Consider the following 142,852-nt stretch of genomic DNA (forward strand, 5'->3'; position numbering starts at 1 on the left):
AAACAGACAAACCAAACTCATAGAAAAAAAGATCAGCTTTATGTTTAGCAGAGGTGTGGGGTGGAAGGAGGGGCCTTGGATGAAGGTGATCAAAAGGTACAAGCTTTCAGTTATAAGATAAAATACTGGGATGTCACGTGCAACATTACTATTGAGAACACGGCTGTATGATATATGTGAAAGTGGCTAAGAGAGGAGACCCTAAGACTTCACATCATACAAAAAAACACACATTTTTTTCTTTTCCTTTTTTGTTGTATCTATATGAGATGACGGATGTTAACTAAACTTGCATTAATCATCTTATGATATATATGTCAAATCATTATGCTGTATATACACTTCAAACTTAAACAATGCTGTGTGTAATTATCCTATCTAATAAAAGAGTAATATGCAAATTGACCCTAACTCTGCTACATCCACAAGCCATGCCCACAAGCCATGCCCACCAGCCAATCAGGAGCGAATATGCAAATAAACCCAACCAAGATGGCTGCGGCCACAGAGAGCAGGAGGGAGGCTTAGGTTTCCCTAGCAATGGAGGAAGCCAAGCTTTCAGCCTGCCCTTGCCAGCCTAGGCCTCCACTCAAGGCTACAAAGTTTCAATGATAGAAGATAAATAAATCCAAACAGAAAAGGCAGCAGCCATGGAGCTGGAAAGAGCAGGAGGCTAGGGTTGCCCCCGGTGATGGAGGAAGCCAAGCTTCTGAAGCCCTGGCCGGCCTTGGCCTCCACTCCAGGCTACAAAGTTTCAATTATAGAAGATACATAAATCCCAACAGAAATGGCTGCCGCCACAGAGCAAGCAAGAGGCTTGGCTCCACTCCAGGCTACAAAGTTTCAATTGTAGAAGATAAATAAATCCCAGATACCAGGGCCTCCGCTTGGGTCGCCAGGGGGCGTGGCCGGACTGCAAACCACCACAGGCCCCTCGCTCAGGCCACCCCACACCCTAAGGGAACCCCCACCCTGATCCGGGACACCCTTCAGGGCAAACCAGCTGTCCCCCACCCATGTACCAGGCCTCTATCCTATCTAATAAAAGAGTAATATGCAGATTGACCATCACTCCAACACACAAGATGGCTGCCCCCATGTGGTCAAAGATCCTGCCCCCACGTGGACACAAGATGGCCACCACAAGATGGCCAGCAGGGGAGGGCAGTTGGGGGCAATCAAGCCTGCAGGGGAGGGCAGTTAGGGGTGACAAGGTCGGCAGAGGAGGGAAGTTGGGGGCGGCCGGGCCTGCAGGGGAGGGCAATAGGGAGGGACCCAGTCCTGCAGGGGAGAGCAGTTGGGAGGGACCAGGCCTGCAGGGGAGGGCAGTTGGGAGGGACCAGGCCTGCAGGGGAGGGCAGTTAGGGGCAAACAGGCTGGCAGGGGAGCAGTTAGGCATCAATCAGGCTGGCAGGGGAGTGGTTAGGGGGTGATCAGGCTGGCAGGCAGAAGCGGTTAGGGGCCCTCAGGAAGGCAGGCAGGTGAGCAGTTGGGAGCCAGCAGTCCTGGATTGTGAGAGGGATGTCCAGGTAGGATCGGGCCTAAACGGGCAGACATCCCTCGAGGGGTCCCAAATTGGAGAGGGTGCAGGCTGGGCTGAGGGACACCCCCTCCCTCAGTGCACGAATTTCGTGCACTGGGCCTCTAGTATTTCAATAAAAGTGGAAGAAAAAAGAGAAATACCTTTTTATTTTTTTAAAGAATGTACCCAAAGAAGTCTGACCTTTGTTTCCCTCTTGGAAGATAACCCCTAAACTCCTGCAATAAAGAATTTGGCTGTGTTTTGTCATTAGTTCCTGAGAGGTAGCCCCTAAATCCTAGGAATTTCTCAAGTGATATGAGTCTTGGCCATTTGCGGTGAGCTCTGATCGTTTATGCTAATAAGGCAACTCAAGGTGGGGGGCAGCCACACTATTAAGCTACTGTGATGTCAGCAAGCCTCCAGGGGAGGGGTGGAGGATGAGGTCAACTGAGTGACAAGCGATTCAATCAATCTTGCCTACGGAATACACCCCAGAACTCTGGGCACGGAAGCTGGTGAGCTGCCCTGCTCACATCGGGTGCTGGGGAGGCGACTCCGCGGGAGCTTTGTGCTTGGAATCCTTTAGATCTCACCGCCTGATTGTCTGATTGGTATCCTTCTGCTCTAATAAAAATGTGCAGCACTTTCCTGAGTTCTGTGGGTCATTCTAGCAAATTACTGAACCTGAGGGCTTAAGGGGAACTCTGGAATTCGTAGCCAGTTGGCCTGCAGTGAGCATGGACTGAAACCCGATTCGCAGCTGCTGTAGAGGGCAGGCTTGTAGAGGCTGCGCCCTTCACTGGTGACACTTGCTGCCCAACTCCACGTAGTTGGTATCAGAAGCAATTGCCTTGGGTTTGGCAAACGTGTTGCACAGTCCCGAGGGAAGCACCCTAAATGTGGTCGAGGGGCCGTCCTGATACAGGGACCCACGCCCTCTCCTTCACAGAGCGCGGGGCACTGCAAGGAGATCCAGGCGCAGGAACAGCCTGTGCAGTAATGGCTCCATGTGACCCTCCAGAGGAAAGCCAGGAAGCCAGGAAGGCGGGAAACCATGGGAGTGGAGGGGAGGGGAGAGAACCGGAAAGTTCAGGGAGGAAAAAGCATGGCTTGCCGGGGCACAGCAACCCTGCTGCATCGTGAACGTGGGGGTGCTCAGCCCCTCACCGGTCCAGGGAGTTGCACTAAAGCAGCAGGTGGGTGGCGGGGCATGGACAAGACGTTTGATTTGTAAATCAGGAAGGTTTTGTCCAATTAGCTGAAGATGTATTTAAGTTCCATTAAAGAGCAGTCATTCCTGACAGACCTAACATGCCTAGCGCCTCCTTATTAAAGACTATGCAGCCCTAGCCAGTCTGGCTCAACCGGAAGGGTCCCAGGTTTAATTCTGGTCAAGAGCACATGCCCAGGTTGCGGGCTTAATCCCCAGTAGGGGGTGTGCAGGAGGCAGCCAATTCATGATTCTCTCTCATCATTGATGTTTCTATCTCCCTCCCCCTCTCCCTTCCTCTCTGAAATCAATAAAAACATATTTTAAAAAAATAAAGATATGCATCTGCTGTGACCCAAACTAAGCCCCCCCTGGAGTCACATGTCCTTTACCTGGAGAATGGCACGCCCCAGTGCCAGGACAGGAGATAATCTGTGCTCGTCACTTTCCTTCTACCCAGATAAAGAACCCCACATCAGCTTTTCCACAAAAGAAAAGTTTCCAAGATACCACCCATACTTGGAAAAAGCCAGGTTGAAATGCCATTCAAGTCAAACTTTCTTGATATTACTCTATCTTTCCCCAGGAGCATTGCACTACAACAAATTCGGACACCTGTGGCCTCTTCCTTCAAAGCAAAAAGCCAGCAACAACCCCAAGCTGATAAGATTAATCTAAAGAACAAATTATGGTGTAATTTCCTATGCTGATACTTTGTAGTTAATTTTAAAAAAAGGTTTCATTTTCCTATTGGTCTGATTTCACAGGAACATGTTACCTGTTTCTGTGAGGCATATTTTTCTCCTGGAAGAGAGGTGCTGATTGGCCCCAACCTGGTGTAATGAAAATTTCCAATGTAAATTCATTTTCCCTCGGTTTCAGCAATTTTAAATCTATATATAGAGATATCATTGTCAGAATTGCATTGCTAGCTTCTCCTGGTAAACTAATTGTCTCACTCTGTCATTGCAAATAGAGATCGATTAATGGGTCTCACGTCCCAGCTGATTCCAGCTCTGGTCTGCTTACTAGCATGTACCAGCAACTTCACCCATGGACACAAGTACAACCTCACCTTACGAGAGACCATCAAAACGCTGAACATCCTCACAGCGAAAAAGGTGAGTGAGCTATCTGGCACCATCTCTCCAGATGTGTGGTGATGCCGTGCGTATTTCTTAGACTCTGAGAAGAACGGAACAGCTTCCGGAGAAGCCAGTAGTTGGTTGATGGGATGGGAGACTTCTCCCTGGCACTTTTTTGAGGGGCTGTCGGAAGTTTTCTCAGTTTGAGGGAGTGGGAGCTGCGTGGCAAGGATCACTCTGCTTAGTTGGAAGTAACTGTCTCTCTTGCTCTCTTGTTCCTGCCCGGGCCAAGGACCCACTGTGCATGGAGCTGACCGTAGCAGACGTCTTGGCTGCCCCAAAGGTAAGAACCTTCTGGGGTGGTCTGCTTGGCAAACGGGGGACTTGGGACAGGAGGGCCATCTACAAGTGTTTGAACAAGAAACTATTTTTTTTTTTTTAACAGAAAGCGAACAGGCCCAAATTAACTATAAGGTGTTAAATGTTTTCAAAGAATGAGAATTCTGATCTTTACTCTCAAGTGTTTCTGGTTATATTTGATTTAGAGCAGGCGTCCTTAAACTACGGCCCGCGGGCCACATGCAGGTGTTTTTGCCGTTTTGTTTTTTTACTTCAAAATAAGATATGTGCAGTGTGCATAGGAATTTGTTCATAGTTTTTTTTAAACTATAGTCCAGCCCTCCAACGGTCTGAGGGACAGTGAACTGGCCCCCTGTTTAAAAAGTTTGAGGACCCCTGATTTAGAGGATGTCTAATGGAGAGCTTGGATTCTGTCATCCTAATGGAGATCCTGGTCAGGATTTACCCAGCCCCGGCCTAATACCTGGAACACAGGAGGCCCTCAATAAATGCTTATTGAAGGAGAGCATTTTCTGGCCCATACATTTCTGAAAAACCAAATACTCTCACAAAAACAGATATTGAGATTACAGGTTGAGGGAGCTTTCATTTTGTCTAAGAGACTTCCTATGGCAACGCAGAAGGTATTGCCGGAGCCTCGTCTTCCGCAGCCTGGTCACCTCGCAGCCCACCGGCTCCGGGGTGCTGTCCAGGGACCCTCGGCTTGCTCTGTCCTGCCAGCTCCCCTCCGGCCGGGTCTGGAGCCCTCCTGCCAGATGAGGTCCAACTCATCCCTGCTTCTGGCTGCTTGGGCATCTCGCCTTTCCACCTCCTGTGCGCCTCACCCCCGCCCCTCACCCCCTGCAGTGGGAGGAGATAGATTTGACAGCTGATAGTGCATTTTCTCTGACAAACACATGACTACAGACATATCAATAGCTTTGTGCACATCAGTTCCTGTTTTCATGGAAACACACGACTGAGAATGAAAAACCCAAAGCTTCAATTTGCCAGTGGTCTCCTAACCACCTGCTTTCCACGTGTGCTGGGGGTGCCTGGCCAGGAGTGCAGCCTGGCGGGCTGGGCAGGGCCATGTCCCAGCACCTAGGCCGTACAACAGGCCCGTCCTACTTCATGAGAAAAACCACTCTTGGGGCCTTTATCTGGATACCTCATTTCATTAAAGATTATTCCAGGAATCTGATATACAATAATATATAATATCAGAATAGAATTATATATAATATTATATAAAATAAGCGTATAGTATGTATGCATATATATTATATAATTTGGTCCTTCAGAATCTCATTATGTATCAGACTCTGTCTATCAGTAGGATGGAAGGACTTGGAGATTTTATATACCTATAAAATTATATGCAGGGTGGGCAAAAGTAGTCTTACAGTTGTGAGTACGTGGAACACAGAGTTTATTCTTGTATTATTATTTATTATTGTACTATTTTCCATACAAACAACTGTAAACCTACTTTTGCCTCACCCTGTATGCTAATGTGATATGTGTGTGTGTGTGTGTGTGTGTGTGTAAGTAAGTAAGTAAATAAATAAATAAAATAGCCAGGAGCCCACAGCGGTGTGTTCTGGGTGCCCCAGAGGGCAGCTACATTGCCGAGAGCTCTACCAAAGCCAAGGGCAGGGCCCCGAAGGGAGTGCAGAGGGTCTGAAAGTGAGGTGGTCTGTGGTTTTAGCTCTGGTTCTGCTATTAACTAGTTGTATGGCCTTTGGCAAGTCTCCACACCTCTCTGTGCCTCAGTTTCCACATCTGAAGAAATGAAAGTGATTTTAAATGTTGGTTGGAATCCAACTCTTAAGTTAGTGGAAAGTGATATTGTAAGATGCTTCAACTCTTGATGAAAGACAAAAAAACTGGTTGTAGAGAAGCAATAATTCTAGAAGGGAGGGGCGGTGGTTGGAAATGATCAAACCTGCCCAGTCCGGGGGACCCCTCTCGGGGCTGTCTCTAGAAGACCCAGCCACCCCTCAGCCCACTGAGGTGCAGGCCTGGCCACGCTGCTCTCCTCCCATTCGGGGCCCTCTCTGCATTTGGTTCTAACAAACCTCCCTCAGCGCACAGGCAGACACTCCTCCACTCCACCCTACCGCCAACGCCTCCCCTGGCCTGCTCTGTCCCTCCGGAGGCACTACCTCACTTTCCTTTCTTTTCTTTTACTCAAGACTCAGTGCTTACTTATCTAGGAAGGTATTTCAGAACAAGGAAAGGCGGTTCTTTTAAAACCCACAGAGGTGATATGTGGGAGGGAGCGTTACTTTCTTGTGTTCCTGAAGAGAAATGGCTTTCCGAGATCCAGTGTCTTAATTTTATTTCTTTTGAGAATCAAAAATTCCTGTATCTCCCTGTTGGATAACATCCTGCTCTGGGCAGCTGCTGACAAGAATGTGCTGATCTAAGTCCCGGGCCACAGGCAATGCCTGCCCGGGTGTCCACGAAGTTAAGGAGGTCTGAGGAAGAGCAAAGTGCAAAGCAAGCAAGCTGCTGGTCTAGGAAGGATTTCCTGGGTGGACCAAAGAGAGCTCAAGTTCATAATTTGCAGAAAGCTCTATGTCGACCCTCAAATTTTTTTTTAAGGAGAAAGTGAAGGCTTTTCTTATACACAGCGCTGGCGCGCCACATCTGGGCAGAAGTGTAGATAATGGATACGACACAAATGGGACTGAATGTTTACAGGCCTGAACGAAGCTAGCGAAGAACCACGTTAGAGCTCTACAGGAGTCCCTGCCACAGAAACCTCCCAGGAGGCGCGCCGCCACGGGCCACTGGCTGTCGTGAGGGAGCCCCCCCGGCCTGCGCCTGGGCCTCCCCTTTGAGTCCCTTTTGCTGAGTTCGGAGCCGCGAGGTCCGCCAGGCTGTGACGTGTGCCCTGAGCTGGGCTGCGCACACGCGGGCAGCGAAAGCTGGACACGCAGCTGAAAGCGGTCCGCCTGGACTGGCTTCCCGTGGCTGTGATACCACTGGAACCAAAACCCAGCCCTTTGCTAAAAAGGCCTTAGGAATCAGGCTGTTTTGACCTTTTTCCATTTGATTCAAACTCTTTTCAATTCCTATTTTATCCTAATGACCTTCAGGAAGTCCTTTGACAAATATGGTTAGAGGGTGTTCCCTGTATTATGTGGCCATCTATGCAACACCAAGAGGCAGCCTCATTGCTAGGCTCCAAGCCAGAGTTCTCAAACGTCTCATTAGGTTTTGATGGAAAAATAAGCCAAGGGGCTCTTGTCCTTTTGGCCACTTGAGCCTCGCTGTTCTCTCCACAGCCACACAGGGTCTGCCTCACCTGCCTCCACAGGCGGTGTCTCCCCCGCCTCACCGCCTCTGCTCCCCACACAGCCCCAGAGGCAGGGTGCTGCATGGGAGGCTCCTGGCGCCCTGAGCCCAGAGATACCAGTGCTGCTCTTAAATTCCCAACTGGAATCAGGGCCCAGGAGGGCTCCCACCAGCTTATTAAGTGGGTGCCCTTCCACGGGTGTGCCCGTGGGCCATCACTCCCCCCTCTCCCCCCTCTGCCCCAGGGGGAGGTTCCAGGAAGCTTCTGTAGTTTGGAATTCTGGTGCTTCTAGAATTTTGCCTAAATAGTAAGAGATGAACACACATATGTACACAGATGACTCACTGCTGTGTTTATTTACAAAAGCAAAAAAAACTGCAATAATAGGGGATTGATCAATTATGATACAAATATGCTATGAGTTCCTACAAAGCTCTCAATCCTATGTTCCAAATAGTTTTGAATGACTTCAGAATACACTTGTACTATATGTTAAGTGTAAAAAGGTTACAAAGCAGTACCAATAGTTGGTCCCTATTTTGAAAAAAAAGTATTTTTAAAAACCTGGGAAGATATTTACCAAAATAATCACAGTAGTTATCTCTGGCTGGTAGGATAATGAGTGAATTTGTTTTTGTTGAATATATACTATTTTTATAGTAAACTTACATTACCGTGATAATCAGGAAAAGGATGTAACTGTAAGAACGTACAAAGCTGTCCGGACAGTGCTTCTCATATAAATACCCCCTGGAGCTACTGTAATGCGCATCTGTGCTTCAGGGGGGCCGGGTGGGGCCTGGGGTTTTGTATTTCCAACAAGCTCACGGGTGATGCCTGTGCTGCTGCCCCACGGACCACGTGCTGAGTGGGAAGGGCCTGGAGCGTGTCCTGACAGAGGCCAGGAGAGCTTCATCTGAGCTGGCTCAGACTCGAGCTAAGACCACTCTCCAGACTCTGTGACTTGGTTTTTCAGGGGAAATGAGAGGACACACCAGGCCTGCTCCAGACTGATACACACCCCTCTCCCAGGCTCCCAACAAGAGCCGTTTCCCTGCTTGTACATTCCCTCCTCTAAGGCCCAGACGTCCCCAGGAGAGGCCTGTGGCCAGAGCTGCGGCATTCCCAGGAGGTTCCGACCATGTACATGCAAGGTCAAAAGCCCCGGACTGGAGCCCCGTCCAAGGCCCAGCTCAATGGCCCCCTCTCTCAGATGCTTCCTGATCCCCCAAGGCCAGATTCCTCACCAGGATCCTGGCACTCACCTAGCTGCGGGGAAATGTCTTATCTCCGCACTTGGACCCGAGTTTATACACACACGGCTGTCTCCCATGGGAACAGCTAAATGTTCAGGCAAAGGATGGGCACCCAGTTATTCAGCACGTATGCAGGCCTTCCAGGGAGACCTGGGCTTTCGAACCCCATAGGAATGACTGTGAGCTCACGCAGGCACCTTCCACAGAGAGAAACGGACCTGGGCTCCAGACAGATGGACCTGCATTCAAATCCCCACTGTGTCCTCCCCTTAGTTGAGTGACTTTATTAGGCGTCCTTTCAGCAAAACCCTCTAAGAGAAAGGAAACGGGGAGAGTCTGAGGAAAAAGCTGCTGAATTTGCAGATAATTGGGAGGGGGAGACGTTGTTTGTAGAGGTTTATGGCTGTGGTAAGCAGCCTTCATTCCCATGGCAAGAATCCTTGAATACCTGGCCCATGTCTGAGCTAACCTGCCTCCATCACTTTCTTCCTGGAAACCAGAAAGCAGAAGGAAAAACCTCTCTCCCATGTTCAGAACAGAGCTAGTGTACAACTCTCTGGTATTTCTCTTCCTAGAACACAACGGAGGAGGAAACCTTCTGCAGGGCCGCGACGGCGCTTCGGCAGGTCTACAGGCACCACACGTGCTTGACCAAAAGATTCCTGAGCGGACTTGACAGGAACCTCAGCAGCATGGCCAACAAGGTAACCTGCATCATGCCGCAGCGTGGCTCCCGGCGGACAGCACCTTCACGTCTCAATGTTCCTCATGAGTGGTAGTCCCGTTAATCAGCCCATCCATTCGTTCAACAAGTATTTGTTGAGGCTCTAGGAGTGCCAGGTGCTGTTAGGCACTGGGGAAACAGTACTAGGGAGAAGGCGGCAGAGGCCCTGTCCTCAGAATGTTCTAGTGGCGGAGGTAGAAAAGCAAACTAACATGCCCATGATGCCCAGCAGAGATAAGTGCTGTGAAGAACACAGGAATAAAGAACATAGGGGTTAGGAGGAAGAGGAGTTGGTGACATCATCTGAGAAGGATTTAAATGACGTGAGGGAGCAGGCCTCATAACTAACTGGAGAAAGAACATTCCTGGCGCGTGGGGAGGGGGTGAGAGGGGACAGCTGTGCAAAGGCCCTCAGGCGGAAATGAGCTTCATGTGTTCAAAGAGCGGTAGGAAGGCCAGGGTGGCTGGGCCAGAGTGAGCAGGGGGATTTTAGCAGGAGATCAGATCACACTGGGCCTTTGGACTCTGCCCCAAGTATGGTGGGAAATACCCACCCGGTTTTGAGCAGGACAGAGACTACGATCTGATTTTTGTGACTTAAAAAGATCACTCTGGCTCCTGTGTGGTAGACTGAATAGGGGTAAGTGGAGAACAAGAAGGCCTGTTGGAGGTTGAAGACGATGGTAGTTCAGAAAGCGTGGGAGCAGCAGAGGTTGTTAGATTTGGGATGTAACTAAAATTGACCCAGAAGGACTTGCTGACATGTCAGATCCATTGTGAGGGGTGTGAAGGAGCGAGTGAACAGTGGCCTCTTGGTTCCTGGCCTGAGCCCCTTGGGGGATGGTTGGTGTTTACAGATATGGAAGAGTGATGGCAAAGCAGGGTGAGAGGTTGAGCAGAAGTTCAGGAGTTTAATTTTCTTCATAGTAAATTTGAGGTACCTATTGCATAGCCAAATAGAGATGTTGAGAAGATGGTTGGAAAAATCTGAAGCTTAGGGGACAGGTTAGAACTTGTTATATAAAGTAAAGTCCCCAGGAAGATGGACTTGAAGGACAGAGAGAAAGGAAGTTCTGAGCCCGGAGGCACTAACATCCAGAGTTCAGGTAGAACAGGGTCCAGCGAGAGACTGAGGAGGAGCAGTGAAGCAGCAGGAAAGGGGAGTGTGTGGTGCCCCAGAAGGCAAGCGAAGGAGGGAGTGAGCAAGTGTGTCAGGTCACTGGAAGGTCAAGTAAGATGAAGACAGAGATGGCCATCGGATTTGGCACGACAGGGGCATCGGTGAAGCTGATATAAATGGAAACGTGGGAATGAAAGGCTGACTGAAGTGGGATCCGTAGAAAATGGCCGGGGAGTGGTGAGAAGGAAGGGGTGATGAGCACAGAAAAGTCTTCTGAGGTGTTTTGCTATAAGGTTGCAGAGAAATGGACCAACAGCTGAAGGGCAGGCGTGGAGTGAGGGAAGTTCTTTGAAGGTGGGCTATATACTCAGCATGGGAATGTGCCAATGGGAATAGTCCAGTGAGAGGGGAGAGCCGACAGTGCAGGAAAGAGGGAGAGCCAAGAGTGGACGTTATCTAGTGCCAAGTAGAGGAACTGGGGACATGCACCCCTCTCTGGGCCGGTTACCTTATCTGTAAGATAAGGTGACGGAATAGGGAGCTGACATTACACTCAATTCTCTTTTAATCCTCTTAATCATCTTACAAAATTCGCACTGTTTTCCCCATTTTACAAAAGAGGAAACTGAAGTGTTCTATATATGAAATGTTTGTCCTAAGTGATATAATCAATAAACTGGTAGAGCTGAGACCCAAACTGAAGCAGTGGCCTGGTGGCAAGTACCTGGAATCCTTCCCACCTGGCATGCTGCATGCTGTGTTGTTGCTATTTAATGGGCAGGAGGGCAAATGGACTGGACCTCTCTCAGCAGCCCAGGTGCCCCGCAGAAGGCCCAGGACGGCAGTGGACAGGTCTCAGCCTCTACCTTCATGGTAGGCCCTGAGCAGCACCTAGCAGTGTGTGACACACGTCTCCGGACACTGCGGCACCCTGAAGGCAGAGACTGGAAACAGGCAAGCCCTGCTGTCCTAGTGGTGGAGTCGGACTCCCCTTGGCTGGATCTAGGCTGGAGGCCTGGTTCCATCACTGCTCAGGTGCTAAGTGCCAGAGTAGGCTTGACTGGAGCAGAGAGGCAGGACAGCAAGACTCGAATATTTAGCAATGCAAGCTAATGAAATGTTTCTTTTGTAGACCTCCTGTCCTGTGAACGAAGCCAAGATGACGACACTGAAAGACTTCTTGGAAAGGTTAAAGAGCATCATGCAAGAGAAATACTCAAAGGGTTGAAGCTGGATATTTTAATTTATGAGTTTTTAATAGCCTTATTTTAAAAATATTTATATATTTATAACTCATCATAAAATAAAATATATGTAGAATCTGACAGCAAGGTTTCTCTTTACTCGCCATGGCACCTTACTTGACAACTTTTGGGGAAAGCAGTTTAATTTGCTGAGAAGCTAGTATGGAAGTAAAAAAGGAAAGATTGCTTTGCCCTCTGCAGCTGCGGACATAATGCACAAAATGATTAAAGAACACAAGTCCACATAAGACACAGATGATGAGAGAGAGCTGCAGAGTGGGCCCATGAGGCCTGAATGGAAAAGGTGTCCCCTGGGTGCTTAGAACATGCTTCTCCCATTGGCACAGGGTTGTTACATTGAGACTACAGGGGAAAGTAATTCTATCACACTACCTGGCTCTGCAGTGAATCATGTTTAAAGCTCTAATAATGTAAATTATCTTGATTCTCAAGTCATAGAATCAACAAAGCACAGAAGAATTATGGTTACAGAACAGACTATAAGTGCTACTAACCTGACACTATAAAAAGTATAGCTGAATATGATTGAGAGGTAAAAGAGGAGGGAAAGAATGACAGGTGGGGACCTAATATCGCCACCCACTCAGCGACAGGGTCCATTAAGCAATACTGTCTAAGGTTGATGGAATGAGAACAAGAGATTTAAGTATTTATTCAAAATTGCAAAGGTAATCGAAGATCTAAAAATAATCTTCTATATATATAAAAGCCTAAACAACAGTTACGCCCAAATGACCGGAATGACCGAACAATTGGTCACTGACCATTAGGGGTCAGACTTTCAACACAGGAGCTGCCCCCTGATGGTCAGTGTGCTCCCACAAGGGGAGTGTGGCTCATCCAGAAGCCAGGCTAATGGCTGGCTAGCACAGCTGCAGTGGTGGGAGCCTCTCCCCACTCAGCGGCAGCGCTACCGAGAGGTGGCAGGTGCAGCGGGCCAGGATGAGCTCGAGTGGCAAGGCACCTGGCCCCAGCTTGGGCTCCTCCCTGGCCGCCTACCACTTGGCACAATGCTACTTCCCCCAAGGAATCCTGGATTGCGAGAGGGCACAGGCCAGGCTGAGGGACACCACCACCCCCCGCACGAATCTGTGCACCGGATCTCTAGTTTACTATAAAACATTTGGAACGGTAAATTAATGAGGTAAACCCTCACTTTCCAATAAGGAAACCAACACATATCTGAAGTTGATAAATCAAAAAACAGTTGGCAAGAGTGGTCATGAGTTGATTATGGTAGCTAGGGATGGGTACATGGGGGTTAATTGTACTACCCTGCTTTTATACATATTTGAAAGTTCTTATAATAAAAAGTGGGGAGAAAATCAATAGTGAGTGAATAAAGAGATCATTGGTATTATCATGGTAGCCATCAGAAAAACTAAATACTACAAAAAAGGGAAGGAGTTTGTTGGGAATGGGACTTGGGTAAGGATGGGTGAAAGCAAGGGAGAAGGCGGTTGGCTTTCTATTTTAAATCTGTGTGTAACCATGTACACAAATAATATGTTTTTAAACATTAAAAAAACTAAAATTAAAAAGACAGATGATCACAAACATTGGCAAAGATGTGGAAAATTGGAATTCTCAGGCATTGCTGGTGTGATTGGAAAATGGTGCAGGCACTTTGGGAAACTGCAGCAGCTCCTCAAAAGGCTAAACTTAGTTACTACAGGACCAGCAATTCCAATCCTAGGTCTCTATCCAAGAGAATGGAAAACACATGCCCACACAAACACCTCTACCCAATGTTCACAGCAGCATTACTCATAATAACAAAAAAATTAGAAACAACCGTCAATCAACAGGTGACTGGATAGACAAAATGTGGTATATCCATACCACAAAATATTACCTGGTGATAAAAAATTAAGTACACATGCTACAATGTGGATGAACCTTGGGAACATTATGCTAAGTGGAAGAAGCCAGACACAAAAGGCCACATATAGTATGATCCCACTTATATGAAATGTCCAGAAGAGGCAAAAAGTAGAATATTGCTTGCTAGTATGTAAGTTACCTACACTAATAAAAAAGAAACATGCAAATTGACCATACCTCCACGATGACCACCAGCCAATCAGGAGTGGGTATGCAAATTAACCCAACAAAGATGGAGGGTTAATTTGCATATGCAGGCGTGGAGCGAAGACTGAAGACTGAAGAGGCTTGGCTTCTCCGCTGCGGCAGGAGTGGAGAAGCCTCAAGGCTTGGCTTCTCCACTGCAGCTGAGGGGAGAAGCCAAGCCTCGCTGCAACCAGAGCAAAGGCCTGGGTCCTGGATGCCAGAGGAAAACCGGTGCCGGCAGCCAGGGGAAGGAAGGCCTATTGCACGAATCTTTGTGCAATGGGCCTCTAGTATCTCAATAAAACTGTTATTTTTAAAAATTAAAGGGGAAGAAAATAAGTGTCAAGTCATTGAAACTTGCCTTTTGAACACATGTTCCCTGCAAGAATGTGGATCTAAAACAGTGAATGAGCACTCTTTTCATCTTCGCTTACACATGTGATAAAAATTAATACTAGTACTAAAATTATACCAACACATGTAACATCTTTTTAACTCTTTCAAAATAAGGGAACAAATCAAAAGCTTAAAGTCTCACCCTGACCACAGCCAGTTTCACCCTGCCCACATAAAATACCAGCATGCCAAGGGCAACCAGTAACTAAGAGTCATGGAGCCTTGAAGGCCCCATTGAAATGTTAGTTTCCCTTCTTCTTTGATTGAGGCACATTTGCATTCAATGGCTAATGTGAGCTGTAGTCTGCCACAGGATATGAGTTGTGGGCTGCAGTTTGTGTACGAGGCCAGGGTGGTAAAAGAAGGGCTGTGGGGAAGAGGTATTTTAGAATGGGCCATAGAAAGGACATAGGCAGGCTCCAGGCAGGTCTGTCATAAGATAAGCTTCAATGGTTAAGATGCAACTAACTCTACTTACTTCCTGACAGGTGATGCTGGGCTCTGGGTGGAAACACCCAAAATAAGCCCTTGTTTACCAAGGGAGCGAGACAACGTGAGTTGAGACCACACATCAAAAGTATGAGTGGCCCTAACTGGTTTGGCTCAGTGGATGGAGCGTCAGCCTGCGGACTCAAGGGTCCCAGGTTCGATTCCGGTCAGGGGCATGTATCTTGGTTGTGGGCACATCCCCAGGAGGGGGTGCGCAGTAGGCAGCTGATGGATGTTTCTCTCTCATCGATGTTTCTGGCTCTCCCTCCCTCTCCCTTCCTCTCTGTGAAAAATCATATATATATATATATATATATATATATATATATATATATATATATGAAGAAACTTTAGGATTAAGTGAAAGTTGAGATGCTTGTCAGTTAAGCACATTCACTTAGGAAACTTAGCCACAACCCATGCCACGCGCCTCTTGCCTGTGCATGGAATGGGTGATGCTGATGGCAAAGGTTGAACCCCTTCCTCCCGCTAGCAGCTACCTCCTGCCTTTTACCTGTGAATGTATTATATCTCTAACTGGCATTAGTAGGTGATAAATACCTACTGAACAAGTAAATGAAAGGAAAAATGTTTCCGTTTCACTTATATGTGGAATCTAAAGAATAAAATAAAGGAACAAAATTGAAACAGACTCATAGATACAGAGAACAAACTGATGGTTGCCAGAGGGGAGGTAGGTGGGATTCTGAGTGAAAAAGGTGAAGGGATTAAGAAGTACAAATTGGTAGTTACAAAATAGTCACGGGGATGTACAGTCAATAATATTGTAGTAACTATGTATGGTGCCAGGTGGGTCCTGGAAATATCAGGGGGATCACTTTGTAAATGATTGTCTAACCACTATGCTGTACCCCTGAAACTAACAGAAAATAATACTGAATATAAACTGTAATTAAAAAAAACCAGGCAACCTAATAAAATAAAAAACACGTTTCACTCCTTCTATGGCCAAGGGACTTTCACTGAAACATTCTTGGCCCAATTAGAAATGTTGGCGTCTGATAAAACGCATCAGGGGCTCTCTTGCTGCTGCTATTGATTGATGTGTCCATCCGGTAACCGGGTCCTGTTTTCCCCCCACCTTTCTCCACATCATATCTGCCGGCCCCTCAGGGTGCCCAGACCGTCTGAGACTGAGGAACCCTGGGGCGGAGTGCGTGCACAGCTTTCTCAGGGAGCAGGGCGCAGGGGGCCTCTTAGCATGCAAGGTGAGCTTCTCAGTGCCTACCAGCTTCCCCAGAGGTGAGGCGATCCCTTACTCTAGTCTCAGGGCTGATTCTTGGTCCAACGTGTCAGCTCATTAGAGCTCCCATTCCCAGGTGGAAATCTCCTGTTCCTGTCATCCTAGTATTTCCTGAATGGGGCTCTGCCCCAAGCACTCAGACATTCTCTCTTCAGCTCTCTGAAGTGTTTCTCTTCTAACGCATCCTTCCTGGCCACTTCTTCCTAGTTCGACTTTCAGTCTCCAAGCAGTCTATCCCTTTCTTGTTTCCAATAGCCAGTGTAAAACCAAACACAAGCCTGTGCTGATGTCTTGTGTGCTGACCGCACACCGGGTAACTGCTAGGCAGTGTGAGTAAAGAGAAGTGAAGGTACAGGTGTCCGTCATGGAGGTACCAGCTGAGTGCAAGAGCACCAGCGGAGGAGAGGGAGGTTGGCTCCTCTGGCTCACAGCCAGTGCGGTCTCCAGCACACAGTGTGACATCATCTGGTCTCCCAGCGCCCCATCTAATCCTTCACCATCTTTCCAGCAGTATTTTCTTTAAAACACAACGCGAGTGACCTCTTAAAATCCTGCTTACAGAAAACTCACAGCAGGAGCCTGGCCCCTCTTTCCTGTTCAGGCTCCACTGTCCCCACCCCTTTTGCCCAACTTCAAACTTACCGCCAAGGTACAAGCATCAGGATTCAGGCCTGGACTGCCTCTCCCCGCATGTTGGACTGCCTCCCACCTCCCACAGCAGTTCCCTGGAGGAGCAGCCTCTTCTGGCCTCGTGGTCAGGTGTGTGCTAGGCACCGTGTTAGCTGCTAGGGAAGAATGCCACTCCGGGCAGCTCGCCCTTCACCCTCCTCTCTGACAGCCCTCAACACGCGCTGTCACTCTCCATTTACATGGCCACAGCGCAGGGTGGGTACACGGTAAATCCAGAAGACACCTGGGGACTGAGTGGCAAAACTCAGGACGGAGGAGAAATCAAGGTCAGCACAGTATTTCTGTAATGACTCTGTACTTTTAGGTTGAGTTAGGCAATATCCTCTTGCTAAGATTGGTATCAACTCTGAGACATATTGTATTTAGTTGTAAAGTCCCAGTTAAATTCCTTTGTACAATTGGAGAAATAAAGCCTTTGATTAAAAACTAAAATTTCCCCCGCCCTCAAAACAGGGATGGGGGAGGGGAGCAGGTGTGGAAGGATGTCTGATCTGTCATATTCTGTAGTCAGAGCCATAAACGTGTTTGGGTAAGACAAAGTGATGTTCTGATAACGTTGATAAAAGTAGCTTGAAGATCGGGTCACAGGAAGCCCAAGATAAATGCTGAGAGGAAACTGGTTCTTTTTGAAGTAGCCTCTTCATAATCATTTTCCCACACATTTGTTCAGCTTCCGAAGGAGGACTGAGTATCTGATTTGCTTTGCAAATGTCACGGCTGAAGAATGACATTCAGATAATGTTGTAACAAATGTGTTCGGAGGGCTCGGCTGGCTGTCAGTTGTGGCTTCAGAGCCCTGTCACTGCTCCCCCGGGGCACAGGCTCCTGAGGTCCCTTAGGCTGATACTGGGGGTTTTGCTTTGATTTCTGGGAGTTTTCATGAGAAGATGGGATGGACAACATGTTGCTGATGCCAGGGCAGGTCTTTAATTTTATCTTCATGTTCTACACACATGTTAGAGTTTACATAAGCTAGCAGTCGGGACAAGGAAGAGAGCAAGCCCTGAAATGTCTCCGCTCCTCTGCAAAAAGTACATGTAAATTCTTTGAAACTTGCCAACAAATCAGAACTTCTGGACCCCTTTGTGACTATAAGGCTCTAGCATGGTGCTTGGTAATCATTAAGCAGTTATCAAAAGAGCCCATGATTAACACTAACCCAAGCAATGTTATTGTTTTGGAGATATTTTAATCCCATTAAAATTGTGAAGAGATCATGATATTGCCACCACTCAAAAATGTCTCCTTTTACCTTTTAGTGAGATACATTCTGCACACATACTTTACGTTTCTGTTCTCAAACACTAATGAAAAGAATAACAAAACTTGGCTAAAAATATTTTTGGTGAAAACAAATTTTATCAATGAGAAGCACATTTAAAAATCTCTCTTCCCAGTTTCTGTTAAAGACTCACACCAGCATGAGTTTCTGGGTGTGAAATTAAACAGGTCTCTCTCTCTTGTTAATCCTCACCCGAGGATATTTTTTTCATTGATTTTCAGAGAGTGGAAGGTAGGGGAGAGACACACACTGATTGGTTGCTTCCCAAGCACGCTCTCCGACCGAGGCTGCAACCAAGGCATGTGCCCTTAACCAGAATCAAACCCGGGACCCTTTAGTCTACAGGCCGATGCTCTAACCACAGAGCTAACCTGGCTAGGGCTAAACAGGCCTCTCTTAACGACATGAAACTGAGATGCCAAGTACAAAAAAACTGCCTATTAATATCAGGATGGACATAAACACAAAATAGTTCAATAAAGAAGCAGATCGCTACTACAGGCATTATGTAAACATTTTTATTTCTTATTTAACCATGCTGCACATGTATATACAATATCAATATGTACAACTTGAACAAATACAATTATACATAAAATACAATGGAAGTGTGGCTTTTGAAATTAATGCAACAAATTTATTGTACAATTTGTAATTTAGGCCAGTATACAGTATTGTAGTAATGCTACTGAAGTTATTAATGATTTAAACTAGTCAGACTACAGTATAAGTTCAAAGGCACTAGGAAGATCTATGTTTTGTTCTAGTATTTTAAATTAAAAATAGCTAAAAAGGAAAACAAATGCATATATTAAGCAATTGGGCAGACACAGGAGTGCTTAAATGTACACCCTACCGATTCCTTAATTCACAGCCCTGTAGGAAAGAGAAGGACATTCCTTAAGAGTTAAGGGGAAAGACATTTTTAAAAGACTATGAAGAAACAAAACCCAAAAATCATAATCATAATTTAAAAAAAAATCTTACAGATGAAGCAGTACCCCCCTCCCCAATCCCAAGTGACCTTAAACCTCTTGCTGCAAAAAGGTCCCCTTTTCCTAGAAAGTAGATGACACAGCGTATCAAATGGATTCTATTTGTGGGATAAACACATGGATTCAGACCTCCCTCCTTGAGTAATCTTATACTTTACAAGCACCTAAACAAAAATGAGGACTACTATGATACTTTAATATCCTAACTATCAGTATATATAATTACAGGGTTTATTAAAGAATATACCACAACAAATAACATTCTACCAAGGCCCCTTTTAATAAATAAATAATACTTTTTAAAATTAAAGAGAAAAGACCCATTCAAAAACCTATTTCTATGTGCCACTCATTTTAAGTCTGTCTATTTCATATAATGAGCAAGTGTATCTATATCCTTATATGAAATTAACACTGAAGTTACAAAATATTTTATTTGTGCACAAAGACACAGTAAGTGTGAAGAAACCACAGAACTGCTATGATTGGACCTAAGTGAATCACTGTCAAGTCAGTGTCCCATGCTTTCATACAGATTAGTCAGGCCTGCCTAAATATATAATTTTGGTTTTTCATAAGATGAGCAATTATTGTCCATCTGATATAATCAGTTCTAATGTAAATGCTTTTTTAAAAAAACTGCTAAAGTAGCTTATTTAAAAAAAAAATTTTTTTAACGCTTTGACTCTTGAGTCTGGCACCTTAGACCACTCGGCCATCCTGACACATTTGACTCTTTATATGTTTCTTTTTGTTACCGCAGTGGAGTGGAATAGAAAACAATGTAACATACTGGCTTAAGTTTTCTGTGCTATTTTAGAGCTTAATGTAAATGCTATTCCTTTCTTATTAACTAGATGATTAAAGGTGATAAACATGAACTTCTAAAAGGAAGAAGTAGTCACCTTTTCTTTCTATTGGTAAAATTAAGATTTCCCTAGAGTAATTACTAACAGTTAAATGTGCATCTACAATTGCCAAGATACTCTGCTCACACAAAGCTCTTACAAGACATGTATTCACCTCAAGTCTTCACAGTATGTAAACAGTTGCCTCACAGAATAAAGTTATAAACTTCTATCTTACATACTACAAAGAAAACGCTACCAGTTAAATGCAATTCTTATTACCTAGAAAATATGCACCATACACAGGACATTCAGTACACACCTTTGGAATTACTTTAAATTTATGAACACATTTTTACTACCACCTCACAAGTACACCACCTTTACTCAACCCCACTCTATACATGGCTTTGTAATTATAAACCATTTAACCAAACTTCTTAAACTAATGTTAACTTAATACTAATTTATTTTAAAATTCACAAAAGATATATTAAGTGGTGTAGGTGAAACATAACATTAAAAAAATAAAAACAAAAATTTTGTAAGCAGCCAACAAGGAAAACACAATTCTATCTATTACAAGTTATTTTACTATAAAATAAATATTATTTTTATTTTTAGAGGAAGATGGTCTAACTGGATTTGTCAATGGAAGAAATTCAGGGAAGAATATTTTCTTTTAATAAACTATAAAGAAAAAAACAAAACAAAGTGTTTTAATGGCAAAGGATTAAGAGCTATTTTTCTTGCTTTAGTTGTACTTTCTGGGAAATGGAGACTCAATTTTCATCACAATTTAGAACTCAAAGGAAAGCATCCATTAATCACACTTCAAAATGAATTTTTAAAAATATACACATACAGCAAAGACTAGTGACCAGTATTTAGCTTAATTTTCTGCAACTGTGACTCCTTTATAATTAGGTACATATTCAATGTTTTATGAGAACATGAAATCAGAACAAAAGTATATTTGATTTGAACTCTAAATGGCAAAAATAGTCAAGAGAGGTACAGTTGAAACATATTTTCAACTTTTGTTTTTTAAATGTGTACTTCTAAATATTGACTGTCATTCTACAGGTCATCTAATACTTAAAATACAATACAGATAACACAAAAATGAGAACATACTTAAACAGGCCGGCGGGCGTTAGGATTGAAAAATTTCTTAGATATGCAGTCCATACATTCATATATAACAGCAAAACATAGGACAATTAGAACTGCTGTCTATGTGCAAGACAGGACCTACATTTTATTCTATTTCGAATATCCAGTTACGTACATATACAGTAGTTGAGCAAATTACTAGAAGATTTATTAATACATCTGAACAGCAACTCTCTACAGGAGGAGCTGCTCCCCCAACTTCCCTGCATAGTATGAAATGAAGAGTAATATGACTATTTGAACAATTACCAGTTGTGCAATTTCAATGTGATATTGACATATACAGACTAAAAATTATTAGACAGATTACTAGTTTCAGTCTTACTCCATGACTTACAGCTTTCATTACTTGAAATTACACAAAAGTCTTCAGTGTTTAATTAAATATTTTGTCCAGGCATGGATATCACTACTTTTTATTGAGACTTTAAGTCTGTAACATTTACTGAAGTAAAGAGTCAATTACAGTTTCAGGCTTTGCAGAACGCTTTCTGTTTGGAGAAGAGAAAAAGAAAACATGAAGACTTTCCTAAAAGTCTGAAATGCAAACACTTTACATTATGTAGAAGATAAAACAAGGGGGCCATAGAGTCTAGAACCAGGCCAAGGTCTGACATGTTTGACCATGTTAAGAGATCAGTTCATGCCCACTTTTCCAGGCTAGGGAAAGGTCACCAAGAATAGGTGCAAGATCATGGCACTCCACCCTCCACCCGGGCGGTGAGAAACTGAGTGGATGATAATTTCCAAAACTGGACTAGACCACCCAGCCAGGCCCAGTGGGCTGCATGCTTGCCAGATTTAACTGCTGAATATCTCTTCCGGGGTAGGCTAAAGGTGCGGGTTTATTCAAAGACCACATCACCTGAGGCAATACAGTACAGATGCACATGTAGGGACTGATGTAAATGCTACATTAATGTACCATGTTTATTGCAATTTTGCTTAGCATATTGAACTATGCATTTCTAATGAGAAACATACATTGAACATTATCATGTAATGTAATATCAATAAATCATTTAATGTGTACATTTGTCTGTGTTTAAGGCTATCTATTGTTTTCATAATACAGCAGGCTAATTCTGGTGCACAGAGATGGTGGATTTGGCTAATCTAATGTTGGCTCACATGTTTGTTTTGTTTTATTTGTTTAACCAAAAGGTACATATTTTTAAATGAGTATTCTGAAAACTATATCCAAATAACATTAAATTATTTGTTTGCTTTAGGTCCACATCAATTTTTAAAAAGTGACTGAAAAGGGAGAGATCTCATTTAAATAATTTGATTTCTGGCTTCTTCTTTGAAACAAGAGGAGATGGAAACAATGGGCCCTTTAGTCCCAAAACTAACTAGGAGCAAGGTAGCAGCCACTCACCTCAGACAGACACTCTCCATTTGTCCCCGCCCCCACTGCTGCCTATTTCTCACCTACACTGAAGCCAACTGTCTTACCATTTATCATCTCACTTGCATTGTTAGTTTTCTTACTAACTTCAAAGTTAAGAGGAACATATCTCTATTAAAAGTGGAAAAGTGAAAGGTCTAAAGAGATTCATGTTTCTTTGAACTGCTATGCTTCATTTATTAATGCATGGCTTCTGCCGGCAGATAGAGTTTTTAACCCTACCACATAAGTGCTAACGAATGAAAAATCTGTGCGCTTTTAATATGGTACTGATTCCTCCTCCTTGAGTTCAACTACCCCAAATTTATAAATATTAGGTCATGTCTACGAGATCATGCAACAAAAAAATATTAAACCCATACAACCTCACCTTACATGTAACTCAAAAATCCAAGTGCTCAAAGCAGGGGGGGAATAAGCTTATTATTCCCTCTCATTTCAGGAGCCCCAAAGTCTTACAATCAGTTTAAATAAGCTCAACAGCACTTGATGGAGGGCAGAGGGAGAAGAATAAGCTCCGGGCTCTCACGTCCTGGTTCCCTGGGCTTATGTGGTGGTACATACAGACTACTCAACAGTCAAACCAGCCCCCAAAGGAGAAGAAAAGATGGTCAGAGACCTCTTCTTTAACTGGTGGCTGAGGACATCAAGGTTCTTGGGACAATGTTTATTATAGAAAAACAAATCAGCTGAATGTAATACTTAAGAGTCTAACCAGGCAAATTAATTAGCATCTCACTAGAAGAATTAGAGTAAGAATTAAGGAATTAAGATAGTAGATGACTCGGAGAGAACAAAATACATTAAAAATAAAATCTATTACTCAATACGTACAGCTAAAGACGTTGGAAGACCTTAATTCTTCAGCAAGATTTTATTTACTCAAATCAAAACTACATAAGAACATTTTTGTGTGTGTGTCAACAATCCTCACCAGAGGATATTCTTCCCATTGATTTTCAGAGAGTGCAAGGGAGGAGGGGAGGAGGGGAGGAGGGGAGAGACAAAGAGAGAGGAGAGAGAGACACATTGACTGGCTGTCTCCTGCACACAGCCCAACCGGGGCTGGGGATTGAACGTGCAACCAAGGTATGAGCCCTTGACCAGGAATAGAACTTGAGACCCTTCAGTGCATGGGTGGACACTCTAACCACTTAGCAATGCAGGCCAGGGCAAGAATTGTGATATTTAAATGTATCAGCCAAAATATTTATCATCTTAACTAAATTTCCTTTAAATAAATCTAATTAGCATCTCACTGCCTTGATTTCGTGGGATTCTAAGACAGTCTTACCTTCTCCCTGTCTTTGGCCTTGCTTTCCCCTTTGAAGTCCGGGGCCTCTCCAATTTCATCAAGGACTGCCGCAGGCTCTCCTCAGTATAGGCAAGATATACGTGGGAAAGGTCCACTTCAAAGGGCTAAGTAAAGGAAACCAACACCAGACAAATCAGATTTGGGGACAGATTTAAAACACTGAATAAACTCTAAAAAAAGCCACAGAACACAAGTTGAAACAAATATCTAAAGATACCTTCCTTAACTCCATTTACCTCAACTGCATTCAGCACGGGTTGGTGAGTGAGCCCTGACACACCACAAACGCCTTAGCAGGAAAGCAGAACTGTTGCTGCTTTCCCTAAAGCCGGTATCTCCTCTTGTGGACCTAAGACTAAGACTAGCTTTGAAAAGGACATTCTAGTCGCTAAACACGTCCCCATGACCCAGACAGGTGGTGAAAAGAAGATTCCATGCCACTCTTTGGAGGTGGAACTCAGCCTGCCATCATAACTGCAGGTGAGCCAAACTGTCCTAATAATCGCCCCATCCAAGAGCCTCTATTCCCAAAAGATCAACCTACTTTTTTTAACACAGCTGTTGATTTCATGTTGATCACATAATTTAGTGACCCATAGCCCTATAAATATTTTACACTGTAATTTTTAAAAAAAGCACTCTTACATCTTTCTCTTTTTTATCAGGAATTGGAGTTTGCTTCCTCATGTTATTTCCTGTGTAGGCAACACATTTCTTGGGGGGGAAAAAAGAGACAGGAGAATTGTTTTCATTAGCAATTAATATTGTGAATTAGCAAATTATTGTTAGACATACGGATGTTACACTCATGAAACATGATTTGAATGCTGGAACAGAAAGGGACCTGGAAGTCATTTAGTACTATATAGCCCTGCCCATCCATTTCCACTGAATATTCTGCGTATTATAATATAGTTAATTAGAAAAACATCTCCATCCTACTGGATTCTCATCTGATTCATCCTATGGACCACCTCTCCCCCCATTGGAGCCAGCAAAATTCCTAGTCTGCAGGTAGTACTCCACAAGTATTCCATGAAAAGATGAAGGTAATACTCACTAGCTGCCATTCTCCTATGTCTTCATTCCAATGGACATAGTTTTCAATCATTTCCTTTTAAAAGCCAAAGATAGTCTACTTTTAATATTTAATAACATTTAAAATACTGAAAAATATTCATGAAACTAAAATCTGAATAAATTATGGGGGAAATTTTGTCTCAATTATGTACTGCATGATATACTTGTTATAAATTTTAAAATATATGCTTTTAAGAAATATATGTAGATGCAATTAAACTATATAAAAATAAAAAGCAAGGAAATGAAGAAAATTATTCAGAATGAAAGTTACCTTGAGTTGGAAGAGGCAAAGGGATGGAAGAGGGAAAGGGAACCATTTGATTGGAAGTAGGTTACTATAATGGTCCTAGCTTTTGTTTGGGGTGATGAGTTCACTACAAAATAACAAATTAAATCAAGGGAGGCCTTCCAGGGCCAATAAGGAGAGTGTACCAAGAACCAAAGGTTAATTCTATACACCTGATGTTCAAAGGAAAAAATACTACGGCTTATTTTTAGACAAACTGCTTACAGCTGTAGAGAGATTCAAAGTAAATTTTAAAAAAATCAATATGTTAAAATTTACTAAAATGTACTAGAAAGATGAATATTTTGAGTAAAGAAAAATAGAGGCTGAGATTCTTAAATTATATTAGTATTAAGGATTAGCATCTGTCTGGAAATGGAAAATAATGATGGTTGTACACCTGTCTGGAAATGGAAAATAATGATGGTTGTACTTAATGTCAGTGAATTGTACTCTTAAAAATACTTAAAAATGGTACATTTCATGTTATGTATATTTTACCCCCACCCACCCGACACACACACACACACACACACACACACACACACACACACAGAATTAGCATCCATAAGCAGGGAGAAAAAGTTCCAACAGGAGTTCTGCTTATTCTATTCATAGGACAAAGGACATTGAATGAATAAACAGCAGCTATATCTTGATTCTGATTGCAATTACATTAAGTCCTCATTGAGGTTTTGTTCGGTTCTTGGAAGCTTGATGTTAAGGGAAATGATGTATAATAAAACCAATTTTATCTTAGGCTAATTGATATAAACAAGAGTTAAGTGTCTATATTTCTGGTCACAAAAACATCACCAAACTTCTATATAAAGACCCAAAACTACTAATATTAAACACTGAAATAAATGTGATATATATATATATATATATATATATATATATATATATATATATATATGAAAGATTAAGATAATTATTTTCCAACTGGCTTATCCAGTTCAGGGAAAAATATTCACGGGATGTTGGAGCTTGTCCAAGCAGCTGAGAGCACAAGGTGGAAACCAGCCCTGCATAGGACACCCTTCCATCACAGGGCACATCACACACACATACACTCACTCGGACTGGGGCCACGTAGACACGCCATTCACTTCATGTGCAGATCTTTGGGATGTGGGAGAAAACCTGAAGACCCAGAGAAAACCCACACAAACATGAGGTAAACATGCCAACTCCATACAGACAGTGGCCCTGGTTGGGAATCAATTTTTTTTTCCTCATCAATGATATAACGACGATAACCGAAAAAATGTTATTTAAGGACCTTCTATAAATGAATCTGGATTTCTCTAAAGGGCTGAGAAATTCTTATTTAGATACTTACTCAAACAGGGAATTATGTACTAAGAAAAGTTAACAGCTAAAGTGAAATGTTATGGCATTAGTTCAAGAAAATTTTATTGTTAACAACTGAAATGTACTATTTACCACCAATTAAGTGACAAATTATATTTCCTTATTTCTTAACCCCAGCCAAGTGACCTAATGTCTAGGTCAGAGAACTCCCCTCTGACCTGATAATCCTGAGGTATAAAGTTATCAATAACAAGCATCTGAAGCCGAAGCTCCCGGCTAAGTTGTCGAATGTTCTCCAATAGGCCTTCAATTTCCCTCTGATGTTCTTGTTGGAGATCAGCCATCTATGAGAAAATCAATGAAAATATTAAGGACAAACAAGATTTTAAATACAAAATAGTTCAATCTGACATAGAAACCCTGTAAGAGCTTACCCAGTTCTTTCCTAAAACAATGGACAGAATGACACTAACAATGTCTTGTTTTATTTATTTTATTTTATTTTATTTTATTTTATTTTATTTTAGAGAGAGAGAAAGAGAGAAAGAGAGAAAGAGAGAAAGAGAGAAAAACATCGACGCGAGAGAGGAACATCAACCAGTTGTCTCTTGTACGCACCCTGATGGGGAATCGAACCCACCACCTTTTGATATACAGGATGATGCTCCAACCGAGCCCTATCGGCCAGGGCCTCACAATGTCTTTTTCACATTATTAGTTAAGGTTAGAAATTTAATTTAAGAGCTAAAATTAAAAACTGCACATCAAGGAGACATTTTTATTTCTTTAAAATTGTAAGCACCCATGCTTCCTTTCAGATTCTTAATCATACTTAATCAAAAAATTTATTTTTTTTAAATTCAGAACTACATTAGTAGGTAATTTCTAAGAGACCAACCTCTGACTTCGCAGCCATCAGCATAGTCCAAACTTTCTTTAATTTTTTGGTCTTTCCCTGTGCTTCCTCTTGCAAACTGGTATATTTTTCTTCAATATCCAAGCGTTCTTGCTATGAGAAAAATTGATAAACTTAATAATTTATTCTTTAAATCACAATTTTATTTAACAAATAATATGTTTAGCAGCCATCTTCAAAGCAACCCACAGATCTGCTTTACAATGTTATTAAAATTATATTTAGCTTTTCACTAGAAAAAAAGTGTCAACCAGAACCAAAAAGATACCTCTTTCTCCTCCAATTCTCTGCGAAGTTGCTCTGCTCTTTTCCTCCTTTCTTCCAGTTCCATATTAGATTCTTCAAGAAGTTTCTCTTGTTCCTCTGCTTTCGCCAATAAGTCAACACCACCAACAATTACCTTCTTCTCCAGTGCAGATAATTTCTCTAGCAAAGACTGATGCTCTTGTCTGTTGATTAAAATGAGAATACTCCGATTATCTACTATTGTACCAATATCAATTACCAAAATTTAATGAGTTTGGATACAAAATTTCAAAATAGGAATATGGTTATACAACATCTCTATCAAATTATACCACTGGATAATTCATTACTGTATGAGTTGATCTACAACTAATTCAAATTCACTTAAAATTTTTTCCTCCCACAAAGAGAGGAAATAATCAAAACATATAATTTTCAGAAATACAACACACACAATGAAACCTTCTATCCAAAAATAGCTACTCTGGAGATAAAAATCAAGTTTCTAATTATTATTCAATTTTTTTCCTTATACATAAGTCCTCAGAAAAATACCAGAAATTTAAAACACAAATCTACATCAATTCAGTAATACTCACTGGGCCTTAAGAAGATCTTTTTCCCGTTTCTCTAATTCAGCCCTAGCCTTGTTTCTTTCTTCTTCTTCCATGTCAAGCTTTGTTTCAAGTGCTTTTCTCTCTTCATCAATTTTTGCTTGCATTTCAACCATCTTATCAGGGGAAACTTTCTTTTTACCTGTTTGAGTCATTCAATTACAACAATCACTTTAGAGTCAACGTTTCAGAACAGTATACTAGTAGATTCTCTTCATTTTTATAAAAGGTACATTCCTCAGTAATATAAAATCAAATATTAATATTTTAAGCAAATCAAATGAATAATTTATTTTATGTTCTTAGAACTTTTAAACTAATTGCTAAATTCAAACTGTTTTCCTAGTGTGCAATGATTAGGACAAAAGTAAGTAAAAGAGGAGCAAAACATGAGCAGGAAAATAAAAGAGAAAGATTAACAGGAAAGCCAAAGCAAACGAACAAAAAAACACAGATCTGTGTGTCCCAAGATAACATATATGGTGGAAAAAGCAGTATGATTATTTAGTTACTTTTTTCTGATAACCAGGTACAAAATAAAGTGGCTTCCCAATATATTTCCCTATAATTTATTAAAATAAATTAATAACTAAAAGTCACATATATGTATAAAATGAACAGATTAAAAGTATCAGTCAGAACTTATAGCAAGCAGTTTTTAATACATATCTTCAGAGCATTTATAAAATTTTGTTTAATAAAATTACTGGAAAGTATTTTCTTTCATGGTATGCTTTTAAAGGAAAAAAGTCTATACTAATTATATAACAGTTACATAGTAATTAACCAGGCATTTTATAGTTGCTGAGCTGTCATGATGTCATATTTTAAATGAAAAACTAAAATAACTCATTGTATCAAACACAGGACCCTACATTTGTCACATTAAGTACAAGTATTAACTATAAGTAGAAATATTACAAAATAATCAAGCTGGAAACACAGTTTCTAATCGATTACTTTGATTATAATGTCTAGTAAGTAGAGTGCTTAATATACAAATAATAATATGATTAAAAGTGCTAAATTAAGTGTTGTAAATATTCAATAAAAGTGGATAGAGTGTTGGCTCTTGGACTGAAGGGTCCCCAGTTCGATTTGTCAAGGGAACATACCTCAGTTGCAGGTTCCACCCAGCCCTGGTTGGGGCCATGCAGGAGGCAATCAATTGATGTGTCTCTTTCACATCAATGTTTATCTCTCTGTCTCTCCCCCTCCCTTCCACTGTCTCTAAAAATCAATGGAAAAATAACAACAACAACAAAAGTTTATTGAATGAATTTCAAAATCATGAAGTTAAAATGCAAAATCAAAAAGAGAAAATAAAACTAGCATTTTAAACTGGTTATGAAACTGAATCAAAGATCATTCATTTCTGGTAATATACTTTCTTTGAAACATACTTTCCTTCAGAAAAATGATCAAACTTTTCACAGAATTGGTCTGAGGCTCTCCTGAGAGCTTTCTGTATTTCTTAACTTCCTTCCCAAAGGACCACAGAAGAGTGTAAACCAGAAGACTTTATGAATTGTTAATGTCTCCACCCAAAAGCTAACGCCCCCTGCTAAGAAGGAAAAAGAACTGAAAAAATGATGGAGATATATATTATCTGAATATATTCTTTCGGAAACCATGAGACAAAGAATCATGCACAGGCTTCAATTTTTTAGGATAAAATTATAGTAAAAACCCAAAGGTTTAAAATATATTATCCTTCATTTCTAAATAAATATACATCTGAAGCAAACTTAAGCCATGAAACAAATAAGTTAAATAAAAGAATAAGTAAAAGCACTGATCCAAATTCATGCTCTGGTGTGGTGTGATTCATTGCATTCCAAAAGTCAGGATGTAGACCTGATTCTATTGGCTTCTTTGGCAGTCACCTGTACTGAATGTTCTGAATACCACTATTAGAAGATAATTTAGAAAAGTAACCTAACCCCTATTCCCAAAGAATTTCCCATTGGTAAGACTATTTTTTAGAAATTTGAGGGGGAAAGTGTAAGTTCAGGTATAATGTAAGTGGCATGCATAATAAATTATAGCTTCCTTTCTACCTCAGAATTTCAAATATTTAAAGAAAAAAAAAACAGCAAATATGTTAAGGGGAAAAAACAACAACCCTGTATGTGTGAAGACATGGATATTAATAGTATAAAGGAAATTATCTGGTCAATATATGTACATTAATTTTTTTAGGCTTCCAGGCTTCTAATTGTCAACAGTTAAAAACATATAATTTCTGCCCTTGCAGGTTTGGTTCAGTGGATAGAGCGTCGGCCTGTGGACTAAGGGTCCCGGTAGGATTCCGGTCAAGGGCACGTGCCCGGGTTGCAGGCTGATCCCCAGTAGGGGGCGTGCAGGAGGCAGCTGATCAATGATTCTCTCTCATCATTGATGTTTCTCTCGCTCCTTCTCCCTTCCTCTCTGAAATCAATTAATAATATGTTAAAACACACACACACACACACAAAAAAAAACACCATATAGTTTCCAAGCCCATTAAGAGGCAATAGAATAAAAAGATTTTATATTTAGAAATATAAAAGCACATGCCTATTGATGAATTACTACTATAATTAAATTGCATTAGTTATTCAAAACCATTCAGGTAATATTTTCAAACTGATGTTTTAGCAACAAAGATCTTATTGTGCTCTTGTAACATTTTCAGAAAAATAACCATGTATATATAGCTAGGTTCAGTTTCAAAAATCTAATATTTCATAATATATTATTGTCAGAATTACTCCAATAAATCATTATATTTCTCTTCAAATAATATTTAAAGCTAAATGTAGATATGTGCCAACTCTTTTAACCAGGCACTTGAAAACATGAAATCACTGAAAGTCACTTTTACATTAATTTTTAAAAATTTCATTCAACAAAACCAAACAAACAAAAAAATGCTCTAATACTGCATAATAGAATTCAGCACAAACTTTCAGATAAATATATTTTTAATTGCCCTGTGCCATGTGCTCTATCCAAAACTGTGAAGGGGGACACTGGCAAGGTACAGTTAAAGGGAAGAATCTCAGGGAAGTGTTAATTGAATTAATTTCATTTTCACTATATGAACACCCATGGGCATAAGTAACCAAGCATCTGATTCCTCACTTAAAAAAAAAAAAAACAAGAAAAAATTGCCTGAATGTGAAATCATTTATATTTCCAAAATTTGGCTTAATGGGTCTTTTAAAATTTTAGGAAAAAAGATTATGCCATCTAGATCTGGTGATGCATTATTTTTGTCTCTGCTGTTAATTAGGTCTAGCACATCCTGTGTGTCTGTCACTGTCAATCTAATACTTCTGAATTGTTCTGCTAAAAAGATCTTTTGGAAATAAAAAAAATGTTCCTAATATTTAAGTCAATAAAAACGGAAATAAATTTTTAAAAAATAATTTAGGAAAAAATGGAAGTTTTTGTAAAGCTGAAGTTTACAGATTTTTTAAAATACAAAAGGTGGATACTTACCTTGTAAAAAAATCATTAAATTTTTTTAAATGTAATATAGTTAGATGACAAAGTTCTTTATAGTTTAAATAATTGTACCACGGGGAGTGCAAATCAATCACACCAACCTGCTTGATCTTTCAATAAGAAGTAGTAAGCAAATCGTAGACAGGAAGCATATGCACAGAGATGAAGAGGGAAAAAAGAAAAACATTATTTCTTATGTAAAACAAAGAAAAATGTATAAAAAGCAAATCATTATCAAAACTGAAAGAGCAGTTTTATGTAAAAAGTAAAGCATATTCAACACAGATTTAATTTAAGCAAAGATAATAGGAAGATTAATTTCATCTAATATTACAATTCAATTCAATCTCAAGAGCTCACACAGACTCCCAAACTCCTGCAAATATAACAGTTCAGCACCACGTGGATATAACAACAGCAGACATGGAATTGGGAAACTGTTAAGACCTGAGAAGTATTCTAAAAGAGCAAAACAGAAAATTAAGCCAATTTAGTAAGTTAAAAGCAGCAAAATTCACACTGTCCATTTTCTAAATTTCCCAATTCAATGTTCTTCCAATGTAAGGAACTGTTACAGGTGTGCCTCCCTTTAAGAAAATCCAACCCAAAACCTCAACCTCAAATTAGATTATAGCAATTTGCAATAATGATTTAATTAACAAAAGGATTTAATGAAGAATCCTTGTAAAAAGCAAGATCTCACCCAATACATTTGATTTTCCAACTTGATTTAAGGGCAATTTTTTTCAGGAAAAGAAACATACAAACCAAAAACATTTATTACATAAAGTGAAGTACACCTGTATAATAACAAACTTGCATTCAATCTATTAGTGGCTCGTTAAGGATAATTACAATAATGATTCTATAGAAGTAAATAATCAATTGATGATTCAAGCAAAGAACACCTAAATAAAAAAGCCATTCATATTTTTTAAAGGGAAAGGACATACAAGTTACACACAGCAATCATGCTGGGACAACCATCTCTGTACTTCATCAGCACACCCACATCACAAAAAAAGAACTTAATGTTATGTGCCAGGTGTACAAACTGCTTGAATTGAACAAATTATAACTCATTTCATAACAGACTTCCATATAACTAGTCTTTAATAATTAAGGTAAATTTTAAAACAGAAAATGCCTCCCACTCAGATATTTTCTTGTAGTTCAGAGTTATAATACAAAATAATACCTCTAATATGGTTTCTAAAGCGATGTCATGTATTTTATGTTATCCTCTGAAATTAACTGTTTTTGGTAAAATTTAAGAATTGTCAATAGAGAATACAATTCCTAATATTCTTGGAATTCTTCCTCTAGAAAGCTCAAGGCATAAGAACAATAATCAAATGTTTTTGCTATTGGTTTCTAAAGGTAAGTATATAGATAATGCTTTAAAAGACAGTAAGCTGAAAGCTAGTACAAGAAAGCACCAATTCCCTTTTCTTCTGAAAATGAAATATAAATAAAATTCATAATACTTTTCAATTTAATTAAGGTTTAAGAAAAAGTCTTTAGGTTTGAAATAAGTCAACAGATAATGCATAAACAATTTCTTGTGGATCTGATTTCTCTAATCATACATTAGAAAATTTCTTAAAATCAATCAGGTAATTTAGAAATAGAGATAAATGGCCATTTGATATAAAATACTAGTACTATTCAACTCATCTTCACTTGCTTCAAATTTTACTTTTTATTTATTTGGGTGCTTTCATTCTTAAGCTACCCTAAGATTAGAACACAAAAGCCTAAAGCCTTTATAACTGTAAGACATGTTATAATGGGCACTGTATTTCCAAATATAATTTGGAGTTTTAGAAATTCAGGATTTGTTACTACATATCCCTTATACTGACAAGGATTAGAAATTTGTCATGAAACATGAAAAGGAACCATAAGAAGTATTCTTTTATACAGCTTACTAGCTCTCTTTACATTATCTCAATTGCAAAAGCATGAATCTCTCTTCCATTGTCTCAAACATAAATTTAAGTATATGTTTTAACAATTATAGGTTACTGGAAGCAATGAAGGGGGAGGTCATCACATGCTTTGTTCTACTGAGAAGTCCAACATGTATTCTTTAAGTCATGACAGGGAGCAGTGCAGCATTCCTCAAATGAAGCCCATGGGTTATGAAAAAGCCAAAGCTCTGTTAGAGAACTTAAGAGCTACCACTCACTAGGCAAGAACTTATCCAGAGGTTTCTCTATGACAGAACATGTGGAGTCTGAACTACTGCTGCTGCTACTGCCTGGAAGACAAAGAAATGAGCCCGACGGGAACCAAAGAAAAAGGAAACAAGAAAAGGAATACATACACAGAAAAATTCAGTTCCAGAGAGAGAATTTTAAAAGACAATCAAGCTTTGTATTAAAGAACCAAAACTTACTTTCCCTCAAAACCAGTCTTGGTAGTCTAGCCAATATGCTCTACTATCAAAGCCATGCAGAATTAGAAACTGTATTCCTTTAAGCATCTACTGTGGGCAAGCCCCACTATTCACCTAAAACACAGTAATTCAGAGGGTTGGAATGACAAGAATAAAAAAATCAGTAAGTCATTTGGTGACATTTAAGTTTATTTAAACTGTTTAGGTTGATAAGTTAAAGGAACTGAGTTTTAAGATTTGAAATCATGCATAATTAAACTTATAAAATTATAAATTGCCTTACATTATAGACAGGTTGGTTTGTCTCCAATTTCACTCATTCTCCTTTAAAACAATACACTATCAGATATAATTATGTATGTTTTAAGGTTTCATGGTCAAACTTTGAAAAGCTCACTGAACATTTTAAAATTTCTAAGCCTGAAAGGAAGGTATTTTACTATTAAATATTTTTTGCTATTTAAAATTTTATTTTTAACAAATCTATTATCTGCTTTAGCTTTGAATAATTTACTTTGTGAAAAACAGGTATGGCCTGGTCAGTGGGGCTCAGGTATTTGAGCACTGTCTTGTGCACCAAAAGGTCCCCGATTCAATTCCTTGTCAGGGTGCATGCCCAGGTTCCAGGTTCAATTACTGGTCGGGAGATGTTCGGAAGGCAACAGATTCACATTTCTTTCTCATATAGTTTCTCTCTCTCTCTTTCAAATCAATAAATAAGAAATAGGTATGCACACAAAAGTGATTCTCTAAGTCAGGGTTTGCAAACATTTTCTGTAAAGGTACAGATTATAAGTGTTTAGGTTTTGAAAACCGTACAATCTCATATGAAAGCAGCCAGCCACAGACCACATAAACTAATAAACATGGTTGTTTAATAAAATTTCATTTACAAAAACATGTGGTAGGCTGAATTTGGCCAGACTATATTTTGCCAACTCCTGCTCTAAATCATGCTTTTCCTGTCTTTTGAAGTTATAAAATCTTTATCATTTGTAAATTTTGGAGTCCTGATCAAGCAGTGATGAGTTTATTTTCAGCAAGATCATTTTTTTTCAATGTTAAGTTTCCTTAATGATCCCCATCTCCCTAAAGGGCGGGTGCAGGCAGCCAGGCAATGGCAAAAGATGTGCACTGGAACATCTTGCCCTGATTACGATAATTTTAATAAGACAAGCAAAATATGCACTAGTTTGAAAACAATGATCCATGTTAATGGAAGAGAGTTCCAAAATAAATAAATATTTAGGGTAAAAAAATTTTAATGTAGGCCATTTAACACGTCTCTCTCTTTTGCTTGTTATCCATATCTTTATTACAATAAATAGTGTTAATTTGTACTTGGGCAATAAATGGCACATAACAGGGTGAGAATGAAAGTACATTTTATAAAGAAAAAATCAAATTGAAAAATTAGAATCCTTATACAAATTTATTAAAAAATTCAATGACTTCGAAAGCCTAATTATGTTTGAGAAAACCTCCACATTATCCTAAGTTCCTAAAAAGTTTAGGTTCATAACGTACATAAAAGTCCCCAATAAAACTGAAACCCTACATGAAATTTTAAAATAGTATATCCACTATCACTGACTTACAATTCTAAATTCTAAAATAAAAACAGAACATAGATATTCTAATTCAGCTATAAACAGAGAAGTACAGTTGAAAAAATAATACAGAAAATAAAAAGTTAACCAGGTATATGTCATACTTCCTGTTTGACTTGCTACTGTAATTAAAATTGGAAAATAAAAGGCATGCACTCAACTTCCGTGGGAATGTTAAACCGTCATTAAGTAGCAATCTAAGGTAATTTCTAGAACTAAAAAGAACTTACCCCTTCTTTTTTTCCTTTTCTCTCCATCTTCTCCAACCTCACCCTCTTCATCATCATCCTCTTCTGACCCACTGATATCAGAGCCTGATATTTCTTCCCCTTGAATAGAAATTTATTACAATGATTTTTATTCTGCTCCAGGTCATTGGCTATATAGAAAATGTCTACATCACTTATTCCATTAAGTTTTTGTTGCTAAACAAACCTTGTATTAAAATTCCTAAACAGTGTATCAGATATGCTAACCTCAGAAATAGATATGATGTACACACAGGCTTTATTTTTAAATTTCCTAAAGAGAAATTAAATTCTTATCCATTTAAAGTTTCAAATAATAAAGTATAGTTCTAAATATATATAACATTACATGTTACAATAATTTCAGTCTTATATTTGTTAAGAGCCATAAACTGTCATTTAACATAGTGATTCCACTTTTAGACCTATATCACAAGAAATATTTCAAAAGGACTTATTTGTACAGATTTTATTAACTTAAAAAAAATCAAATAAAAGGGAATACTTAAACTAATATTAATGAAGGTCAGTACTATGTTACCATCAAAATAGTTACTTAAAAATGCCACTGTCCATATATAAAATGTCTAAGAAAACAAAAGTAATTGGAAGAAAAAGTAAAACATACACTAATCACAACAATATAATACTTGAACCTGTAAATAAAGGATGGAAAGAAATCACAGTCTTGGGAGAAGGAATTCATTAAAAAATATTTTGTTCTTTAGGTCCAGAAACAATGACACCTCAGTAGCAATGAGCACAACTAATGCTGAAAATTTGGTTTCTAAATACCATTCTCCAATGAAAGGAACCAGGGAGACATAGCTGATTTTAAGGCTGGGATAGAGAAAATACAAAATGAGCCCAAAACACCTGTGCTGCCAGAAAATAAGGAAATGCTAAGTAAATAAAAAAACTTATGGGAGCATACTGAAAGGATACAGGAACAACTCTGTAGAAGTTCCTACTGGCCAAAGCTGGAACAATTTGAGCAATAAAATATATATTACTAGAGGCCTGATGCACGAAATTCATGCAAGAGTAGTCCTTCCTTCCCCCGGCTGCTGCCAGCACTGGCTTCCCTCTGGCACCCGGGACCCGGGCCTCCCTCCAGCCGCCAGCAGGCACCCGGGACCCGGGCTTCCCTCAAAGCCTGGCTTTGTCTAGAAGGTCGTCTGGAAGGATGTCCAGTCTAATTAGCATATTACACTTTTATTAGTATAGATTACTGTATTATAAACCACAAATATCCATGAGTCTATACTGACATATGTAAATAACGGAATAAATAAATAGTGAAGGAGAAGGGAGCGCTCTTCCATACAACAGAATTTCAAACACTAAACATCAGAAGAAATGATGGAAAGAGAGTCACCAATGACTAAATGCCACAGAGTTACTGTTTCAGGCAAGAACCCTTGATGGATGCTAAAATCAGTGGGAGAAAATATAAGAATCAGGACCTTCGTATAGTCTCAAAGTAGCTCCCCACAACATGCATATTAGTTATAAAGGAAAAAATAAAATAAGTAGATTTATAGTATAGAAACCTTACAGAATAATTATGAGAGAACTATTAACAAACCCAAATTGAGGAACATTTTACAAATATATGACCAGTACTCTTCTAAAATGTTAAGAGCATGAAAGATAAAAAGAGATTGAGGAACTGGAGACTGGATGAAATTTAAAAAGACAACTAAATGCACAGTGTGATTCTAGATTAGATACTGGACTAGAGAAAAAGGGCATGAGAGGGAAAACTGTCAAAATTTAAATAGGATCTTCACATAGATGACTATTTTAAAATGAAAAAAAACTGTTTTACTGGTATGGCCTAAAAACTTTTAAGTAAGATTTGTAGATTAGTTAAATTTGTATCAATGTAAAGTATCTGGTTTCATTAATTGTTCTATGATTATGTAAGAATAGAGGCCCAGTGGACGGATTCGTGCACATTGAAAGGAAATTAATTAGAAGAAATATTTTAAAGGCCAGGAAGGGACCAGGAGATTGGCCGGCCTGGGAGAAACCAAGGGAGGGCTCCAGGGCATGTGCAGCAAGCTAACCTACCGGTTGGAGCGTCTGCCCCCTGGTGGTCAGTGTGCGTCATAGAGGCTGGTCAAACGAACAGTTGGACACTTAGCATATTAGGCTTTTATTATATAGGATGTTAACATCAGGGGAAGCTGGGTGATGGGTATATAGGAACTCTCACTATATTTGCAAGTTTTCCACAAGTCTAAAATTATTTAAAAATAAAAAAAAGAAATTTTTAAATATTTTTGCCTACTTTTTATTGTTCTTATGATCAATTCTATTAACCAGATTATAAAACTCTGTCAACTATGCTACAAAAACAAATGTCCTAGGAGCATAAATAAAATGAAATGTGTTAAAAATAAAATTAGCATTTCCATATGACCCAGCAATTCCAATTCTGGGTATATGCCCAAAAAATTTGAAATCAGGACTTCAACAGGTATTTGTATACCCACATTCATAGCAGCATTATCCACAACAGTCAAAAGGCAGAAGCCACTCAGTGCCCATCGACAGATGAATGAATAAACAAAATGTGGAATAGCCCTGGCCGGTGAAGCTCAGATGGTTGAGCATCTTTTCATGTACCATAAGGTCTCCAGTTTGATTCCCAGTCAGGGCACATGCCCAGGTTTCAGGTTTGATCCTAAGTTGGGGTGCATACAGAAGGCAACTGATCAATGTTTCTCTCACATCAATGTGTTTCTCTCTCTCTCTCTCTCTCTCTCTCTCTCTCTCTCTCTGTTTCTCTCACATCAATGTTTCCCTCTCTCTCTCTCCCTCCTTCCCTCCCTCTCTTTAAAAAAATCAATGAACATTTTTTTTAAATGTGCTATATACATACAACAGAATATTATTCAGCCTTAAAAAGGAAGGAAATTCTGACACTTGCTACAATATGGATGAACCTTGAGGATATCATGCTGAATAAAATAAGCCAGACACAAAAGGACAAATATTACATGATTTTACTTATATGAGGTACCTAGAATAGTCACTTCAGAGATAGAAAGTAAAATATTGGCTACCCAGGTGCTGAGGGAGAAAGGGCGATGGGGAGTTAGTGTTTAATGGGTACAGAGTTTCATTTTGGGATGACTACAAAGCTGGAGATGGATGATGGTAATGGTTGCAGAACAATGTGAACTTATTTAATACACTTAAAAATAGTTAAAATGGTAAATTTTATGTTATGTATATTTTACCACAATAAATAAATATCAAAAACATGTTAGCAAAATAAAGGTATACTCAACATTAACAAATCTAGAATTAAAAATTTTTTAAATATACTGACTATAAATACCACCTAGTGGTCATACTTAAAACACCAATTTCATTATCTAAGAGGCAGGTCAATTACAACTGCTTTTCCTCAATAATCTTATTCAAGTGTATTGAATCAGCACCTTCTCCAAACATTTGTGATGTTGTCATCTCTTGATTTCACATCTGATCTAACCAGTTTTCCCATAGACTGAAAAGAGGCAGTTTCAAAGCCCTCTGGTTTACCTGGTATGCAAAGGAGCCCTATGCCAATCAGTTCTTAGCATGAAGGTACAGGAAGACACTGGGCACTTAGTGATGGTAAATTTCTCAACTGCATGAATAAGGTCTTCAAACTAGCTAACCTTCTAATATTATCTTGTTAGCAAAGAATTTCCAAAAGAGAACCTCATGTTCAAATTTAAGTATGAAAGCATATTTGAAGACTATGCAATGAATTTTACTTATAGTAAACGTGGTGTACCCTGACTCTGTGATAGCTTTCTTTACTTCAAACAACAGTAACTGATATCTATCACAGGGAACTCTGGTCATAGTCATCTAAATATATGGTAGAATTTGCTCTTATACAGAGGCAAGTAAAAATTAATTATTTAATAAGTGGTCATATAAAATCTACAAAAGGTCATTGGGATTAAGATAGAGGTTTAAATTAAGTAAAGTTTTTTTTAAAAAATAAATCTTTATTGTTCAGATTATTACAATTGTTCCCCCCCCCCCCATATCTCCCCTCCTCCCGGTTCCCACCCTTCCCTCTGCCCTTACCTCCCCTCCTCGCTATCCTTATCCATAGGTGTATGATATTGTCCAGTCTCTTCCTGTACCCCCCACACAGACACCCCCTTCCCCTGAGAATTATCAATCCACTCCCATTCTATATGCCCCTGATTCTATTATGTTCATCAGTCTATTGTTCTTCAGATTTTTAATTCACTTGACTTTTAGATTCATTTGTTGATAGGTATGTATTTGTTGTTCATAATTTTTATCTTTACTTTTTTCTTCTTTTTCCTCCTTTTAAATGATACCTTTCAGCATTTCATGTAATACTGGTTTGGTGGTGATGAATTCCTTTAGCTTTTTCTTTCTGTGAAGCTCTTTATCTGCCCTTCAATTCTGAATGATAACTTTGCTGGGTAGAGTAGTCTTGGTTGTAGGTTCTTGCTATTCATCACTTTGAATATTTCTTGCCATTCCTGTCTGGCCTGCATAGTTTCTGTTGAGAAATCAGCTGATAATTGTATGGGTGCTCCCTTGTAAGTAACTAACTGTTTTTCTCTTGCTGCTTGTAAGATTCTCTCTTTGTCTTTTGCCCTTGGCATTTTAATTATGATGTGTCTTGATGTGGTCCTCTTTGGATTCCTTTTGTTTGGGGTTCTGTGTGCTTCCTGGACTTGTAAGTCTATTTCTTTTACCAGGTGGGGGAAGTTTTCGGTCATTATTTCTTCAAATAGGTTTTCAGCGTCTTGCTCTCTCTCTTCTTCTGGCACCCCAAAAATTCGGATGCTGGTACGCTTGAAGTTGTCCCAGAGGCTTCTTACACTATCTTCTACTTTCTGAATTCTCTTCTCTTCTTGCTTTTCTGGAGGCGTGTCCTTTGCCTCTTTGTTCCAAATCTTTGACTTGATTCTTGCGTTCCTCTAGTCTGCTGCTGGGTCTCTGTATAATATTTTTTATTTCAGTCAGTGTATGTTTCATTTCTAGTTGGACCGTTTTCATATCCTCAAGGGTCTCATTAAATTTATCGGCTTTTTCCATGAAATTCTTGAAAAACCTTATAACCGTGGTTTTGAACTCTATGTCCAGTCGTTTGTTCTCCTCCATTTCTTTTGTTTGGGATCTGTTTCCTTGCCTCCTCATTTTCGCTGCTTCCTTGAGTTGGTAGGGTAACTTTGTGTCCTATTGGTTCAACGGGTCAGCCTCCCAGTTACCTGAGGTGGACGCTCTTGGTGCACCCCTTTTTAAGACTGTGTGTACAGCCTTGTTGTAGTTAAGTCTTGACTGTTGTTGGTGTCACAGGGAGGAATTGAACTCCAGGCCAATTGGCTGTGAGGACCCGCTGTATCTATAAAGGAAGAATTGCTGTGCTGGAGACACGTTTATGGGCCGGGACTTGTTCCAGTAGGGCTTTGGCGCTCACTGAGTCTGCCTCTTGACTGTGTCCCTTATGCGAGTGGTTGAAATCTGGTGTCGTCTCACACCGACCACTAGATGCCCTCATTTCTGGGTCTCCAATGGGGTGCAGGTCAGCTACTGTCTGAGGCCACTCAGCAGGAGTTACAGCAAAAACTGCAGTTTTCTCCTCTTTGCTTGAGTGGTTTTGGAGCAGTCTGACTGGAGCTGCAGTTTATTTGATTAAGCTGCCACAGGGCAGGCCATTTATATGCAAAAGCTGCTGTTTGGAGCCTGGGCGGGTTTGTAGAATGTGCGGGGCAGGTCTCAGGGTGGGGCGGGGTCTCAGGGCGTCACTAGGCTAGGGCGTGGCAAACAGCAATGGCTGCTAGTCTGCCTTTTCTGCCTTTCCACGTTTCCAAGTCCCTGCGTCCCACGCTCCAGCACAGTAAACACTGATTGCTGGGCGCACCTCTGCAAGAAAGTCACTCTCACTTTCCGACACGATGGCCGCGAGTCCAGCTTCTCCCCGTAGGTGTCTGGGTCCCCCACGTGTCCCCAGAAACTGGATTTCAGAGTGATTGGGAGCTTATCTCCCTTCGGGTTGGAAAAAAAAGCCGCGCGTCCCGTCGCCCGCCACCAGCTCGATTCACGCGCCTCCGTACCTCAGCCCTTCCGCGTTTGTTCTTTCTTTTTCCTTCTTAGTTGTAAATCTACCATTCAGCCAGCTTTCCCGTGGTTCTGGGTGGTAGACACTTTGTCTTTTAGTTGTATTTTTGAAATTGTTGTGCGTGGCGCAGTTTAGTTGTTTAACTTTGCCGCCATCTTGGTTCTCAAATCTTAAGTTTTTAAATCACATATACAAACATATACATTTACTTGAGCTTACTTAATATGTATGTATCAAGTTAGCAAGCAGAAATATTCCTTTAAATATCAATGTTAGAGGTGCAAAGAATATTTAATAGGTGGTTTAGTGGTAAAGCAACATATTTTTAGCCAACATTAAGATCAACATTTGGGGGAAAAGTTACCTTCCTCAAGCTTTTTTTTCAGTTCTTCTATTTCTTTCTGAAATTGACGAAGCAAAGCATCCTTTGGATCTTCATTAATTCTAGCTTTATTTTTAATATTCTTAGCACGGTTAGCATACCGTAATGTACTGATAGTTTCATCATAATTGTAATCTGCTGGCCCAATATTTGCACACTGTTGAATTAGGAATACAAAACAAAACATTGTGACACCTGACACAGTTAAAATTAATACTATCATTACGAAGATAACTAAAATAATTTCTAAAGCATACTTATACTCTCATCTTCTTGAAAAAGAGAATAAGACCCTAACTGGTTTGGCTCAGTGGATAGAACGTCAACCTGTGGACTGAAGGGTCCCAGGTTCGATTCCGGTCAAGGGCACATGCCTGGGTTGTAGGCTTGATCCCCAGTAGGGGACGTGCAAGAGGCAGCCAATCAATGATTCTTTCTCATCATCTATCTCTCTTTCCCTCTCCCTTCCTCTCTGAAATCAATAAAGATATATTTTTAAAAAGAAAGAGAAAGTAAGTATAACCATGTGTGTTTCCAAATAACACAGTATGGGCTTGTATACATGGTATACTAGAAAAAGAATAACCACAAAATCAAATAAAGTAAAATAATCAATAGTTTTAAAAATGTTATGCATATCAATTATAGGGATAAACAGGAATCTAAAAGTTGCCTGATGATAACTATAATATCATCAATTAAGTCTTACCATCATGGTCTTTGAATTTCCTCCTAAGGAATCCTGAAGAAGACGAGTCAATTTAGAATTACGATAAGGCACATGAGTGCTTTTTCCATCAACCAAGGCAGAAATTACATTACCAAGGGTGGAAAGCGAAAGATTGATTTTTGTAGCTTCCTTGAGGCGCTGTCCAGTAGCTCCCGTTTTTGCCTGTCTTTCTGAACCCTAGCAATAAACAGACACAGAAATAAAGCTAAAATAAAAAATACAGAATATTGTTTCTAGAGCTTAACAAAAATTAATTTAACAGAAAAGGAATCTGATATAGTATCTGGAATTCACATCAGAATACAGGAAGTGAAGTGGGGAATGGTAGAGATGAAACAGGACTGGCCATGAGCCAGTAATTGTTGAAGTGGGTGATGGTTACATGGAAGATCATTATACTATTCTATCTACTTTTGCACAGGTTCAAAATATTCCATAGTAAGCAAAACACATACACAAGTTAACAACTTAAAAATCATATATAAATCACACCTTTTCATTTCAATTTTTATTCATTTATAAAATAAAAAAATTACAAGGGTTATTCTTTAAAGTAGTAGCCTATTACTTACAGCAAGATCTACAAGATGGAGCTTCCCCATCCTGACGTGCATGTTACCATCAACGCCTTTTTCACTGCATTCTATGGTAATTGTAAAGATGGCATGGGAACGAGAACTATGCTCATTCATATTAGTTGCACCAACAGAACCTTGAATAAAGGAAGGAAATTCTTAAAAAGTATAACAGGGAGTATCTTTAAAAATTATTAACTATCCAGAAGGGTTTATAATACTTAATTTTACCAGAGCCAAAAATCAAACAGCCTGCCTAAACCATAAAAGCATAGATGTGTTTAGCCATTATTAGCAGTTTCTGACAATTTATGTTGATAACAAAATAATTTGTAATGTTTCTTATACTAAAGAGGCAATTTTAGGACAAAGTAATTTTAACCAGAAGTATTACTGGCTAAAAAAATAACTAATTTACATAAAAACACATGGTAAATAATTCAAAAAAAATTGCTGTTTCAGCTATCTCTAAAAAACATTATGTTCTGCGAATCTAAATCACAGAAATACTTGTATACATGCATTAGATGATGCCAGGATATTCAGCGCAGCATATTCACAACAGCAAGAGATTAGAAACAATCATAGGACAGTGGTTAATCAATTATAAACTAGTCATAATATGGAGTTAAAAAAATAAGGTAGCCCTAGCCGGTTTGGTTCAGTGGATAGAGCATCGGCCTGAGGACTGAAGGGTCCCAGGTTGGATTCTGGTCAAGGGCACATTCCTAGATTGTGGGCTTGATCCTTAGTAGGGGGCATGTAGGAGGCAGCCAATCAATGATTCTCTCTCATCATTGATGTTTCTCTCTCTCTTTCCCTTTCCCTTCCTCTCTGAAATCAATAAAAATATATTTTAAAAAAATAAAGGTATGACATGGAAAGATACCCATAACATATGCCTGGGAAACAAAAAGAGAGGAATATATAGTATAATCCCTCTTCTATAAAACAAAAGCATCCATTCAAAGTATTGTGTGGGTATAAATATTTTACATGAATATATTTTGTAAACAAAGAAAAAGGTGTTTTGTTTTTTACAATACACATTTTTCCCCCTTAAATTCCAAAGTATTTTAAAAGCATTAGGTTAATTTTACCCAATGTCAAAATTATCTTCCTACTATATATTCATGCAGAACTCCACACAAGATTTGATTTTAGAATTTAAACATTAAAATAGAAACATTATTCATTATTAACATGGCTGTACTGAAGTCAGATAACTGGAATGTAAATTGCACTAATACAGAAAAGAAAGCCTAGCCCAGCCTGCGTGGCTCAGTGGTTGAGCGTCAACCTATGAACCAGGATGTCACGGTTGGATACCCGGTCAGGACACATGCTCAGGTTGCAGGTTCGATCCCCAGTGTCGGGTGTACAAGAGGCAGCCGATCAATGGTTCTCTCTCTGGGTCTTTCCCTCTCCCTTCCTCTCTGAAATCAATAAAAATGTATTTGTTTTAAAAAAGAAAGAAAAGTAAAGCCTAAATAAGTCAGTCAGCAAATGACAAATATCATATGATTTCACTTATATATGGAATCTAAAGAACAAAATAAATGAACAAACAAAATTGAAACACTCTCAAATACAGAGAGCAGACTGGTGGCTGCCAGAGGGGAGGGGAGTAAGAGACTGGGAGAAAGATGTGAAGGAATTAAATACAAATTGCTAGTTACAAAATAGTCACGGGGATGTACAGCATAGGGAATATATTCAATAATATTGCGATAACTATGTATGTACCGGTTGGGTACTGGAAATATGGAGGAAGAGGGGACAAGGGGGAGAACTATGTAAAGTATATGATTGTCTAACCACTATGCTGTACAACTGGAAACCAATATATAATACTGAAAGTAAACTGTAATTGAAAAAAAAAAAAGTAAAGCCTGTCAAAAGAAGGTAAAGGAAAAATTAGTAAAAAAAAAAAAAATGCAAGGACTTGTGACTTCATACTATATTTTCCTATTTTCTTTTAAATCAAATTATGAATTTCTTCAAAAAATATAGAGAACTATTAAACCTTGATTTTGCCGTTCCCTTACTGAGAGATACTAGTATTTGGGATGGTTTCCCACTTTAGTTCCTCATAAGGAACACAAAATGAGCGTCTCTGAGCAGATACCTCTCTTTCTCTTTAGTATTATTTCCATGGGATGTATTTTCCAAACTGGAATTACCAGGTCAAAGAGTAGAAATCGTTTTATAGCTATGTGATATCAAATCACACTGTAGCAGTGTTTTCCAATTTGGATGAGGAGAGAACATGTAATTTGAAAAAGTCTTATTAATACATATTGTTTTTGCAATATAAGTAAAACAAGCTATTTATGATTGTAATTTTTTTGCATATCTGGTTATAAAAACCAAGAAATGCAACAGACATGCTGTTAAATGTGACCTATGTTGAGCTTTACAATCCCTAGGAGAGAAGAACTTGCAGCAATGAAGTAGACTCAATGCTCCAAACATTGACACGTCACAATGGAAATAAAACAAAAAACATTTCCATAGCTTTAATTTTTGTCAAATATTTATTTTGGAATAAAAGATATATGTTTTTAAGCTTTTCAAGAGGATATGGAAAAATGTATCCTATAAATATACCTGCACGTGTATAAACTCATGTAAATGTAATAATATTTAATGCAGTATTGCTCAGAACAAAAGATTGAAAACAACCCAAAAGTCCATCATTAAAAAGATTAGATAAATTATGTAGATTCATGCAATGAAATACTACATCATTCTTTTAAAATGCTTATATATGTACTAGAGCACGGATGCATGAATTGGTGCACGGGTGGGGTCTGGCTGGCCTGCCCCGATTGGGGCCAATTGGGCTGGGCTAGCTGGGAGAGAGGCCTCGGATGGTTGGCTGGCCTAGCACCGCCCCCTGGTCAAACTCCCGGTCGAGGGGACAATTTGCATATTAGCCTTTTATTATATAGGGTAAGTATGTGTTAATGTGAAATTATCTCTAAGATAATATTGTTAAGTGAATAAAGTAAGAGGACAAGCACTCTTTAAAAACACACAGACTACATCAGAAAGGGTACATTAGAAACTAACAGAAGTTGCCACCAGGAATGGGAACCAGGTGACTGAGACACAAGGGTAGGAGAGAGACTTGTTTTTTCAATGGATACTTTTGTGCCTTTTGAATTTTACATTATGTGTATGAATTACCTATTCAAAAATATAATTTTTAAAGAAAAGAAATTTGCCCTAACCAGTTTGGCTCAGTGAATAGAACGTCGGCCTGCAGACTGAAGGGTCTCAGGTTCGATTCCGGTCAAGGGCATGTACCTTGTTTGCAGGCACATCCCCAGGAGGGTGTGTGCAGGAGGCAGCTGATCAATGTTTCTCTCTCATCGATGTTTCTAACTCTATCCCTGTCCCTTCCTCTCTGTAAAAAAAAATCAATAAAATATATATTAAAAAAGAAAAGAAATTTGGTGTAAAGGCTAAAAACACTGCTCTACAAAAATATTAACCAATTTACAAGGATGCCCACATGTAAATATACTGGAATAATTTAAATTTGCATTTTAGTTGCTAGGCAGGCTGTTTGTGAGATGACTGACTTATTTTCTTAAGTATAAAATTAACTATTTCTATACTATGACCATCTGTCAAAAATGGAACTAAGTTTATATTTGTACTGATTTTTTTATCTATTTAGAATAGCAGCTTTTATTGTCCCGTATTTCTCTTCTGCTATTTCCTTCTTGATAGTTATTTTACTATATTTCAATATGATAAAATTTAAATTTTTATGTTGTAACTTTTGTGCTAAATATTTGTACTAAATATTCAATTCTCCAAGTCTAATTATTAAGAGTATTTTCCTCTCTGCTATCTTAGATTTTCAAATCCCTTTATCTTTATTTCATTTTATTTTTCTCATGAGAATTTTTTAGTTCTCCTTGAAGAAATCTCACATACCACGTTAAACTAATTCTCAGGTAATTAATGGGAGCTTTTGGTCACTACTGTAAATGAAATCTTATGTTAAAATTTTTAAAAACTAAATAAGCAGTACGAACATATTCCTGGGATAAAAGATTTTAAAGTATATTTAAAAAAAACAATGAAAGCTCCTGACATCCCTTTTCTCCAATCTTACTTCCCCTTTCCTAAAGGTAACCACTATTAAATGTCCTTTCATTTCCATTTCACATGCACACATGTGAACACACAGACACACAGACACACACACACACACACACACACACAATGTCCAAACATCTAGTTTAATAATTTAGCTTTTTTACAAATATGTTAATGGGATGATGTAGTAATACTATTCTGAAATTTGCTTTTCACTTAATACATATATCTTTAAAATATTCCAGGTCTCTACATGGAGATTAAACTAATTGTGATTTTTTTCAGAGCTTCATTATAGTCCACATTATTTTTGTACCATAATTTATATAACCAATGTTTTGTTTATAGTTATTTAGATTGTGTCAAACTTTTTATTACAATGTTTCAATAGAAATTTGTTATACTTAAATATATTTTTCTAGAATATATATCTAGAATTAGAAACACTGTGTCAAAAGAAATGCATTTTAAAAATTTCAACAGTTACTATTATACTGCCCTTCAAAAAACCGCACTATTTTATAATCTCATCACCAATACAGCCTTACCAATCTGTATATCCCTTCATCCAAACCGATGGGTAAAATATCTCCCACTGTTGTTTTAATATGCATTTTCCTAATTATTTGTGAAGTTGTTACAAAGTGCTCAATAAATGTTACCAAATATTATTGTAGTTAACATCCTTTCACATGCTTATTGCTGTGTACAGTTCTGTGAATAACGTATTTGTACATATCTTTTGCTCATTTTCCTGTTAAAATTTGGTCTTTTTCTACAACTTGGTTTTTAAGAATGCAATTGATTTTTTTAATGTTTTTATTGATTTCAGAGAAGGGAGAGAGAAAAATAGAAACATCAATGATGAGAGAGAATCATTGATTGGCTGTCCCCAGTACATCCCACACTGGGGATCGAGCCTGCAATCCAGGCATGTGCCCTGAGTGGGAATCAACCGTGACCTCCTGGTTCACTGGTTGACATTCAACCACTGAGCTACGCTGGCTGGGCTGCAATTGATTTTTAAAATATTTTTGTTTAATTTCCTTGAGTTTGCTTGATTTTTAGTCTAGTCATAAAAAATTCTGAAACATGTTTACTTCCTATGTTCTAATCTTTCATCTCTAATCTCTAATTGTTATTAGCAACATCACTAGTACGAGGCCTGGGGCATCTGTGTATTTAATATTGCTTAAGTTCTTTATTATTTACACAAAACCTGAAACAATTACTTAAAAAAAAACAACCACTTTGGTTCCATATCCAGTGAGAGCATATGCCAGGGTTGGGCTCAATCCCCAGTGTGGGGCATGCAGGAGGTAGTTGATCAATGATTCTCTCTTATCATTGATGTTTCTATCTCTCTCTCCCACTCCCTTCCTCTCTGAAATCAATAAAAATATATTTTTTAAAAATATCACTTTAATTTTGATTTGCTTTTCCTGTCAATAAAAGGGTGGCAGTATAGTGCCTGGTTATACTGATTCATGGCTAGATTAAGATATTCATTCTGCCACATATTAAGTAGTATATAACCTTGGACAAGCTATTTAAATTAAGTCTTGGTTTCCTCAATTATAAAACAGGAATTTAATATTGTCATAGTCTATTGTGAAGATTAAAAGAAACCATTCTTATAAAGCACTTAGAACAAGCACTTGCCACATTGTAAGTGCTCAATAAATGTTACCAAATATTACTGTAGCTAACAAATAAACAGCTATATAAGATATAGCATTAGTACTAAGAAAGAAAATTTTGGTCAGCACAGAAAGCAATCTGTGATATCTTTCATCCATATGTGCTCTTTACCTAGTAAATAATCAAAGAGAAAGGATTTTCAAGAAACTTAAAAATCCAGACTTTGTGGAACAAAATGTCACACCAGTTTTTGCTTCTAAACCAGCCTACTCAACACATAAATGTTTAATCAAAATTATGATTTACACTTACGATTTTTGTGGCCTAGTGTCATAATTCTATCCATATCATCAGCATTATTTACCACATAAGCTGATAAATCTTTGATATAAACTCCCACGTCAGGTCTCTCTTTAACCTAAAAAAAATAATAATCATACGACTTAATACATATATCCATAATTCTTTCACAGTTATTCATTGAACATCTATGTGTTATTTATTGAACATTGAACATCCACTACATATAAATAATGTGTAAATAAATGTGTTATTTAACACAATTATTTATTGAACACCTACTGTGAGACACTGCTAGATAATGAGTATACAGTGATAAACAAGGTAAACAGTCTCTACACTTGTGGAAGTGAAAATCTATAGGGAGAACATACAAACAAATAATTACACACAAAAATTATTTTACTTCCACTGTGATAATGCCATGAATTAAAAAATATAAGACAGTATAAGAATACATTATAGAGACTTACGCTGATGAAGCAGGGACAGGATAAGTTTCCCTAAGATGATGTTTAAGCTAAGACTTAAAGAAACAGGAAGTAGCCAATCTGGGTTGGGGTAGGAGGAAAAGAATAAATGTAAGGATTCTGAAATAGGAGTAAAGTAGACTGGAAAGAGGGATGGGAGTAGGATGGGGTGGCGAGAGTGTAGGATATCTGGCTATAGAGGTAGGCATAGATAAGATTAAGCTATTATTGGTCTTAACATTCTATTGCTTTGGAAAGTACTCCAATTTCAATTATCCTTACCTCTAACCTCTGTGTCTGATCCTTGCCCAAGAGGTCACGAACTTCTTCATTATATATTTCCAAATAAGACACTCGAACCAAAAATCTATAAATAAAACATCACTTTAAAAACATGAAACAATGAAATATTTATAAGAACAGTTTTAAAGTGTGTTTATAAGATTTGTACCTATAAGCCTTTCTTAAGTTTGTACTTCTCAATATTGGAAAAATAAAAGAATTATTTTACCTTGTATCACCCTCTGCTTTTGCAATATGACCAAATATGTGAGCAAATGAATTTGGAATGATTCCTCTAAGTTCAGGAACAGCTCGAACACCTTCCATAGTAAAAGTTTTGCCTGTTCCAGTTTGTCCATATGCAAAAATAGTCCCTGAAAATGAAGAAAATCAATGTCTTTTTAGAGTATAAGTCTGTAGAACAACAGCTCTTAAAATTAATTCCTTTGACACTGTGATGCAATTTCTTCCCTGAATTCTAGTACAAATTTCACCTTTATTGACAACTATTACAATATGTATGTACTCTGTGCCTCATGAGCAAAGCACGATTAAAGTACTAGAGTCAATGAGATATTTCTAATTATTAATAAAAAGAACTCCAAACCCTAAATGTAAAATCTTACATTTAAAAACATTTCTTATAATGTGTACATTAATTATTTAATGTGGACATTAAGTTGGAAAAGATAGTGTAATTACAGCAAAAGAATACAGATTCCAGATCAAAGAGACCTCAGTGTGAATCACTTATCTGCCACTTTTTATCCACTTGACCTTAAGCAAGTTTCTACCCAGAGATTGTCTCCTCAAAGGTAAAATGGGAATAAAAATTTAGCTACCTTACATTAATAGTAAGGACCAAATGAAATACTTCAAGTGACCAACATGATGTCTGGTAGAGTACAAGTAAATGGTAGTTGCAGCTCGATCCCCAGTAGGGGGCATGCAGGAGGCAGCCAGTCAATGATTCTCTCTCATCATTGATGTTTCCATCTCTCTCTCCCTCTCTCTTCCTCCCTGAAATCAATAAAAATATATTTTTAAAAATTTCAGGGAATCAAATCTAACAATATACAAAAGGATAATACACTATGACCCGGTGGCATGGCTGGTTTCATATTTTAAAATCAATCAATGCAATTGACCATATTAACAAACTTTTTAAAAAGATCATTTAAATAAATGCAGAAAAAATGCATTTGACAAAATATACATTCCTGAAAAAAATCTCCAACTAAAAACAGAGGGAAACATCTTCAATGTGATAAAGGATGTCTATGAAAAATCTACAAATAGAAATAAGCCAGTCGGAGAAAGATAAATATCACATGATCTCACTCATATGTGGAATATAATGATCAACATAATTTGATGAACAAGAATAGATCCAGAGACAAATGGTGGGGGGGGGGCGGGCGGTTAGAGAGCAACCGAAGGACTTGTATGCATGCATATTAGGATAACTAATGAACACAGACAGTGGGGTTAGTGGGGGCTTGCCCGGGGTGGGAATGGCTGGGGGGGGAGGGGGATGAAGGGTCATCATTTGGGGGAAAAGGAGACATATGTATAACTTTAGACAATAAAAAAAAAAGAAAAAATCTATAAATAACATCATATTTAGTGGTAAAACAATGAATGCTTTCTCTCTAAGATCAGGAACAAGACAAAAATGTCCACTATCACCACTACTACATTGTACTGAAGGTTCTAGCCAGTGCAATTCGGGTAACAGAAAGAAATTATGAAACTATAGTGCAATTTGGGTAATAAAAGAATAGGAAAGAAAGAAATTGGTTGAACTATCTTTATTTGCTAACAACATGCTCTTGTGTCTGTACAATATCCTAAGGAATTTACAAAAATATTATAATTATAATAATAATAATAATAATAATAATAATGATAGCCTACTAGAAATAATAAGTTTAGCAAGGTTGCAGTATACAACAGTTTTTCAAAAATCAACTGCAAAATACAATGAGATACCACTTCATAATATTAGCATGGCTATAATAAAAAAGACAGGAGCTCCCAGGTCCCATGTGCAACTCCTAGCCAGAGAGAGGAAGGGAGAGATATAAACATCAATGGTGAGAAAGAATCATTGATCCTCTACTTCCTGCATGCCTTACACTGGGGACTGAGCCCACAACCCAGGTCTCATAATCTTTGCTATTGAAACAGAAGAAAGAAAGCATGCAAGATATTCAAAGACCTAGGAGAACAGGGACCTTCCTCCCACAAAAAAAATTTGACTAATGAGCGATAGAATATGCTCTCAGACCTCATTACCAAGACAGCAATGGAAATGCCTTCTGGCGACTGCAGAAAATGGCTACTGATGGGAAGGCAGACTGCAAGATAGTGTGTGAGTGAGAAAACAAAGGGAGAGTGTGTGGTCACATGGGGAGTGTTTGTTGGTGAGTTGAGGGACAGCTATACTCCAGGAGACTTTGGGGGACTGTCGGACGGGGCTCCCCCACTGCTGCTGGGTTCCCTACTGGAGCGACCGGCTGGACGCGGAGACCGCGTCATCTTGAAGGAAAAGTGGATGTTATCAGGAGCCTGAAAAGCCTGGGGAATCTACAACTACAGCACCCACCAAACAGCTGCGAACCCAAGAACACCGATTCCCAAGTGGTGCAAGCACACAGATTCAGAGGAGTTCTACACTCCAACACAGAAAGGAGAGAGAGAACTATATAACCAGACACGCAGAGAAGAGAGAACATGGGGAGACAAAGAAACAGCCTGCATATGAAAGAAAAGCAGGCATCACCAGATAAGAAAGTTAACGAAATGGAGACAAGCAACCGGTCAGAGAAAGAATTCAGAGAAATGGTCATAAGATGGATGAAAAGAATGGAAGGCAAATTCAACAATATGTGTAAGAACCAAGAGGAAATGAAGAAGCATCAAGAAGAAATGAAAAATGACATCACTGCTGTAAAGAACTCAATAGAAAGCATCAAGAGTAGACTAGAAGAAGCAGAGGACCGCATCAGTGACCTAGAAGACAAGGTAGGAAAAAATACCCAAGTAGAGCAGCTTCTAGAAAAAAAAAAATTAAAAAGCAGGAGGAGAGCCGAATGGAACTTTGGGACAACACAAAACAAAACAACATCCGCATAATAGGGATGCCAGGAGGAGAGGAAACTGAGCAAGGAATAGATAACCTGTTTGAAGAAATAATGACAGAAAACTTCCCTGATATAGAGAAGAAAAAACCCACACAAATCCAAGAAGCTCCCAGAGTCCCAAGCAAAATGAACCCCAAAAGACCGACGCCAAGGCACATTATAATTAAACTAGAAGCCCAGTGCATGAGATTCATGCACTCAGGGGGTCCCTCAGCCCAGCCTGTGCCCTCTCGCAGTCTGGAACCCCTCGGGGGATGTCCGCCTGTGGCTTAGGCCTAATCCCCCTCTTGCAGTCTGGGGCTCTCACAGTTCGGGACCCCTTACTCCTTACCACCTGCCTGCAGGGAAGATGGGAGAGGCTCCCGCCACTGCTACTGTGCTCGCCAGCCATGAGCCCAGCTTCTGGCTGACTGGCGCTCCCCCTGTGGGAGCACACTGACCACCAGGGGGCAGCACCTGCATTGAGCATCTGCCCCCTGGTGGTTAGTGCATGTCATAGTGACTGGTGATTCCACAGTTCGATTGATTTGCATATTAGGCTTTTATTATATAGGACTGGCAAACACCAATGACAAAGTAAGAATCTTTGTCTTAAAAGCGGCCAGAGAGAGACAGAAAGTTACCTACAAAGGATCCCTCATCAGACTAGGGACTGATTTCTCAACAGAAACACATTAGGCTAGAAGGGAATGGAATGAAATATACAAAGTCATGCAAAGGAAGGGTCTGAATCCAAGAATACTGTACCCAGCAAGGTTATCAATCAAAATTGAAGGTGAAATCAGGAGCTTCACAGACAAAAAAGGACTAAGGGAGTTTATTACCACCAAACCAGCAATGCAAGAAATGCTAAAGGGTCTGATGTTAAAAAAAAAAAAAAAAGAAATAGGAAGTGAAGAAGGAACACAGTGGTAAAGAATAAAAATGGCGACAAACAAGTACCTATCAATAATAACTTCAAATGTAAATGGATTAAATGCCCCAATCAAAAGACATAGGGTAACGGATTGGATAAGAAAACATGACCCATATATCTGCTGTCTACAAGAAACCTACAAAAAAAAAGACGCACACAGACTGAGGGTGAAGGGATGGGAAAAGGTTTTTCAGGCGAATGGAAATGAAAAAAAAAACGGGGGTAGCAATACTTATATCTGACAAATTAGATCTCAAAGTGAAGAACATAAAAAGAGATAAGAAGGCCACTTCATAATACTAAAGGGAGCAATCCAACAAGAAGAAATAACTCTGGTAAACATATACGCACCCAATACACAGGAGCACCCAAATACATAAAAAAAAAAAAACTCCTGGAAGATATCAAGGCAGAGACTGACAGCAATACAGTAGGAGACTTTAATACCCCACTATCACCATTGGACAAATCCTCTAAACAAAAAATCAGCAAAGAAACAGCAATCCTAAATGATTCACTAGACCAGATGGAATTAATTGACATCTTCAGAATATTTCACCCCAAAGCCACAGAATATACATTCTTCTCAAGTGCACAAGGGTCATTTTCAAAGATAGACCATATATTGGGTCACAGGCAAAGTCTCTTCAAATTCAAGAAGATAGAAATCATATCAAGCATCTTCTCAGATCACAGTGGCATAAAACTGGAAATCAACTACAATAAAAACAATCCAAAAAAATCAAACACATGGAGACTAAATAGCATGCTATTAAACAATGACTGGGTTACCAGAGAGATCAAAAAAGAAATAAAAAACATCATGGCAACAAACTACAATGAAAACACAACAATCCAAAATCTATGGAACACAGCGAAAGCAGTCTTGAGAGGGAAGTTCATAGCTCTACAAGCCTACTGCAAAAAACAAGAAACAATGGTAATAAATCACCTAACCCTACAACTCAAAGAGTTAGAAAGAGAGCAACAAGAAAAGCCCAGTGTAAGCAGAAGAAAGGAAATAATAAAGATCAGAGCGGAGATAAATGACATAGAGACAAACAGGCTCACCAAGAAGCAAAGAGAGAGGACCCAAATAAACAAAATCAGAAATGAAAGAGGATAAATAACAACAGACCCCACCGAAATACAAAGGATTGTTAAAAAAATACTATGAACAATTCTATTCCAACAAACTGGACAACCTGGAGGAAATGGACATATTCCTAGAAAAAATACAACCTTCCAAAACTCAATCAGGAAGAATCTAAACAGCTCAACAGGCCAATAACTATGGAAGAAATTGAAGCAGTCATCAAAAAGCTTCCAGCAAACAAAGCCCGGGACCAGATGGCTTCACAGGGGAGTTTTACCAAACATTCAAAGGACTAAAACCTATCCTCCTCAAACTATTCCAAAAAATTCAAGAGGAAGGAACACTTCCAAGATCATTCTATGAAGCCAGCATCACCCTAATACCAAAACCAGATAAAGACAACACAATGAAAGAGAATTACTGGCCAATATCCCTCATGAACATAGATGCCAAAATCCTCAACAAAATTCTAGCAAATCGGATCCAGCAGTACATCAGAAAGATCATACACTATGACCAAGTAGGATTTATCCCAGGAATGCAAGGATGGTACAATATCCGCAAATCAATAAACGTGATACATCATATAAACAAATTGAGAGGTAAAAATCACATAGTCATATCAATTGATGCAGAAAAAGCATTTGACAAAAACCAACACCTTTTCTTGATAATAACTCTAAGCAAGGTGGAAATAGAAGGATCATACCTCAACATCATAAAAGCCATATATGATAAACCCACAGCTAACATCATACTCAATGGGCAAAAACTAAAACCATTTCCCCTAAGAACAGGAACAAGACAGGGATGCCCACTCTCACCACTCCTGTTTGACATAGTACTGGAAGTATTAGCCATTGCAATTAGACAAGAAGAAGAAATAAAAGGCATCCAAATTGGAAAAGAAGAAGTAAAGCTGTCTTTATTTGCAGATGACATGATATTGTACATAAAAAAGCCCGAAAGACTCCATCAAAAAACTATTAGACTTAATAAATGAATTCGGCAATGTAGCAGGATACAAAATTAATGCCAAGAAATCTATGGCATTTCTATACACCAGGGGTCCTCAAACTTTTTAAACAGGGGGCCAGTTCACTGTCCCTCAGACCGTTGGAGGGCCGGACTATAGTTTAAAAAAAACTATGAACAAATTCCTCTGCACACTGCACATATCTTATTTTGAAGTAAAAAAACAAAACGGCAAAAACACCCGCATGTGGCCCGCGGGCCGTAGTTTGAGGACACCTGCTATACACCAATAGTGAACTTACAGAAAGAGAGACTAAATGAGCAATCCCATTTACCATCGCACCAAAAAAATTAAGATACCTAGGAATAAACTTAATTAAGGAGGTAAAAGACCTATATGCGGAAAACTACAGGACACTGAAAAAAGAGATAGAGGAGGATGTAAACAGATGAAAGAACATACCATGTTCATGGATTGGTAGAATCAACATCATTAAAATGTACATATTACCTAAAGCAATCTATAGATTCAATGCACTCCCCATTAAAATACCAATGGCATATTTCACAGACCTAGAAAGAACTCTCCAAAAACTCATCTGGAATAAAAAGAGACCCCAAATAGCCACAGCAATCCTGAGAAAGAAGAACAAAGTGGGTGGGATCTCAATACCAGATTTCAAGCTGTATTACAAGGCCACTGTTCTCAAAACAGCCTGGTACTGGCACAAGAAGAGACATATAGACCAATGGAATAGAACAGAGAACCCAGATATCGACCCAAACCACTATGCTCAATTAATATTTGACAAAGGAGGCATGAACATACAATGGAGTCAAGACAGTCTCTTCAATAAATGGTGTTGGGAAAATTGGACAGATACATGCAAAAAAATGAAACTAGATCACCAACTTACACCATACACAAAAATATACTCAAAATGGATAAAGGACTTAAACATAAGACGGGAAACCATAAAAATACTAGAGGAATCCACAGGCAGAGAAATCTCAGACATATGCTGAAGCAATTTCTTCACTGATACCGCTCCTAGGGCAATGGAAACTAAAAAGAAAATAAACAAATGGGACTACATCAAAATAAAAAGCTTTTGCACAGCAAAAGAAACCATCAACAAAATAACAAGAAAGCCCACTGTATGGGAGAATATATTTGCAAATGTTATCACTGATAAAGGTTTAATCTCCACCATTTACAGGGAACTTATACAACTTAATAAAAGAAAGATAAATGATCCAATAAAATAATGGGCAACGGACCTAAATAGAATCTTTTCGAAAGAAGACAGAAGGAAGGCCAAGAGACATATGAAAACACTAATTACCCGGTGCACGAAATTCGTGCACATTAAAAGGGGATTAATTAGAGGAAATAATTTAATATTGCTATTTGCCCTTTCTCTATAATAGAAGTGTCAGAGATGAAAGAAAATTAGTAAAATGTATATGAAAACCTTCCTCCTGTCAGAATCTGGGGCTCACCACGGGAACGAGTGTCAAGTCCCCGCCCACCCACATGCACCTCAAAATCATGTGAGACCCAGACCTGGCTGGTCCCCCCTCCCCCCATTGGGCTAGATCCAGACCCAGCCAGTCCCACCCTTGTCAAGCCCTGCCGGGCAGGGGGCATAGTCTCAGGTCCCCTGGCCTGGCGTCAGGACAGGGGGAGTGGCCTGAGGTCCCCCAGCCCAGACCAGGGCGGGGGGCATGCCTTGAAGTCCTCCATCAAGCCCTGCCAGGTGGGGGACATGGCCTGAGATCTCCTGTCAAGCCCCACTGGGTGGGGGGCATGGCCTGAGGTCCCCCGTCAAGCCCCGCCAGGCGGGGGGCACAGCCTCAGGTTCCCGAGCCCAGCACCGGGAGGAGGGTGCAGCCTCATGTGCCCAGTCAAGCCCCACCGGCAGGGAGGCGCAGCCCCAGGTCCCCCGTCAAGCCCTGCTGGGCGGGGGCGCGGCCTGAGTTCCCCCAACCTGGCACTGGGGGTGCACCTTGAGGTCCCCCGTCAAGCCCCCCAGGGCAGGGGAGGGCATAGCCTCAGGTCCCTGCTGATTGCTCGTTAAGGCTTAAAACTATATAAAGTACTCACCATTGTAGCCTTCAAGAACAGAATCAATAATAGGTCTTGCAGTTAAGTTATAAACATCAAGTTGTTTACTCTCTGGTCCAAAAACTGTATCAAAAGTAAATGTCTTTGGAGGTTCATTGGAAGAATCGGTCTTATGTACAGTGATAGTTCCCCTCATCTCATCCACACTGACAGCCTGTTTGTAGCACATGGATTTCTCTCTCTCATTGAGGGGTCGGCACCTCACAACCACCTTCACATTATCACAGCTTTCTGGCTTCTCTGATTTATTGATCTGGTGGAGAAAATATTTACAGATCATGAAAAGCACATTTACATTTACCTTCAACAGATTATGTTTAAAATTTGAAAAAGGTTACTTTGCCATCTCAGTGCCTTGCACATGTAAGTACTCCATAAATATCTGTTAAATGCAATTAAAGATCTTACAGCTACATAGAAAAAGTGTATTAAAAATGTGAAAAAGAAGTTTCTTTTACAATACTAATGAGGGGAGGGAAAATATAATTTACACTTATAGTAAATGCTACTCAAGCAGAAATGATCAGTATATTATTGTCATTCTGCACAAAAGTCCCGGACTTCCTGAGTTTCCTACCTGTAGGAAAACACATGTGAACAAAATTAACAACTTCAATCATCAAGAATATAGTAAGTAGTAGGTCCTCTGTTCTCCTGAGACTTATTTTTTTATAATGAATTAGTAAAATGTTTTTTATCATATAATACATCCATATATAGTCTATTTTCTTTATAGAAGACAAAATAAATGAAAGACAGAAAGGGAAAAAATGGCAGCAGAGAAAAATGTTTTAGTATGACTACTGTTTGATACTCATTAGAGAAACAACCTACTTAAAATTCTTCAATGGTTTCCCACAGATCTTAGGATAAAAATAAAAATCCTTAAGGTAAGATCTGGTCCTGGCCCATGTCTACTTCTCCTGTCTTATTTCACAAGTTACCGTGCTTGGCTTTCTTAGCCACAGCCACAGCCACAGCAGCTTTCTTTTAGGCCTTTTATTGTCACCATGATCCTTCTCACCACAGACCTTTTTACTTGTAGTTCCTTCTGCCTAGAACAGTGGTCGGCAAACTCATTAGTCAACAGAGCCAAATATCAACAGTACAACGATTGAAATTTCTTTTGAGAGCCGAAAACCGACTTCTGCGCATGGGCCACGAAGTTTCAATCGCACTGTACGTGGGCGCCCGCACATGGTATTTTATGGAAGAGCCACACTCAAGGGGCCAAAGAGCCGCATGCGGCTCGCGAGCCGCGGTTTGCCGACCACTGGCCTAGAACATTCCTCACTCTCCTCTTCATTTATACTGCAGATCTCAGCTCAAAATCCACTTCACCTGGGCAGACTTCTCTGAGTAGGTCAAATCCTTGTACAGGCATACCTCAGAGTTACTGCAGGTTCAGTTCCAAACCACAATAAATCGAGTAATGTAATAGAGTAATGCAATAGGAGTCATAATCTTTTTGCTGGTGGAAGGTCTTGCCTTCAATTTGTAAAAACACAAAACATCTGTGAAACACAATAAAGAGCAATAAAACGAGGCATGCCTGTATAGGCCCTGAGAGCACTTCTCACTTCTTTTACATCTGGTACAATTACACTTTTGATAGCTCATTGTTTAATTAATGTCTGTTTTTCTGTGTCTACACCAGACGTTGCAAACAGGTAGTCAAGGGGCTGAATTCAACCCACAGATGTCTTTTGTTTGGCTCATAGTATTTAAAAATCTCTTGGCCCCGCCAGTGTGGCTCAGTGGTTGAGAGTCAACCTATGAACCAGGAGGTCATGGTTCAATTTCCAGTCCATGCCAGGTCCATTGTGGCTCCAATCAATGAGGCAGTCAATCAATGATTCTCTCTCATCACTGATTTTCTATCTCCCCTTCTCCTTTCCTCTTTGAAATCAGTAAAAATATATATAAAAAATAAAAGTCTTTTTAATTAGTTGCTAAAAGTTAAAAATTGAAAAATTTTCACAAAATAACAATTTCAGATTCTCTTGCAAAAAAAAATAGATGATCTGACATCTGTAAGCCAGCATTCCTACATGGCAACACTTTACAATTAATCAGAACCTACTTCTATCTATTGTATGCCACCAACTGACTTCATTAATGTTAAGTGGCTTGTCTCTATAAACATGTATGGTTTTGACCTCCGCCCAAGAAGACAAGCTTCTCTCTTCCCAAGGTCAAGAACCAGGCTGGTTTTGCTCAATATTGTATCTCCAGTGCCTATCATGTGGTTGGTGCCCAATATTTATTGAATGAATTGATAAACAATTTGAAAGCAACGACAAGGAACAAATATTGAGTATTTAATGCTAAGTGGCAAGCACTGTCCTTTATTTCTCCTGAGCAGTATCTTATTTCATCCTGATAACCCCATGAGGAAAAGTAAAATTATGTGGGAACTAAGGGCTCAGAAAGATTAAATAATTGTCGAAGGCCTCGTAACAATCAAATAAGTGGCCATGGCTCAGGTGTTCTCCATGATCCTATACTGGACTACGGTCACCCCTTTACTAAGTGCACAAGACAAACATACCTCCCCCCACCCCCTCACCCACAAAGACACCTAGGGGTTACATCCTTGCACTGTAAGCTAAGGCGCCACAAGAGAAATGACAGCTCGAGTCAGGGGCCTGGAGTAGGGGCAGGCAGCCCTCGCTTTGCTGCCTTCCGGAGCCTGGCTCCGCTGTGGAGATCCTCTGGGGTGCGGAGCATCCAAACGCGACTCTCGGCGGCCGCTCCCAGATGCCCAACGCAGCGGGCAGAGCTGAAAGCCAGAGCGCATCCTCTGGCACAGCGCCTTCATTCAAGCAGCGCAGGCCCTGCGGGATGCAGCAGCGACAAAGGTAGCAGAGCTTGCCCCGGGTCCTTCCCAAGGCCAGGTGGAGGCTCGCGCACCCCAGGCCTACCCACCAGGCTCCCCCACGGCCCGGGACCCAGGGCCGGGCCCTGCCCCGCCCCACCCCGGCCGCCCGCCAGCCTGCTCCGCGCCTCCATGGCAACGGCCGCGCCCCCGGGCCAGGCCGCGGAGATGAAGAGAAACCACAGCGGCTGAACGACTCTCCTCACCGGCATCGTGGCTCTCTCCCGTGCCCGGTGGACGTCCGCGCCCAGGGTGCAGTCCAACGACGCCGGGTTCGCGGGAGCGGCTGGCCGGAGATAACTGAAAAACCGCCTTGGCGCTCCCGAGACTGCGGCTCCCGGGCGAGAGTGCGCTGTGCGCAGGCGCACTCCTGGCTCGCCCCGCCCCATTCTCGGGTTCTCGGGCTTCCTCCGCCGCTTGAATTACGCCTGCGCAGAGGCTTTCAAGTCCGTCTCCTAGGACGCTAGACAGAGTGCGCCTGCGCAATGCTGCCATTCCGCAGCGCTACACCTCAGGCTCGTTGGGGGCGGGGATGCCTGGCTGTCACTAGTTGGGAAAAGGAGGCGTTTCTAACACAAGCCCCATCTTCTGGCTCTTGCAATACTCCAATATTTAAAAAAACAATAGCAGCCCTTGCAATTCCCGGCCCCCTGTTCATATGGATGTCTCTCTCTCTCTCTCTCTCTCTCTCTCTCTCTCAAGATCAATGAAAGGAATATCCTCTGGTGAGGATTTTTTTTAAAAACGCAAAAAGAAAAACTCCAGTAGCAATTGTACATTGTGCCCCCATCTGAAGAGCTAAAGACTTTAGATACATTACTGCGCTTGATTGATGACTTGTTTATGATCTCTCACCATTAGAAGGTGAGGTCCGTGAGGTGTTTTGTCGACATTCTCACTAGTATCTCCAAAACTTAAAATGGGACCGAGAATAGGACCTGGCACAGGGTAGGTTTTCAATACATTTTTATGAAAGAACAAACGATCCATCTATCGTCTTTCTTATTTGAACCACTCCCCTGAACACCACTCCACTTGGATGTGTAATAGGCATTTCAAATTTATTGTGTCTAAAATTGAAAGGTTGATTTCCATCCCTCCCCCAGTATCCATCCCTACCGCTCCTACCTGCCCCACACCAAACGTCAAAGAACGTACCTCATCACAAATGTAACCAGAATTCTGACAATTGTTTGGGTCAAAACCAGTCTCTTTCTCTCCTATGCAATATCCAGTGCTTGTTCTCTGTATCTTCAAAGATAGAACCAGAATCTGACCATTTTTCACCACTACCACCATTGCTCATTTATATTACTACAACAGCTCAGAAACTGCTTTCCTTGCATGCATTCTTATCCCCTCTTGGTCTGTTTTCAACACAGGAGCCAGAGTGATAATGTTAAAACATAAATCAGATAGTGTCTTTTCTCTGTTCAAAACCTGTCAACGACTTTCCATTTCACAGTGTAAATGTTACAACCCTTCTTCCCATGTCCTGCAATCTTCCCTCTTGCTCAGTGTTCTGCACCAGTTCCACCTGGCCTCCTTGATTCATGTCATCACAGGCATGCTTCTACCTTAGAATGCAAAGGCTTTTGCACTTGCAGTAGGAACTAATAAAAATAGCTATAAAGCATTTTATTTCATGCCAGTGTACTGTTCTAAGTACTTTACTTTCTTTTTAAAAATTAATTTAATTCACATAATAACCTTTTGAAATAGGTATATTGATTATTTTAAAAGAATATAGGAATAACTGTTTTACAGATAAAAAAAAACACTGAGGCATAGCACCAAGTAAGTAATTTGTCCAAGGTTATACATATGGGCAGTGACAAAGCTCAGATCCAAACTGAGGCTCTGAAAAACTCTCCCCCTAGATATCTGCCTGACCCCATCACCTCCTTCAAAATATCTGCTCACACATCACCTTCTCAGTGAGCCCTGCTACCATCTACACTGAGTGGCCAGATTATTATGATCTCTGAACGCATAATAATCTGGCCACTCAGTATATATTAGAGGCCTGGTGCATGAATTCATGCATGAATTTCATGGGGTCCGGCCAGTCTTGGCCAGGGGGAGGAGACATGGGTGGTTGGCCGGCCTGCCTGCTGGTTGAACTCCTGGTGGAGGGGACAATTTGCATATTAGCTTTTTATTATATAGGATATACATTGAGTGGCCAGATTATTATGCATTCAGAGATCATAATAATCTGGCCACTCAGTGTATTTTAAAATTCCAACCTTCAACTCCAGTCTTAACTCCCTTCCTACTCTTTCCATAGTACTTACATCATCTGACATACCATACATATGATATATATACCCAGCTTTATTGAGAACATAATCACATATCACTCATCAATTTAAATTGTACAACTCCATAATTTATGCTATATAGAAAGTTGTGCAACCATAACCACAATCAATTTTAAACATTTCCATCACCCTAAAAAGAAACTCTATACTCATAGCAGTCACGCCCAACATCCCAGCCCTAGGCAAATACCAATCTACTTTCTGTCTCTATAAATTTGCCTATTCTGGACATTTCATATAAGTGATATTATAGAGGTTGTGGCCTTTTGTGAATGGCTTCTACCACTTAGACTGTTTTCAAGCTCCATCCCTATTGTAGCATATATCAGTCATTATTTTTTATGGCTGAATAACATTCCATTGCATGGATATACCGTTGTGTGAATAGGCCACAATTTATCTCATTCCACTATTGATGAACATTGGGGTTGTATCCAGCTTGGGGCTATTACAAACAGTGCTGCTCTGAACATTAGTAGGTGTCTTTGTGCACACGTACGCATCTCTGTTGGGCTTGTACTTCTGGGTGAAATTGTGGGGCTTCCATGTATTCTTCTGTATTTCTGGATTACAATCTAAGTGCATGTCTATTTTATTCATTGTTATGTCCCAGCGCCTAAGATATTGTAGGCGTTAAATAAATATTGCTCAGTGGGAAATTGTATGTATTAATGAACCGTTTTGTAAGGGAGATCATCGCTTTTTTTTTTTTTTTGAGAGAGAGAGAGAGAGAGAGAGAGAGAGAGAGAGAGAGAGAGAGGTGGTCGAGACTCTGGGAGGTCAAGTCGCTGCAGGAGATCACACTAGGAGTCAGGAACTCCTCTCACACCTGTCTAAGGAAAGGAGCAGGGTATGTGGCCGGCGTCCTTCTCCCGGGCCCGCGGGGTCACCAGCGGCCCCATCCGGGCTGGAGACAGCATGGGCGGGGGCTTCGGGCGGGAAGAGGCGCGCCGCGCCGGGGCGCCGGGCGGGAGCCAGGTCAAGAGGGTCCCTCGCCCACCTGCGCGCCCCGGCCGGCCGCGTCCCCGGTGGGTGTCCCTCCCCGCAGGAGCCAGTGCCGAGGGGCGGACTACGCACCCCGCCGCCCCAGGTGAGGCTGGGTTGGGCCCGCCGAGCCCGCCGGCCCCGGGCGGCCCAGCGCCGGAGCGGGGCGCTGGGTTCTAAAAGCCGGGGCAGCCGCTCCGGGCCGAGGACGCGGCGCTCGCGATGGCTTCGGGCGCACGGTCCCCGCCCTCGGAGGAGACGCCGGACGGGCGTCGGATCGCACTGGCCATTAGGCTCCGTCTCCCGCCGCCTCGGAGAAGGTTCCCCGCGCCGTCCAGGGGGGAGCTCGGGGGGCGGGCTGCGCGGACCCCGCCAGCCGCAGGCCCCGCCGCCGTCCCCACTACCCCGCCGCCACCCCCGCGCCCGCTGCGGCTGAGCGACTCGGTGGGCCCCCTGAACGAGCGCCGGCTGGTCGCCCACCTCCGCCTGGCCCTGGGCCGCGAGGCGCGCCTGTGGCGGGGCGGCCACCCCCAGGTACCGGTCCCGCGGCGGGGCCCTCCCGGGAGCACCTGCATCCCCCACTTCACGCGCGCTCGGGACGCGGCCGGGCCCCACCTGCACCCGCGCTCAGGTGAGCCGCACCCGGGGGCCGGGACACAGCCCCAGGTGCGTCCCCGCACGAGGCACGAGGCACGAGGCACGAGGCGGGACTCACCGGTTCTCTCACTGGGGGTTGCCCTGCGAGGAGGTGCTTGGGGAGGGCCTGCGGGTCGGGGAGCTCTGCTCAGCCTGGGGAGCAGGCGCGGGAAGGGGCCGCAACGCTGAGCCGCTGGGCGGCTGGGAGGCGCTTCCCCCTCCGCGATTTTTTTAAATCTTTTTTTTTATTTTATTGATTAAGGTATTACCTATGTGTCCTTACCCCCCCATTAAGGCAAAGGGGCTGCTCACCTTAAGCAGGCGGCTCCTGCCACTGGTGGGCCGGGACCGGCCCCCAGCCACCTTCCCTGCCACCCCTCCTCCCCCTTTGGAGCAGGTGGAGCTCAGCGGCACTTTGCAGGAGGTCGAGCTGCAGCTCCGGCGGCTGGGGAACGTCTTCCTCTTCTCCCACAGCACCTTCAACCTGGCTCTCACCACCTGCTGCCGCCTCCTGGCCTCAGGAACGGTAGGGAGCCCTCGGAGGGATGGTGAGGGGTGGTGGAGAGGGAGGGGACCTCCGCTCCCCAAGGCTGCTTGAGAGAGGAGCCATCTCCATGCTCAGAACTAAGTACCTCGCTGGAAGAGGGGGACCTGGAATCGGACCCTCTCCACCCCCCACCCCTGTGCCTGTGGCTTAGTGGTGTGTGGCTGTCAGGGGTGGACTTGGAGTTGAGAGGACCTAGCTGAGAAAGGACCTCCTGTGTGATAAGGCAGGGTGTGCTTGGGGGTTCCCTGAGAAGGTGTCACATTCCCTCTTCCAGTCAGTCCCCCGATGAAGAAAGGACTACTGACCAGGCATCTGTCCTGACTGATATCAGGAGCAGTTCCACTGGTCAAATCTAAAGCTGCCACTAGCTTATTTATGGAGGAATACAATCAGTCTTTTAAAAAGCGGGGAGGGGGTTAACTTCTTAAAGAAAAAGATCACAAGTGCTTCGCAGTTTGTTTCTGACACTCATCTTCTACTCACTTGTCGTTCTATACTGCAGGTGAGAGAGAGCTTACTCCACATTGTCACAGTCACTTGCTTGAGACTTGCTGCCAAGGTCAATGAAGAAGAGGAGGTACGCACCTCTGGAAGTCCACTCGGGACTGCCTTTGGAGATGGAAGGGTGTAACACGGGAGCACTCAAGTTTCCTGTGTACTTGGGAATGGTGGCCATTTTGTTTTTGTTTTAAATAATATTTTATTGATTTCAGAGAGGGAGACAGAGAGAGAAACGTCAGTGATGAGAGAGAATTGTTGGTCAGCTGCCTCCTGCAGGCCCCACACTGCGGATGGAGCCCGCAACCCAGGCATATGCCCCGACCAGGAATAGAACCGTGACCTCCTGGTTCATACAGTAGGTCGATGCTCAACCACTGAGCCACACCAGCTGGGCAATGGTGGGCATTTTGAAAAAAAGTTATTAACTTCCCACGATATCGCCGTCCTTTCTTTTTTAAAAATACTTTATTTATTTTTGGGTGCCCTCAGCGGGAATGGAACTGGTGACCTTTTGGTGCACAGAACGATGCTCAGTGAACTGAGCCACACTGGCCAGGGCTCTGCTGTCCGTTCTTAGGCTTGTCGGACTCTGGGAGCCCACAAATGGAGAATTAGAACAGCTGCATCTCCTGGCCCAGCAAACCTGAGCTCCTGGCAAATAGATCTTGCCTCGTTGGTTGATGCCAGATGCCACCTCCCACTAAGCAGAGGCATCTGCTGTGGAGCTAAGGAAATGGCCTCCCAAACCACGTGGCCTAATGTCCACTCCTGGACACTACATCTAAGAAAGGTGCTTGAGACTAAAAGATGTGACTGTGTCCATGAAACTGGTCCTCAGGGACTCTTGGACCATTTTCGGAGAGGGGCAGGGGTGGAGGAGAAGCCTCCACAAGAGCGTCAGGCTTGCTGCGCTTCTAAGTTTCACTGTGGTTCTGCTCCGGACAAGATTCTCTCCCAATACCCTTCCCAGACCTCCTCCCTCCCCTCTGGGTATGCTGGAACCACTGCCACTTCCGCAGGGTCTCCCTTAGCTGATCTCAGGGTCTGAGGGGACAGAAGAAGTAACTTGTGTCCAGTTCTAAACCTTCAACAAAAATACTTTTAATTTTTGTTTAATATAATTTATGCCCCCAAAAGTTGCTTTGCCCAACTAAAAATCAAGTCGATGACCTTTAAAAGGAATATTTCTAAAGGTTACAGTAATACTTTATCTAAAAAAGCAGAGCCAAGTCTTTAATGCACTTGGTACTTGAATGTTTACTTAGAGACAAGCCTTATTAGTCCCTCTGGGGGGGGGGGGGGGGAATCAAAAGTTTTTCCAAAACCGAACTGCCTTAAAACAAGGCTAAAGGGAATGTGTTTGCAGCTATGGTGTTGCCAAAACTGAGGCTGTCTGGTGCAGACCATGAAACTCAAAAGCCTACTTTTTCTCTCTACCACAAGCAGTCATGGTGGGGCTCAGGAACAGGTCCTAGAGGGCTTTGGGTGAGTTCCTACCGCTGAACAGAGAAGATGGCATAGGCCCTCTCTCCAAACACCTCTGGGCAGGAGCTGAAGTGCAGCTGGGAATCGGAAGCTGTTTGCAGAGGGTGACCATGTGATATTTGCTACACATTGTAACAACGGCCTATGGCAGTGGTCGGCAAACTCATTAGTCAACAGAGCCAAATACCAACAGTACAACGATTGAAATTTCTTTTGAGAGCCACATTTTTTAAACTTCAACTTCTTCTAACGCCACTTCTTCAAAATAGACTCGCCCAGGCCGTGGTATCTTGTGGGAGAGCCACACTCAAGGGGCCAAAGAGCGGCCTGTGGCTCGCGAGCCGCAGTTTGCCGACCAGGGGCCTAGGGACTTGACCATCTAGATCTGGGTTGGGTTTTCCTTCAGAAGTATTTTCTGTCAGGTCACTTGGAGACAATTCTATTAGGCTCATGGACGTCCAGCCCCGTGGATAAGAAAACAGAAGCTACCATGACATGATACAGGGCTTTGGCCTCTTTATTTTCTTTGTACAGTTAATTCCACACATCAAGGACTTCATAAAGTACTGTGGCTCTGACTATACCCCAAGTGAGTTGCTAAGGATGGAGCTGGCTATTTTGGACAAACTGCACTGGGACCTCTGTATTGGGACGCCGCTGGACTTCTTGAACATAGTAAGTACAAGGAGTTTGCAGAGTCTACCCTGGACTCATTTGTGCCTTTGGAACAGCTCACAACAAAGGACGGCCAAGCACAAGCGTGCACACGTCCTTGCACATGCACCACAAAAAGGTGACCCACAAGGCTCATGACACATGGAGCAGTGAAAATGTACCTTACATCCAACACAGTTCCACCAGACTTCCACTTCTAAAGGACAGTAAAGTAACTTTACAAAGAGTTTTAGACGGCACTAATATGGTTTCTCTTAAATACACGTTGCAAAAATATTTAACTTTCCATTCTATGAATACTGTACATAAAAAGCTGTCTGCTCTTGGTACACTTTACACACATTCACTTAGCTGTCTTGATTCACCTACACACAATCCTTATTGAGGCTTTAGACCATATTGATCTGGCACTTAAAAATATCCTATTAGTCGGTATTGGTTTTAGTTAGGGAATGATGGTCATCTTTAAGGGTATGATTCTGTTAGTAAGGCAAAATTATGCAGTGTGGAAATGTCATGGGGTTTTGGTCTGTTATGAAGCATGAAGATCATATCACCAAGGGCTGTTTCATTATGAAAACTGGCCACTGTTGCCAAGTTGCCGTTTCTTCCCATATCAAGCAGATACAAGTAACTTTCCTGCTATTGTTCAGCATTGAAACGTTGTTATCTAGGTACTTTGGGCCTCTTAAGGCCACGTTAGGAAGCAGACTGCCTTTCCTCTCCAAGGTTGGAACTCAGCTTGACCACAAAATGGGCATGAAGCCTCAAGCCCCTGGTGGGGCCATGAATGGAAGTGAAAGTGATTGGGCAACATTTGATGTTCCCTGATGAAAATTTAAGTTGTTTGCACTTTTGGTCATTGATATATGAAAAGTATGGGGTTTTCTGTTCTAACATTAAAAACCACAATCTCCAGTTCCACGCCCTGGTGGTCGTGGGCTGGCCCCACGTGGTGGAGCTGCTGCCTCAGAGGAATCCTTCCCTCCACGTCGCGTCCCTGACCAAGCAGCTGCAGCACTGCATGGCGGGCCACCAACTGCTGCAGTTCAAGGGCTCCACACTGGCCTTGGTCATCATCACCTTAGAGTTGGAGAGGCTCATGCCCGACTGGTGTGCTCCTATATCTGATCTGCTAAAGAAAGCACAGGTAGACATCAACTTTGCCCCCAGACCAAGCTCTCCGTCTTGTTCCCTGAGCTGCCACACTGTCTCCAAAAGGGGACCCACGGCCCTTCTTGGCCCTTGGCGCAAGATGCTCTGGCCATGACGACTCTGTGGAGAGTCTGCCCAAGGGCTAGGCTTTCCACACTTGGCATGCCCTCTGGACTTGAGTATGGTGTACATGTTCCCCTCACGGGGCCAGTTGGGTGGATTTCTCTGACAGTGAGAAAAGCTTTATCTCAGTGGCAGCCCTTATAGCCAAGAGGGCGTGGGGAGAGGGGGGGCGTGTCCAGTTCAGAAGGAAGCAACCCAGAGTTTAATATTGAGGAGTATAAATTTCAGACCTCTCACCATCTATATGAGTCTATGATACCAGGCATTGGGGCGGGGGGGGGGGGGGGGGCGCTGTCAGAATCTCTCAGGATGGACAGAGTAGGGTGGAATGCATAGTTAGACTCATTACGGTTTTACTGGGGTTGGAGATGGATGTCCCTGAGGTGGTAAGGTTACTGTGCTTAAGTTTTGTGACTGGACCCCTTTCTGAAATTGCTCCATGCTAACATCTGGACGTTCACTGCTCATTCCTTAGAATGTGAAGTGGTTCTGCACCAAGATGACCACTCTGTTTTAATTACAGGTCAGCATCGAGCAGTTTGTCCACTGCAGGATATTGGTAAAGCAGCAGCTGAGAAGTGTTTAGTCCTCCTCCTGCACAGACAACGTCCTCTTTCACCTGCCAGCCTCACCTCTTCCCCAGTGCCCTTCAGAGCGTAATGGCAGCCTCTCCTCTGTTGGCCTCCTCTAAATTCTAGGCTCTATGGATTTTGTAACAAGAAAGGAAAAAAGCCCTAGAAGAACAGCTGAGAAAAAATTCCTGGGTCCTTAGAATAAAGGGGGAAAAAGGTTGGGGTCACTAGAGATAAGGGCAGATCCTGATCCTGCTCCCTTCTTTCCCCAGGGAGAAGGAATGAATGCTTATGCTGCAGCTTGGTTTTCCTTCCCCAGCAAGGGCTGGTATCGGCCCCCAAGCGAGCTGGAGTATGAAGCCAGAGGGAGGCCTTGCTCAGGGCTGAAGGGCCGGGCCAGTTTTGTGTTTGTTTGTTGTTGTTGTTGGTTTTTTTTAGGGCCCGGCTGGTTTTGACCGACCAGGTTTTGCTGCCCTACCCCCCAGAGCTGGCCAGGTCCTCCCAGCTTCCCAGGCCTATAGCAAGCACATGTGCAGCACAGCCAGCCTGCCTGCCACTGCAAAAATAGGACAGTCCCTCCAGATACAATTACCCTGATTTGGCCATGACTTATGTCTTCTCTTTACGAGGACTGTACTATAAAGTACGCTTTGTTTAATGTACGATAATGTGATCAAGCTTTAGGAATATTTTCCCTTTGTTACTCTTAAGCAAAGTCGTTGATCGGCATAACTAGAGAAACTTTTATGCTAAAGAACGGTATTTCAAGGTGTGACCCCTGTGATGGGGCGGTGCAGCTCCAAGACCTTTCGTTGAGATGAGCGGGTTCTGAGACCGAGCCTTCTCCAACCGCATGCTGCCGGGAGGAGGAAGAGGAGGAGGAGGAGGAGGAGGTGATTAGCATGGCTGTGAGGGAGACGCCAGCTGCCTCTCCGAAGCTGGGACACTACAGAGCCATTTCTGAAGCAGTGGGGTCCAGCTGGCAGGGATGCCAGCTGGAGCTGTGTACGTAGTGCTGGGATGTGAATGACTGCGCCACACACTTAGAGGGGATTTGTGAAGTCTTTCCAATGTGAACAGTTTTTGTAAATGTGCTAAGCCGTGGGGAGTATGACCTGCTACTGGGTGCAAAGTGGTCAAGGCCCAGATATTCTGTAATAGTTGTCTGCCCTGCAGTCAGTACCAATCCTGACCTTTCCTTGAAACAGATTTGCTTGTTGGAGCGTTGGTTAAAATAAACTTTAAGTCCTTGCAACCCTGTCTGAATATTTCACATATAGTGGGTACCACGCACTGAGACTTGCTAGAGTCAGACCCAGGTGGAATACCATCTCCTGGGCCCCATCAACAACTGTCCTCAGCGCAGATGGAGATGCCAAGAGCAGCATGTAGCTCATGGCCACGGCTCTCACCAGTGGCCAGGACTGTCCTCTGCCTCCTTCCCTCCACGGTCAGTGGGCACCGTAGTGGGCAGGGTGGGGCTCATCCTGAGGGCTCACACCAGCGCAGGCTATCTTTGACTTTGGGGAGCTGGGGGGGAGGTATCTGGCCCTCTTAGATAGGTGGCTCTGGATGTAAGCTGAGTCCCCAGAGCGAATCCAACTCTGAATTTCCAAAGAGAAGGTAGATCTGTGAAGCCCAGTATTGGGCTAAGGGACAGCCTTGTGGCTCCATCTTTCTATAAATAAAATTCCTCTTTGGGGAAGCAAACTTCTGTATTGCCTAAGTACCACTTGTAAGTTAAAAAAAATTTTTTTGATGCTGTTCAATATTGAGTTGGGGTCCCATCCTACTTTCCTCTAACATTTCCTTCTTTTCTTTCTTTTTTTTTTTTTTTTTTTGAGATTAGGAACTCATATCCCACCTCAGATCAGAGATTGGGGATCATTGTGGTGGGAGAAATATGGACACAATCCATCTTCCTTTTATCCCCACCACAGAAGGACTGTGGCTGCAGAAAATGGAGATGGGAGAAGGCTCAGATGGGCTAAGGCAGTGGTCGGCAAACTCATTCGTCAACAGAGCCAAATATCAACAGTACAACAATTGAAATTTCTTTTGAGAGCCAAATTTTTTAAACTTAAACTTCTTCTAACGCCACTTCTTCAAAATAGACTCGCCCAGGCCGTGGTATTTTGTGGAAGAGCCACACTCAAGGGGCCAAAGAGCCGCATGTGGCTCGCGAGCCGCAGTTTGCTGACCACGGGGCTAAGGGAAGTGCAGGGTTGGTGAGCATCATGTACCTTTCTTAAACTTGTCCAATTATTTCTTCCCTCTAATGGGTGAGCCGAGTTGTACAATGCTGTTCCCTTTACCAACAAGGCCTTCTCCCCTGGCTTCCAGGAGAACCTGTCATTCAAATCTTTGTGAAGACTTTCCTCCCTGTTCCTTGCCTCCCCGTGGGTAGACTTGAGCTGTACCTTCATTAGGGGTGTCTGCATACCAGTCTCCCTGCTGGACTGTCAGCCTCCCGGACTTTAGTCCCAATCTCCTCATTTTGGTCTTCACAGAGATTAGTCTAGTGCCCAACAGAGAAAACTCAACAAATGAACCCAGGACCTTGTCATCACTTCCTTCAACCAGAAGACTACCTTCCTTAACCAAATATTTGCCTGCTTACCACGGCATCCCACCTCTACAAAACCACCTCAGGCCCATCCACCCACACGCAGACTGAACACTTTCATACTGGCTGCATTTCCACTGTTCTCCCAGCATTCATAAGGTTGCCAAAGAGCAGCTACAGCTCACAAATTAAGGGTATAGGTTACCAATATTCAAATCCCAATATCTCCAAGTTGCTAGCTGTGTGACCTTGGGTAATTAATTAATCTCTCTGTGCTTAGGTATGAAATGGGGGGAAATGGTACTTAATCATAAAATTAGTATGAAGTTTACTAGTAGAGGGATCAATGCATGTAATGTGCTTTAGAGCAATGCCTGGCGCACAATGAGAACTCGGGTGTTAGCTGTCCCATGTCAAGCCTCTTCCACAAGGACGTAAACTCTCCAAGGGCAGGGTTTGCCTTCTTCGTGTCCTGCATAATCCCTATAATTCCTACAGAAGCTGATTCACCCCACAAAGTTCACAGAAAAGACAAGCTGTATTTTACCACAGTTGTAGCAGATTAATAGGCTAGAAAACTTGTTAAATCAGAAAAGCTACTGCCCAAAAAAGACACCACAAAAAAACTCAAAATAAATGCAAAATTTAATGGGGGGGAAAACAAGTACAAAGTGAATGGAAAGGAACAAAAACAGTCAATGAATGAAGGAGTAAATGAATTAACAAGGGGAGCAGTTTTAGAAAAGCATGTTAACGTAACAGACTAGCAAGCCACACTTCCTTCAGGCCTCTTATCCAGTAATATGAGCCCCACTTAACAGGGAACCCACACAGAGACATAAAAACATCCATGCAGTCAGTCTGCACCATTACAAACCACCTAGGCTCCAGTTCCCCTTAACTGGGGTGACCATACTTCCTGGTTTGCCTGAGACAGTTCTGGCTTATGCCTGTTGAGCTGGAATAATTAACAGCATCTCCTTTCACTCTGAAACCTCTCAGTTTTGACAATAAATTATATGGTGATTCTACCCCAAACCAACTTGATTCATGAAAGACATGATAGCAAATGCCAGCATGATCCCACTGACAGCCCAAATAATGCCAATCAATGGCACTGAGAAACAAAAGGAGGGGGAAACAGACTCTGCGGGCAGGGGCCACATCCCATGAGGGGCAGCTAGTTAAATCATGGCAAGTTTTAAGCTCCCCTTGTGCACCCAGGATTAATTTGGTCTCAGCTGATGATGACAAAATTCCAAACACAAACAGCGCAGGGAAAGAAGTGTAGTGAGGTCCACCAACGCTAATGAAACCTGTGGAGGCAGCTCAGACCCCAGAAAATGCAACTGGAACCAGCCACCATGCTGGCCTTCCAGTATGCCCTGGGAGTGGCCCACAGGCTATGGCGGATGGGTGGCAGAACCTGCCCACTCGAGTCCCCAAATTGGCTCATGAACCAGGAGTCCTCATTTCTTATAAAACCAGTGAACCCACTGGGTCATCAAGCCTCATCCTCAGAAATACATTAGCTGACAAAGGCTCTATCTTCAGGTCATACTTCTGCCCAAGTTTATATACTTTCACATAATTACTCTAAAGACAAGCTACAGCTGCCTTAGATATGCTGACTTTGCCTGTTCGGATACCCACATGATCACAACCAGAGGTGGACGTCCTGGGAGGCTAATGAAGCTTAGTCCTCAAGGCCCCGTACCTAATTGTGTATCCATGTTCTTCCTGAAGAAGGCTTCTCAAATAGTTCAAGTCCCTACCCCTTCAAAGTCTGCATCCACCGTGGTCATGGCATAACACTGGGAGAATTTTCACTTTGAGCATCAATAACACCTGCTCTGCTCCTGGTAAGTGGAGCCCCTCAGGTGCAAAGGCTGCCTTTTTCTGGCCATGCCTCAGTGGACACAGGTGGCTCACCCCTCCTCCCCACTCTGAATGGAGACATGGTCCTGCAAATCAATAAAGCAGGCAATGTGGGGGAGGGCGCGGCGGGGGGGGGAGGAGGAAGAGGACATGAAAAACAAACTATCAACCCCAAATCCATCAGCACGGCTGCCGAAGCTTCCAGCCAGGGAGTGCACTAGGCTGTGATGTCCTCGAGAGGTGGGCTGCGTGTTACTCTGGAGCCTGTGCCCAGCACAGTGCTTCATCAACATTAAATGAAATCCTTCCCTCCACTCATTCATTTCTTGTCTCCCATTTTATCAGGCCATATTGTCAACCCTGATCCTCTGGGTGGCTTGCCAGCCAACAGGAGCATAGAAGAATCAACGATGCTCGTACTTTCTTAAAACAACCCCCTTAAGAATGCAGCTGAAAGGAAAAAGCTCTTTGCTGGTAGTTTTTTCTTAAATTGTCCACAGACATCAGACACCTTCATCTTTTGCCCTGTGACTCAGCCAGGAAAAAAGGAAAGAAGGACCTTGAGATAAAAACCTCTTCCCGGCTGAGCATTTTGTGCATTAGGAACACGCAGGACTGGTTTGGGAGTCTTAGTCCGAATAAAAAAACACTTAACACACACGGAGTTGGTCCCTGTTTACAGGTAGCACCTCAGGGGCACAGACAAGGGCTTGGGGCTGCTGTTCCATTTACATTCACAGTGAAAACTCTGGACGTGGTCTTGTTCATGTTCCACTTTCATCCGTAAAGAAATTCCAAACACTGTCATTGCAGGATGTTTATTACCACCTCTCCCGATATATTATAGGGATACTTTTACATTAAAAAGGCTGAGATAGTTTTAGTTTTTAAAAATCGGGGTGTCTGTGTTACGTATGAAAATAATGGGAGAGGATATTATTTGTCTTTACGCTTGTGACAAAATAAAAATTTAGAAGTGTTTTAAAAGTTGTTATTGAAATTAAACTCTAGGTTAGAAAAATTAACACAAGTGAATCGGACAAATTTTGCAGCATGTATACCACACCACACGGCCACACCTAAGGCACCTCATGAGTTGCCATCTTGACGCTGAACCCTTAGGCCGAGCATCGCCGGCGGGGGGCCTTCGCTAGAGCGGCACATAACTGCTCCGTCAGGGAATAGTGACACTGTAAATGGAAGACCAGCCACTGGCTCTGAAAAAAATAAACCTCATCAGTTTGGGATTCCAGCATTCGTATGGCTTTGTCGTGTTTGCATAGAGGGGGGTGGCCTGCCAGGCCCAGCACAGCCTGGGGCGGGGGTGGGGACAGAGCAAGGCTGTAAACACTGGAGTCTGTACCGGCTCCCAGTCCGTCCTCACACCATGTTATGGGAGAAGGGTCACAAGGTGTAACTCAAGCAACTTAACACATGAAAGTCTAAAGTCCGCTCTTGACATGTAAGTCTGTGCGTGCGTTAACTGAAAAATAAAAATAAAACAAACAGAACAAAAACAGACACATTAAAAGATACGCAGACGACCAAATCAAACAGAAGCAAAAGACAGCAAGATGGACACTGGGAAAGGGCAGTCAGTTTGGCATGTGTCACGAGTAAAGCAGAGAATTCGCTTCAGTTTGTGTAGTCCCAGGCTGAGGGTCAAGATCTGATTGGGAAATAATTTTGCAAAATATGGATTAAAATTTAAAGAATAAATACAACCAATCAAAGCCATTTAACTAAATGGTCATAACTACCCCCTTCCTCCCCCACAAAGGCACTCCCGACTCACCCCGTTCCCCTGACCAGGGCAGGAGGGAAGGGTGCCCCCAGCCACCCCACCTTTACCACTCCTGGCCTCCACAAGGCCAGCCTGGGAGCAGAGATCTCTCTCCCAGAGGCCAAACTGACTGGAGCTTTCTGGCATGTCCAGTAAACAGAAAAGACCTGTTTTTCAGGCCCAGGCCACACGGGATAAGCAAGGAGACCTGGCACCAGTGTCCAGCCCCCACCCTGAGAGCTGTGCTGGTGCCCCGGCGGGCAGCCTGCACCCCACTCACGGGTCCTCAGACCCTGACCTGGCCACAGGTCCTTGTCTTCGTTCCTGAGTGGTTTCTCCATCGCTCATTTTCTAGGGGGACGCTGCCTGACTTTTCTTTATGGCCTGGGCCACGCTGGCAGGGAGCGGGACAAAGTCACCTTGGGTGTCAGCACCTCAGTCATAGACCTGTGTACCCCCCCCACCCCCCTTTTCCAGGAAAAAACAGATTTCTGAGCCACTAGCTTGTGATCCACACAGATTCCAATGAACAGAGCCCCCACACTCACCAAGCCAAGAGCTGGACAGGGAATGAGGGCTGGAAGCAAAAGCGAAGCAGAGGGGAAATCCACGTGGCTGAGGGAAGTGTGGGGCTGTGTGCTCCCTGGGGCCAGGCAGGGGCTCACTAGTCCCAGCAGTTGGGATGGGACCACCAGTCAGCAGGATGGGGGAGACTACGGAACAGAGGAGGGCCCGTTCCAATGCAGAGAGCAGGCCTTAGGAATGAGAACTAGCACCCAGTTCCTAAAGGCCTGGCTTTGGCCCCCTTGTCTCCCCAGGGAGAAGCTCTTCCAGTTTCATTTCCTCAGATGTGTCTGTGCTTCTGTGCGTGTGTGTCTGGGGATGGGGTGTGTTGGTAGGTATGTGCCTGAGCCTGTGTATGTGATGGGGCAGGAGAGAAAGACAGTGTACATGTGTGTTCACGGGTGTGCGTTTTGGGGAATGTAATATAACTATGCACTGCATGGCCTTCATCATGGGGCTCCACTGCCACCGAGGAAGGAAGGGCCGGGTCCACACATTCCCAGACATTTCAGGAGGAAATGGGAACCTGCTTAGTTCCGAGGCTGGCAAGGAAGGAAGGCACCTGACAGGCCAGGGGCTGGGAGATGCAGGGATGGGCAAGGTCCCCACAGTGTGATGTGGTGGGGACACTGAGTGAAGTGAGTGGGGGAGGGAGACCCCCAGGAGCCAGAGCATCTGGACTCCAGCTGAAAGGGTGGAAACAGGCTATGAAAAAAACACCAAGGAAAAGGGACTCTGCGCTGCCTCCACATGGCCAACCTGTTGACTGACTCCTGGAGGCTGGGAAAAGTCTCCTTGCCACCCCCCATGCTTCCCTCTCCTGAGTCTACTCTCAGGGGAAATACCTCCAGCCTCTACTCGAGGGGCGACCCCTTCCCCACCCGGGAGCTGCTGTCCTTCCTTCAGCCAGGAAGCGATCCTCTGGTTCAGGGGGTCGGTGCTGGCTGGGATCAAGTCTCCGCTGTTCTCAGTCACCACCTGCCAGCCAACAGGGATCCCACATCCACTGCCTCAGGGACAGGGGTGGGGGAAGGGGAAAGCACCACAGCTGTCCAAGCAGAAACCACAGGAGCTTTAGGAATCTGTCAGGAAATGCTGACCTTCCCAGGCCCTGTCTTCTGGCCTGAAAGACCTGCCCTGAGACCGCTACACACTCTCTGGGCCTCTCCCTGCCTGTGTGGCCCAGCCTTCACCACCCCAGCTCTGTGGAGGCTGCAGGAAAATGAGAGGAGGGAGGGAGAGAGGGAGGGGCGGAGGGAGGGAGAGAGAGAGACATTTGTGCAAAAGATATCAAGATCACTAGTGAGCAAGAAAGGTGAGCAAGAAGGAGGTGAGAGGGCAAGTGAAAATGAGAGGAAAACGGTAAAACAAGCCAGAGTAAGTGAGAACGAAAGTCAGCGTGAAGGAGCCGAGGGAGGGACAGAGTGAGAGCCCAGGAGAGAGCGAGAGCCAGCGCAGCGCAGGGGGCCCACACCTACTTCTTCTTGTCCTTGTCCTTCCTCAGAGGCTGCTGCAAGGTGGTGTGCAGGGCCTGGGACTGCAGGGCCTCCACGGCAGCTTTCCTGCGGTTGAAGGCGTTGGTCTCCTCCTCCAGCTCCCGGCGCTTTTCCTCCACCTTGCGTTTCTCCTCCTGATGGACCCGCTTGAGGTGCTCAAACTTCTCGTGGAGCTGGAGCAGAAGCGGGGAGTCGGGCTTCCACGTGGGCCGGGAAGGTGCCAGGCCCTCCGGCCACCCAGCCAGGCCTGGCCTCGCCCCAGAACCCCAGCCCAGCACTCACCTCCCTTTCCTTTTCCTTCAGCTCCAGCTCTGTCTCCTTCACTTTGTTGACGAACATCTGCCTCATCTCCTCCTCCTTCCTCTGCAGCTCACTCAGGAACTCCTTCCTCTTGGCCTCGTATGTTTCCTGCAGGCTGTGGAGACCCAGAGAAAAGAGACCAAGGGTGGGATTATAGGCGGGATGGGGTCGGCAGAGGCTGAGAAGCCGAGTCATGGGAGCACTGCGGGCAAGAGGGTGCTGGATCCCGACAGCCTCACTCCCTGGCTCACAAGACCCCCGAAGCAGACGCCAGCATGGCGAGTGTGGCTGAGGCTGGGAAGGCAGGTTCGCTCTGTGTGCAGGACGTCACCTGAAGGGCTGGCTGTCCCCATCGCTGTCCTGGAAGCCCATCTCCTCCAACTTGCAGCGCCGGTAGAGCTCGTAGTGCCGACTGTGGGTCTGCTCGCGGAGGTCCTCCATGTTCACCCGGATCAGCATCTCCCGCAGCTTCACAAAGTCGCAGTGATTCTCGTTCTCCACTGCAAGCAGAGGGCACACGGGCGTCAGGCTGGCACACGATGGGCACCGGAGGACAGGGCACAGGACAGCACAGACTCCGGAGGCAGGACAGGCAACAGGGGGTCAGAGGGAGGGCACAGGCCGGGGGCTACAGGCAGCAAGCAGAACAGGGGGCTAAGTTTGGTCCCCCTGCTGGGGGTGTGCTCTCCCCGCCAACACTCACCCTGCACCACTCCCCACGGGTACTGCCGTGCTCGGACCAGCTTGTTCCCCACCTTCACCTCCTCGGTGCTGCCCACCACGGCGAAGGGCAGGTGTGCCTGGAAAGGGACCCAAGGACACGTGAGCACAGGGCTGAACAAGGTCTGGCCAGATGCTCACTTTCCGGCTATCTTTTTTATAAGTATCCTGGGACCTCCAAACAAGGGAACGGGCTAAACCCACAAACCTCCTTCCTCGTGTTCTAAGGTGTGCTTTCAGCCCTTGGGCTCCCCGGGGGCCATTAGAAGCTCCCTCAGAGCACCTGTGGGCCTTGCTCTTCCTTAAGTTCCCAGCCCTGGCATCCTGCCTGCTCACTCCTACAGGTTTCAGGTCCCCACCCTGACTCCAGATCTTGTGAAACTCAACTGTGGGGAAGCCCCAGTACCAGCCCAATACCCAATTCCTCCCGTCCCTTGTCCACAGGACACACGACTTGGCCAGCTCCCAGATGCCCACCCATCTCTCCTGGAGAAGGAAAGGCTGAAATCCTGGGGAGTAAGTCCCCCAGGGCTGTGTCAGAGATCGGTGCTGCCTGCAAGCCCTCTGGCCCCACAGACCTGAGGCCCTTGCCCAACACTCACATTCATGACTGCATTAATCTCTGCAACAGCCTCGTCATCAGTGGGAAACTGGTAGATCTGGACCCCATTGCTGACCAACTCGCCCATGATCTTGATCTTGAACTTGTGGAGCTCACTCTTGGAGATGGTGTCAGCCTTGGCAATGATGGGAATAATGTTAACCTGCCAGGATCAGGGAAGAGGGGGCAGCATGTTAGTTATTCCCCGACTGTGGACAGCCCTGCCCAGGCCACAACCCTGGGCAGAGGGCAGGAAGCAAGAGAGATGGAGCTGCTCCATGGGGAGGCCCGGCCTGCACCCAGCCACCTGGGGTCATACTGATGGGTTGTAGCAGCACTTCTTAGAGCTCCTCTTCCCCAAACCCACCCCCAAATTAGTCTCCTGGGCATACTCAGCTTTGACCCAGAGTTCTCCGAAGGTCTTAACGGGCCTGGGACATGATACAAGCAGCGGTGGAGGGCTGAGCTCCCACCTAAGTAGGTAAGATGACCCAGCAGCAGTAGCCACAGGAAGACCTCAAAATCCCCGGGCTACGGTTATCCCATTTTCACGGTGAAAATGAACTCATGTTGCTGACAGTGCACGCCTTCTAGGGCCCCAAGCCCTTCCCATCGTCCCCATGAAGCTGCCCTCTTAGTCCTCACTCAATTCTGGGCCTTAACTCTCCTCTCCCGAGTGGGCTCAGGAGACCCAAGGGAAATCCATGGCAGGAAAGACAGGGGACGTGAAGGGAACAGAGGAACTGGGAATTGAGAGAGAGAAAATGAGCAGAGAATTGGGATGCTCTGGGGAGAGGGTCAGAGGGTCGAGGAGGGAGAGGAGGCCAGGAGACAGCAGGCTGAGAGTAAGAATTCAGCCGGCATTAAGCATAACCAATGGACACAAACAGTAGGGGGGTAAGGGCCTGTGCTGGGGGGCAGGAGCAGATGGGGAGAGGTCAATGGGGGGGAAGGAGACATATGTTATACTTTCAACAATAAATGATTTAAATTAAAAAAAAAAAAAAAAGGAATTCAGCTGGAAGGAAGAGGCTGAAGGCCAGACTCAGGGGGACAGAGCTCTGGAGAGAAAACCCAAAGCAGGGTGTGCCCGCCGGAGGACAGGGACAAAGAGAACAGAGAGAGGACCAAGTCAAGGGGGCTACCTTCTGCAAGCCTGCAAACAGCAGAGCCCCTGGGGGCTGTAAGGGACAGTCACACTGCAGCCAGCACACCCAACCCCAGGGGAGGACTGTGGAGCCCACGGAACAAAGTGGGGAGGTGGGGGCAGGGGGCCAGTGGGGAAGCACACCTTGCTGTCTAGTTTCTTCATGGTCACCAGGTCCAGGGACTTGAGGGAGTGGCCGGTGGGCGTGATGAAGTAGAGGCATACGTGGATCCTCGTGTCATGGTAGTCGAAGAGCGAGCGGCGGATCTTCAGCTCCTCTTGCAGGTAATTTTCAAACTGCGCATCGATGTAGTCGACGATGGGCCTGTAACTACAGACAGCTCCGTCACCTGGGAGGCAGGCAGCTGAGCCTCACCGTGGGGGCTGGGATCTCTGTCCGGACCCCTTCTCCTGACTCTTAAAGGGTCGTCAGGACTTCAGGATTCCCTGACAGGCCCTCCCCTGGCCCCCGTGGAGTGTAGGGCTTGGTTGTTCATCTGGGGACAGATGGCAGTGAGGAGTGCTCGGGCAGAGGGTTAGAACCACGGCCAACCAGGGTGGGACTGGGGATGAGGTTGGGCGGAGCCGCCCTTCCCGCCTCTTGCCTCTCATCCTTATTGATCTGGTCCCCGAAGCCCACAGCATCCACGATGGTCAGCTTGAGGTGCACGTTGCTCTCTTGGAGGTCGTAGGTCTGGGGCCGCAGGCGCACACATTCCTCGTGGTGACTGGCTTCCTCGGTCTCGAAGGTCGTGTTGAAGAGCGTGTTCATCAGTGTGGACTTGCCGATGCCGGTCTCCCCTGGGAGCGGGCAGTGGAGGGGAAGGGATGTCAGAGGCCGGAACTGGGGCTGTGCCTGGCTTTTGGCTCGGCTGGGTGGGGCTCAGGCATCCTCAGCTTCCACAGAAGAGAGAGGGGCTGGCCTCCCACTACATCCCTCACTGTCCCTGTCCCCAGGAGCCATCCCTTCTCAGTGGCCTCAGAAATAGCGTGTGGAAGAAGGAGTCATAAAGCTGGCTTGGACATGAGATGGGGCTATGCGGAATGTGTACGATGTTTCCTCAGGGCGGAGGAAGAGGCAGAGCCAGGCAGCTGAGACGCCGCTAGACATTGACCTTTGCTGGCCTCGATGAGACCCAATCACCTGCCCTGCATGCCATCCCTTCCAGAGCCAGGATGGTCCTGGGGCCAGCAGGGCCTGGGTCTGAAGCCAAAGGAGACTTGGTCCAGCTGCTCTGGGAGGCCCCGGCACCGCTGGCTTTAAGTGGGGTTGAGGAAAGCTGCTTCCCAAAGGGGCCCCCACAGCCCGGCAGATGCTAAGGCTTAGGCACCTGTGGAGGATCTGGCCGAGCTCTTTGGGCCTCTGGGAGGCCCATGCCCTGAGGTGCATGGCCTCTCCCAGAGCCTCCCAGTTCGGGGCTGTACTGGTTCAGATGTGTGTGGGAGCTCTTAGCACATGACGCTAGGATGGGGGAGAGTCTTGTTCGCCATAGAGTCCTAGACACATAGTAGGAACAACAGTCAATGTGTTTTAAGTAAACAAACCACGTAAATCTCTGTGATAAAGACTCCGTGTACAAAGCACCTTCACATGCCCAATCCTGTTTACTCTTCAAGGCAACTCTGAGTCAGGCCTGGGCTCCAACTCTGTCCTTGGTTCTGGCAGAGGCATCAACCAAAACCCCATTCTGAACCCCCGAAGTGTGACTCTGCCTGGGAGGTCCCTTTGCAGCTCAACAGGTGGCCAGGGCAGCAGTGGCCATCTCCCAGAAGGCCCTCATCTGTCTTCTGTCTGGGGCTGCCCCCTGGCCAGGCCATGAGATACTTACCCACACAGAGGATGTTGAAGCTGAAGCCCTGAGTGACCGACTTGCTGACCAGCTGGTCGGGGAGGCTGTCGAAGCCCACATGGCCGCCCAGGGAGAGGCTCCGGGGCTCTGGCTCTGCGTTCTGCTTAGAGAGAAACAGAGCGAGGCGGTGAGCCCACTGGGGAAGTGGGGACAAGTTGGGTGAGGATAAACCTGAGTAAAACCCCCATCTGAATTCTCAGCAAATCTCAGGACACAACACAAGTATACCAGAGCTCCAATTCCAGGCCAGGTTCCCACAGGGGGAGCCCAATGGGCCTCAAGGCCCCTGAATCCATCTCAGCAAAGGCCCTTAAACCCATGGCTCTGCTCCGCCTGGGCTGGCAAGGGATGCTGGGGCCTGGGGCATCTCCTAGTTACTACCTCTGAGGGCTCACCGTCCTTCTGCCCAGAAGGAGGCCCCAGGAGGTCCCTGAATCTTAAATGAAGATTTTAAGAGGCCAAGACTGAAGAGTATTATGTTCTTGGGGTCCCCTCCCAGACCTTCTAGGCCCTCCTACTCAAGTAGGACTCAAGCAGAGGCAGGTCTGGCTCTAACCCTCACTCAAGCTCCATGTAGGGACCTCTAAGTACACCCCTTGTTCCTCATGCACCCAAGTGTGGAATGCACACGTGGACCCTGCTAAAGGGGCTGGTGCTCACTCGGACCCACCACTGGATCTCAGAGCCAGTCTCCAAGGCATCGTGACTCTGAGGCCTCCTCCTCCTGCCTCAGTGGGGCTCTCTAGGGACCCTCAGGCTCTGGTTCATGCCACCCTCTCACCCCACCTCACCTCTGGTTGATTAGGAGAGGATTCGGATGAGAACGTGGAGACCTGGCCTTAGCAGAGAGGCAGCAGCAGGTCCCAAGTAGCCTGGGGCCACCAGAGCTGGCCCACAGCACAATAAAAAGAAACCACCACAACCCAAAGCAGAGGGCCAAGGTCAGGCTCCAATGTGCATGGCTACCCTGGGGATGGGGGTAAAATGCTGTCTTCCGAGGGGAAATTCCCAGGCTCAGCCTTCCTGGGGTTGGCCCCTCTGGAGGGCAGGCCCCAGACAGCTCCATGTAGGGCGGAAACATCATTCCCAACCAACCGGCCCCGACTGCCCGCTAGAAAGAACAAGACAGGAAAGGGCAGTGGGTCTGAGTCTCATCCTGCCCACGACACTAGAGGGGAGGAAACAGGCCCAACTGAAGGCAGCCCCAGGCGCCACTGATTAGGACAATGGCAGCCCTTATGCAATGCAGAGGCAGGCACCGTGGCAGAGGGGCCCTGGCTCCCTGCCCTCCCGCAGAGGGGTCGCCCCAGCACCTGAGCTCTCCCTGATCTCTCTGATGCCTCAGCCTGAAGCCCTCCAACCATTCTTTCCTCCCAACCAGAGCCCCCTGGCACTCACACCCAACCTTCTCTTCCCCACTAATTATGTGCCCCCTACAATCCCACCCCAGCTAAGTCACTGTAGCCCTGCATCGATGACTCCCAAGTGTGTGTGTTGCCAGCCCAAACCCCATGTGGCCCCTTCTGGGCAGTTATACTGTCCTCTCTAAACGTCAGGGTTACCCCTAAACCTGTTCCCTCCAATGACCCTTTCTCAACAGAGCCTCTATTCTTGTAGCTGACCCTTTTCCCCTATCCCCTGTCCCCAGTGACCATGTCACAACCTCCCCACTCAAGCCCAGGTCCCCAAACATAACCCAACAAAGAGGCCCCGAAGGCAGGTTCCTCTCACTAGTGCCACATCAAATACAGTGAATGGAGCCTGGGATGTGCCGGGTCAGGACCAAAGCCCCAGCATGGCATTCCGGCCCTTCCCAGTCTGAAGGCTTTCTCATGAGCTCAGTTCCGCCCCGCTGGTTACCTCTGAATTCACTTTTCAAACTCCGCCCCTCCCTGGGCTCCAGAGTTCCCTCTATCTTTTCCCTGGCACGTGCTCTGACCTGGCCCCTAAGAACTTACATTGCTGACCCCTCACTTGGCAGTGACACCATTTCCTTACACTGTTAGTTGTCTTTTTTTTTTTTTTTTTTTTTTTAATGCATCCTGGTTCTCCACCTCTTCAATAAACTCCTTGAACTTGGCTGCAGGCTGGGGGAGGTCAGGTTTTCCCTCCTTCCCCCCACTATGCCCAGCATGCTAGACAACACTACCATTCATAAATCAGAGAACGCAGTACTCAACTGCTACAACATCAGGGCTGTCTGCCCACCTCACCCGAGCTGCACTATCTACTCTCTGTTCTACCTGCTCGTGGCAGCCTGAGGGTCGAATGGAGGACAGAACAGTTCGTCTAGAGCTTTTTCCTTTTCAGGCGAGGCTGAAGGCGTGCTGTGCTTGCAGTCTTTATTCACCCTCTTCTCCCAAGGGTGACACAATCAGGATGCAATCCAACAACCTGTAGTCTGCCGCCAAAACCCACCCGGTCACCTGTGTCTGGGAACCACAGGTGTGCACATCCACTCTGGGGCAGAGTGCCTGCACAGGATCAGAGGCCATCCTGTTCCTGGGTGTCCCCACATTCTTACAGCTCCAGCCTCCAGACGCTAAAAGCAGGGGGGTTACCACATGAGCCATCTCTCCACGCTCCGCTAGCCTGCCTGTCTTCACTCACATAGCGTGGTTCCCTCTGGGGACGCATGTGGAGTGCAGGGAGGTCTTCACCCCCAACTTGTTCCGGCTGCACCCTGTCACTCCAGAGCCCACAGCCCCGGGGCAGTCAATGCGTCCCAGGAGCCTCAGCGACCATGGGAGTGCCGATCTCCAGAGCCTGCACGTACACAAACACGTACACACAGGGAAGAATGGCTACTGGCCCTGACGGAGACCGAGTGCTATTCCCTGGTTCAGAAGACTGATCTGACCTCCCTGCTCACTAAGTCGCTAATGCCAACCTCCCTGATCCTATATTTGGCATCAATAACATCTGATCCAAGGTGCCCCGCTTGTTCTGACACCCCAGGTGTCTCTGCTGAGCTTTGTGGGATCCCAGTCTAGGAAGAAACAGCAGCTTCCAGTGCATCACTGGCACATCTCAGCTGGCACAACTCAGAAAGAACCTTCACGTCCCCCACTGGCTACCTGGCTATCAGCCCTGCGCTCTGGCAGGTAAGACCACAGTTCCAACTCCGGGGGTGGGGCCTAATAGTCCTGAGCTAATCAGCATAATTCACAATTGGTTCAAGCACAGGCACATGACCCAAGTTCATGACCATCTTGTGACCACTGGAGGAGCTAGCCTAAAGCTGAAGCCCACTCAGAGGATGGCAGATTCAAGGAAATCACAGAGGAGAGAGCCAGTGTCTGCCCTCCATGTGGGCATTTCCCCTTACCCTGGCCATCCCTCTCCTTTACTGCTTAAGCTAGCTGAGTAGGGCTATGTCTTGCAACTGAAAGCATCTTGACTGCTACAATCTCCAAAGTGAAACTCTTTGAATGGCGGGAAGCGGGGTGTGTGTATGTGCGGGAGGGGGTGGGGTGTGGAAAGTAAAACGTCTCAGGGTTTACAACCAAAAGAAGGAACGGATGTCAAATGATGACACCACCACCTCGCTGAGGACCACTTGTGAAAAATAAGCCAAGCAATCTTACAGTCTCCTACACAGTCCATTCCATCCTGTGTGGCAAACACTTATTATCCCCATTTTATAGGTAAGGAAACTGAGGTACACAGAAGCTGGAGAACTAATCCGGGCAGAGCAGGGGTGTGAGAGCAGACAAGCCCTTGCCACAAACCACTCTGCGATACTGACTCTCCTGCTCTTACAAAGCTCCCAACTCATTCATTCAGTCACTCCACACACGCTCACCAGGCACATCTGCCCTGTGCCAAACACCAGGATGGCTGCCAATGGAAAGATGAGGACAGCAGATTCTTGACCTCAGAGGCCCAATCTAATTCAGTCTAAACTCAAAATGCTGTAGAGGCCACACAGGTGATGTAAATGGGCAAAAGGGACCAGTATAGTAAAAACAACATCAGCTAACAGTTATCAAGTGCTTACCATGAATGACTCTAATCTCTTTCAGTCCACACGTCGGCCCTATGAGGTAGGCTGTAATATTATCACCCTTGTACAGATGAGACCATTGAGCCACCAAGAGATTAAGCAATTTTCCCAAGACCACATTGCTCAGAAAGGTGCAGCCAGGATCTGAATGGACCCACACCTCCAGCCACATAACTCCACTGCTGACAGAGCAGAGTGTGGGATCCCCCAGGGAGAGGTGGGATCGGTGGGGACCGGCAGAGCCTCTGCTCAGTCCACACCGGCCACGATTCTGCAATTCCAGCCAAATGTGGGAATGCAGACCTTGTATTGCCATATCTTGCGATTTTTTAGGAGAATCCAGAAATCTAGATGTTTAAATGGAACCTCTAATTTATTTTATTTTATTTTATTACGGTTTCCTTTTATTTAATTTATTTAAATTCTTTGTTTAAAGTATTACGTAAGTCTCCTTTCCCCCCCATTAACCTCTCCCCAGCCGCTCCCTCCCCCTCTAATTTTTAAATTAGTTGAATACTAATACAATTTGAGAATACCATGAGGGCACAACACAACATGTCTGGGGCTGTACCTGGCCCAGGGTCTGACAGTCTGCAACCTCATCTACCTGGATCTGGTAGGGAAGGACAATATACTCCGTCTCCCTACGTGGGGCATGGAGACCCCCAGGAGACTGCTCCACGGGAGGAGCCTTTGGGCTGGAAAACTTAACGTGGCTCCGAGGAGAGGCGGTACCAGCTGCTTCTGCCGCTTTCACACACCCGGCTCCCTGGGGTGCGGGCTCAGGGGGCTCTCACTGTCTCCCCAAAGCTCCAGGACAGAGTTGGCAGCTCTGGGCTCCATACACACAGTGGGAAACTCCACAGGGCCATTATCCCCTCTCTAATCACTAACAAGCTTTTGGCTCCCGAGCCAGGCTCCAGGCTTCTATGTCATCATTTCTTTGGCACATCAAAGACAACAACCAAAATAATAACTGCTCAGGCCAGCTGCGTTCCTCCATGCCCGGCCGCCCAGAACAAAGTGGAGAATGGCATTTTGTTATGCAGCCCAGTGGATAACTAGGACATCCTTTTCCTAACCAGGAAACGCTCTGTCTGGGCCTTCTGGAGCAGCCCTCATCACCAGCAAAGAGAAGCTGCCTCTTTTACCAAGAGGAGAAGTAGAATTTGGGGAGAAACCATGTCTCACAGCTTGCCCACACAAAAACAGGTTTTTATGCGGAAGGAATTGGAAATCTGCTGAATGTCTGAACCAACAGAATCAAAGAAGCTGTGAGTGAATAAATACCCCTAAGATCAAACCTCCCAAACTAGATTGGCTGTTGGGAGAAGAGGTACTGCGGCACCCTAAGTGTACTTGGCTCCTGAATCCAGGACAAAGAGCAGCCCCTCCCCCAGGCCTTCCACAGAGGTTTCTTCTCTGGTGCCTTGGACTTCCAACACTCTTCCCTTCTCCACCCCCATCCCCCAGGCTCCCATGCTTGGCACCCACTGGCCTGAGCACCCTGCCAGGCAGGCAGGACGTCCACTCCCCAGGAGAGCTATTAAGTCCTGCAATGGACCCAGGAGTCACCCTGCCCCTGGGAGCCTTCTCCACTCCTGCTTCTGGCACAAACCACCGACCCCCCACTCCAGCCGCTCTGAGCAGCCTGGGCCGTAAATAGCCAGAGCAGAGGCCTCTGGCCAGAACCCATGGTCACAGCACCACTGTCCTTGAGTCTGACAGGAATCCTAGGAATTTTCCCAGGAAAGGCTTAGGCTCTGGTCCCAGGATTCCACAGCAAGCCACTAAGCTGAGGTCAAAGGTTACGGGAAATAACCAAGGGGATATATGTGGGAGGAGTTGGGGTGGAAATGCTGCTAACCTGGCCCAGGAAAGAAGAACAGAGGCAGGACATACCTGTCCCAAAGCAAGAGGCCACCTGGGAACGAAAATGTCTCTGCGGCGGCAACTGAAAGCTGGGGAGAAGACACGCGTAGGGATCAACCTCCATGGCGCCAACACAGATAGCCAGGGCTGCCGCTTAGTAATTTGGGGTGGCTCGTTTCACATTTCTCATTTCAAAACCAGGTTTCTAAGAAGCCAAGAGCACAGTTATTGGTTTCTGGGTCCACCCACCCCACTCCAGGCCAAGGACACAGTCACATTCCTGGGCTTTGCTGTGCGGCCTGAGAGGGAGTGGTCCATGCCACCAGGGAGCTGGGGGGCGGGGGGGTTCTTTGGGCCTTGGAAGGTACTGGAACCCCAGACAATCACACTTTCCCAGCTGGCTCAGGGACTCCAGTGGCAGCCCTCCAGGCCTTGCAGCAGGGAAAGCCACAAGTGGTCTGGACATGGCTGGAAGCGGGCACCTGTGCTCCCCAGTGAATGGGATACCACCCTTGGAAAGGGGAATGTGGGCAGCAAAGGTGACCCTGACCCCTCCAACCCCAGGGTGGATGCTGGTGCTGGGAGGGGACAGAGGAATGCATGGGCACCAATATGGGCAGCGGCAGCTCGGGCCAGCACTGTTAGACTTCTCTATTGCTTGCCCCATTCACCCCAGCACCAGAGAGAGTATCAGACTAACACCCAGGCCCCACAGTCCGGTCTAATGAGTGCACTTGGGTCCATGTCCACAGCCCCTCCTGAACCCTAGGTTCCAGGTGCCCCAAGCCCAGGAGACCCCTCACGGAGTAGCCACTTCCTGAAATCTGAAATAGGCCCTTATTCCCTTCTCCCCTGGTTCTGTCCCTCTGAGGCCTCCAGGATAGGGACCAACGACCACCTGGAAGCCATATATTTTGAGGAAGAGAGTATCTAATTTGGCTCAAGACCACCCAGGGCAACTGATGTTACAGTCAAGATGCCCCTTGCCCTGTGCTCCACCACCTCCTCCCGGCCATGGCTCCTCACACAAGCCATGAGGAAGCACATGGCTCCAGCAAAAAACACCCCAGCTCTATCACAAGGGCATGCTGACCTTGGGAGGCATCCTCTCCCCAGGCAGATGTGTCTCTCTCCTGCCTGCACAGCCCCACATCTGGCGGTCTGGCAAAGCTCATGCCTTGGGGACCATGCCTGGGGATCCCGTGACCCCAGCTAGCAGCACAGAGGCAGGAAGGCTGAACTGGCTACAAGGGACTCACGGAGGCCGGCCAGCCCTCAGGCCCTTTGCTCTGTCATCCTGCAGCTACTTGCTTCCAGTAGCTGGACTCAAGCCACAGAGGCATTCACGGTAGTTACTGTCCCAAAGAGGCACCTTCACCTAGCCCACCGTTAAAGCTCAAAACTCACAGGGATCCACCCTCTCTGCCATCTCAAGGGATACCAGTGCTGAGGTTGGGTCTCAGTCCCAAACTTGTCAATGCCCAGGCTGCATCCTTCCCAACTACAGGCTGCTGGTATCAACGAGGAGATGGACACAAAGTACCCAGTGCCCTCCCTGCCATTCAACTTTTGACAAAACATCCAGTGCCCTCCCTGCGTTCCCAGCCTCAATCCATTCTCCCATCTCCTTGGCATTGTGATCAGTCTCCTTCTTGCTACCCTCTCTGTTCCTAGCCTGTTTAGTTCCTTATCATGTGCTCCTTTGGATCACAAATGCCTCCCACCAGCCTCCCTGCTCTGACCTGTCAAGATCCCAGGCAGAACTTACTAACATGAGCACCCATAGCATGGCACGATGCCCATGAAGGAAGGAGGGCAGGACAGACCCACTCCCAGGGGAAGGTGGGGCTCACTTATGACCCCTCAACACCATCAGGCACTGAGAGCTACACAGACGTCTCTTGCTCAGCTCTCACTTCTCCTTTGGGACAGCTCAGCAAGGTTACTGGCCATTTTTACAGGACAAGGAGGTACCACTCTGTGACAGAGTCCCATGTGGGTGAGAGGGCTGCCTCCCAGCGTCCCTTCCCACCAGCTCTAGCTTCAGGGAGGGAATAGGCACTCCGTAGATAGTCTGCTTCTTGGGGAAGTGTCAAGATTACAGGGGTGACAACAGAAGTGACAGATGGTGCTGGGGATAGAGCGGACATGGGAGGGGGGGTGACGGGCTGGGAGGAATGCCAGGTGTGAGGCTGCCACACTGCAGCTTCTTCCCTCTCCCTCTCATATCTCTACTTCCCCCTACCCTACCCCCACCTCCCACCTCCCACCCTTCCAACCCCGCCCTAAAGCCTCCCTCACCACAGTGTGGGAGCCCTGCCCCATGAGATTCTGACAGGAGATGGTCCTCAAAGGCAAGACAGGGTAAGCCCTGGGACTGGGTCCCAGTGAGGAGGAGGAGCAGAGCAAGAGTGGATAGAATCTGATTGCCCACGGAAGGCTAGCGGCAACGGAAATCTTCTGATGGCTGTCCCAGACACACTAGTCCAGGAGATATTGACCGTAACCCACGGCGGATCTAGGGTTGAGCAGGACTAAGCCAAGATGTAAAGGCTGCTGAGCCTGTGGTGTTTACATCACGCTATGTGGGGAACGGGAACGCAGCACACACTGACCTCAAAGTACAACTCTGCATGCTCATCTAAGCCCCAAGTTAGGAGTTCCCAGCCCTCCAGGGCTGATCTGACCACTGACCCAGCCTGAAAGGCAGTGTAGACCTGCCATAGCTCAATAAGATCAGAGCCTCGTGGCCACTGCTTAACACCAAAGTCAACCCTGGGGCTGGAGAGACACCTAAGCATATTTCTGAACATGCCATAGACTGCAATTAACCTTCAATGAACTCTTTGAAGAACATCAGTGTGGTTGTGCCTGTTTTATAGCAAGATAAAGGAAGGAATTATTTTCCCAGGATGACACGCCAGGAGAGGTGAATGGAGTCCAGACCCCACCCAAGGTCTCCATTCAAATTCAACCCTCTCCAAGTCCTCCCAGGAGTCTGATGGCCCAGAGTGTAGAGGGCATGGAAGGCATCCACCCAACCAGCTGAACCTGGCACAGTAACCCAGGCCCCAGAGCTCAGGCTGTACACCCTCACCAGAGTCAGTCCCCTCTCTGTGCCTCAGCTCACCATGGGGGTAACACCCAAACTCCTCCCAGAGAGCCAACCTAGGAATCTGAAGGAAAGGGCCTTTCCAGCCCGCCTGGCCTCTCAGCTCAGCCTCTGAGGACAATCTCTGGAAGGCGGGGATGGGAGCCCCTCGGAAGGGTGCCATATAGCAAACGTGTTCTCTGCTGCCTTCTTACACAGGGCCAGGCCAGTCTTCACACCTACATGGGCTCTAGGTATCACCTCTCATGTGTGGTGTCTTACCCTGTGCCAGACATCGCTCTGAGCACCTCACCTGGACCCTCTCATTGCATCCTCACAATAACCCTCTGAGGGACGTCACATTTTTATCCTATTATCCAGACGAGAACACTGAGGGGTTAAATAACTTGCCCGACATGGCCAGCAAGTCAGGTGGTCCGATTCTGGTTACTCTACATACCACTCCCACCTGCTGGAGCAACCTCTGGCCACAGACAGACAAGCCTCAGACATAACTTTCTGGTCAGCTGGGCAGAGAAAATGCACACAGACACACACCCTCACAGGTCTCCTGCCTCCGCTAATCGGCAGGTCTGTTAGGATGCAGGCACTGCCCTCCTTGGGGACATAAAATTCTCATGTGCCGTGCAGAGGTGAGGTGCAGCTCTGATTGATCCAACCTCTGAATCTCTCCCCCTGTATTTAAACTTACTTAACGGACACAGTCCCCTCCCCAGTGGAAATAACACACCCCAGTCTAAAAGTTATGAAACCAAGAGCTCCTGCTTTAGTTATGCATATTTCCAAAGTAGACCAACAAATGTATTTTCAGGTTAAAGGGAAAATTTACATATATAAATTCAGACGACTGTATTTATAGCAGTAATTACGTAAGTCCTAGCTCCCTTATTTAGCCCTAGAACCGATTCCTTATCAGTCACATATTCAGCATTCCCCCTTCCCACACCCCCCAACAGCCCAGGGCTCTCCCTCCCCTGCCCCTGCCACCAGGGCTCACAGGCAGGCAAGAGGACACAGCTTCCTTCACTGTCACAGCCCAGCCTCCCAGGCACACCCAGATCCAGCCTTAGACACCAGAGCACATGCAGACACAACCCCAGAAGGGCCCCTTCCCCCGCCGAATTAGAAAAACCTTTAGGAAGTTGGCCATTGGGAGGCTCGGGCCCAGAGCCCCCTGCGGAGCCCTTCGACGGCAGAAAGCATCCCCGAACTGGGGCCCAGACAAACATCCACTGGGCCGGATCTGGCACCGCTCCAGTTCCTGGGGAATGGCAGCCTCAGACCTGACCACTGAGGCCGATCCTGCCTGGAATCGCACCCAGGATTCCGTCGCTTGTTTGTGGGGTGGGGGGTGTGGAGGGGGAAGGAAAAGCAGGCGCAGGGTCTTCAGGACCCGACCTGCCACTGGCCTGCGCTCATTTGGGGTCCCCCTTGGGTCCCTAGGGCTTCATCCTCACTGGTGGTGCCCATCCAACAGCACCTGCGTGGCCAAGAGTCTCCCCAGCGGTGCAGAGAGAAATGCCCAGGAACATGGGGGCGCGGAGTATCGGGGATCCTCCCCTCCCGCCCCCGGGGTCCCAGTCTGCACTCGCACCTGGCCGGAGCCAGGCGGGTGGGTATAGGCTCCTTCCTTCCCGCGAAAGGGGCCGGCCTCTCCTGCGCCCAAGGAGGGCGAGCCCGCCAGCTGCCTGGCGGGGAGCCCCCGCCGACGCCCCAGGGCCCCCGGCGGACGCTGCGAAGAGCCCGCTCCGGTGTCCCCGGGCCGGCGGGGCGTCGAGGCCCGCCGCGCGGCGCTGACAGCCCGGCTCGCGCCCCGGCAGCTGCAGGGCGGCCCCTCCCCGCGCCCCGCGCCCCCGACCCCCGCGCGCGCCGCGGCCCAGCCCGGCCCTCACCGAGAAGCGCTCCAGGTCCGTGGCCGCCATGGCGAGCTCCGCAGGGGCGGGCGGGCGGGAAGAGCAGCCGGGCCGCGACGGGGACGAGCCGGCTGCGGGACGCGCTCCGCCCGGCGGCTGCGGCTGAATGGATCCAATATGGCCACTTCCTGGAAACTCCCCTCGGCGGCGGCGGCGGAGAGAAGCAGCGGAGCCGCCCCCACCCCGCCCGCGGGACCGGCCCCCCCGCCCGGCCCCGCCGAGAGCGCAGCCCGAGCCCTGCGGCTGGGACGCCGGGGGTCTCCGCGGCGAGGCGGGAGGTGCCGGCTGCGCGGGCTGCTGGGACTTGTAGTCTGCGAGCTGGGGGGCCGGGGAGGGCGGTGCTGGGGGGCCAGTGCCCGCCGGCCGGCCGCGTGTCCCGGGGCCGAGCCCGTGGGAGTGTTGCGCCCGCGCCCTAGGAAGCCGGCTCCGTGGGAGGAGAGTGGGGTGCTGCGTGCGCCCCAGGGGTCTCCCCTACTAAGCTGCCTTCACCACGTCGGAGCCTGCAAAGGCACTGGGACACCAGCCAATGGGTCGATGCGCTGACTGCGCCGCCTCAGCCTCTAAAGCCGGTGCCCTGACCCCCACCTGATGCTCCGGTCGAAGCCCGGGCGGGACCCTGGGCGGGACCCGCGCGTCCGGCCCGGCGGCCTTCCTGGGCCAGGCACCAGCCTTCAGCGCCTTGCGCAATGGGAATGCGCAGGAGGCGCAGTTCAGGCCCGGGATTGGAGCAATAGAAAAGGCTAGCTTGATGGTCAAGACATCACATTGCAAGTGACCATCACCCTACCTGCCCCAAAGGGCTTAGGGCAACGTCTTAATGGATTCTGGGCAAAGAGAACCACTACTCCCAATGCGGGTGCATTCTCTCTGCTAATCTCACTACCCAAAACGTGCACAAAATTCAGGAAGCTAACACCTCTGCCCAAGCGGAAGTTGTCAGGGGGCTCTGATCCTTTTCACTGACTGTCCATATAACATCCAGCTCCCAATCCTCTGAAACCCACCTTTTCTTTTCTCTTCCCCCTGCTTTTCTGTTCAGGCTTTGAGAATGTGGCCAGCTACTGGCCTGTCCCTCCTATTGAGAAACGTGTGCTGGCTGGAGATGCCTGAAGACCACATCTGGACTCGGCACACCTGGCTTTAAGAGGGTCTCCTAGTCCTTCCACTGGATGGTGTTTGCACCAGCTTTCCGGCAGCTGGCCTTCTCACCCTGAAATGGCTTTCCTCTCCCTTCTCTCCCAGGCATCCAAAGCTTGTCCCTAAGGTGAACTCACATCCCACTGGACCTTTCTGACTCTGTTTTCATTTCGTCCCCCTCGCGATCGTGGTGTTCCACGTGCTGCATTATACGTATATCTACAAGAAATGCGCAGAGCAGTGGGTTAGGGAGCTGGACTTAGGGCAAACCACCTGGGTTGGAATCCTGCCTCCATCCCTTGCTAGCTTTTAACCTTAGGCAATTTAGTTAAGGGTGCCTCCCTTTCCTCCTCCCCAAAATGAGAATAATTATAGTACTTCTGTCACAGGATTAAATGAGATAAAATAAGTGAAGGGCTTTAAACTACACTTGAAATAAAATGTTTAATAAAATCTCCCTCTCTAGACTATGAAGGCCTTACTGTTGAGTTGATCATCTCAGGCCATATCTTTTGTTTCTTTCTTTTTTTTTCCTCATATAACTGGTAAGAAATCTGTCCCAACTGCCATTTTCTGCATCACAATGCCCGAGGATTTGCCCTAAAGTATCTTTAAAATGGTCTTGTTTCGCCCTAGTTGGGCATATTTCAAAATATCTGCTTCTAGCGGCCCAGCTGATGGCCATGAGAACTAAACACCCAGCTTACAGCTGCCCTCCTTCCATAGGATATGTTCACTCCACTAGAAGAATTTACATGTACTCCCCAAACCCCAAATTTCTTCTTATTTTCCTTCTTTTTCCTCCTTTTCTCCTTCTCCTTCTTCCTCCCCCTCCTCCTGCCCCTTCTACCTTTTCCTCTCCCCCCCTACTCCCTCCCCCATTCGATACTACTACTGACCAGAAGTACAGAAGGAGTATATCACCTGTGGGGACATAAAGGTAAATGCAACTATCATTTTACATGAGTCAAAGTGTTATTTCTTATGGCAGCATTTCTAAGTGTCCCTTATACACCCAGGAGAAGTTCACAGATGTTACATACACACCCAGAGTGGTCCCACAGTTAAATAACTACATGTATGGAATGCTGAGTTCCACACAGAAAAAGGTTTCTGTAGAAGTCCTCAGAGATTTTGATCAGCTGCTATGCACTGTCACTGTGTTACAGGTAAAGGGAAAATGCAGCTCTCCTCACACTTAGCTCATCACTCCTCTGACCCCACCCCATACACACCCAGCACTCATTGAACTTGAATATGACAGACTTCACTGTTGTTTGTCTTTTACTTTTGGTTATAGTTTCTTTTCATTGAAAGTTTAAAATGTTGATGTTGTAATATTTTTCTGTTATTTCCTTTATGGTTTTCACTATAATGCCTCTTAAAAAAACAAAATAAAATAAAAAACCTTTCCCCTATCTCAAACTCATAAAGATATTCTCTTTGTATTTCCTTATAAAACATTAAAACATTTTTGTCACATTTAGGTCCATCAGTGATTTGTTTATGTGTGTGCCAAGCCAATTGTTCCATTTTCCCCAATGATCTACAATGCAAATAGTATCACAGACTAAATTTCTACATGTGTGTGGCAGACTGTAGATGATTTAGGATTATGTTCATTTGCTTCAACAAGACAGAAATGCCTTTTTTTCTCATGTTACCCAGACAGGTAGTCTAGGGCATGTGACATTCTACACACACCTTCTATATTGTTTTGTTTTGAAAGGGCTTGACCTCATGGTCCCATATAATGACTTTTGCATTCCAAGCAGCAGGAGGAAATGAAGGTGATAAAGAGAAAATGAGTAAACACTCTCAAATGATTCCAGAAGCTGCCACATGGCATGTCTGCTTACATCCTATTGGCCAGAGCTGGGAAGTGGGGTCTTTATTCTAACCGTCATGTGTGCAGCTAAGAATTCCATAAGATGTGAGCAGGGTCAGCATTGAGAGATAGCAGCAACCTCTGCCACATTTGTTTCTGGACTATTTATCTGTCCCAATGAGAAGCCTGAAAATATTTTTTTCTAATCTTTAAAATTTTTTGTTTATTTATTGGAATGTTAAAATATTTAAAAATGACAAGCAAGAAAATATAATCAGCTGTATACCACCTTTGAGAATCAACTACAGAATGACCATTCTATTTTATTTTAAAATCATATAAGAAAGCTTTCTATGCTTGTTTGCACATCGGAGGAAATTTCATTAGGGATATTGTTATAAGAATTGGACCATAATACATGTGCTATTTCAATTAAAAGTATTAAATTTAATTTTACTTGAATTTAAAAGAAGTTGAAGTGAAACTGAAGGAAGAGTTGAACTTCAAATAATGTGTCTTGACCACAAGAGATATTACTTCCTAAAAGATACCTCTGAGGTTAAACAGAAATTGTGAAAAGCATTAAGAGAGTGGAGTCATTTTTAAAAATATATTTTATTGACTTCAGAGAGGGAGAGAGAGATAGAAACATCAATGATGAGAATCATTGATCAGTTGCCTCCTGTACGCCCCCTATTGGAGATTGAGCCTGAAACCCAGGCATGTGCCCTGACGGAAATCAAACCGAGATCTACTGGTTCATAGGTGCTCAACCATTGAGCCACACAGGCCAGGCTGGAGTCATTTTTTAACTACACATTTCAATTATGTGTGTATATTATTAGCTCCCATGATTCTTCCCATCTTTCCATCTCTTTTGACCCTGCCTCCTGACTTTGGTTTCTTATACTATCTGTAATAATAAAAGCATAATATGCTAATTAGACAGGACATCCTTCCGGACGACCTTCCGGATGAAGCCAGGGCTGCGAAGGAAGCCCGGGTCCTGGGTGCCAGAGGGAAGCCGGTGCCAGTAGCCAGGGGAAGGAAGGCCTACTCTTTTTATATATATATATATATTTTATTGATTTTTTACAGAGAGGAAGAGAGAGGGATAGAGAGTTAGAAACATCGATGAGAGAGAAACATCGACCAGCTGCCTCTTGCACACCCCCTACTGGGGATGTGCCCGCAACCAAGGTACATGCCCTTGACCGGAATCGAACCTGGGACCCTTGAGTCCGCAGGCCAATGCTCTATCCACTGAGCCAAACCGGTTTCGGCAGGAAGGCCTACTCTTGTATGAATTTTGTGCATCGGGCCTCTAGTTATCTTTATATTATCCAGGTTAATGATAATCATTTTATGTTCTGTAAAAACGTAATTGCATAGTTATGCAATTGCATTGTGATAATGAGAAAAAAATGGAATAAGCATTACTTAGAGAGTCACTTAAAATTGAGTCGGGCCCTGGCTAGTGTGGCTCAGTGGTGGAGTGTTGTCCTGTACACCAGAAGGTGGCAGGTTCGAGTCCCTGTCAGGGCACATATCCAGGTTGCAGGTTTGATAGCTCTCTCTCTCTCTCTCTCTCTCTCTCTCTCTCTCTCCCCCCCCCTTCCTCTCTCTCGAAATCAATGGAAACATGTCCTCGGGTAAGGGTTTTTTAAAAATTGAGTCAGGAGGCTGTTAGGTTACTGAGGCCTTTGCAGCCAATGCATGGATTGTGCCTCAGTGGCTAAAGTATTGTTAAACTCAGCTTAAGGCTGAGTCATAAACACTCTGGAACTGCTGCATGGACACTTATGGACTTTATGTCCTTCTTGTAGTTTTCACTTCCCTCGTTTGCATATCGGAACTAACTAATCCCTGTTAACCTAGTCAGCAACCCTCATTTGCATGAAATAATTACGCTTGGTGATTTTTGCCTTTACAAAACCAGCCCTTCTTTGCTCTCTCCCCAGAGCAGTTTGGATTGTTACCTATATCTGTGTCTCCTGGGCTGCACCTTATTTTTGCTCAAATAACTGCTTTTTATTCGTTATTACAGCCTAAACTTTTTGGGTGACACTTGGAATACAGTGTAGATTTAAATGACTTCAATACTCTCCACTGGTCTTCTGGAAGGCAGCTACGCTCACCACTCTCCCACCAACGCCGACTCCGCTGGTCTTTTGATGGAGGCCTCCCCATTGGCAAGTTGTTTCAATTCATCTCTTAATAGACTGAATTTCATTCTTAAGCTGTTTTTTCTTTTTTCAAGAGGGTTTTGGTTATTAAAGAATGTCTTTCTGTTGCCATTACACTAGGACCACCTTGACTGCATATAATATTTTTCTATCTCAATTTCTTTCCCGTTGAATGTGGTAGGTTTAGCTCCTTTTTCTTCTGGGAAGAGGCCTGAGGCCGGCCTGAATTTGCCCCTCATAGGGGATTTTTTTTTTTCCTGCTTGTATTCCTAAGCAAGTCACTCATATTCTTAACTAAGGTATGCCTTGGTATTAAACATTCTGAATCAAGCTTCTCTGGAACATTACATGTCTCTCAATCTGCAGTGTTAGTCTTTTTTTTTTTTTTTCTGCATTAGACTTGCTCTTTTGCCTCTATTTTTTATTTCTCTTCTTTAGGGATAAAATAATCCTTATATGGGGTCATCTTCACCTGTGTTCTGTTTCTATTCATTCTGATTTCTTAAATCTCTTTACCTTGTTTACATGCCCCGACTCAGTGATTAGAGTTTTCATTGGGGTTCATTCTCTTCTTTATCGGTTCTATGTATTTATTGGTCCTATAATCGTATTTTTTTGCTCTCAATGTGTTTCCTTTCCATCAATTTCCTTGTTTTATCATCCAAACTTTCAGCTTCCAATTTATTAAATTCATGTTCTTATTAAGTCATTTTATATGTGAAGCAGTTGAGAAGATTTTCCTTTTGTGGGGGTGGGGGGGATGGCGGGGGGGTGGAGCCCTGGTCTTTTTCCCACTGTCTTCCCTCTATTTATTTCCCTCTAATAATTTGCTGCCATGTGTTTGCATCCATTGCTTGTCATCTTGGCTGGGTAGCTCTGTCCAGAACTTTTTTATGCTGTTGTAACATGATAGGAGAGGGGCCTTACCGACCATCTCCCCACTGTTTGAGACCTGTGTGTTTTTCCCTTGGAGCGAAGTGAGAGGCTGGGTATTGGCATTGGGTACACTCTTTGGCCGTCTGCGGGGAGGAGGGGAGAGGAGAGCTCAGCAGGAGCAGAGTGCAGTCTTTGCTGGAACAGCCACGTGAGCTCCTGTCCTAGGGTTCCGATGAGTGTCCTGCACAGGCTCATGCCACCCGATTGGGCCTGGAGTGGAGGACACTATCCCCAAGGAAAGGGGGTAACCCAGGCTTTAGATCCGTTTCTCAAGTTGGAGTGTTGCTCTGGAGCCTTTATTTCCATCAGCTGAGTCAGCGCAGTAGATCATGTTCCCTGCTTCCCCTATTTCTCCCCACGCACATTTTAATACTGCTTATTCAGAAGAGGAAGAATATAAGGGCACAACTCACATCTGTTTCCTTTCCTATTCGGGCGCTAGGGAGGATGTTCAGGATTTTGTCAATGTCTGGGTGTTGAGGACAGGGTAGGGAGAAGAGCTTTGCTGTGCCACTCCTCACCACGCCAAAACCTTTTGGATCTTTCTTTGGGTGCCAAGTTTGAAGTTTGTTGCATTAGTTCCTTACAGTACGATTCCCCTGTGGTCTTATCTACTCTCTTTTATTTTGTTGGGAATTGGGAAAGAGCAGCTCTGTGAGGACGCTTTAACCCACAGCCTGTGTTTGGTGCTTGCTGTCTCTGGCTTTCATGTCTGACCTGTATCAACGCCTGTGAAACAATACAGAGCAAGAGTGACCCACGGAGCCTGCTCAGTCCCAGGCCTGGGGTCACAAGTCCCGAGATGCTCCAGCCAGGCAGGCAGTCCTGCCCATCTTGCAAACATGACTCTTAAAAGCGAGGTTTAGGAATTCCAGTGAAATGGCAGCCCTGCCAGGCTGAGGCCTAGCCCAGGATCCTGGCCTGGTGGAAAGCTGTTCCAGAGAGAAGGAACCATTGTCTTGACTCCTCCTCCAGGAAGTCTGGCCAGAGTTTGCACCAAGGCTGGATGTGGAGCCTGTGGCGGGGTGGGAGTGGGGGGTAGAGGGGGGGTCAGCCAGCAGAGAGCAGCCTCCCCTGGCCTCCCGGTTTCTGGCTGTCCCCGCCTCAGAGTTCCACAGCAGACACTGCGTGGATGGGATGGGAAGCCTGTCAAAACTTAGTCCTTGCTGCCTTCCGCCGGAGCATTTGGCACGGACGCCCTGTACACAGAGCTCTAGCGATGCCGCGGAGAGTCCTGGAGATGAGGATCTCGGCCTGTTTGCACAGGAGAGGCTCCTTTAACACGTGGATCCCTGGGACCAGATCCCAGGGACACATCCAGGTTTTGTGGGGCCGGGAGCTTATAGAATCTGGAAGGCTTTCTTGGAGAAAAAGAGCACACAATGAAATACAAGATGAGGTATGGAAGTAATTAGTTCTTCAGGACGAGAAAGGAACAGGACTAGGAAGGGACTCCACGCGAGGGAAAACGTAAGCTTCCTATATTGCAGGATGCCCTCAGGCAACGGGCCACAGAGACGCTCACAGGTCCCGGTCCTGGTGTCTACAGGGCCTCCTGAGGCAACCCCTGTGGTCCAGAGCTGCCGGCTGGGGAGGGAACCCCACTCCAAACCTGGCGGGGGCGGGGGGGGGGGGAGTGCTCGAGGACAGGGGTGGATACCAACTTATAAGGGACTCCATGTGACTTGTCAGAAGCTCTTGCTCCTGGCTCTGCCCCACCCCCAATGGGCACATTGAAAGCTGGGCCTCCCTGAGGTGGAAGCGTTTCTGCTCCTCCAAAGTAGTTGTGACCAAAAAGAATTCTCTGGAAAAAATAGGTCAACTGCCCAGTAACCAGAGAGCTACACTCTGAGTGGGGAGGCCAGGTGATGTGCAGCTGGCTGGCCAGCCCATTTCAGCACGGCCTCCATCCCTGCAGCCATGAACAGGTGGGCCACAAGCAGGTGAGAGGGAGCCCCACATGGTAACACATGAGGCAGAGACGAGGAAGTTAAAATGTTGTGCTTTGGGGGCTAAATGTGACCTTCAAAGAGCATGAGCAAAGTGAAGAGAGAAAAAAGTGCTTTGTGTTGGCAAAGCCAATAGGGAGAGAGACAGTTAACTGAGGAGAAGCCAATGGGCAGGGCCAGGCTTCAAGTGGGCAGGGCCTGGTCTTCAAACTGGGCCCAGAGGGGCTCTGGGAAGAGTGGGGCAGAGGAGGGGCCCGGATGGGGGTGCAGGCTCTACCCGCTCCCCAGCGGCTCCATTCCATCTGCTTTATATATTAGGCTTTCATTTCAACCAAGGGTTCTTCTGCAGCTAAAAATAAGTCTGAAAACCACATCCCTGCGGGGAATTTATTCAGACAGACAAAACGGGTCTGGAAAAGGCTGCTGCTGGGAGGAATCTAGGGAAACCACTGAGCTGGAGACAAGATGGCCGAGAGGTAGAGTTTTACCTGGAACCATGGGGTCAGCCAGAGAGATTGGAAGGAGGAATTCAAGGGAGCTGAGAGAAATTACTCTATGTGAATTAGGAGCAGAATAAAAGTAAGTTGGCACTATAAGACATACACACGCGCGCGCGCGCAGCTGACTGAGGAATGAAAATAGAACTAAGCCCTAGCCGGCTTGGCTCAGTGGATAGAGCGTCGGCCTGCTGACTGAAGGGTCCCAGGTTCGATTCCGGCCAAGGGCACATGCCTGGGTTGCGAGCTTGATCCCCAGTAGGGGGCGTGCAGGAGGCGGCCGATCAATGATTCTCTCTCATCATTGATGTTTCTATCTCTCTCTCCTTCTCCCTTCCTCTCTGAAATCAATAAAGAAATAAAATAAAAAAAAGAAAATAGAACTAAGAACCTGACCAATGTATACCACCCGATCTAGATGCATGAATGCACACGCACCAAGGCCCATCACTCACCAGATGGTTCATACTGCTGGTTTGCTAAGTATGCCTCCTCTGCTTGGGGTGGGTGGGCATGTACGTGGGGGAGGGGAGAACAAGCCAGAAACTTTGAGGAAAGCAGGCAAAGGTCTGAGGGGACACTCCTCCATTCTTCGGGGTGGGACAGAACTTGGGCCCTGTTGGTCCAGGACCTGGTGAGGTACAGGATGCTGGACCGGCACAGGCAGGATGGTGTGGTCGTCAGAATAAGGACCTCCCAAGATGTCCTCGTCCTAACCCCCGGAACCGGCAAACATGCTCCCTTACCCAGCAAAAGGGACTTTGCAGATGTGGTTAAGTTAAGAATCTTGAGATGGAGAAATTATCCTGGATTATCCAGGGGGACCCAGTGGAAACACACAAGTCTTCATAAGAGGGAATCGGGAGTGGCAGGGAAGGGAATGTGACAACGGAAGCAGAGATCCGTGATGCAGGCACAAGGCAAGTGATTCAAAAATAAGAACTGGAGCCCTGGCCAGTGCAGTTGGTTGAGAGTCATCCTGTGCACCAAGAGAGGTCGCTGGTTCAGTTCCTGGTCAGGTCACATGCAGGCTTGCACCAGTGGGGTTGGGTGTAAGAGGCAGCCAGTCATTGTTTCTCTCTCATCATTGATATTTCTATCTCTCTCTTCCTCTCCCTTCCTCTCTCTCTCTCTCAAATCAATAAAAACATGTTCTTAAGAAGAAAGATGGAAAGAAAGAAAGAGAGAGAGAGAGAGAGAGAGAGAGAAAGGAAGGAAGGAAGGAAGGAAGGAAGGAAGGAAGGAAGGAAGGAAGGAAGGAAGGAAGGAAGAAAGAGGAAGAACTGGAAATGGCAAGGTACAGTGGTCTACCCTACAGCCTGCAGAGGATGGCAGACCTGCCAACACCTTAATGTTAGCCCTGTGTTGGACTGCTGACCTCCAGAACTGTAAGATAATACTAGTGAGTCTGTGTTGTTTAAAGCTACAACATATGCGGTAATTTGTTACAGCAGCAAGAGGAAACTAGCAGATAACATCGCGTCCATGTGGGTGCTCTCTGAACCTTCATCTTATAGATTCAAATTCCAGGGCCACCTCTTGCCAGCTGAGTGACTTCAGGTAAATTGCCTGATATTCTGTGCCTCAGTTTCCTCATATGCAAAATGAGGATAATCATCATCTCCACCTTATATGGTTACTGTGAGAATGAAATGTCAAACACGCGGGACCATTTCTGACACAGAATGAACCTTCAATAAATGTTAGCTGTTATTATTGTTATTAAATCATCATCATAAGATTCTTTTCTCCATCCTGCTTTCACCTTCCCAACCCTGGACTTAGAAATGAAGCTTAATCAGGAGATGAAGCATGACTTGAAGTCACAGATGTAAGGCTGGACACCAGCATTATTCGCTCACTTATTCAACCAACTATTTGTTGGGTGCCGATTACGTGCCAGCCATGGTTTCAGTGGTGAAGAGATAGGAAGGGAGGAAGGGGACAAAGGACTTTTTCCTTGCATTGCTCTTGTCTTTTATCAAGGAGGAAAACCTTTCCCAGAGGTCCCCTAAAATCTTCCCCCGGGGTCTTATTGACCAGAAATGAGTCTTTAGACCACATAGAAGTTTCAGGATTGTCAAAGGTTGGCCCAGGCTAATGTAATGTGTGTTGCCAAAATATTATTGAGAATATTTAAATTTGCTATAGAGGCAAGAAAAATGAAAAATAGGCAAAATTTCTATGATGTGTTAAGTATAGATAGTAAGTTGGTAACTTGGGAGACATGCTAGACTAGAATAAATGAAACATATGGACGTTGAGTATAGATAAAAATGACACAAGAAGGCAAGAGTGTTACTTGTAGATAGAAAGGGATGGATAAACCAAGTTATAAGGTAAGGAACACGCTAATTCCAGATTGACAGCTGTCACCCTGTAATCAGCCATTCTGGTGATGCCCATTATGATCCCATTCTGGCCACTCGTGTGCTCTTCTCTAGCTGTCCATAGGGTGCCCCCTGTGCTGTGGCTGTAGCCGGGCTACTTGCCCTGTGTTTCTTCCATAGAGTGTGTGTTGGCCCCAGGCACCATCTGTTTGTTGAGCCTCTTCGTTCCGTCTCAGTTCTGGTTCTTATAACCACACTCTAAGTGTGGAAGGCTGATGGGGGGCGGGGGGGGGGGGGGGGGAGATGGAGGGAGGGGAGAAAGGAGGAAGGAAAGAGAGAATGTGAACACTGTGGAACACAGAATTCTCTGTGCTCCTTCCACATTTACACACCTTACCCTAAGAGGGCTCACCTACCCCAATTATTTCCCCTTGCTTCTCATTGCAAGCTTTAAATTCCATCATTAAGCGGGACAATCTTACATTGGCCTATGAGTCCTTCTGCACATGACCTCTGGTCAGCTTGCTCAGTAAAGTACTTGGAAGTATACAGATAACTTCCCAAACGACAAACAATAATGATTCAGCCCCTAGGGCAGGGCACATTGCTAGAAAGAAGAAGGGAATGGCTGTTGGGTAGGTGCCTGAAGTCGGAAGAGTTCACATAGTCTGGTCTTCTGACGACAGGTCAGATATCCTATATAATAAAAGGCTAATATGCAAATTGACCGAACAGCTGAATGACCAGTCGCTATTATACGCACTGGCCCCTAGGGGGCAGATGCTCAATGCAGGAACTGCCCCCTGGTGATCAGTACGCTCCCACAGGGGGAGCACTGCTCAGCCAGAAGCTGGGCTCATGGCTGGCGAGTGCAGCAGCGGTGGCAGGAGCCTCTCCCACCTCCACGGCAGTCAGACATCCCCCGAGGGCTCCCAGACTGTGAGAGGGTGCAGGCCAGGCTGAGGGACCTCCCCACAAGTGCACGAATTTCATGCACTAGGCCTCTAGTTTCAGATAAGAGTTCATTTTTCTGATAACTTGCAGATGTGGGGCCATTAGAATTTGTTCTCATCTGTGAAGTCCCTCTTGGAGGGAAGAGGAATGACAGTCTCACTTCTCAGGACCCTGCTGGACTAGGCTATTATGATAATAATAAAGGTTCTTGGACTGACTAAACACTGAGGCCATTTGGTCATTCACGCCACAAAGATTTATTGAGTACTTACCGTGTGCTGTGGGCATGGAGATAGTAAGGCATGGTTACTGCCTCTCAAACTTGAGGGTTTAACAGGAAAGCAACCATAAATATTATTAATTATGCCCAGCTGATATTGCTCAATGGTTGAGTGTCGACCTATGATCCAGGAGGTCACGGTTCGATTCCAGTCGGGGCACATGCCCTGGTTGCAGGCTCCATCCCCAGCAGGAGGCAGCTGATCAATGATTCTCTCTTATTATTGAGGTTTCTATCTCTCTCTCCGTCTTCCTTCCTCTTTGAAATCAAGAAAAAAATATTTTTTAAAATTTTAAAAATATATTATTAATTATAATCATCTACTTGGTTACTCACCCCCCCCCCCCTTTAAGAACCTTCCCTCAGAAAAGCAAAATGTGTTGGGAGTCAAGTAGAAGGGCACGTGCCCCAGCAATACTTAGCACAAGTCCTGAGCGAACCTGTGCCAGCTACCTGCTCCAGCCTTTCCCTGCCAGCCTCCACCTGTTCCCCTTACGTCTGTCTCCTTCACCTGGCCTGCCCAGGGTGCCCTGGACTTTGGTTTTCTATGGGCCTCCAGAACCCCGCGTCCTGGCCAGCGCTCTCCTCGGCTCGGCAATCCCACCAGTCCTGCTGGTGGAGCCTGATGGCTCAACCTGGCTCCCGACCTCCCAGCATGTGCCCTGTCCTGGCAGCTACTGTACCCCCAGCCCTGGCTTCCTAGTGGGGCTCACCGCACTCCCTGCCTGGGATCCAGAGGAGGGAGAGACAAGGACAGGCTTCCCTGGGGTGACATTTGGACTGAGGCTAACACACTAATTTGCTCTGGTCACAGCAGCTGCCAGCACAAAGGATGAGCCCACCCAAGGCAAGAACACTCTCTAGGAATGAAGCCAGGGCCTTGGGGAGCTACAAGAACTCCTCCAGGCCTCCACTGAGAGGATGACAGCAGGTCCACTCACATTACAAAACCCCATCTGCTTTCTCGGCACGCTCCTTCAGGCCGGCGCTGTGTGAGAGAAAGAAGCATCACCACCCCACTGCCTGACAGCATGACCTCCTGACGGATCCTTGCTCAGCAGACCGAGCAGAGCTGCTTGGAAATTCTGCACTGGTTCCTCATCACCACCCTGTCCCCTTCCCATGGCAGCTGCTTCAAAGAGTAGTCACTCTCCCCCACTCCATCCCTCTTCACTCTCAGCTGAAGCCTGGGCCTCTTTTTCACAAATAAAATCCATCCACTCAGCCAACAAGCATTAACTGAAGGCCTACTGTGTGCTAGAGCCCAGGGGATACATCAGGCCTGGTTCCTGCCCTCACAGTCTAGCGGAGGGTCAGAAAAGTACCGACAGGAGCGATGTGGGGCAAACAGGCCACACTGTCGCTGAAGCTGCAGCTTCTAAAACCCTTAACCCCACTGCCCACCACTCCCCCAGCCCAACACCGTGTCCGTGTCCGAGAGTGCCGCCTGGACCACCCTCCCTCTGGGCTCCAAGAAAGTCGTCCCCCAACTCTTCCCCAGGGCATTTCCTTCCTTTCCTCATAACTTAAATCTCTCCCTCCCTCCTTCTCCTACCGTCTTCTGGCCAATATCCTCAAATCTCCTCCATCTAAAAAAGCCTTTCTTGACCTCCTTCCCTCTCGTGCCCCCTCCTTATCTCTCTCCCTCCCTTTCCTGTCCGACCTCTTGAAAGAGCAGTCCACATTTTAACTCACTCCTGTGTCGTGTCTTTTATCAGTCTGTCCTTTGTCTCCACAACTCCAAGGAAATTGTTCTTGTTGACATCGCCTCTTAATGGATCAACCTAGTGGCTTCTTTTTTAATTCTGCTTCTATCTGCCCGCCCTGCCCTAGGCCCCTGTTACCTTCTCGGTAAGGTGTGTGTACTCATGGAGAGAAAGAGCCACATATACCCAAAGTACATAAAAAGAGAGGGAGACCCCTGCCCCAGCCTCCCACTCCACTCCCTGGGTGGATGCGTATCTTTTCAAATATTTATCCAGAAATAAACAAAGTAGAATTCATGCAGAGTTTGGATTTCAGAATTTGTTAAAGCATGAAGAACTACATCTCATTCTACAGGCTCCGTCCCACCACCTGATTTCCCACGGTGGGTCTGGCTCCAGGCCCCACCTTGTGAGGAGTATTTTTAGCCCTTGGATAACAAGATCACGGGAGGCCAACTCCAGGATATCTCCACTGTGACTGAGTCTCTGGATTTATGTTCTGCTCTTGTCCACAGAAATGTCTATCTTGTTTGAGTGTACCTCTGACTTCTGAACTTTCTCCTTCTATGCTTTGTCTATCAATGCCTTGGGCCTTCAAAGCATGAACTTTCAATGGCAATTCTCTTGAGTGGTTCTTGAAGCACAGTCAGATCTGTTAGTACCATGTTCATAAGCCTGCAATGGCTCCCACCTCCCACAGAGCAAAAACCTCAGCTCTCATCGGGGCCTGCAAGGTTGTACATGATAGGAGCCCTCTGACCTCTCTCCCCTCCAGTCACACTGGACTCCTTGCCATCCCCTGAGCACTCCTGGCCCATGCCTTTCCCTTCCTGGCATGCTCCTCCCCCAGACATCCACGTGGCTTGCTTCCTCACTCTTTGCGTCTTTTCTCAAAAGCCATCTTCTCAGTGTGGCCTTCCCTAGGCCACCGTGTATGAAACTGCAACTCTCCCTACACTTCTTACCCTCCTCCCTGCTTTGTGTTTTCTCTGTAGCACTTGTCACCTTCTAACATACTGTGCATTTCATTTTCCTTATTTGTCATCTGTGTTCCCCACTGTAATGTGAGCTCCATGAGGACAGGGATTAGAGGCTGTTTGGCTCACTAATGAATCCCCAGGGCCTGGACACTTCGTAGGTACTCAATTAATATTGGTTGCATGAATCACGTTGCTGGGTTCATTTAGCAAATACCATGCCTGCACTTTGAATCTTGTCAGTACCTCCAGCTCTTCTCAGTCATGGTCCAAAGGAATGGCCATGTCACAGTTTAGCCATCTCCCTATGTCCTTATTTCTTAAAACTCTTTCCTCCCCTGGCTTTCCTGCTTCTCCATCCATTCCTTCCTCTTTCCCTCCATGGGTTACTCCTTCACCTGCCCCTACAGGACTGGGATTCCCCAGGCTCATACTGTTCCTTCCTGCCCTTCTATACCTTCTCCCTAGGTGGGCTCACCTGCACCCTCATGTCCTCCACCATCTAGAAGTTCATAACTCCCATAGCTCCAGCCCTCTCTCTTGAGCTCTAGATCCTCATTTGCAGCTACTTTCCTGGTGACCCACCACTTAACTTGTCCAAACTCAACTTGTACCTTTCCTTTCTTCAATCTTTCTACCTCAGCAAACAGCAACGCTGTTTTCCTCTTCTCATAAGACAGACACTGTGAAATTATCTTTGAATACTCATGTCCCCCCATCACTATATTAAAGGTCACCAAATCCTGATTGTGTCCTCAGAGACAACCAGGCTCTCTTCTCCACCCTCCTGCCACTGCCCTAGTCCAGGGCCCTCTCATCTCCTGTGGACTTCAGCAATAGCGTCCTCATCGGTCTCCCTGACATAGCTCTCTGCAGCTCATCACCCACATTGCACCCGCATGGACTCGTGGCTGCCCGCTGAGAACGTCTCTGAAGCCGGACTATAGCCCTGAACAAGGAAGATGAGATCCCGCTGTCCAGAAGCCCAGAGTCTGAAAACAGAGACTGAACAAGCAATGGCAGGAGATGGAGACGCGTGGTGATGGGGAAAGCACTGAATGTGAGGGGGACCTGATTTAGTGGAGGATCAGAGACACCTCAAGGAAGAGGCTCAGACTGGAAGATGAGCAGAAAGTCGGTGTGGGTGGAGGTAGAGAAGGAGAAAAGTTCCGAGATGAAGAAATCGAATTTAGAGAAAATAAGACTCATTCCAGGAACTGAGAAGAGCTGCAGGGCCGGGGAGAGTACTGAGGGGCAAGGCCGAGACTCCCAGTTCATGTTTCCCTCCTCTCTTTTCAAGATTCCTTTAAAAGATTGCAAGGGAAGCCCTAACCGGTTTGGCTCAGTGGATAGAGCGTCGGCCTGCGGACTCAAGGGTCCCAGGTTCGATTCTGGTCAAGGGCATGTACCTTGGTTGTGGGCACATCCCCAGTGGGAAGTGTGTAGGAGGCAGCTGAATTGATGTTTCTCTCTCATTGATGTTTCTAACTCTCTATCCCTTTCCCTCTCCATTCCTCTCTGTAAAAAATCAATAAAATATATTTTAAAATTAAATAAATAAATAAAAAATAAAAGATTGTAAGGGAACATTTTAAAGTACATTTACTCACAGAGGGGTTGCATCCCCTGTCCAGACACCCCTCCCAGGCTCTGGACTCCTAAGGCCACAAATGCCAGGGAGGCATCAAGACAGGAGCTAAAAGGCAGAGGCTAATCGATCTCTTGTATACTGAATGCCTTTCCCCCATCTGCCTTCCCAAGCAAATGTGGATCAAAGTTAATTTAAACAGACCCACACCTAGACATGTCATAGTGGGATTTCAGAATGGTAGAGACCAGATCCTAAAAGCTCCCCTACATGAAAAATAAATAAATAAATAAAAAGGCCACATACAAGAAAAATGTTTGAACGGCACTATACTTCTCATTAGCAACATTGGTTGCTTAGAAGAAAACAGAACAATGTCTTCAAAGTTTTCAGGGAAAACTGCTTTCAACCAAGAACTCTCTACACCAAGCCAGGCTATCAATTCAGTATAAGGGAGACTAAAGAAATGTTCATACATTATCTCATTTGGGTGTGGGAGAAAGGAGCTATAAGATCTAGGAGGTTAAGTAAACACCCTTAGTCTTCAACATGATTCAGATGCTTAGCATAAATTTATGATGTATTTCCCCTTTAAAAAATGTATATCTAGCCCAGCCAGCATGGCTCAGTAGTTGAACATCAACGTATGAATGAGGAGGAGGTGGTTTGATTCCCCGTCAGGATACATGCCCAGGTTGTGGGTTTAATCCCCAGTAGGGGCATGCAGGAGGCAGCCAATTAGTGATTCTCTCTCATCATTGATCTTTCTATCTCTCTCCCTCTTCCTTCCTCTCTGAAATAGATAAAAAAATATTTTTAAAAAATGTATTTCTAGTTGTCTACTGAAAAGGCCTAGACAAATGATCAAACCAGTAACAATGAGAAATGGTTTATCCAAGGTTCATGATATTACTTTGTCTCCTTTTATATGTGTTTGAAGTCTTTCATAATAAAAAAAGGTAAAAAAATAAATTATCCTCTAAGCATCTTTTCTTAGGAAGTTACTTGATAGCATGCTTCAGCAATTACCAAGAGAAGGAGATAGATAGGACATTCAGAAACAGTTCATCCAACCCAGGAGAGCAGGTAAGGGGAGTCCCCGGAGGCATGCTGGGAGCTGTACAGCATGCCTGGACAGCCACCAGGACAGACTGACCAGAGGCCTCTTGGAGAGAGTTGGGACCTGGGGGAGGAGGGAAGACAATAGAATAGATAGCATGATGGATGGCTTGGGAAACTCACAGAATGCAAAAGGAGAAGGAGAAGAGAAAGAAAGTTACACTCTCATATTTTTTTTTAAAAAAGTAGATGAAAAGGCAGGGGTCAAAGGTGAATCAAACTGAGACACAGCATGGAGGTGAACTGCAGTGAACACTATGGAAAATTTCACTATGGTTAAATGGAATGCAAACATCATCAAACTGCATCATGTGTACGGCAAGGTGCGGGCAAGGAGTGGCTGGGGTGTGGAGGGTGAATGGTTGGATGGGAGCTCTAACATTCCCATCTTACAAAGTGGTAAGTTAGTGGTCTGCCCAAGATTGAGGAAGCAAGACATTAAGGTTTAAGTATATATTTTGTGGTTTCCAAACAGACCTGAGGAGGAACTAGGAATACTCCGAGGCTGGATACGAGAGATAAAAGGCAATAAAAGTCAACTGGACCCTTATTTATTGCACTAGGATATTCAAGATTGATAAGTCAAGAAACTTCAGTATAAGCATAATATCGGGGATGTGGAGGTAACCACCAGCAGTGCCAAAACCCAGCACTGGCCAAAAGAGGTTCTGCAGGGAGAAAGGCTGCGGATGGGGAATGTCAGGACACTACTGCTTTCCATGATCAGCTCCTCTGTGCTTGTATTCTTTTTTTTTCTTCTTTTTTTTATCAGAAGTTGAATTCTAGAGGGTCTTGTGAGCCATTTAAAATACAGTTTTGCACAGACAGTGATATGAGTAGATCTGTGCTCTAAATGGATCACTGGCTGCAGGTAAGAATGGAGTGGAGGCAGTCACACTGGGACGGGAAGATTGGGTGTGAAGAGGGGGACAGGGAAGGACCACTGCAGATGTCCAGGCTGGAGATGATGATGGCTCGGCACAGGAATGGAGAGACCTGGATGGATTCAGGGGGGAATGAAGAGGGTGAGGTCCCTGCTAGCTGGGTGGATGCTGATCCCTTTCAGGAGCTGCAGTCCCTGTGGGAGGAAGAGGGGGCTGGGAAAGACAACCCGTTCAGTTTGGACATGTTCCGTTTGAGTCATCAAGGATGTGTGTGGCCCTTAATAGCCTGGCACCACCCACCTTCTCCAACCTGTTTCTGTACTTACTCCCATCCTCACTCCTGTCTCTCATGAACTTCTTGCTGTTCTACAAACCTATTATGTGCCTTTGCTCCTGCCGACGCCTCTGCTGAGAAGCCTCTCCCCGCCCTCCTCAGTCATTACTCACCTCGAATTTCTTGTCTCAGAAGCGTCCAGTCTCCCAAGGAGGAATGCTGCCTCCTCTGGGCTCCCCAGCACACAGCACATCTCTGTCTAGTCCTAGGCACACCCTCCCATAGCTCTCTGTTGATACGTCCATCTTCCCCACCAGGTGTTTGCTTTGCAGTATAATACAGAGGATAGGAACAGTCACCTATGGTTCTTTATACTGGAAATCTGAAGATATTTCATCTTGTCTGTCAACTCTCGGGGCTTGGGGATGACTACCTGCAATGCCGTGTTGTGGATGGTTCCAGAGGGATGCAGGCAGTGCAGGTGGTGGTGGAGTTCTGGGAAAGTGAGCCTGTCATGGGTGGAGCAGGAGTCAGGGACCGGCAGTTCAGCGAACGAACTGATAAGAAACACCCCTCGCAGGCAGAGTACAAGTGCTGGCTGACCTGCCATCTCATGGCATCAAATACCTGCGAGAATGAGGAGCCTGCCTCTGGGTCTAGACACCTTTACACCAGTGCTTCCCAACCTTGTTCGGCCAGGCCCCACCTAAGCATCTCTAAAATCCTGATACCCCCTCCCCTGCCATGACATATAATTATTATTATTCAAAAAAGTAACTCCTATTCATGTGGAGGAAGCCTAAAGGGCCATTAACTTGGTCTAAACAAGCTTCCAAAAAGCATGGCATCCATGAAAGAGAAAAATAAAAGAACAAAAAGACAGATGAAGAACTGAGGAAGAAATCACTAAGAAATTGTTAAAAAATAATCTATATATATAAAAGGCTAAGCAACCTTCGTATTCGAAACAACTGAAAGGACAACCGAACAGGCTGTGGGGGGGACCAGGCCGGCAGGGGGGTTAGTGAGGGATGAACAAACGACCGAACAGCAGGCTGCGTGGGGCAACCAGGCCCGCGGGGGGGGGGGGGGGGGGGCGGCAGTTGGGGGTGACCAGGCCGGCATGGGGGGGCAGTGATGGGCAACCAGGCTGGTGGGGAGGCAGTAAGGGGCGACCAGGCTGGTGGGGGGGCAGTTAGGGGCAATCAGGGGCAGGCAGGCAGGTGAGTATCAGGCCTAAACCAGCAGTTGGACATCCCCCAAGGGGTCCCAGATTGGAGAGGGTGCAGGCTGGGCTGAGGGGACCCCCGCACCCCTGTGCACGAATTTCATGCACTGGGCCTCTAGTCTATAATAATAAAAGTGTAATATGCTAATTAGACCGGATACCCGAACGACCTTCCAGACGTCATTCCGGACATCATTCTGGACAAAGCTGCGGCGGCAGGGGATGAGGCAGAGGCAGTTACGGACAATCAGGCAGGCAGGCGAGCAGTTAGGGGCGATCAGGCAGTCAGGCAGGCAGGCAAGCGGTTAGGAACCAGTGATCCTGGATTGCGAGAGGGATGTCCGACTACCAGTTTAGGCCCGATTCCATAGGGGTCCCAGATTGCAAGAGGGTGCAGGCTGGGCTGAGGGACACACACACACACCCCTCCCCTTGCATAAATTGCATGCACTGGGCTTCTAGTAATAATATGAAATGATATGAAAAAATAGCAAATAAAGTTTCAAAACATACAATAGAGAACTGAAATGCATAGTTACAATATATATTTATATACTGTATATGAGGCCCCCTAGAACCATAAGAAATGCAAACATTTCACTGTTAATAACTCATTCTAGAATTGGCCCCCCCAAAAAAAATCAAATTGCACCCCTGTGGGGCATGTGCCCCCCCGTTGGGAACCACTGTGTTATACCGTCAGGGGACTTTTGCTCCTGAAATTTGGCCTACATGTCAGGACTCTCCACCATAGTCACACCACGGGTTTGCGTTGAGCTATGCCTGATCTTCACAGTCCTGGGCCATCTGAGTCCTAGGACCTCAGGAAAGCCACTTCAGGACAAAATCCTCCAGTTTGGTGAGATTTGGATAAATCCCCCATGTCCTCCCAACATTCTTTATTAGTTTCCTATGTCTACCTTAACAAATTAGCACAAACTGGGTAGCTTAAAACAACAGAAATTTGTTCTCTCAGAGTTCTGGAGGCCAGAGTCCAAAATCAAGGTGTCAGCAGGCTGCATCCCTCCAGGGGCTCCGGAAGAGAATCCCTCCTTGCTCTTTGGTTTCTGGTGGCTCCAGGCTCTCTCGGCTTCCTTAGTGGCATTGCTCCAACCTCTGCCTCCATCTTCACATGGCGTTCTCCCTTTCTGTGTCTTATCCTCTCCTGTCTCTCTGAAGGACACTTGTCATTGGATTTATCGCCCACCTGGATAATCCAAGCTGGGTTCATCTTAAGACCCTTAATGTAACTACATCTGCAATGATCCTTTTTCTAGGTAAGGTCACATTCTCCACATCGACGTACCTTTGGGGGGAGGGGGCCACCATTCAACCCACTACACCTTCTGGAGCAAAATGATAAATAGGACATGGGGTTTGTTACCTTTGAGACATAAACAGTTCCTCTTAACGGAGACATAAGCAATGTTCTTTAAAGATGTACACTGAACTACCACGAAGAAGCAGCAGGAAAAGAGCCCAGCCCTCACCAACAACATCAGCGTGGTTGTTTTGGTCTTTGCTGTCACAGACACACAGAAGGCTCTGTGCAGACTGTGGTCGTATTGTCTCTCCCCTGGAAAGTTTCTAAGGCCCAGTTATGTTGAGCTCAAAGGACATTAGGACATTGTGACATTTTGACAACATTTTCCAGTTAAAAAAGAAAGGATTATTTTGCCCAGTAAAGTCTGTCATCATTGTTAGAGAAGAGGAAGATTGGGGAAGGAAGAAGCGAGGAAGCAACAGGGTGGCACACATAATGAGCCACCCTGCAGCCTCCAGCCCCTTTCCAGTAAGACAGAAGCCCTCAACAGTGTGTGTTTTAGACACGGGAGGGCGGCGGGGGGGTTGGGAGGAGCGGGGAGCCGAGCCTTTCCTCTTGTGAGCGCCACAAGCACCTCTGTATTTTTGTTCCTTGCTCTTACTCCAGCCATTCTATCTGGAATTGATGTCCTGCAGGATCTAGCGCAGGTGTTTGCATTGCTAACTATGCTATGATCACCTCCGTTCAGTCAGCATCTAAGAAGGTAACCAGAAGTTTACATCCAGAAACGTGGAGAAAAGCAGCCCTCTCCATGGCCACACTCCTGGCTCTAAAAATTCTTGAACTACGTACCCCTATCGTAACACAGCCAAGTTGTTCACTGACTCAGATGAGAGGTGTGCAGACAGAAAACTCTCACCCCATTTTATTTTTTATCTTTTGGGTTTTTTTCCTGTTTCTTATATTTTTCATGACCCCATTTTTAAAAAGAACAAGGTGGTGAGAATCACTATCACGTGACAAACTGTTACTATTTTATCATTATCAATAGTTGTTGAACATACTGCATAACTATTGAAGTTATTGACAACAGTGCCCTGTGACCCCATTCTGAAAAAGAAAAATCAAAGCTATGAAAGTCATTCTTATGTAACAAGTTGCCATATCATCGTTATCAATCTTTATTGAACGTTTAGAACAATATGCCAACTGATGAGGACACAGCACCTTGCTCCTGGGAGCTCGAGCCACCTTGGGGACAGGGACCTGAGAAGAGACCTATGTCATCCCTGTTTTCCTTTTGAACCGCTAGTATTTCAATGAAGCTAAGACAGGTAAGTCAAACCAGTACTGTTAGGGACTTCGTCCCCAGACCCCACAGCCTCAGAGGCAGAATTCATCCTCCTGTTTCTTGCTCATTGCTCAATGGCACAAATGATTGCTCAGAGGGCTGTTAGTAAAACTGTTCGCTATTTACTTAGCTGATAGTCTCAATGCAGCAAGCAAGTACTTATCTTCTGAGACAAGCCTTTTGGCCGCCTGCCCACCTCATTCCGTTCCCCCAATTACCCCAACTTCAGCTTGACTCCTCCCCCAACCCATTCCATCTAGAAGGGAGGAGCTCAATCTATACATAACTTTCAGTCTTTTAGTCTAACTTATTTTAAATAATTTTATTTTGAGCTCTCTGTTAATGAGCTCTAAGAACTATTGACTAGGAAGCTGGAGAAGTTGATGTGTACTAGTAAGGATTCTTTCTACCTTTACCCATGATACTAAACAGAAGGCAAGCTAAACCTACAGGTATACTAGCATAAGAGTTTAGGGGAAAGTTGAGCTATTTCTTAACTGTCTATCTGTAAAGCTAGATGCTGTTGGTGGAACTCTATTTCCAGACATTCGGTGCTGTCATCTCCAAGCCCACCTGAATGGAATACCCAAACGGGTTCCTGATTTGTCCATCCTGGCCCAAGCAGGGGCTCCACAATTAAAGGAATGGTTAAAATAGGACTTTGCAGGCCTTTCAAACTAAGCTCTCCTAATTTAGATACCGACCAATGTGAAAGGAAAATGGTGTCCCTCGTGGTGTAGAAGAAAAAAATATTTTAAGTCAAAACTCATCTATAAGAATAAAGCACACATAACGGAGGGCAGCAAAGGGCAAGGTCTGCCCCTGATCCCCCAGCCAGGACACAGCCTTCCAAGTCTTTGCGGACCAGGCCTACTGGTTCCCTGCCTAGCAACCAAGCAAGTCTGAGGAGTCAGATCAGCAGCCTGAAAAGTCAACCACAGATACAAAAGCTCAGTTTACAACAGAGACCAAGGCTCTGACATTTGTTGCTGTTTAGAAATAAAGTCCCTTTGACCTCAGAAAAGACTGGGCTTAAAAAGTCGCAGGCATGAGAAAGAAAAGGCCCTTCTTTTTTTTAAAAAAAAAAATAATATTTTACTGATTTTTTACGGAGAGGAAGGGAGAGGATAGTTAGAAACATCGATGAGAGAGAAACATCGATCTGCTGCCTCCTGCACACCCCCTACTGGGGATGTGCCCGCAACCAAGGTACATGCCCTTGACCCGAATCGAACCTGGGACCCTTCAGGGCACATGCCTTATTTGCAGGCTCTATCCACTGAGCCAAACTGGCTAGGGTGAAAAGGCCCTTCTTGTTCCCCTATGCTGGTTAGCAGGAAGTCCTGACTGCAAAACTTTGTTATCTGGGCAAAGTCCCTTTACTGCCACTCTGAGGAACCCATCCCCCTCATGTCCCTGCCTATTGGCACCCCAGATTCTCATGGTGATACTTTGGTGAGACACCAGGGGGCAGAGGAGACAGACTGTGGTGGTCTGAGCCTAAGGGAAGAAAGCGATTCATGCTGTCATGAGAGGACAAGACAATCACGGACATAAAGCATCTACTACGGCTCCCTGTGGGGTTCACAGGGTAGTGTGGGTTGGAATAGGCACTGCAATATAACATAGCATAGCATAGCATAATATAATGCAGATTATGGATGGTTTTTAATTTTATATTTATTTAATAATGTGATTTTTAAAAATATGAAGTGCTTTCTACCCTGACTGCCTCCAAATTTAAGATACTGAACTAGGAACAAATGGCCTCCCACTTGTGTTCACCCATATTCAAGACACATTACAGACTTTCATCCTTGATAGAAATAGACATTAAAATATTTTTATTGATTTCATAGAGGAAGGGAGAAGGAGAGAGGAGAGAGGAGAGAGGAGAGAGGAGAGAGAGAGAGAGAGAGAGAGAGAGAGAGAGAGAGAGAGAGAGAAACATCAATGATGACAGAGAATCATTGATTGCCTGCCTCCTGCACACTCAGAACTGGGGATTGAGCCTGCAAATAAGGCATGTGCCCTGACCTGGAAATGAACTGGGACCTCCTGGCTCATAGGTCAATGCTTAACCACTGAGCCATGCCAGCTGGGCTAGAAATATACATTTTGTATTTGATCTTCCCAATGTTTATGGGCAAACTACTGGTCACTGGAAGAATTGATTCCATGGCCTCAATGACAGCAGGGTACCTAAAATTAAAAACCGCCTGAAGAACTGAATGTCATTGGCATCCTTGCTCTAATGTTTGCTCAAACTATAGACCAATCACTGAAAATACTAAAGCAGAGTATGTTCAGATGCCCAAGTACAAAGGTTTAAGCTAGATTTCTACTTGAGGAGTTCCCCCTATATTTGTTAACATTCAGAACATTGATTTTAAGTGATCAGTGATCTAATTTTACACAGTAAATGAGCACAAGCTTTGGAATCAGCCTGGGGTCAAGTTTGGGTTCAGCCAATTTACTGTGACCTTGGGCATGATTCTTTGTATAGCTCAGAGCCTGAAGCCTGTTAAGCACTGTCCATGAACTTGCTTGTACCAGCAATTCCTTTTCAATCAGTACTTAATCCCTTGTCTATTCTTAGTGATCACAGTCAAAGTGAGTTCAAAATGAGTTCACATAAATCAATAATGATCTTGAACAGGGGACTCCTCCCTCCTCCCAGTGGAGAGAGGAGGCAGTAACAAAATTCCGAGTTGATTGAGGCTCCACTACCAATGAGGTCATGGAAACTATTTTTCCAAGGGAACCAGCAATTTGTCCTGAAAAGGCTAAGAAAAGAAAATATAAAAAGTGGCTATTGAAATGAAAATTGCAATGAAGGAAATGTGACTGTGAAAATGAAAACAGGCAATATAATACAAGTTCTGTTTCTGAACTGTCTTTGGCATCCATTGCTGTCTTTCTGCCCCCGCTGCCCTAGCTTGATGACCCTCACCAGCTCTCCCGGGGAGCCTGCCATCAGTTCCTGCAGGGCCCCCTCTTCCATCCGCACCAGCATTGGTTACAGCAGGCAGTAAAGAAGCACGGTTATGAAACAATGTGCGGTCCCATTCCATCTGTGTAGACTGTATACATGGCTGTGTTTATATCTCTGGATGTATACAGGAAACCTCCCAGAGTAAACCACAAATATTAAGAGTGGTTTTCACCCCAGCTAGTTTGGCTCAGTGGATAGAGCATGGGCCTGCAGACAGACTATATATATATTGACATAAATTGCATGGAAATTTTTGTGCATAGAAACTTCCATTCCTCTTCTTTTTTTAAAAAAAAAAAAAGAATTATTTGATTAGTTTTTTAAAATATATTTTTATTGATTTCAGAGAAGAAAGGAGAGGGAGAAATAGAAACATCAGGGATGAGAGAGAATCATTGATTGGCCGCTGCCTTCTGCTCAATCCCCACATGTCCCCCACTGAGCATAGAGACTGAAACCTGGGCATGTGCCCTGACTGGAAATTGAACTGTGACCTCCTGGATCATAGGTCGACCCTCAGCCACTGAGCGACACCGGCTGTTCTTATGGAATGTAGCCATAGTGGCTGATAAAATCTTTGAAATGTTGATAGAAACTGCAAACACCACCCCATCCACAAGTGCATTACTTTTTGAAAACAGTAACAGTGTTCAACAGTGTCAATAATTCCATCTTTTTGCGTTTCTGTATAAAGATTTAGGAACAGGATGGATATGAGACAGGATTATCTACTGATGGGGTTATCCACTCCCTTCCTCCATAAAGGGGGAATCAGAGGGAAGGCCACTGCAGTTTTGAGCAGGCCACAGGCTGTCTGCATGTCAGGAGTGGGCCAGCAACACAGCTCAGCAGCCATGGGGGAACCTGGATCGATCATGGAGACAAACCAGCCTTCTCTGGTGAGTACAGATTCCCTATCAGCAGCCAGACTGTCCATTGTATATTTTTCCTTTTGTGAAACCTCAGGAAATTAGTAGACTGTTGCTGTTAAATCAAGAAAGTGTCTTAACGCCATTTCTTAGGTGTTAATGTTTAAGTAATGTTCAAAGTCTTGTACTTTTTTGTACATAAACTTCCTTGGGTTAATAGGCCTGATGTTTTTGTTGTGTCTTGGCTTTATGTTTTATTGGTTGATTTTTTTTTTAATTTTTTTTTTTGAAAGAGAGAGAGAAAGAGAGGAGAGTGAGATCAATTGGTTGCTTCCCATCGCAGGGATTGAACCCACAACCGAGATATGTGTCCTGACCGGGAATGGAACCCACAAACTTTGGTGTATAGGACCATGCTCCACCAACCGGGCCACATCAGCCAGGGTGGTTTTGCTTTGTATTTTTTGTTGTTATTATTTAAAATATACGTACCGTATTTGTATTTGATTTCAGAGAGGAAGGGAGAGGGAGAGTGTTGGCCTATGGACTGAAGGATCCCAGGTTCCATTCCGGTCAAGGGCACATGCCCAGGTTGGGGGCTCAACCCCTAGTAGGGCAAGCAGAAGGCAGCCAATCAATGATTCTCTCTCATCATTGATGTTTCTATCTCTCCTCCCTTCCTCTCTGAAATCAATAAGATATATATAATACTTTTCAAAAGAAACATTTGACAAATTAGCCCACCTGTTTTTACCTATGTAGACCCATTTGTGTAATTAAAATTAAGTATATATAAAAGTTTAGCCAAAACCGGTTTGGCTCAGTGGATAGAGCATCAGCCTGTGGACTGAAAGGTCCTGGGTTCGATTCCGGTCAAGGGCGTGTACCTTGGTTGCGGGCACATCCTCAGTGGGGGGTGTGCAGGAGGCAGCTGATCGATATTTTCTCTCTCTCATTGATGTTTCTAGCTCTCTATCCCTCTCCCTTCCTCTCTGTAAAAAATCAATAAAATATATATTTTTTAAAAAAGGTGCTTCTTTAAAAAAAAAAGTTTAATGTCACAGAAAACTTCGATATGTACTACAGCAGTCTTAAATATATGCTGAATAGTTCTAGTAAATGAATGTCACCTTGAGCATTGGCCTGGGGACAATAGCCCAATTACCTCCCACGATGCAGTGTGATCACATGCTAATCATTCTCTGAACACTTGACCAGAAATGACTTTTGGATTTCAATATGAAGACTATAGTTGTAGACATGCAATATTTATTTATGTTGGTAAAATTGCTACAGTGTTTTTTTCCAACCTTTGGCCTATTCGATAAAATTTGTTAAAAATAACAGTGGCCCAGTCTGCGCGGCTCAGTGGTCGACCTATGAACCAGGAGGTCACGGTTCGATTCCCAATTGGGGCATAAGCCTGGGTTTCGGGCTTTATCCCCAGTGTGGGGTGTGCAGGAGGCAGCTGATCAATGATTCTCTCTCATCATTGATGTTTCTATCTCTCTCTCTCTCCTTTCCTCTCTGAAATCAATAAAAATATATTTTTAAAAAATCATTTGTAAAGAATATTGTCATTGGGGAAAATACTTGCAATAAAATATAAAGTGGGGGGAAAACGATTAATCGTGCATTCCGGAAATCATCTGCATTCTAAAGACTGAAATGGCCTTTGGGGATTCGAGAAAGGGGGATCTTTCTCATGTTACTGTTCTCTTCTTCTTTTCAACAAGTAGCAATAATAGTAGTGGCTACACTACTGACAATAATCTGAATGTCTACTGGGGGCCAAGCATTGCTTTATGTTTATTTTCTCACTTAATCTTCACAGCCGCCTAATGAGGTAAGCCCGATACTATTATTGTCACTCCCTTATTTACAGATAAGAAAACTGAGGTACACAGAGGTCAAGCAAGTAGCCTAAGGTAGAGCTAGGATTCAAGTGTGGAATGTTGACTCCAGAGTCCTGCTCTCTCTAATTACAGTACTAAGGTATGGTGCCTCTGGGTTTATATTGTAGTATTCTATTTGTAAATTAAGAAATTGACCCCACCTTTGCCCTGGTGGTTCCTTCTTCTTCCACGTAGCTAGTGAACTTCCTGATCACTTCAAGTCCCTGCTTAATTGCAACCTGCCCCTCCTGTTTTACGCTATTGTTTCCACAGTATTCATCTCGCATACTATCCAGTTTTCAAATTCATCACATTACTTCTGTTCCCCACCCCCACCACCAGGTGAGCTCCACAGGTCGGGGGTTTTTACCTGTCTTGCTAACTGACGTATCACAACCCGAAAAGGTGCTGGCACACACAAGGTGCTCAACAAATGTTTGTGGATTAAATGAAGTTTTTAAAACATAGCATATTTTCAATTTCACATTCTTATTTTAAAACGTAAACATGTATACACACGTATATGAGGGAGAATAAAAATATTTCAAAATGTTAATGGTGATTTCAAGTGATATTTTTTTACTCGTTATGTTTTCCTGTGGTTTTATTCCCCAAATCCGATGTGAAAATGTATTATTTCTTCATAAGAAAATTGCTTTTTTTAAACACCTCTTCTAAACCTCGTGTCACATACATTGCCACGCACAGCGAATTGTCTTTGCTGCAAATTGCATGAAGCCAGTATGAATGGCATTCGACTACAGGAGAGGCACTGATAGTCTTTAAAGAAATGGTAGTTTTTAAATAATCGCCCGGTATTTTTGTGGTAAATATTTCTTAAAGGAATAAAATCCTAAGCTCCTTGTGGGTCGACTGCGGCACTCATTCCTGGGAAACACACCCACCTAGCAACCGGAGCCGAGCTGCAGCAGGGCACTGCGCCTTTAATTTCTGGGGTGCGTGTATGGAGTTGGGGGCTGGGGGGAGCGGTGGTGGAGAATTTCCGCTCCCTGGTGGCAGCTGTCACCTGTAAAGCGAGCACCAAACGCGGGGGATGGAGCCTGGCACCCATTGGACAGAATATAAAGGCAGAAACCTACCCCGAAGACGCGGGGCGCGGCGGGGCGGCGGTGGCGGGCGCGGGCGCGCGCGGCGACCCGGAGCGCCTTTCTCCTGGAGACGCCCGGGCTCCGCGGCGTGGGCGTGACCGCGGTCCAGCTTCGGGGCACGCCCGTGCGGCCTCGGGGGACCCGATCAGGTGAGCCTGGCGAGGCGGACGTGACTCCCGGAACCTCGGCTCCGGCGCGTCCCAGCGGGCGCCGCGACGCACACCTGCCGCGGCCACCGGGAACCGAGGCGGCGGGACGGGGGCGGCCAGGCTTCCCTGCCGGGCGGGGACCGACCATGGCGCTCGCCGCGGCCGCGGCCGCCGCCGCTGCGGCCGCCGGGGTGAGCCCGGCCGCGGTGCTGGGCTTCCTGCACGAGCACGGCGGGAAGGTGCGCAACTCCGAGCTGCTGAGCCGCTTCAAGCCGCTGCTGGACGCGGGCGACCCGCGCGGCCGCGCCGCCCGCAGGGACCGCTTCAAGCAGCTCGTCAACGACGTGGCCGTGGTGAAGGAGCTCGACGGCGTCAAGTTCGTGGTGCTGAGGAAGAAGCTGCGGCCCCGGGAGGTGCCGGAGCCCCAGCCCCCCGGCGACTCCAGCGCCCCCGAGCCCAAGACCGCGTCCATCTCACCGGTGGAAACCGCTGCCTCGGGGGCTCCATCCTCGGCCTCCGCGCAGGGGTCGGTGGAAGCACCCGAGGCCCCGGCCCCGCCATCAGAGCCACAGGACACCCCCGAGGCCCCGGTCTCCGAGCCCGCCCCGCCGACTGGGGAGCTGTTGGTAAGCCCCGCGACCCAGCAGCCCGGGGGGCCCGAGGAGCTGGCCCCGCCCTCCGAGGGCCTCTCTGCAGACGGGGCCCCACCGGCTAGGGCACCGTCGGGGGAGGCCTTGCCCCGCGCAGAGCCACCAGGCTCGGAACCCGGGCCCGGGGCGACGCCGGGGCCGCCGCCGCCACCCCCTCGGCGCGCGCCTCCCCAGAAGCCCTGCATGTTGCCGGTGCGCTGTGTCCCGAGCCCCGCCGCGTTCCGGATCCGAGCCGAAGAGCAGGGCCTGCGCCGGCAGCTGTCGGAGGAGCCGAGCCCGCGGGGCTCCCCGCTGTTGCGGCGGCGGCTCTCGGTGGAGGAGTCTGGCCTGGGGCTCGGCCGCTCCCCGCACCTGAGGCGCCTGTCCCGCGCCGGCCCGCGCCTGCTGAGCCCGGACACGGAGGAGGTGCCCGTCGCGCCGCCGCCGTCGGCCGTGCCCCTGGAGCCGGCCGAGCACGAGTGGCTGGTGCGGGCGGCCGCTGGCCGCTGGAACCACCAGCTGCACGGTCTGCTGCTGCGCGACCGCGGCCTGGCCGCCAAGCGTGACTTCATGTCTGGGTTCACGGCCCTGCACTGGGCCGCCAAGAGCGGCGACCGCGAGATGGTGCTGCAGCTGGTGGAGGTGTCGCGGCTCGGGGGCGCGCCGGTCGACGTGAACGCGCGCTCCCACGGCGGCTACACGCCCTTGCACCTGGCCGCCCTGCACGGCCGCGAGGAGGTCGCCGTGCTGCTGGTGGGCCTGGGCGCACAGGTGCTCGTGCGTGACTACAGCGGGAGGCGGGCGCACCAGTACCTGCGGCGGGGCGCCTCGTATGCGCTGCGCCGGCTGCTTGGCGACCCTGGCCTGCGAGGCTCCTGCGAACCCGATGGGACCAGTGGTGTTAACGGCAGTCTCGTGGTGCGGCGCCCGGTGCAGGTGGCCGCCACCATCCTCAGTTCCACCACCAGCGCGTTTCTGGGCGTCCTGGCCGATGACCTGATGCTCCAGGACCTGGCCCGAGGCTTGAGGAAGTCGGGCTCCTTCAGCAGGTTCTTGGGTGCCTCGCCCGTAGCTCCTCGTAAAAAGACGAAGACCCGCAGTGGCCTGCCGGCCTTTTCCGAAATCTCCCGGGGATCCATTCCAGGACCTTTCGCTGGTCTCATGCCCAGCCTGCCCCCCACAACCTGACAGTCCTGAGGCTACCGCGTTGATCTAATCCGGCCTGCCCCTCAGTCTAAGCTTGTGCATGCCCGCGGCCCAACACTTCCGGCTCCATCCGTTTTCCAACTTTGTCCACTACAGTGTTTTCCCCGGGTGGGCTTGTGCCTCCAGCTTCCGACTGTAGCTTGACCTGCCTTCAGAGATGGCATTCAAGGTCTCAGTGAGAGCTTCCTATGAAAAATGCCAGAAGTCGGGCTTAAACGTTGGAGGAGACTTGAAATGTAGGATCAAAGGTTAAGGGGCAGCAGCTGGTCTGGTCCCTTAATGAGTTAACCCAGTGCCTCTGCATCTGTACACTCCCAAGCCAGAACAAGTTGCAAGGGTCTCTTCTAAGTGTTGTGTGAGGTTGGGTGGTTTGTCAGCTGTAAGATAACTGGTGGTTTTGTAATTTGATGCTTTTATCCCGTTTTTTAAATTGAAATGAGGTAAAACAATTTTCATAATAACCTTTTGAATATTTTTCCATTTTTAGGCAACGTGCTTAGACATTTTTGATCTTTGGTAAAGATTTTGGAATTCTATTTAAAAACATAATTATCAAGATCTAAAGGAAATTAGTCCCAACCAACAAAATCCTTAAATGCTTATCTACCTCATTTTAGGCAATCAAGAGTTCAGAGAGTCTTGAACACAGAATATGACCATTGCAAATGTAATTAATTTCACTTGTACTGTGAGTGCTAAATATTAGGAAGCAAGTGTGTCTTGGGAGTAAAGGTGATTTGCTAACAAGAGAAAAGAGACATTGGGACAAACACTTTTAATTTGTGGTTATCTTTATGGTGAAATATAAACACCTGTCTTGGGCACTGGTGGGTGGCTATTTTGATTTGGCATGAATATTTAATTAAATGTGATTTATGTGACTTGCACTGTTGTACCATATTTCTCATTCTGTGGTTTTTAAAATCTGGCTGAGACTTTCAATGCAGTAGGTGACTATTCAAAGTTGGGCTGCCATTCAAAAAAAAAAAAAAAGCATACCAGAAAAATAACTGGTAAAACAGTAATGAATACAATTAAGGACCAACTATTTTACATGAAAGGTCTGTACAATTAGAAAGTACATGACATCCATTTCTGAAAGCAAACAACTTAATCCAATCCAAAATAACAAATATGAAGTCTCTGCTCAGTGACCTCAGAGGGGTGACCTGATGTCTATGGACCTTTGCTTCTTTCTATGACTGAGAAGGTTCGTAGGTATGGCCAAGATTTCCCAGGTTCAAGACGGTGTAATTATAATGGCTTTTTTGGTTTGTTTTAAAGATGTGGAATCTATTTGCTCAACCTTTTTCTAATATCATATGGTGGTAATACTCTGCTTTTGCAAATTGTGTTTGCATGTCATTCGTTATATCAAATAGCTTTTGTGGCACGAGGTAGTGGGGCTCCCCTCCCAAATATGCATATTTCAGTGAGGCCTCTGAAATTATGTAAGGCAGTCCTTCATGGAATGTTTGATTTAAGCAATGAAATAAACAGTCTCCTATTTTGTTTCTGCTTGTGAGATGATGTACTTCCCTTCAGCCTTTTACAGCTCTTGCCACTGTATTTTTCTTTCCCTCTCCTTTTTTATCTACTTAATCTCTCCCTTTTCTCCTCATCCCTCTTCTGCCACTTTATCACTGAAAGAGTTTGAATTGCTCCGCAAAATAAAAGGCGTCAACCCCACGTGGCCATGGTAGCCAACACTGTAGATAAATGTAAGCTCTGATCTGCCCTTCCCACCTTCCTTGCGAGAACTCTAGCTAAGCTGCATAAATTATTTTAAAATGCAGATGAAATCTTCTACCTCTGCAGGAAAATTGTGGGAGGCAATAATTATAGCAATCGGAGTGGTTGAAGGTCTAGAAGGCAATAAAATAGTAGAGATTTTCCATGGTAAAAGAGAGGCTTGACTGAAATAAGGTCACAAACGCAAATATGACCCACCTTGAGAAAGATCAAAATCTAAACCAGTAGGGTAGTAATAATAATAACTAATGTCTATTGCACATTAAATTAGAGGAGGGTTACTCAAACTGCCAGAAGAATCTTCATGTTTCAAAAGAGTGTGCTGCAATCTTTCTAAATGAGGTAAAACAGCCCTAGCCGGTTTGGCTCAGTGAATAGAGCTTCGGCCTGCGGACTGAAGGGTCCCAGGTTCGATTCTGGTCAAGGGCACATGCACAGGTTGCGGGCTTGATATCCAGTAGGGGGGCATGCAGGAGGCAGCCAATCAATGATTCTCCCTCATCACTGATGTCTCTATTTTTCTCTCTTTCTCCCTTCCTCTCTGAAATCAATAAAAAATACATTTAAAAATAAAGAAATAAAAATAAATGAGGTAAAACATTTGACAAGAGTTTAAGATCACTAAGCCTAAAACTCAGGTGTTAGAAACCACTGCTTTTTCCTTGCAGGCCAACACTTTCTGACATTATAAGGTAAATCACTAGGAAATTATGGTTTGATGTGCCTATGGGAAGTTTTCACGAACCAAATATTGCCTGGCAAGGAGGTACACTTGTGGAAGGGTATTTCCAACTGACACACAAAAAATAATTGTTTATAAGATGAGGCAATTTAGCTGGTTAGAATGACCACAGGGAAGAGAGCCACTCCTTTTGATAGGGAGAATTGTTGATGTAGATGCATGAGCGTCACATCCAGAGCAAGCTTTTTAATAAAGTTTTTTATTTGTCTTATAGAAGGTTGGAGGTTGTCTTTGAGCATGTCTCACTTAACTAATGGAGACCAGGGTGTGGGTAATACACGTAAGACCTGTGTTTATTTTGTGCCAGGGACAGTTCTAAACACTTTGCAGATACTAACTACAACCTTAAAGGTCTGTCCTATTGGTATGCTGATTTTAAAGTGAGGAAACGGAAGCCTAGAGAAATTGTAAGTGGCTTGTTCAGGCCCCACAGCTAGGTAAAGTATCAGTGGGATGGCATCCTGTGCTTTTCCCATCACAATATCCTGTTGCAGAAAAGCAAGGTGGTCTCAATCTCAGCTCTTTACCCATTTAGTGACCTTAGGAAAGTCACCCGATTTTCCAAGCTCCATGTCCCTTTTCTGTGGGACATAAGACTGGCAGTACCTACCCTTCAGGCTATAGTGGGAGAAGCATAGGAAATGAGTAGGTAGAGTTCTTTGGGAACTACAAACCAACCTGAAATATTACCAGGGGTGCCAAGCTGGCCCCACAGGGGTATCTAGCTGCACTCCCAAATAGCTCTGATTGGTGGCTGTGCTTCACATGATCACCATTGTTTACCATGTTAGTGATTGTACACATAAACGACAATCAAGCCCTGGCCAGCTTTGCTTAGTGGTTAGAGTGTCAGCCCGAAAAATGGAGGGTCTCGGGGTTCGATTCCCAGTCAAGGGCACATACCTGGGTTGCAGGTTTGTCCCCAACCCTGGTCAGGGCATATGCGGGAGGCAACCAATTGATATGTTTTTCTCACATCAAGGCTTATATCTCTCTCTCTCTCCCCCACCCCTACTCTTTCCCTCCCTTCCACTCTTTCTAAAAATCAATAGGGAAAAAAAATCCTCTGGTTAGAATTAACAAAAATAAGTAAATACCAATGGGCTTTGCAAGAAAAAATGTATTCCACAAAAGGGAACTTATTTCATACTCGATATGTAATATAATTTAATTAAGAGACATAACAATGTCTTTCTTAATTCATATTCCTCTAGAATCCCTACCCCCACCTTCCAGAACTAGACAGTTGTCATTCAGCCCTCAACACACAGTCATAAAGCTAGGCACACCTAGTGTTATAGGCAGTTAGACATGAGCAGAGCAAGGACAATGGGCCAGGTACAGGTCACCGGGGCAGAAAGCCCTGAGTGCCTAGCAAGGGGCAAAACTGGGAAAACAAGAACCTCACCTTCAGGGTAACATTTCCACCACTAGCATATTGCTGGTCCTGTGGTTTAGACCACCCCCCAGCCCCCAGACCTTCTCCTCCTTAAAGATAACATCTAGGCATCAGTTGTATTTCAGCTCCAGGCCCAAAAGAGCAGCAAAACCAGACAAGTGACTCCCAGGCTGCCTCAGGACCAGCTGCATTGACGAAAGACCCCCTGCCCTGGGGCCCAGACCAAGCAGTGGAGATCCTGACCCTGAAAGAACACACCTGGAAAGCTGATGACTATTCTGTTGAGACCCTCCCCTGAGGCCTCCCCTAAGATTCCCACCTGCAAGAGTGAGATAAAGACCCTCAACACCAAGGACCCAGCCTGTGCTCCCCCTGAGGAGCAGCCCCCCCCCCACTTCCCTTTTCCGTCTTCTCCCCCCACAGGCATGCTAATCTAAAGAACCCCATGAGGCTTGCAACCAGGGGAGCATGGGCAGTGGCAGCTCCTCCCAGGCTAGTCCCCTGAACCCATCCCCAAGGCCCCCTTTTCTCTGGCTTCCCAGAGAGCTAAGGCAGCCAACCTAGGCTCTCCTGTTGCTTCTATGTTAAGCCCTTTCTTGTCTTACTGTCTCCAGCTTTAATAAATGTTCCCTCATAGTCACCTGGACTCGTGCTGTTAAAGACCCCCCACCCCCACCCCCCAGCACACTCCGGCTGGTCCTAGGCAGAGCCGCTCAGGGCCAGGTCCCCTTTCCAGTAACCCCAGGACATGCATTCTCCCCTCGCTTGGGCCCTATCCTTTAATAAATTATTTGACCTTTTAAAATGTTTGCATAAATACACAAACTCTATTCCTCTCCAGATAGCTTTTTGCCTTCAACCTCTGCCCTGGCCTCACCATTCCACAACTGCCACACCTCTGGACTTGAACCTTGAAGCAGAAGTAGCCTCAGGTGTGACTACAGGGAAGGGGAAAGAAGAGGGGAAGGGAGAAGGAGGGATGGAGGGAGGGAGATTGACATTTCAAAGACATCAGGTAAGCACCTGTTGTGATAATAACACCGCAGGGTCGTAGAGAAGGTTGCTTTATAACAGTTGCCTCCCACCACCCCCACACTCCCCATTCACCTCCCCTCTCTGCGGTTCTCAACCACAATTGATCTAAATTCCCTCTTAAACTTGTGATTTACAAGTGAGGATCCCCGAGGTTTTCGCCAGCCGCTCGCGGAGGTACACGGCGTGCGGAGCCGGCTGTGCAAGGCAGACTGGCGCCGCTCTGGGGCACGCGAACATTGCTTCCCTGTTCCGTTCCCCAGCTGCAGTCTGAAGGTAAAAGTACACTAATTGCATCCATATTAGGAGCAGCAGCGGGGGCGGGAGGAGGCAAGCCGGGGAGGCGGTCGCTGGGCTGCCTGTTGCTCAGCAACAATCCCAGCCGCAGCCGGGCAGAGCCGGGAGGCACCACCGCGGGCAGCGGGGGCGGAGGCGGGGGCGAGACCGGGGGGAAGGGTGGGGCGCGGGCGACGTCAAGGGGTGGGGCCAGAAGCCCCCACAGAGACCGAAGAGACCCTGTTCCACCCTGGGGGACTAAGGAAGGCTATTTTTTATATTGATACTCGAGATCAACACCCCTGGCTTCCCTCCTCTTCACTTCTCATTAACCAACAACTAAGGAAAGCGAGACAGGCTTCCCAAGGGCTGCCTGGCCAGCATTGCTTCCCGACGGAAGCAAAAAGGCCTAACCCCAGCCTCCGGGCCCAGCAGGGACGCGGCGCCCCCGTGGCTAGCCCAGAGGGCCTGGTCGCTGGGAGGCTGCAGGGGGTCCAGTGTGGGTAGCAGCTTCCATCGTAAGGAGAACAGTGCCCTCTGCTGGCAGCGTCCTGGAGGTGACGTTCACCCGGCTCCTGGTCCTTCAAGTCTTGGCTTGTGGTACCAACAGGGAACACCTACTAGTAGGGCGAGCTCATCCTTGCCCTCTGCAAGAATAACGGCGTGGGCGGGAGGGTAACTGGGGCAGGAGGGAGACAGGGACAACAGGAAAGGACGGGCGCAGTGGGTACCCACTACTTGGGTGGCTCCCCCGATCTGGAGGGAAAACAGAGAAGCCTTGTACTTCGCCATGGGAAACCGCATCACAGAACAAAGTGCAATCAATGTCACTGGACAAGGGCAGACGCTGCTCCCCAGGCCCGTTCCGGCCCTTCCGGCTTGGGAGTGCTTTCTCTGAAACACACAATTTCCACTGGTCTAACGGACCCTTTCAGTGTGTTTCTAAGGCGGTCACAACGGGCTAACGCAGTGGGGCCTGTACAGGGCAGAAGACAGAAATAAGTAGATTCCATCCAGGACATGTAGAAGCCAGCTGCCCCGCGAGGCTGAGGACCTCGGAGCCGGGGCTCCGCAGTGTGCAAAGCATAATGTTAGGGCCGCAACTGCCTCTGCAGGAGCCCCATATGTTTTTCATAAAGAGGCACAATGTGAGCTTTGTTCCGCGCTCAATAGCACCACTGTTATCACGAAGGCTTTTGCTATGAATGCCGCCATTTAAAATTCCCACCCAGTTGCACTTGGTGACAATAGGCATCAGAAAACAAGCCCAGAAGCAGCGGTTTCTCACTTTGGGGTCAGTGGCTTTAAATACACACGCTTTTTCATGCGCCCAACTTCCAAAAATACACTGCGCGCTTGCATGAACCATGTCCTGAATCTCCCTGGAGTTTGCAGCTACAAACGCGAAAGCAGGTTTTCACAGGTGTATTTGAGAACTTAACATTGATTCTGGGCACACTGGGCCGATGCACAAATGGAGGAGCGTGCCTGTCCTGTTTCAGCCCCTCCAACCCCAGCCCACCCCCCAAGTCAGCGTCTCTAGCACACAGATGAGCTGCCTCCCCCGGTCCTCAGCCCTCACAGGTAGGTCTCCAGGTCCCCCATGCCCCACCTTCTGCTCCCACCCCCAACTGCCCTCCTCAAGCCTGGCGGACCCAGTGGAGTCTCCTTAGGAGAGTGGGATGAAGTCAACTTTGATAACATAATTGGAAGAGGAAGAAAGCTCTTAGAATGAATGTCCCCACATTTTCAAGTGTACTGGGCATTTGTCAGGGTCCTTAGGCAGCAAAACAGTTGAACCCATTGGAAAACATTGGGGACTTTATCCATATGCATTGAAGGGAGGCAGTACCCCACTTGCACTACTGAGGTTGGGGGCTTGGGTAAAACCAGCAAAGAAGACCTCGACTCAGGCAATCAGGCCTTGGCTTTGGTAGTGATGCCGTTGCCAGAACAGTTAGGGTTTACCGGTCCCTCCTGTTTTCAAACCTGGTTCTCGTCTTCCTGATTCTCAGACCTCACTGATATCCTCCAACAATCCCCTCTTCTGCTCGTCAGGTAAGGGGCTGTCTGTAATCAGTAAACAAGATCCTTCCCCCAAAGGATCTTGCTTCACGTGGCATCACACTTCTCACATCAATTTTTATTGAGAGGAATAAACGGCTGTTTTGCATCTTAAGTTGAGACTCTGACTTGTCTCCTCCCCCTCTACCCAACCCTCACCAAGCTCACCTCTCATCACAAAAAGGGGGAATACTGCAGTTTGTAAAATCCATGTTAATTACCAAATAATCCACAAGACTTGGGTGAGGCCACATGACAATGCTTTGAAGTATCCCGAGAGGGCCTGGCCTGGGTCATCCCCACCCCAAGGGAAAAGCACCCAATAAGCCAGCGTCACCCCCAGCCTGGTGCATGAAAGGCAGGGCAAAGCTCCCCACCTCCACCGCTGGTGACTAAATAAGCAGAGGGGAGAAGGGCGGTTTATCCGGAGGACGGGTCCCTGGGGAAGAGGCCAGCCTGGGAGATGGGGGTTGATGGCCTAGGCCGCTCCTGACGGCATCCAGTTGGTCCTGAAGGAGCCGGACCCGCTCGTCCAAGCTGCGCTGCTGGGCCAAGACAGCGGCCTTGCCGGCCAGGAGGGCGCAGTAGGCGCGCAGCTCCCTGGCGGGCAGTGCCCGCACCAACACTTCCCGGAGGGCCCGCTCGCGCCGCGCCACATGCTCCTTCAGCTCCCTGGCGTCCTCCTGCTGCCGCTGCAGGAGCCCGAGTCGCTGCAACAGAGAGGCCTGGAGCCGCAGGGAGAGGGCGCCGTGAGCGGGGCAAGTGCGCTTTGCCGCCCTGCTCTCCTGCAGCCTGAACCCCTTTACCTGCTCCTCAGGGTCCCCGTGTGCTCCCGTTCGAGCCAGGGCACGGCGCACGCGAGCCAGGCGACTGCCCAGTAGCAGCAGGAGGCCCAGCACGCGCTCCAGGTCGGCCATGAACCGGTTGAACCGCTCTAGCTCGCGGGGTGCACAGGCCTGGCCTACCGCGGCCTCCAGCGCAGCCCCACGCCTGGCCCAGGTCTGGGCTGTCCCCTGCAACTGCTCCTGCTCCGCTTCAAGGTTCCGCAGCATCTTTTGGAGGAGGTCGGCCAGCTCCACCTGCAGGGAAGGCGGGGCTACTTAAGCCGGAGGCCAGGCTCCGACATCTCAGGCCAAACTCAGGTCTCTTGTCCCACCCAGCCTCCAGCAACTCCACCACACTCACTTTCTTAGCTTGGATGCTGCTGTCTGGCTCAGGCAGACCCTGGCCACATGGCTGGTCAGACACAGGGTGAGGGGGAAGGTGTTCAGGCCTTGTTTCTTCCTGAGAAGTTGGCAGGACCTGGGGGGAGCTACATAGATGGCACAGGGGGGATAAAGGGAGCGCCCTGGGTGGTTCTGCCCCAGACTGCAGGGGCTTAGAATCCCCCGAGTCCCTGGTGCCCCTCACTCACCCTGGCTCAGAAATACCAGCAGCCTCCTCTCCAGCCTTGCCACGGGCTGGTCTCATGGCAGCCCAGACCTCAGCTAACGGAATCAGCCCATCCAGCAGGTCCAGAGGTGGCTCTGGGCTGGGATAGGATGTGAGTGTGTCACTCAGAGAGGGATCCAGTCTGGCAAGCTCCTGAACCAGCTGCTCCAGGCGTGGACTTGGCCACGTTGGCTTGGAACCAGGCTCGACAGTGCCCCAAGCCAAGGCCGTGTCGTCGGGAGGCCCTTGGGTATCACTGCCTGGAGGTCCCAGGGCATCGGTTGGGAGCGGTTTGAGGGAGTCACTCCCTACAGCTGCAGGGAAGTCCGTCGTCAGCGGTCCAGTGGAGTCGGTGGTTGGGACGCCACCATTTGCAGTCCCAGGGGAACGACAGCACGTGGAGCAGCAGTCACCTGTGCCTGCAGCCTCTAGGCGCCCATGTAGGGGGTGCTCTGGGGGCACTGTAGCCCCGTCAGGCCTTTGGCCCAAGCCAGCTCCATGCTGTGGGTCAGAGGCATGGACACTGGAAATGGAAGGAACACTGAATCAGGAAAAGTTATGGCTGAAGACCAGTCGTGGTCTCAGACTCCACCCCGTCGCCCAGACGCCCAGGCTTCAGCTAGGGGCGGGTTTCCTGCCCCTCCGGCATTGTGTAGCTATGTGTGCAAAGGGGGTGTCTCACTCTGCTTGGAAGCAAGAGAGAGCTCACCTGGCTGGGAGCCCCGGCGGGGCACGGGAGTCTGGAGGTGCTCTCATCCTGACCAGCGGGGCTTCCTCCAGGAAGACCTCGTCATCAGGAAGGGAAGGGAGCCGGGCACACACCATGTGGGTCTCTGGGACCCTGAGCTCACAGTCAGTGGGCCTGCTCAGGGGACCCTCTGAGGGACACACCACTGCAGCTTCCTTCTGAGTCAGGAACCTGGAGGCAGAGACCCACACTGACCACAGTGACCGGGACGGAAGCTCTTGGTTCTGCACCCGAGAGACAGTCAAGTGTTGGGGGGTGGGGATGGGGGGGCAGTTGGGGATTTGGTTTGCAAAATACAGAGCCCCACGGCTCAGACTGAGGGTAGGTGGGAGGCCTTCTCTTTTCTGGGGCAAGAGCTGTGAAAGCTGGCTCCTCCCAAGAGTGATGCATGTCTCTCACCTGGAATGTGTGGTCTGAACCAAGGGTCTGGGTTCTGCTCCCTGAGGAACAGCCTGGAAAGGCAAACAGGGTAGCTGTCATGTGGCTCAAGTGTTCAGTCTCCCAGATGTGCCCCACCCCAAGCCTGCAGCCCTGCTCTTCCAGACCTGGACGATGGGCATGGCCCCTCCTGGGCCTCCCCAGGGACCCAAAGCTTCCCCTGACGCGGCGCTCTGACTCCTTCGAGCAGGCCTGTAGACGTCGTCGTCGAGCTTCAAGGAGAGGGGTTCGGGGTCCTCTGTGCCTCTCAGCCATCTGGTCTGGTGACCTTCGAACTCTGCCACCGCCTGATGCTGCAATTCCTGGGTCTCGGGCCTGGCGAAGCCCAAGCTGGAGCAGGCCCCCGCCATCCCAGCGCCCCGACCCATGCCATCCAGCTTCCCTGGCTCCGAGAAGCACCACGGCTGCTGCTTGTTGGCGAGGCGGCCCGGGCCGGCTGTTCCAGGCGCGGGAGCCCCAGAGCGCGCCGACTCCCCTTCCCCTTCCCCGCCCGGGTGGCCGAGCGAGGCGGAGCGCGGGTGCGCCGCCGGGGGGCGCCCGGGGGCCGCGGGCCGCAGGCGGGCCGGCAGACTCATGCGGAGCTCCTTGCGCTGGAAGGACGTCTCCCGGAGGACGCGCCGCTGGGCGCCTTGCAGCCGCTGTCGGTAGGCGGCCCGCGAGGCAGGCGGGCTGGGCGGCTCGGCGGCCCGCGCTGCGGCCTCCGCCTCGGCCGCCAGCGCGAACAGCAGCGGGGTGGCCTGCCTGCTGAGCGGCCCCGGCGCCCCCTGGACCCGCGGAGCGCGCAGCCCATTGCGCGCGGCGGCCGCGGGCCGGGGCTGCGGGGAGGCGCGAAGGGCGGCGGCGGCCGAGGCGGGGGCCGGGCCGCCCCACACTACGCGCACGTAGTCCCAGTCTAGGTAGGGAAGGAGGTCGCTCTCCGGGGACGGTGTGCGCGGCTCGGCGCCGCCCGAGGCTGCGGAAAAGGAGCTGTAGGCCGAGTCGGCGCGCACCGACAGCCGCCGCAGGTCCAGGCTGCGCGTGGAGGAGGCCGGGGAGACGCGGTCGCCCCCAGGACCCAGGGCCTCCATGGCTGCGCGGATGAGCGCTGGGCAGCTAGCGCCGTAGGGCCTGGAAGAACACAGATGGCGCGTGATGGGGCTCCCGGTGCTCCCCAGTCCCCTCTCCAGTCACACTGCCTCAAGCGCTGGCATTACCCCCAGGTCAGGAATGGCATGGGCGGCCCTAGCGGGTTTGGCTCAGTGGGTAAAGCCTTGGCCTGCGGACTCAAGGGTCCCGGTCCCATCCTGGTCAAGAGCACATGCCCGGGTTGCAGGCTCGATCCCTAGTGTGTGTGTGTGGGGGGGGGGGGGGGGGGGGGCGTGGGGGAGGCAGCCGGATCAGTGATTCTCATCATGGATGTTTCTGTCTCTGTCTCTCCCTCTCCCTTCCTCTCTGGAGAAAAAAAAAAAGAAAGAATGGCATGGGCAGTAGGCCCAAACCCAGGAGGCAACTCTGGAGGTTGAGGGTCCCAGCCCAGGGAAAGGAACTGGCCCCTGGCCCATTCCCTGCAGGGGCTCTCCTGGCTGGTACCTCCGGGAGCCCTGAAAATGTACCCGTGCTCCTTCCCTCCCAGCCCGGTCCCGCCCGCCCGGCGGCTTCCTGGCGCTTTGTTAGCTTCTCGGTGCTTTCCCTGATAAACAACGGTCAGGAATGTTCTGGGGGACAAGAAAGGAGACTGGAAGGCCCAGGTCAGGTGGCAGGTCAGCTTCACAGCCGTCCTCCCTCCGCCCGGCCAGTTCTGTTCCAGGTGCTTTACATAAATATTTATCTTGCTCGTCCCAACTGCTCTCTGCATTTTACAGATGAAGAAGCTGGGGTTCTGAGGGGGAACTCACTTGCCCAGGGGCACCAGCTGGTAAGAGGCAGAGCCCAGCCTCCAAGCTTACTGCAGCCAGACCCATTTCCTGGAAGCAAACCCTGCTGAGAGCCAGTTCCTCCCCCCCCCCCCCCACCCCCCACGCCCAGCTGCCTGAAGCCTCCAACACAGCCCCGGCTCCACTGTGGGAAAGCCCCCCACCTCCCCTCAAACTACTGGCAGAGTCCCTGCTTCTGGAGACTGCCTTTTGTCTCGTCATGACAGGCTCACCCCCTCTTGTCCCGCTATTCTTGCACCTCCGATGGGGCTCAGCTTAGGGGTCTCCGGGCCTTCCCCCATTGCCACGCTCATCACCCTGGGTTGTAACTGCTGGCTTGCCTGATTCCTTCTTCCCATTCCCACCCGGAGCTTCCTAAGGACAGGCGCTGTGTGTACACATCCCTGGACCCCCAAACCCAGCGTGCAGTCGGCGTTAAGTATCTGTTGAATGGCAAGGAAAGGAGCCAACTTGTCAGGGGTCGATGGAGGCGAAGGAAGAGGGCTCCTCTGCTTCTGTTCCCTCTTCCCTCCCTAGCAGTCTTTTCTGGGGCGCACTGGGCGAGGCAGTCGCCACCATGGACCCTGACCAGGTCACTCATGCTTTATGAGGAACCAGAAAAGCAGGCAGGCACAGCTGGGAGCAGAACTGGCCAGAAATCTATACCTCCCAGTGCTGGTGTAGGGGGTGGGGGTGGGGAGTTGGGTGGGTATGCCTTGGTCAGGGGTAAAAGCAGCTCTGAGTCTTGGGAAACTGGGGTCCTTATGGGCTATGGGGACTTGGAGAGAGGGCTTGCCTTTCCTGAGCTGCTTGGTGGGGAGTGCAGAAGAGGGCGCCCCCCATCTGGTGTAGGAACTGAAAAGGCAAGCTCATCTGAGCCTCCTAGACATTATTTGGAGCTCAGGATCACTCTCCCACCCCCGTCCCTGAGACCCCAGATGCTACAGAATGCTGGTCAGGGTAGGGAGGGAGGTTCGTGGTGGGAGGATATGCTGTTTCCTACAAGGGAGAGGCAATACCTGCAATAATCCCGGGAGGGGCTCTCAGCTGACATCTTGGGACCAGACCATCTTGACGTCACTCACCTGGAGGCATCGTTATGCCCCCTCAGGCCAGCCCTGCAGGCTGGGCCTCACACTCAGGCTTGGGGACCGCTTCTGCCAAGGGTTTCCACTCGCTGGACTTCAGGAAGACAAGAAGCTACTCGAGTAGCAGCCCTGCCCTGGGAGGACAGTCGCCTCCTCTAGGAAACCCATCCTCCCTGCCCAGACACTAGCCCTCTCTCTTCCTACCCTTCTGGGCCCAGCTTGGGAGCACCTTGGCTCATGCCACCCCTGCCTGCCCAGGTTGGCTTGCTGAATCTACAGGCATAGTGACGGTTCAAGTACAAAGATGTTTCCTCGACAAAGGCCTTGAAAATTCTATCTTATTTGTGAATCACTTTGTTGACAAAGAAAACTCTGAGTTCACCAAATAAAAACAGCTTGAATGGATAATAAAAATGTGGGTAGATATCTATTTGCTTATTGCTCTTAACTTGTCTCAAGGATGCTTTTGCAGTGGTGGCCCCAGCAGGCTGATACCCAGGCAGGACACTCACACCTCTGCAGAACCTGCTATGCCAGGAGGGCCCAGCTCCGTTAGCGTGTTGTGGGGCCTCAGCACAAAGAGTAAGGCGTTCTCACACCTGTCTGGCTGCAGGGAACCTCTCGCAGTCCCTGTGGCTGGAGGTGGCTCAGCCCAGGGGCCCCAGCACCAGCGTTAGTGTCCGTTGTGGGCGGGGCTGCAGGGCCCGTGCCTGCAGCGAAGTCCTGGAGCTGGAGCTCAAAGAGCTCTTCTCCCAAGCCTCGCCAGGGAAGGGGAGCAGCATGGACTCTCTGCTAGAAAACCACCGGATGGGGGTCCCGTGGCGGGTGGAGGAGGGCATTTGCAATGTACTTATCACCTTAACAGATGAGCAAGAGAGGAAGGAGAGAAAGATGACTTCAGCATGCAGAGCTGGGGGCCTGGAAGATGCAGGTGCCAAGCTCAGAAAGGAGAAAGCTGAGATGGGGACTGGCCAAGGGGTCCAGTGCTCCTTCAATTTGAGGCCTGTGGGCTTTCAAGTGTTTGTGGCAAGTCTGGCAGTTGAGAAGTTGGGATATGGGTCAGGACCTCCGTGGAGTGGTTGCGCCAGGCCAGCAGGCTGACCCAGGTTTTCAGTGAGAGGTTGTTGGGGAAATAAATGAAGACAGCTTCCAGTGGGTAAAACCATTACCAAGCCAATGGGAGCAGATCCGGATCAGGTGACCCGAAAGGCGGACAAACTCACATGACCAGCAATGGGCAGAATTAAGTGGTACCTCTCTCAGAGACCGCCTCACGTCGGACCTGGGAGAGGTTGTGCAGGCCGCCCCTCCCAGAGGGTCTTCCCCCAGTACTAGGCTCGCCGAGGGGACACTCCTGCAAGGCAGGCTCCCTGCCAGGCCGAGTTTCGGGGTCCCAGGCCTTGTCTTGCATTCAAGCACCCCGGAGTAGGTCTGGCCTGGCGGTCATTCTGGGAAGTCCCAGGGCTGTCCCGGTCCCCAGCGCCCCTCCCCCACGCTCCCCCGGACTCGCTCCGCGCGGTGCAGGAAATGCGGGGTGCTGCTGACCCCTGGAGGAGGCGGCGGGGGTGCGGCTGGATCACTTACCTGAGTCCTCAAGCTCCGAGAGTCCAGACACGCGAGAGAGGAGAGGCGCAGGCCGGCGGCCGCAGGGGGCGTCCGGGTCACGTGGCGCGGCGGCCGAGCGGGGTCCGCGGGCCGGCCCATGGCGCGGCCTTCGCCGTGGAACGCGCCGTCAGGGAGGGATGACTCCGAACGCAAGCTGCTGGGCAGCGCGATCGCGGACGGGAGAAACGTACCTTGTCCAGCGGCCCCGCGGCCGAGGGGCGGGAGCGGAGGGCGGCCGAGTGAGACCCGCGGGGGGCTTTGGCCACCGGCTTGCTCCCGCCGCCCCGACCGGCCGGCCTCGTCCCCGCCCCCCAGCCAGCCGCGGAGAGCACCGCGACTCGCAGGGGCCCCCCTCGACTCCGCGACCCACACCTCCGTACGCGGGGCGCACCGGCTGCTCCGCGGCCCGCGGACACCCCGCCCCGGCCCCCGCCCCTTCCCGCCGCGGCGCCAGCCCTGCCTCCTCCCGGGGAGCGGGTGGCGGACCCGGCCGCGCGAGCTGCCGCCCGGACTCCCGCGAACCTGAGCTCCGGCCGGAGAGGTGCTGGGGCGCCCGCGGCGCGCGGTGACATCAGAGCCCGGGCTCCGGCCCCGGCCCCCACCTCCGGGCTCCAGCCGCCGCGGGGGAGGCGCCACGTCCGGCCACCGGGGCGGGAGCGCTGAGCTGCGGCGCTGCCCCGGAGCTGCCCGCCCCTTCGGAGTGGCCTGGCCCCAGGCTCAGCGGATGGACACCAGTTCCCCGTCTGGCCTCTTGCTCTGGGCTGGGCATGTATGGTTTCCAGGGGGTTCTTGTAAAAACATTTCTTCCCATAGGTGCTTTTTCAAGAGGTTCTGCGCCTTGATTATTTTACTTTTTTAAATCCTCACCTGAGAATACAGCTTCACCAGTTTCAAAGGGAGCGGGGAAGAAGGAAAAGAGTAAGGGAGAGGGAGAAACGTTGATTGGCTGCCTCCCATAGGCACCCCAATCAAACCCTCAACCTAGGTATGTGCCCTGACGGGGAATAAAATCCGCAACCTTTGGGGGTACAGGACAATGCTCCCACCAACTGAGCCACCAGCCAGGGTTGATTTTTGTTTGTTTGTTTGTTTGAAATTATATCTTGGGGCTCATTCAATATCAGTTCACAGAACTGTATCATTCTTTTTAACAGGTGCAGTTATTCATTGCATGGACACAGATTGAGTTATTTCACCCAATCCCTATTGATGGGCACTTAGGTTAATCTAGTCTTTTTCTGTTACTAATTCTGTAATGAATACTCTTGGTCCCTAATTTTGCTCACATTTGTAGGATAAATTCCTCAAGGATGAATTGGGAGTGAATCCTTCAGTGTCAGCCACCCCAGCTGCCACCATATGTGGGTCAGAGAAGAACTAGCTTTTCCTCAGGTTCTGGCCCTCAAAGTCATAAGCAAAATCATTGGAAATGTGCAAGCCCCTTAGTTTTGGGGTAATTTGTTACACAGTAACAGGGTAGGTAAATTTCTAATTTTGGTTGATGTTGTCAAGTTTCTTACAAAGAGGTTTACCAATTTACATTTACATTAGTATATCAGAATGTCTATTTTCCTACATCCTCATTAACACAGTACATTATCAAACTTTGATCTCTGAGATCTGAAAGGTTAAAATAGTATCTCACTGTTTTAATTTCCTTTTTAAAAAATAAATGAAATTGCACATCATTTTGTACATTTAAAATACATTTGTATTACCTTCTGTGATCTCTCCATTTCCTCTGCTCATTTTTCTATTGGATTATTAGTCTTTTTCTTATTGATTTGTAAAATCTCTATATATTAAGGCAATTAATATTTTTTTCCTACTTGTGGCAAATATCTTCCCAAGTTTATGCCTTTTAAAAATACACATATTTTTATTGATTTCAGAGAGGAAGGGAGAGGGGGAGAGAGAGAGAGAGAGAGAGAGAGAGAGAGAGAGAGAGAGAAACATCAATGATGAGAATCACTGATCGGTTGCCTCCTGCACATCCTGACGGGGACTCAAACCGTGACCTCCTGGTTCATAGGTCGACATTCAACCACTGAGCCACGATGGCCAGACACCAAGTTTATGTCTTTTGACTTTGTCAGTGGTAGCAGTGAATCTATAATCCATGGCTGAAGTAGATGAATCTCTCTTTTAGATAGCAGCTACTTAGCTGTCTTAATAATTCAGAGATGGTCATGTGTTGGTTAAAGTACATTAGAGGCAGAGATCTTTCAATGCAATCATTTCTGTTTTTAGAAATACAACAAAGCATGAATCATTGCTTATACACAAATGTCTCCTTAAATTGTAAATGTTCCCTTGGGCAAGTTTGTTTGCTTTTTAATTATGCACTGAATTCACCACATTCGTCCTAAGAAAGGGCTTTACAGAAAGGCAGCCACGGAAGAAAGCACAGGGAGCATGGAGCTCACCCTCTCCTGTAGGGGCTTCTGACGGGCAAGATCTGTAGGGGAGGTTGAGTAGGGACTGGTTGTCCCAGGGATTGAGCCAAAG

The 142,852-nt window shown here is 46.4% G+C and overlaps 6 protein-coding genes across 16 annotated transcripts; 3 read left to right on the forward strand and 3 right to left on the reverse strand.

Annotated features, from left to right (window-relative positions):
* Positions 1–3,718: 3,718 nt before the first annotated feature.
* On the forward strand, positions 3,719–11,791 carry IL4 (interleukin 4; the record flags this gene model as incomplete). Its single annotated transcript, XM_079770270.1, has 4 exons — positions 3,719–3,853; positions 4,110–4,160; positions 9,295–9,423; positions 11,696–11,791. The coding sequence occupies 4 exons, from the start codon at positions 3,719–3,721 to the stop codon at positions 11,789–11,791; spliced, it is 411 nt and encodes a 136-aa protein (XP_079626396.1).
* Positions 11,792–18,535: 6,744 nt separating this feature from the next.
* On the reverse strand, positions 18,536–62,222 carry KIF3A (kinesin family member 3A; the record flags this gene model as incomplete). The annotated part of the gene is given in 18 exon segments (XM_079770143.1): positions 18,536–21,529; positions 23,744–23,868; positions 24,410–24,478; positions 24,825–24,878; positions 26,669–26,794; positions 27,349–27,459; positions 27,635–27,815; positions 28,212–28,368; positions 35,960–36,058; positions 42,457–42,631; positions 43,184–43,381; positions 43,777–43,916; positions 49,849–49,954; positions 50,589–50,673; positions 50,818–50,962; positions 58,829–59,102; positions 61,934–62,125; positions 62,127–62,222. Coding segments are annotated over 18 exon segments (2,382 nt in total). The 3' UTR covers positions 18,536–21,480.
* A 3,035-nt stretch (positions 62,223–65,257) lies between these two features.
* CCNI2 (cyclin I family member 2) lies at positions 65,258–72,163 on the forward strand (the record flags this gene model as incomplete). The annotated part of the gene is made up of 6 exons (XM_079770271.1): positions 65,258–65,701; positions 65,967–66,197; positions 66,721–66,795; positions 68,739–68,879; positions 69,799–70,029; positions 71,002–72,163. 6 exons carry the CDS (start codon positions 65,258–65,260, stop codon positions 71,182–71,184), a joined length of 1,305 nt encoding a protein of 434 aa, XP_079626397.1. The 3' UTR covers positions 71,185–72,163.
* Positions 72,164–73,922: 1,759 nt separating this feature from the next.
* Positions 73,923–94,994, reverse strand: SEPTIN8 (septin 8). 7 transcript variants are annotated; one of them, XM_079771256.1, is made up of 10 exons: positions 94,517–94,994; positions 83,614–83,734; positions 82,390–82,585; positions 81,929–82,109; positions 80,639–80,800; positions 80,020–80,116; positions 79,648–79,816; positions 79,299–79,431; positions 78,999–79,189; positions 73,923–76,842 (listed from the first exon to the last, which is right to left on the reverse strand). In XM_079771256.1, the coding sequence occupies exons 1-10, from the start codon at positions 94,544–94,546 to the stop codon at positions 76,836–76,838; spliced, it is 1,287 nt and encodes a 428-aa protein (XP_079627382.1). In that variant the 5' UTR covers positions 94,547–94,994; the 3' UTR covers positions 73,923–76,835. The 7 variants fall into 7 exon arrangements, with proteins under 7 accessions (XP_079627382.1, XP_079627381.1, XP_079627376.1 ...); XM_079771255.1 differs by having other exon boundaries at positions 83,614–83,737; XM_079771250.1 differs by having other exon boundaries at positions 81,929–82,115; positions 83,614–83,737.
* Positions 94,995–124,062: 29,068 nt separating this feature from the next.
* SOWAHA (sosondowah ankyrin repeat domain family member A) lies at positions 124,063–127,367 on the forward strand. The gene has a single exon (XM_079770218.1). It carries the CDS (start codon positions 124,189–124,191, stop codon positions 125,857–125,859), a length of 1,671 nt encoding a protein of 556 aa, XP_079626344.1. The 5' UTR covers positions 124,063–124,188; the 3' UTR covers positions 125,860–127,367.
* Positions 127,368–132,742: 5,375 nt separating this feature from the next.
* On the reverse strand, positions 132,743–141,001 carry SHROOM1 (shroom family member 1). Of its 5 annotated transcripts, none has more exons than XM_079772603.1 (9): positions 140,867–141,001; positions 138,671–140,501; positions 135,867–136,866; positions 135,721–135,773; positions 135,283–135,492; positions 134,557–135,096; positions 134,328–134,454; positions 133,949–134,221; positions 132,743–133,867 (listed from the first exon to the last, which is right to left on the reverse strand). In XM_079772603.1, the coding sequence occupies exons 2-9, from the start codon at positions 138,703–138,705 to the stop codon at positions 133,535–133,537; spliced, it is 2,571 nt and encodes an 856-aa protein (XP_079628729.1). In that variant the 5' UTR covers positions 138,706–140,501; positions 140,867–141,001; the 3' UTR covers positions 132,743–133,534. The 5 variants fall into 5 exon arrangements, with proteins under 5 accessions (XP_079628729.1, XP_079628728.1, XP_079628731.1 ...); XM_079772602.1 differs by lacking the exon at positions 140,867–141,001 and having other exon boundaries at positions 138,671–138,833; positions 140,324–140,858; XM_079772605.1 differs by lacking the exon at positions 140,867–141,001 and having other exon boundaries at positions 140,324–140,858.
* Between the last annotated feature and the right edge of the window lie 1,851 nt (positions 141,002–142,852).

The sequence above is a fragment of the Cnephaeus nilssonii genome (genome assembly GCF_951640355.1).
Source record: "Cnephaeus nilssonii genome assembly, chromosome: 5".
Classification (NCBI taxonomy): Eukaryota; Metazoa; Chordata; class Mammalia; order Chiroptera; family Vespertilionidae; genus Cnephaeus; species Cnephaeus nilssonii.

Coding starts and splice junctions, on each gene's coding strand:
- SEPTIN8 (XM_079771250.1), bottom strand. CDS start 94,546: ATGGCGGCCACGGACCTGGAGCGCTTCTCG. Junction 82,116..82,389: donor CAGATCAATAAGGATGAGAG/GCAAGAGGCGGG, acceptor AGCTGTCTGTAG/TTACAGGCCCATCGTCGACT. Junction 80,117..80,638: donor AGATTAATGCAGTCATGAAT/GTGAGTGTTGGG, acceptor GTCCCTTTCCAG/GCACACCTGCCCTTCGCCGT.
- SOWAHA (XM_079770218.1), top strand. CDS start 124,189: ATGGCGCTCGCCGCGGCCGCGGCCGCCGCCGCTGCGGCCGCCGGGGTG.
- SHROOM1 (XM_079772603.1), bottom strand. CDS start 138,705: ATGTCAGCTGAGAGCCCCTCCCGGGATTATTGCAG. Junction 134,455..134,556: donor GCTGGTATTTCTGAGCCAGG/GTGAGTGAGGGG, acceptor CCATCTATGTAG/CTCCCCCCAGGTCCTGCCAA. Junction 134,222..134,327: donor GCAGCATCCAAGCTAAGAAA/GTGAGTGTGGTG, acceptor CCTTCCCTGCAG/GTGGAGCTGGCCGACCTCCT.